This window comes from Malaclemys terrapin, chromosome 25 (assembly GCF_027887155.1).
Source record: "Malaclemys terrapin pileata isolate rMalTer1 chromosome 25, rMalTer1.hap1, whole genome shotgun sequence".
NCBI lineage: Eukaryota > Metazoa > Chordata > Testudines > Emydidae > Malaclemys > Malaclemys terrapin.
Genome location: NC_071529.1, coordinates 10,657,870 through 10,776,113, shown reverse-complemented (window position 1 = coordinate 10,776,113; position 118,244 = coordinate 10,657,870). Strand labels below are relative to the sequence as shown.

Genomic DNA, 118,244 nt, shown 5'->3' with positions numbered 1-118,244 from the left:
CACTTCTTTTATTTAAGGTGCCACTGCCAAGTCACCCTCCCCTCCTTCCCGCCCCTCCCTGTTGGTATTATTGTAAATAAAAGGCCACACATTGCTTAAGGGTATGTTAAAGCGTGGATTGCTGGGAGGTGTAGTCTCTCTGGGTTGCTCCTGTCTAGTAGAGAAATGAGTAACTGCAGACTGCACTTTGGCCTTCCCTGGCCTTTGTGACTCACTAAATTAATTTGAAATTACTTATTATATTTGACTTTTCCTGGCAGAGATCTCTTTTGCACTGATTTGTGGCTAGCAACTTTTTTATTTTTCCAGGTCATTGATTTTCCTTTCTGTGCCCCCAGTAAAGTGACCTTGAAGAGGAATTATTGTTAGTCAATTGTGACTTTGTAGTATTGTTACCTCTTTTTGACCTAAGTGGTTAGCCAAAATTTGGGATCCTGTAAGTTGTTTCCATAAGGAGAAATTGATGATAGTTATTCCTTTGATGCAATACTGTTTATTTCCAAAAATGTACAAAGTCCTGTTTCCTTGAACACAGGAGGAATCAAACAGGAGATAGTTTCTTTGCTCACAGTTCCAAGCCTCTTTCAGTCAGCACTCAGCCCAACAAGTTGTCTCTCTAGGCTTTTTCTCAGGGGCTTGCGCTGGCTGTATCCTTGGCTTTCTTGGCCATGGCCTACCACTGTGTCTGCTTTATTGCCTGTGTCTCAGGGCTGGATTACACTAGAAAATTTAATTGACCCAACTACATCGCTCAGGGGTGTGAAAAATCCACACTCCTGAATGACGTAGTTAAGCCGACCCAACCCACTGTGTAGACAGCGCTAGGTTGTTGGAAGAATTTGTCTGTTGCTTAGCTACCACCTCTCAGGGAGATGGGTTTACAACAGTGACAGGAAAACCCCTCCTTTCATTGTAGTGTCTACACTGAAGTGCTACAGCTATGCCACTGTAGTGGTTTTAAGGGTAGACATAGCCTCACATGCACCTAGGGTGACCAGATGTCCTGATTTTATAGGGACAGTCCCGATTTTTGGGTCTTTTTCTTATATAGGGTCCTATTACCCCCCCACCCCCATCCCGATTTTTCACACTTGCTGTCTGGTCACCCTACATGCACCCCATTCCCTTTCCCCAGTGAGTACCCAGCCCCTGCATTTGCTATATAAGTCCCTGGGAAACCCCTGAGCCTGCATGGCATAGCTTGCACTCAGCCTTGCCCTGTGGGTCTGTGTTTTGGGGTTTGGTCTCTATTGTTTTGGCTGTGGCTAAACAAAGTGGCATTTAATTGCTCCCTCATTTACCTTGAATGGAAGGGTGGCTGTTACACTGGGAAGTTTTAATGGGGTTTAACCTAACCCATAACTATTATTATTGTGTGAGGAAAGCTCAGCAAATATTTCCAACTTGTAACTACTGCAAAGTATATACATTTGAGGTCATTTGTGGTTCAAGTTCTATATATTGATCCAAAAGAATGTAACTGTTAAATTCCAGCAGTAGGCTGAGTCCTGAGGTCTATTCAAAGCTCTCACTGTCTTGCTGCCTGACCTCAGGTAAGATTTTCATGTCCCATGCCTCAATTTCCCATGTATTAGAGGAGTAGCCATGTTAGTCTTTATCCACAAAAATAACGAGGAGTCCAGTGGCACCTTAAAGACTAACAGATTTATTTGGGCATAAGCTTTTGTGGGTAAAAAACCCACCTGAAGAAGTGGGTTTTTTACCCATGAAAGTTTATGCCCAAATAAATCTGTTAGTCTTTAAGGTGCCACCGGACTCCTTGTTGTTCTTGTCAATCTCCCATCTCTGTGAACTGAGTATGATAATGCTTTATAGTTCAGAGAAGCTTTGAGGTTTAATTAATGTTTGTAAAGGGCTGTAAAATTCTAGGCTGAAGCTAGGATCATTGCCTGCGGGAGTGGTGAAAACACAGCATGATGGTAGCCGGGTGAGCTGACAGGACAGCATCAGGGCAAGAGACTGACAAAACATTACTGAATGCACAGTCACTCTCAAAATTAGAGAGACATTCCAAGGTGGGTGAGGTAATACTTTTTATTGAAGAAGAGCTCTGTGGGGCTCTAAAGCCTGTCTCTCTCACAAGTTTCAGAGTAGCAGCCGTGTTAGTCTGTATCCGCAAAAAGAACAGGAGCATCGGCTCTAATAAATTTGTTAGTCTCTAAGATGCCCCAAGTACTCTGTTCTCTCTCACAAGTGGGTCCAATAAAAAAAATACTCCCGGACCCCCCTTGTCTCTCTAATATCCTGGGACCCACCCGGTTATCCCTACACTGGGTGCATTCAGGCTGTGATGCAATGTGATGACATCATGAATGCCATCACACTGATACATCATCACCCTCCACAAAAAGTATAGGCCGAGGACAATGCTGTGTGCAAAGGTCATGACACCCAGGCACCACCCTAGCTGCCCAGAGCCTTGCAACGGCAAAGTCTTGCACCACCAGGCCACGCCCATTGCCTCCCGGGAATGAAAAGCAGGGCCCTCGTCTTCCTCCTGGCGGCTGGGCGTCTCGTTGACTGGATCGACGCTCTACTCCCAGGGAAGACTCTATGGTCGGCAACTCGTTGGTTGAGGGAGCGGGACGCTCTAGTGAAAGTCGTCTCTTTGGCGGGCAGCGACACTCTGCAGGTCGGCGGCGACTCTATGGTGGTGGTGAGCGGAGTGCGGGCGGTGGCAGGAGGGCGGGGCGGGTGGACACTCTGGCCCGGACTCGGTGGTGGAGGGGCGGGCCGCTCTGGCCGGCGGACTCGCTGGTGTGGAGTCCCGGAAGCTGCGCTCTCCCGGGCTGGGCACGGGCAGCGGAGAATGGCGGAGAGTCCGGCAGCGGAGGAGGCGGCCGCGGCGGCGGTGCTGGCGGCCGCCACGAGCGGCGGGGTCCCGGCGGGCCCCGGGGGCGGCGGAGCGGGCGGCCCCGGCGTGTTCATCCCGGCCGAGCTGTGGGCGGCGGCCGGGTTCGGGGCGCCCCCGGCGGGGGCCGGAGTCCCGCCCGGGAGCGGCGGGGCCCCCCTCGCCGGGCTGCCCGCGGCCGCCGCCGCTGCGGCCGGGGCCGCGCTGCTCACTCACTCCGCCTTCTGGGACCCCACGGTGAGCGGCGACTGGGACAGCGAGAGGCCGAGCCCGGCCTGCCTGCTGCGGATCAAACGGTGAGCAGCCGCCGGTCCCCGGAGCGGGCCTCGGCCTGCCGGCTGCGGAGCGAGCCGGGGACCCCAGCCCCACGGGCCTGCCCGCCCTGGGGGGTCTGTAACTACAGCCCCCGCCTCCCCCGGGTCCCTCCCCCGGGATCGGGACCCCCGGTGGGGAATCCCCCGTTGGCCCAGTGTCTTCCCTGCTCCGGGCCCAGCCGGCAACCCGCGTACCTGCTGGGGATCCAATGACCTCCCCCCACCCCCCAGTGCCGCAGTCATTTCTCTTCCTGCCGGCCTCCCCCCGCCCCGCGTTGCTGGGATAGCCAGGGGCTTCCTTGGCGAAATCACCTCTGAGTCAATGCCCTGTCCTGGGGATAGCTAGTTGTTCTGGTCTGGATTTCCCCCTAGGGTGACCAAGACAGCAAGTGGGAAAAATCAGGACAGGGGATGGGGGGTAATAGGAGCCTATATAAGAAAAAGACCCCCAAAATCGGGACTGTTCCTATAAAATCGGGGCATCTGGTCACCCTATTCCCCCCCCCCCCCGAAAAGAGCCAATTATCTGTGCTTGGGGCCTTCCCCCTCCCTCTAAAATGAATACAAATCCTTTCCTGACCCCTCATGATCTTTTCCAACTTCTTACTCTTTGAGCCTATGGTTTTGGTCTTTGCATTACCAACACACACTGTCCCCTCTGCCTGTGTATGTGGAGTGGGCCCTAACCACCTGGATAGCCTATACCACGCGGATGTCATCAGCATTTGTGCTAGGAACAGGACGAACTCTTCCATGTTGTTCTGCTCTATGGCCTGAAGCCACCTATTGAGACACCTATATATCCTAGGGTACCGGATGCATTTCTTCATGCTCCAGCACTTATAGCTTTCCACAGTGGAGTGTGGGGCTACCTCACTCTTCACCCCTTTGGTCTTGTCCCCAGAGGTATCTGCAGATCCCTAGGTTTTAGTAGGCTTCCCCAATGTTAGAACATTCTGTGCATCAAAATCCTTTAGATTCCCTCTGGCTTTGTTGACACCGTTTACTCTCAGCTGACAGCTGCTGCTTTAGAGCCAGCATGCTAATGTCACTTTGTATTTATAAAGCACTTTTCAGCCAGAAGGATCCCAAAGTGATTTGCAGGCTGTATAAATGTAAGATCATGGATCCGCTTCTCGGGTGGAATGCGATCGCTGTTCTCCATGTGCAGCAATGCTGTACAGCACAGGCAATGAAGCATCCCATGGGCACATGAAACTTCCAGGGAAATGTAGTAGACAGAATAAATTATCCACCATTGAAATTTGGCAATTCATACAGGTCAGCAGCTTCTTGCTAAAACTGCCACCGTCTATTTCATTTATCATTTTAAAGGGGGAATTAACAGAAAATTCCCCTTCTGTCCCCACCTGGTTAAACCATTCTTGCTGCTACCAGTGGCTAGGAAAATATGACCTCATACAACTCAACAGAGCATATATTTTGCCCCTTCCATGCAAGGATCTCAAAGCCCATACATTGAATTCAGCCTCACAACTGCATTTTTACAGGTGCATACAAGGGAGGCAAAGTGACTTCTCCGAGGTTAACAATGAAGCTGTGTCAGAGACAAGAGTAGCGTTCTGATCTCCTGATTCTGTCCTGTGCATTCAATACAAGATGATGCCTCACCTGACCAAAACTGCCTCTACTTAATCTATTGTGTCGGCTGTCTGCCAATGAGTGATCTGAAACCCAAAGTCTCTGTGCATCTGCAAATTAGGGGTTAGATCAGTAGGGGAATGGGTTTCTTCTTTGTGTTCCTAGATTGAATTTTATAAGGCGTTCATGACTGGCCCCACCCATCACCCTATTCTTTCATTTGCCTGAGTGGTGCTAATTGATCAATTCAGCTGTTCCTTGTCTAACTGCAGTATTGTAAAAGGATTGCTCACATTAGGTCTGGCATGTTGATGAACTTTAAAACAATATGTTGTTGTTTTGTTATAAATACTGGCGTTATGTCAATAGATTCTTCCTCTTCCCTCATCACAAATATCACTGCTTGCCAAATGATTGCATATCCTTGTTCTGCTCCCGGTTACAAAACTCCTATAACTTCACCATAAGATGGTACAAACTATGTTTCCAGTCTAAATGGATGAAAGCACTAACTTAATAATATTTTGTAAGAAAATGAGGTTCTCCTGTCACTTCAGAAGTTTCATCTGCTTAGTCATACTGCTGAAACTTCAGCTCAGTTCAGTTTTCTTTACAAACAGGAAGGCTTTTTGAAAATCCTTTTGTGGCTGTGTGCAACTCAGGTCAACACTGGGAGGAGCTCTTCCTCTGTTAGAGGTGGAGTGCTGCTGTGTGTCCCCAACTCGCAATGAGTCATATCTGATTCCATCTCTCTTTTGTTATATGTTTTGAGAGTGTGTGCACTCCTTACCTCCTACAGCTCTTCTTCTGGATAAGCAGGAACAGCTTATCCAGAAAACAATGAAGCAGCAACAAAATAAAAAAAAAAATGCTTTCAAAGTAACAGGTTTACTTCTTAAAATACACCCCTTTGCACTGTGTGTGTCTGTCTCACTCTGTTCTGTTCCTTGGATTGGGCTGGACCCTGAGGGAAAAAATGGCTAATTCCTGTTTTCTTTGTGCAGGGATATCATGTCCATTTATAAGGAACCACCCCCTGGAATGTTTGTTGTGCCTGACCCCCATGATATGACTAAGGTAAGTGAATATCCAGAACTGATCCAACTCTCCCCGTCTGTGTATCTTGTTTTGCTGGCTACTTTAAGATTTAGTCCATATAAGGCTTGTCCGTATCATCTTTGTGGGGGAAGAGTCTCATAGAGAATCCTCAAAAGGTTGTAAAAGAATAAAGTAGCTTACATTTTCCTGGGGACAGTGGGAAAGGGCTGTGTTTAAAACTGGAAGAGGCTTTCAAGGAAGCTGGCTTTGTGAAGTGATAAACTGTGGCTCTGCAGATAAATCCAGTAGAACCTCCATGGCCATGTGACTTGGTAAAGCACCAATCCTGCTGGTTTCGTGCCGCCAACGCTTGAAAACGATCAGTGGAAATGTCTGAGGAACAGCTGACTCCACTGTGAGCTATTGGATATGGGAAGCTGGGGATGGTAAATGTGGTAGTCAGGTGGCATCAGAAACTTCAGATGAGTGACCCTGTTGGCCATGATTCACACCCAAGCTGATGCAGAGAGATGTAACTTGCACTCCCTGTGCTAGCCTGCATAACTGTGCCCCAGTGGAGGTGTTTTGGGGAGAAGCCTGTCCATGTAGTTTCTGCTAAGTGTCACACTGCAGTCAGGATACCCTAGTAAGCTTGCAGACAATGGCTGCTGACAGGATGCATTTGATGCAGTGCATCTCCCAGCCTCCGTGTGACATCCACTCTTTGGGCTGCACTGGTTTCCTGGGAGGCTCATAGTGGAGGAGAAGTTGCTGCCTGTTTTCCTGTTGGTGCAAGCTTTTCCCACCTCTCCAACAAAGTTTCCACTTCCAGGTTCCACCAGCACTAACCATTGGCTGAATTGAGGCCTTTGGGTTTTAAGATACTGCGAGGGAATATTTCTTTGAGAGAATTCCTATATACTCAGAATATGGAGTATTCTTGTATATACTCAGTATTTTAATCATAACTTTGGCCCGACTTGATGCTGGAAGCTGAAGATACACACACGTTTTCCAACAATGCGTTATATCATTGACCATGTCCTAAAGCGTCTTAGTATTGGCATCCTCTTGCAAATTATGAGGAGTTAAAAAGCATTTAAAATTGATCAAGTGATCACATTCGAAAAAGCACGGAAGGAAATAATCTTGCTCTCAACTAATAGCCTCGGGGGAGTAGTTTCACCTGTATGCGATCAGGATTTTCAGAGGTAACTTTACGGTGAGGAGAGAATGTGCTCCTAACCATAGGTCCTGGCTGAGGAAAGTTAGCGATCCGTTTAAGTACAAATCAGTGCAGTATCTTCAAACCAAGCAAAATCCTCTTGCTGGCAGAAATTCAGAAGTTGGAAAATAAAGTGTTGGGGATGGAAATAGGCGGTGAATGTTATTTTTTCTTGTTAATTGTTTTTTAAATCCTTTAACTTTTGAAAAGTCGAGCTCTTCCGATGAAGTACTGTTTATTCTGCGTTTGGCTGTGCAGACATGGAGTGGATGTATGCGCAAGTGTGCGAGGCGTGCGGCTGCCGCGGCCCCTTTGTGTTTAAAAAAAAAAAAAAGGCTACGTAGGCACGCATCGCACACAGGTGTGGCAAAGAAATGTGTAGCAGTGGCTCAGGGTATGAGTGAGTCTGGCAGGGAGGGGAAAGAGTGGACCGTGTATGACGTGCTTGTGGGAGAAGCCTGTGCGTGAGCTCTGTGTCGGGATTTCTTGCACTCGTTCGGTTTTGTTGAGAATTTCACCGTGCTGCGCAATTTTGAAGTGGTGCGCAAGATGGGCTTTTGTTTTGCAGATTCATGCATTGATCACAGGCCCATTTGACACGCCTTATGAAGGGGGTTTCTTCTTGTTCCTGTTTCGCTGTCCTCCAGATTATCCCATCCACCCACCAAGGGTCAAACTGATGACAACAGGGAATAACACAGTGAGGTTTAACCCCAACTTCTACCGCAATGGGAAAGTCTGCCTGAGTATTCTAGGGTAAGAGGAGACGTCAGCTGTTTCAAGGGGAAGCCAGGAGTTTGCTGCAGGCAGATCTCTGCAGTGTGTCTCCCTCTTTGCATATTTAGGTCCCAATCCTGCAGTGACATCTGCCTGCACAGATCCTGCATGAAGTCACTTGTACAATGGAGGCCTTAAAGCTGCCAAAATGTAGTAAAATACGACTCTGACTTTCTTTGAACCTACAAAAGCCAGGCCTGAAATTCTGTTCTCTCACGCCATTGTGCCTAAGTAGCACAGCACTCATCTCATCTCCCAGTCCCACCATAGAGTTTTGGCCTGAACTTTGCATTTCTTCTGCTTTTGCGGTTTGAAGGCCGACCCTTATCGTTGTTTGAATGTAGATTTTTTTTTTTTGTGGTTTTAATTTCCCGTGTGTGTGTGTGGTTTTTAAAAAGAAAATAGAAATTAAAAAAATAAAAAAAAGCCACTAAGAACTCCCTGGAAAGCTGTTTAACTGCCTCTCTGCTTCCGCCTGTTCTTGGCGCAAAACCATGAGTAGTATAATTATTTTAAGTCCCCACTAGAGCACTGCCTATTCAAACAGCGGTTTTACAAACTTAGGCTCCAATTCCGCAGCCGCTTAATTTTAAGCATGTGAACAGTCCCATTAGCTTCAATTGGACTACTGTGCTTAAAGAACATGTATTGATGGTCCCAATCCTGCAAACGCATCATCCCGTCCCGGACATGTTAACGATGTAAGGGCATGATCTTGAGCACAGCTCGGCGTGACCCCAGTGCAAGCTGCAGATGCTCATTGTCTGTCAGGGTTGGGGTCTAAATTAGAGCAAACACAGAACAACGGTTTAAGGAAGGAAGATGATTGATGTGAAGGGAGGGGATGGGTTTGAAGAGGGAGGCACTTGACCACCTCAAGCTCTTGGGACGTGCATCAAACTGAAAAGCAGGGGGAGGTGGAGGCAAAGGGAGCAGTAAAAATGAAAGGGTTTAGAAAGTATCTCATGTGCCAAGTGCATCCCTCTTTTGAAATGCTGCCATTCCAGTGTGGGGGAAGGATCTATAGCAAAAGGGTTAAGGGCGGCCAATGCAGAATTTTTTTTTTTCTAGCAATGTCCCTCTGCATAAAGGGGTGTGCACTCCGCATGTGGAATAACATAGTGAGGTTTAACCCCAACTTCTACCGCAATGGGAAAGTCTGCCTGAGTATTCTAACTCTAACACTAATTTCACCCATAAAAGCTTCTGAACACTGCAGATCATTGGGGGCTCTTTTGGGCTCCCTGTTTTTCTTGTCCACTTCCCCTTCTGGGTAGTCCCTGCTTAGCTTTTTCTGATTTCCTAAACTGGGGTTTGTTGACTTGGAGAGTGGTAATGGTGAAAGGGGAGGTCACTGAGTCATATTGTAGGTCTTGGGTTTAAATACGTTCCTGTGTTTATGATGTTTCAGCACTTGGACTGGTCCTGCTTGGAGCCCAGCACAGAGTATCTCTTCAGTCCTCATCTCCATACAGTCTCTGATGACTGAGAACCCCTATCACAACGAACCTGGCTTTGAGCAGGTAATAGCTCTGATTCTGAGCACGGTTTACTCCAGTTCTGAAATGACTTGACTCCTGTGTTTTCTCCCCCCGCCCGCTCCCCCACTCCAACTGTGAATTCCCTTTTGCAGAGAGACAATTAGTCATCCGGAGGCTATGCAAGTCTTTGGTGTTAGATACCAGCGATGATAGTTGAAGTGTATACTTCTGGGCAAAAGGGAGTGTTATCTAGTAGTTCGAGAACGGGGAGATTCCTACTTTCTGTTTCATTCTTTGCTGCTGAGTTGCTGTGACCTTGAGTAAATCCGTTAACTGCGCCAAGCCCCAATTTACCCCACATTAAAATGGATATGATACTACCTGACTTGCAGAAGAGCTCAAATGTTTGAAATTCCTTTTGAGATTTTTATGGTGGACTGTCCTGTCAGTGCTAATGGTCACCTGGCTTAAATACACAGAGCATGGGTTAAAAAAGTGTTAGCACTCATGCCACAGAGCCAATGCCACGGATCCCATTTTAATTTACATTATAAGTAAGGGAGTGGAATTAACTGGAAACGTACAGGAATCTGACTATATCTGCAGGGGCTTTTTCTAGTTCTGTCAATCTCTGCTGAAAGTAAATGGCTTCCCTGGGAGGTATTATGTCATACATGAACCAAACTGCTCAGGTTATCCTGGCCTTCAGTCCTGGAGAGAGAGACTGTTGTGCTGGCTTTAGCGGAGTTGATCCATCTCCTCTGCGACCCGAATCCCGTGGAATCTCTTACCAGCTTTTCAGCATAAACTAGATCACTGTACTTGGAGCAGGCAGATCTGAGGAGAGTTCGCTGGGGAGTGTGAAATCCTTCTGGCCCGAGGGGAAGGGATAATAGCCCTTCACACCACACTGGACTCAGTGGAGCAATTTACGTTTACAGGAGAGGCACCCTGGGGATAGTAAGAACTATAACGAGTGCATTCGGCATGAGACCATCCGAGTAGCTGTGTGCGACATGCTGGAAGGAAAGTGTCCCTGTCCTGAGCCTTTACGGTAGGTAATGGGGATAAGGAGTGGCCCCACCTTGCTCTGAACAGTCAGGGTCCGCTTTAACTGGGCGCTTCTATATGCTTCGTGTTCCCTTGCTGGGTCGCTGTTAGGGGCTGGATCTCTGTTGAAGGGGCAGTGTCATATGTTGGAAATCTTCTCTGGGTGTTTCTGAACTCCTGAGTTCCAGTCCTAGCTGAGTCAATGTGGGCACCGCTAAACCCCCCTGTTCCCGTTCCCATATTGTAAAGGGGGATGATGTGTCCCTGGTCTTGCACGGGTGGATGGCTAATTGTTCCTGATGTGTATCGAATATAAAATGTATACAGCCCCTGTATTTGTTCCCTGCCCTGCTTTTGTCTCACTATACATCCAGTTGCTATGTGACCTCCTCTCCTGCACACTCTTGTTCCTGTATGGTGTGATTCAGTCAGGGTAGTGACACAAGTTAATGCAAACCCCATGTGGCTGAGGTTCCACTGAGCAACGGAATGGTTACCTCAGTTGCCAGGGCAGATATTTTTTTTTGAACGCTTGGATCATCTTCGTAAATGTTTAAGGCATTTTAAGGAGTGTTGTGGAGTAGATGAATGACAGGTTTGCTTAACTGAATGGAGTCTCATGGGCCACGAGGCGATGAGTCCATTGCTTAAATACTCGCTCATCCTGCATTGACCATGTGCTCTTTTGTGGCGTTCCAGGGGTGTTATGGAGAAGTCTTTCATGGAATACTTTGACTTCTACGAGGGTGCGTGCAAAGAGAGGCTTCACCTCCAAGGACAGACAATGCAGGTAAGCAGCTGGCAACCCTCCTTTCTATGCTACGACTTCATTAGAAGGGCACAGTTTAATGACCTGTTAGGTTGTAAGAAATGAAAGTGGTGATATGCCAACTATGTGGTAAAGTGATGTCTGCTTGCTGAGATGGGGCCACAGCTCTTTTTTATCCTGGCGACCTTGGCTGAAGGAGGTAATCAGCTTGCCTCTAGACATGGCTAATTTAGGAGGGAGGAGAATGGGAGTTCGTTGAAGGGTAGAATTTCTTAAATTCTCTCCAGACATGTGCGTTGATTTCGCATCTGCTGTGAAATAAGACTATGAGAAATTCCTATTGTTGTTTGTGTTAGGGAGAAAAACAGTGTACTAAAGCCTGGTCCATACTACCCCCCCACTTCGAACGAAGGTACGCAAATTCAGCTACGTTATTCGAAGTACCTTAGTTCGAACTTACCGCAGGTCCAGACGCGGCAGGCAGGCTCCCCCGTCGATGCCACGTACTCCTCTCGCCGAGCTGGAGTACCGGCGTCGACGGCGAGCACTTCTGGGATTGATCCGGGATCGATTTATCGTGTCTAGACAAGACGCGATAAATCGATCCCAGAAGATCGTTTGCTTACCTCCGGGTCCGGCTAGACCTACCCTAAGTGTCTGCTTAATTCTCTCTCTGTTAGTGCCAATTGTACTTCATTTGAAAGTTTCCTCTGAAAGCCAGAAAAGGGAGGGGGGGGGAGCGAATACACGAGCTTAAATGTGCTTGTATTTCCTCTTCATGTGGATCAGGGCCATACAGGTAGTATTGGATGCGGGCCACATATGTGGCCGACAATGATAAATAAGTTGAGAACCACTGGTCTAGCCTCTCTCTTATGCTAAGAGAATAGGAAATTACCACCACCGCTTGGACAATGGTGTGATTCCAGTAGGGCAGTTCCTATGTCCCTATCAAAGGTTTAGCTAGCTGGTATTTTTTCTGCTGGCTCTGGCTATGTTGGGTGCTTTAGAGGAAATCCTAAAACTCCTGCGATGCTGCTAATCTCTTCTTAAGGGCCCCATCGCTATGTTACTTAGTAATTATGCAATACAATCCTGAGAAGTGGGGGAGAGGTTTCTTCCCGCTCTCCAATCCGGAGAACCAGCTAGTAACTCTTGTAATTTTTATCTGCGGTAGCCTAAGTGAGGAATCAAAGGTGCTTTGCTGAGGCCCGGTCCCTTGAGGTGTCGAGTGCCTTCAATTTCCATTGATTTCGCTGACCCAGTACAAGCCACTGAGCTTTTCCTAGCATTGCTCCTGAACCACTCATCAGAAAAAAACCATGGGTTTTTTTTCCTTACTGCTGATTGCGAAGATATTTCGGTATGAATAGAACAGAAGAAGCTTCTAATCTCATTAAAAGATATCACCATTGATGAAAGAGGGAGGTGGTTCATTTTACAACCTAATTTCTACCCATGCCCTTTATTGTCAACAAACAGCCCCGTAATCCATAAAATTAGAGCACCCACAATGCTTGACAAAAGCAGACCGCTTGTGTTTGGACTGAATCGTGCCACCAGGCAACACTGTCCGACTCTCATCAGTTGGAATCTTTAGTACAGCGACTAGAGGCTGTATTGTAAAAACCACATGACTTGCGGGGTTATCCGGGAATGGCACCGATCACATTCTACGGTCATAACTGCTGCTGCTGCAAGGAGCAGAGGTTCAATTTATCACTGTAGCACCCAGGAACCCCATTGTGCTAGGCGCTGTACACACACAGTGCTGGTCTTACAGTGGTAGCGATTGCTGTGTTCCGGTCCCCAACCGTCATAAATTGTAGCATAGACACTTCATTGGATGAGCCGTAGATAAAAGAATGAATGGTGTGAAAACGAAGCCATTCCAAAATGTTGGGGTCAGTGTCGTCGTCAGCTTCCCCACGTGAGCATAATGTTGGGGAAGAAGCTGGCTTTTCAGTTTTGGAGTCTAACGTCATCTTATTGATCCCAGAGCAGGTACAGCATGGGCAGTGCAAGCTTCCTCCCAATCGCTCTGCCAATGTGGTCCTGTCAGGGTGTGCGAGTAGGAGCTAAATCTCTCTTGCCTGTTTGCTGCTGTGAGTGACTGTAGGCAAGTCTGGTCACTTGTGTACCTCAGTTACACCATCTGTAAAATGGGGATAATGATACTTGCCTTCCTTTAAAAAGCCTCTATGCGAGGTGTTAGTAACTAAGTCCGTAGTCTTTCCTACTGAGACTGTCACTCCCTCCTGCCTGAGACCAATTCATCAGTTCTTTGAAACTCTGGTTCAAATCCAACTAGTGTCCACTCAACCCTTCATCTGGCTGTGGAAGGTAAACTAAGTTTCCCTCAAGTTTATTTTGCCTGGATTTTTCAGATGAGCGTTTAAAAAAGCCAAGGTCCCATATGTTCTGCATTGACACTGACAAACCCTTAACACGCTTGGCAAAGAGAGGTTTAACCAGTGTCTTTGGCCAAAATGTCTCTTCTTGCCATGCAGTTGTCTGCTCAGTTGCTGTGGCCTGCCCTCGCGGTGGGTGTATTTCATAGATGCCGCGTAGAGTGTGATGTACTTTGGCACTGTACAAGTGTCTCTCTAAATCTTGCATGTTTTTCCCCCCAGGATCCTTTTGGTGAGAAACGAGGCCACTTTGACTATCAGTCCCTATTAATCCGTTTGCAAGGTATTCGGCTGAAGGTGCAAGAGAAACACCAGCAGGAGAATGTAGAAATAGACTCTGACAGCAGCTCCTCGGAGACAGAGACGGACACTCAAGGGAGCTCCAAGGCTTAGAGGTCTCTCTAAGTGAGAAACCCAATCCTGGGGATGGTTCTGTCTTCGAACTCTAGAATTACCCCTGACAGACTTGAGAACCAAGCCAATCCCAGAGTGGCTAGAGCTGGAAGAAGTCTTCTGTCTCCTTTAATGCGCTGGTGGATACCAAACAAGAGGACTTCATGGTAGACAAAGCCAAGCTTGTGACAGGCTACTCTAAAAGGTACTTCTTATGCTAGAAAGCTGGAGCATGTGGCATCAGGTTATTTTGGAAACACCTACACTGGGTGGCTTTTTTTTTTCTTTATTGGATTAAAACAATGAGATGTAGAATGCAAGTCCGTTTTACAGCTTTTCTGTTCTTAAATAGCCAGTATGTGCCCTTCCTTCTGGCCATGCTGAATTCCCAAGGACCAGAGCTGTGGGAGCACTTGAGTGGAGTCCATAATACTAAGGGGCCCACTTGCTGCTTACCCAGGGTTAACTTCTGTCTGGGGAAAGGTGGAGCACAGGTGCTCTGCATATGCCCATCTACCCACGGATGTCTCTTCTAGACAGACCAAAGATAAACAGGGTGGAGTCTAGGCTTCTTTCTGAAAGCTTCATCCAGTCCCTGGGTGGCTTTTGCTGGCTGGACTTTAGGTGGAAGAGGGGGGAGAAATGGATGCAAGCCGTAAAAGCTTATAAATCAAGAGCAGATGCTTTTACCCTGGAAACATTGGAGAGAAAATCACTCGTTCTTTTAAAACAACCCCCCCCACACACACACACCGAGGTTTGGTTTGGTTTTTTTATGATCTTGATTGGAGTTGACATGTTCTACTTTGGCTCTTCTAAATGGAAGTGCTGTTTGCTTTCAGCCCCTGAAGTCAGTGTTTTGATTTTTCTTTTTCTACTAATATTTTGATCCAGGACAAATTAAATGCTAGGATAAGGGATGTTTATAAGCAGGAAGCCATCTTCTGATGGAGTTCTACAGAGAAGGAGAGGAGTGAATGTCAATAACAGCAGAACATTCCCTTGCCAAACTTGGCCAGTGGTAAAACTAGTTCTTAAAGCTTTGATCGTTCTAACAGCAGAGTCTCACTTTGAGCAAGTGTCGTCTGGCTGCACGTGCCATTACATCAAGGATGTATTTAAAGTAAGGGGTGTGGAGATGAAACATACCCAGATCAAGCAGGCAGATAAATAGGCTTGATTGATTTTATTTTGTTACCACCAAACTGGGTGGTAAAATGCTCCCCAGATGAAGGGCTTAATCTTGTTTTACAAGAGCATTGATTAAAAGTCGAGCACATGCTATGGTGCATCAACCTTCCCCCCCCCCCCCCCGCCCCCCCCCAATAATTCCTTTCTCCTATTTAGTGTGGCATGGAAAGACACTCCAGGCCAGGTAACTTTGTTCTAAAAAAATTGTCTTTTTGTAGACTGAATTGCAGTTGTTTTCAATGTCCCATGTGTTGGTGAATTATTTTCAATACAGATTGTTTATGTAGAATATCAACTATTATAAATTTTCAGAAGCCTGCCTCCTGCTGCTTAAGTAGCCTTGAGAAGTTGAAAGATGGAAACATTCCTGAATTCAAGGTGCCATTTAACAACTCAATTTCCCCCCCCCCCCCCCCCCCAAAACAAAATCTCACCTTGGGTCTGTCATTGGTATGGGTTAGAATAGAATCCTATCTTCTCTGAAGGGAAACTTGCATCGGACACTCCAGATGGAAGTAAATACAGCAGTTTATTCCTTGATATAAGGTTTCATGGAGGCATATCAGTATGAGAAGTCATGAGCTGTGCTACTGTGATGCCTGTTTAATCCCATTGTAAATTTCACTGTTTCCATAAATCAATAGTATCCCCACTTTAATGGGTTAGAGTTGGGCCTCTAATGCCTTCATAAGGCAGATCTGGTTCAGAAATATTTGTGGTGCATGTGGCATTACCATCCACACACACACAATGCCTTACTGTGGACACCATTCACCTAAGCATGTGGCTGTAAACGTATTAGTTTTATAGCACTGTTACCCGTCCTGCTGTTTCTGAATGTTTCCATTTCAAAGTGACAATCCTCAATGACTGCTCTAGGCAGACATGTTTTAGTGACAGAATTTTAGACCTAAGGATTTGAAAATATATGCACAAGAGTCACTATAAAACACCTTGTTTATATACAATTGTACATAAGATTTTTTTTTGTGCAATAAAGTTTGTTTTGGCAGAATCTAGACTAGTGTATTTTTCATGGGGAAGTGACTTGAGTTTACAGTAGCTTCCTAAAACACTTCAGCAGAGCAGGGATGCTGGTGGGGACAGTCTGTCTCCACAGCTGATAAAAGCTTCGAGTGGAATTTACCCTTTAAGGAGGTAGAATCACTCCAGTGTTCTAGTTTAGATCACACTGATGGTAAAGGTTGCTGATTGGTACAAGTTGAAGGAAATCTAATGTATAATTTTGACCAATTAAATGGATAAACCTAGGGACTTTTTTAAACAACTTTATTTAAAGTTAAATGTCCTACTTCAAGTAATACAACAGCAAAGGGAGAATATGTACAGGTGCACACAGCTCAGTGTTTTCCTCTTAACAGTCAGGGTATTGCCTCCTTTGCTTCCTCAGGAGTGATTTCCTGAGAGTAAAGTTCTGTAAAGAGAGCAGGCAGCCAGTACTGAGGTTCCCCTGGAGCTTGTGTGTCAAGCCAGGCCATGCCTTCCTTCAGCAGGTGTTCCTGTCAAAATAGACCAAGCTCTCAGAAGCTGAACGGAGAAAACAAGGATCTGCAAAAAAGGGCGCACGCAAGTGTGCAAGAACCTCTTCTAGAGGCAGGAGAAGGAAAAGTCCCGTGACTCAAGTTAGCACTAGACTGGGCTTCCTTTGCCCCACACAGTCTAGCTGCTTGTAGTTCAGACAACTGCGATATCACCACCTCCGCGACTGGAAGTGTTCTCACCCGCTACAAATATTTAAAGGGCAAGTGGCTATCCTGACTGCAGAATCACTGCACTACAGCTACCTCCATTCTCCATCTGTCCCCACCCAATGCAGTAAGTGAAGATTTTATGTTCAACGTGTATTCTACAACCATGGAAGCAAAGCCAGAGCTGGTGAGTAAATTTTACAGAACTAAGGAAGGTGCAGCCCCAATCCCAAGGCAAGAAATGAGGGTGGCAGGAGTGAAGTGTGTATAGATAAAAGGCATGGACCTGCCATTAAGAGGATTCTACCTCACATCCTGGCTACACTAAGTCCTACAGGGTGAAGAACCCATTTACTTTCTCCCTGGTTCCGTCTTGCAGACTAGATGGGATTAAACTGTTTTTACTGTTTCCTATCATTATGGTGGATCTGGTAGTGTAAATGCAACCATAATCCTACTACAATGGCATTTAATCCAACCACACCAGGTCTACATACATACCAGCACGTGCTTGGCACGTTCCATCTCCCACTTTAAACTGGACTTGATCTCGCTGACCGTTACATACCCCTTTTTCTGAAATAAGGGAAGAAAAATGTGTTTTGTAGGACAATGATTTCAGGGCACAGTTAAAGCTCATTAGCAGCTAGTAAAGAGCAGGACTTAATCAGAGTTCATGTTTTGGAAAGTCTACTTGCCTACATGTTCATATCTTTACAAGCTGAGACCTTAAGTTCTTGCTCACATTTGAATTTACACTCTTCATACCATCTATTCCTTATCCATGGAGCCTGCCCTAGTGTCTCAAGGGTACCCTATGGCCCCTTACAGGTAGCTTATACTAAAGAATCTCTTGCCACAATACCTCGGCCAGCTGCAAAACCACTGTGTGATCCATGTTCAGTTCAGCTGGTACAGACTGGATCAGATATGTCCCTCCGACAGGAATAATCCCAAAGCCACTGCCCAGAACTTTCAGCTTCTTGATAGCTCGGAGGAGATCGTCCCTGAAGAGGCGATGGGAGTGAATATAAGACTTTAAAAGTAAAGCTTTTGCTCTTCAGTTGAACCGGACACTAAGTGATGTAGTAAATAAGGGACAACAGCTGTACAAGTGGCAAAGTTAAGGTCTGAAATGCAGAGGCCAACCCTGCACGTTAAGTGGCTAAAGTAATTTCTTCTCATGCTAAGAATCTCCGAAAAGTCAGCTGTTTGTTTAATTTTTCATTCATACTTACAAAGAGGAAACAGCAACTGAAAAATGGAAGGAAGGCAAGCAATCTTAAGGTGTGCTCTGATTCCAACAGGATCACGAGAGGGTCACTAAAACTGTTTGAGTGAACTCATTCCACAACTGTCTAGAACCCTCCGAGTTTGAGTTCACAGGACTTATATAAATTGCCAAAATAAGATTAAAAAGACAACGTCAGGCCCAAAATTCAGATCCTGTAAGACAACCTTTTGCAAACCCTATCAACAGAAAGGTCTCCAAGCAGAAATAATGGAAGTTCAGTAGAAACTAGGTTATTTGTTCAAGTAATACTCTCTAGCAGGTTGGGGACTGGTACACAGTAAGACCTTGCTAATGCAGGAGAAGAAAGTGAAACTCAGTCTATTTTCACTGTTCAAGTGAATCTGTAGCAAACGTATGAATCTAATTTTCATAAGCGGTTACACTTAACATACTAAATACAGGTTTCAGAGTAGCAGCTGTGTTAATCTGTAAGGTGCCACAAGTACTCCTCAAAAAGAACAGGAGTACTTGTGGCACCTTAGAGACTAACAAATTTATTAGAGCATAAGCTTTCGTGGACTACAGCCCACTTCTTCGGATGCATATAGAGTACTCCTGTTCTTGATACTAAATACAGATTTCCCTATCTTAGCAGTCCTCTTAAGTAACTCAATGTACATGCAATGTAAAGTCAAAAATAAGTTTGGGTTTTTTTTAAGTCTGTCAGTTCTCGATGCAAGTGCAGACGGTTTACATTGCAATACAGACTGAGCTAATGTTTCACTTGTAGGACTTCAGGGTAATTTGTCTTAATGTATGATTTGCAACTGTTATCCACAAATATGGATTCTTATTAACTGAGTATCTAAGCTAGCCTAAGAATATTTTGTATAACGTAATCTTGAGAGGAGGGAAGGGGGCAGGAACTGTGCTGGGCTCCTCCAGCAGGCATATCAGTTATAATCGGGCATTGCTTGCAACCTTAATTATGGACTCACTACTGAGAGACTTATAATGATGGAGCTATCTGGGGTCCTATTAGCAGGAGCAGAACCATCAGGTGCCCGCCTATATTAACTGTCACTTTTTATTCATGCTGTTTTCAGGCTCCCTTTGATTATAACACAGTTCAAGCAGATACTCACTGGCTGACATCCTGGGCAAACTTCCCTCTTCCCTTTAGCACTTGCTGATGAAGTTCCTCCAGGGTTATGAGACCTAGAGAGAACAAATGAGGGAGGAGATGTTAATACAGAGCAAAGGTTCCTCTGCTAGCATTACAGATCACTTAAATTTCCTTTTCACATTCGCCATTCTTACATGTTCCTTTCATTGACATAGTCATTTTAATCTGTTTTTCACTGTATTCGATTTCACAGCTTTAGGTAGGATATTAAATGTCTAAACATTTCTATTCCCAGATTGAGAGTACTGCGGAGTTAGTTGCTGTTTTCTCCCATTAATTGATCAGGCACATTTAATTCATTAAAAAATGGACTGTTAACTCCTTGGGGGCAAGGACTGTCTTTTTGTTCTGTGTTTGTCCAGCACCTACCACCACAGAGTTCTGGTCCAAAACTGGGGCTGCTAGCCGCTATTGCAGTACAAACCAACAGCAGATGCCATACACATGACGTTACCTTACAATAAATGCTTGCATAATAAGTTGCTTACTCTAGCTGTCAAAAGTATTTCTAAATCAGGCCCTTATTTATTACTTTTACTTCACAGGATATCAGGTCAGTTCTTTAAAATAAGAGTTGTGTCAAATTATTTAGCAATAGTGGGCTAGAAATTCATTTCCCCCCTTCTCCTCCCATGTGTGTCTACGTATAGTTTAAAAAAAAAATAAAAATCAATTACTAATCCTCCAATCCTTGCTATGAACTTGAGGTACTGCTACAGGCTCACCTAACATTTTATGGCATTAAGTGGTGTCTTTGCTGCTAAAAAAAGGTGTGGGAAGTTTACATTGTAGTAATGAACACACATTCGCTATTCCACTATAAAATCCTATCGGTGACTGCATGGAGGTAGCTTTTACTGCACTGGAGCTAGGCAACATCAACACTATCCCCTCCCACCCACAATTCAGCTCACCGAGCAAAAAGCTACAGAGCCTTGCCTCCAACCAGGGTGGATTTGATTTAAATCACTACTCGGGAAGATTCGATTTAATCATGGTTTTCTACATAAGAGTGCATTCTTGTTGGTTATTACCTTAATACATATTCATCACAACTCAGAGATAGACATAGGTTTCATTTTTAAACAGTGATTTATTTTGAAAGCTTTTCAGATTAGTTTTACAGCTATATCAGAAAATGAACGATTGTTTGGTTATTTGCTTCAATTACCTTTGGTAAATGAAGCAGATAGTTCACCTCCCAATGACTTCATAAATATCTCCAATTCAACAAGTTAATCATTAATATTTGGAGGATTTTCTTGCCATGCTGTATTAGGAGGAGAACATCACCAGACAGACGTTTAAATTGTTTTAACTAAAAACAACAGTAAGTATTCTGGATTTTTTTCTTCAACAGCAAACATAATATTTTAACAAAAAAGCATATGTCCCTCGCATCTCACATTTATCTCCAGATTTCTTCTCCTTATCCAGATCTATTCCATCCCCAACAATCTTCTATTCATTGAACTTTTTGAAACTTTGCACTTGTAGAGAAAGGTAAGGGATTGAGTCTGTGTACACAAATTTGCAGAGGGACAATAGAGTTGAGGTCTTATTTCTCACCTCTATTTATTTAAAAACATTTTTGCTATTAACAAACAAGTTATCTCTGGAGCCACAAATCCACAGTTTGAGAACTGCAAAACTAAGCATCTCTGATAATATCTTCTAGACTGAGCACTGAGTCCTAGTGGGTAGATAGAAAGATTAACCTAAATAATCGATACAGAAGCCCCTGGAACCCCATAAGATTGGGTCCCTAATCCATGAACTATTGGAACTCATTTACAAAACTTTTCTTAAACATGACATGAATATATTGTCTCATACTACAGAATTAGAATTTATAATCCCTATTCCATGATGAGATATCTTTGAGCTATAATGTATCTTAGTTAAACCTAGCTTTAGATTGTTTTTTTTTTTCCCCCTCAAAAAGCATTTTATTAAAAAATAAATCATTGATTTTTACCCACCCTGCCTCCAACGGATTTTTTAAGAAAAAACAAAAGCTGTGTGCGTTAGCTACCTCGCTGTAAAAACCAAACCACCCTTTTCTAGTGGAGCGGAGACAAAGCCAAAACCATTTTCTCAGCACTTCTGAAACCCGAGAAAGTACGCCACACACTGAGCATCTTACCAAGCGTGGCTCGGTTTCCAGAAGCACCCTGTAACATACAACTGGCGGAAGCCAGTATTTGCTCCTGTGCTCAAGAGGCAAAGATGTAGAGTCCTTACCTCCATTTCTGTGCTTCAGAGCTAGACAAACTTCAATAATCTGAACACCCAGCTCATAGTAGAAGTCTCCAACTCCCAGCATCTCTGACCAGAATCCTTTACCAGCTGCAAAGGAAGTGGGGGGGGGGGGGGGAGGAGAATCAGATTAAGCTTTAACACTATTCTTCATTAACCGCCTAATCCTGCAAGCACTTTGGCCAAGATCCTCCAAGGCATTTAGGCTCCTAAATACCTTGGAGGATCTGAGCCTTACTGATGGCGATAGGGTTACTCTCAGTCACAAACACTGTACTCTGTAGGGTTTGCAGGATTGGGCCTTGCGATAAGGTGATGCAGCAGCCCAGAAGGAGTTAAGGAAGCTCTTCCTATCACAGGGTAGGCAAGATGTATAAGGATGTGTCCTCTTAGGCTCCAATCTGTCAGCCAGAGGAAGTCACATTTGTCAGCTGAGTTGCTTTGTTTTGGGTTGTTCGTGTCTTTTTTGTTCAAATAAAACAGGTCCTAAAGGAAAGGCCTTAAAAGGACTTAGGCCTGGTGCTTGCGTCCCTTCCCAGGCTGGCAAAACAGCCCATCAGTTTACAGGCCCAAAGAACCAAATCCCACCATCTTTACTCAGCATCGCTCCTATCAACTTCAATGAGAGATTTTCCCCAGCAAAGACAATACAATTGGCCCCCAAACTCAATCACGACATTCAGCATTAAACCTCTCCAGCATATATTCCTTACATGCCAATGGATCCACTCCGATGGTTGCACACATGTCCTGGAACTGGACCCGAAACTGGGGATTTTTACGAATCTCTTGCTTGTGTTTGCTGGCAAACTCTTCTAAGTTGGTCTTAAACATGTCCAGTTGCTTAGACATCTGTAAGTGACGAGTGAAGAGGGGAAGCATCTATGACTGAACGCTTGCTTTATAACATTATATAAAACAGTACGGCTTTCGAAAAGCACAGCATGGCACTGGTACAAAACATGACAAGGTCCCTGTCTAACCTACACAGACACAAGAACAGCCATACTGGGTGAGACCAATGGTCCATCTAGTCCAGTAGCCTGTCTTCCAACAAAGGCCAGTGCAAGAAGTTTCAGAGGGAATGACAGAACGGGAATAATCAGGTGACCCATCTCCTGTCATCCACAGGTTTAGGAACACCCACAGCATGGAGTCTTAATTCTTTTTTAAATCCAGTTTATATTTTTGACCTTCACAGTATCCTCCAGCAATGAGTTCCACAGGCTGACGGTGCATTGTGTGAAGGGCTTCCTTGTGTTTATTTTAAACCTGCTGCCTATTCATTTCATTGGGAGACTCCTGGTTCTTGTGTTATGTGAAGGGATAAATAACACTTCCCTATTCACTTTCTACAGCCCATTCATGATTTTATAGACCTCTATCGCAGGGGTTCTCAAACTGGGGGTCGGGACCTCTCAGGGGGTCATGAGGTTATTACATGGGGGGGTCGCAAGCTGTCAGCCTCCACCCCAACCCCCGCTTTGCCTCCAGCATTTATAATGGTGTTAAATATATTAAAAAGTGTTTTTCATTTATATGGGGGGGGGTCACACTCAGAGGCTTGGTATGTGAAAGGGGCCACCAATACAAAAGTCTGAGAACCACTGCTCTATTGTATTCCTCCTTAATCATCTCTTTTCTAAGATGAACAGTCCCAATGTTTTTAAATGTCTCCTCATATGGAAGCTGTTCCATACCCCATATCATTTCTGTTGCCTCTCTCTATACTTTTTCCAATTCTAATATATCTTTTTTGCGATGGGATAACCAGAACAGCATGCTGTTTTCAAGGTGTGGGCATACCATGCATTTATGTAGTGGCATTTGATATTTTCTGCCTTATCTGTCCCTTTCCTAGCACTTAACTTTTTTGGACTGTAACTGCACATTTGAGCAAATATCTTCAGAGAACTATCCACAATGACTCCAAGATCTCTTTCTTGAGCGATAACAGCTAATTTAGACCCCACCACTTTGTATGTATAGTTGGGATTATGTTTTCCAAGGTGCATTACTTTGCATTTATCAACACTGAATTTCACCTGTCATTTTCTTGCCCAGTCGGACAGTTTTGTGAGATCCCTTTGTAACTCTTTGCAGTCAGCTTTGGATAGAACTATCTGAGTAATTTTGTACTGTCTGCAAATTTTGCCACCTCACTGTTTACCCCTTTTCTAAGATCACTTATGAATATGTTGAACAGCCTTGGTCCAAGTACAGATCCTGAGGGGATTGTCCATTGAGGATTGTCCCACTATTTACTGCTCCACTGTGAAAACTGACCATTTATTCCTACCCTTCGTTTCCTATATTTTACCCAGTTACTGATGCATGAGAGCACCTTCCCTCTTATCCCAGGACTCCTTACTTTGCTTAAGAGCCTTTGGTGAGAGACTTCAAAGGCTTTCTAAAAGTCCAAGTACACTGTATCCACTGGAATATCTTTGTCCACAGGGTTGACGACACCCTCAAAGAATTCTAATAGATTGGCGAGGCATGACTGCCAAAGCCACATTGATTCTTCTCTAACATACTGTGTTCATCTATGTGTCTGATAATTCTGTTCTTTACTACAGTTTCAACCAGTTTTCCTGTATTAAAGTTAGGTTTACCGGGCTGTAATTTCCAGGATTGCCTCTGGAGCCGTTTAAAAAATAAGAAGACAATTACCATAGGGATCTTAGATGGAGGATATGACAAAAGACTGCTCACAGGAGAAACATAATGAGAAGTCAGAATCCTTTGTTTGTTTAAATATATATTTAAATAATGGAGTAGTCCACAATAGAGCAGGGATGGCGTAGCATTTACCAGGGACAGTTTTCACCACGTAAAATCATATTTTTTTTTACTGTCCCCGAAAAAAACTAATTAGTCCCAATTTAAGGCATTTTCTATTTTAGAAACTGTTTCATTAACGCACACCATATTATACTTAGTTTTCATTACATATTCAAATTGTGGTTACATAAGACAGTTGATGCAGAGATTAATTTAAGGTCGTACAAATAAGAAGTAAAACTGCCGCGGGTGCAATAATAAATAGAGATAATTGAAATACCGAACAACAGAATGTCTGTGTACATTTTGGTTCAGTATTTTCCTCAAGGACGCTATATATGTAATAAGAAGAACAGGAGTACTTGTGGCACCTTAGAGACTAACAAATTTATTTTATCCTGTTCTTCTTTTTGCGGATACAGACTAACACGGCTGTTACTCTGAAACTTGTATATATGTATATACTCATTTCAGTATTACAAACAAAAGTCAAAGACACTCGATTATATGAAAACGCCAATAATGCAGAGTTGTAGGCTTAAGGCATTAAGCAAGCAGAAGCATGCAGATTTGCAGCCTACTAGTTCAGGTCCATTTGGTCATGCAGTGTTCTGTAATGGACCAGCTCTGATGTAGTGTATCGACAGAGCTTTTGAATGGATGTATCCAAAGTTTGAAAAGGTTCGTTCTGGGCTTGCTGGACACTGAAGCAATTATTTTTCCCCACTTCCCAGTTTAAACTGGGATTAAGCTGCCCTAAACTAGTTTTTCCCAGGAAAATACCAACTTTGCACAGGAGGCAAGATAAGGGGTGGAAAGCCAACTGAAAAGACTGTTGAGGTTGTTTTGGGGATGAGGGCGGAGATCTGGAAAGCCTACCTGGTGCACACTGAAGAAGTAGTTCTAAGCATAGTTCTTGCTGTGAAGAAGGGCCCTAAAACGTAAGTGGGAAGAGGATTCACAGTCACCCATGACTTCCAGATTTCCAGCCTAAAATCAGGTAAAACTAACAGGTGCAGTACTCTTGTTTTTCCACCAACATCACCGCATCAAGCCACAATAATAAATAGGTGGACAGCTCCAGTTTCAGAGCATGCTGCAAAAACCTCACATCCCTCCAACTTTCAAGTCCACCGCATACCAGCAATAGTCCTTACACACTCAACCTGGAGCCAGTGTCTCACCTGAGCCAGTTGGTCTTCAGCCAGAACCGTCCCTCGCTCCTTGTATTTGGCCTAGGAGATTTAAAAAAAAATCCCCTAATCATTTTATTTAAGTTTTTCAGAGGTCCCACATGGGCTGAGACCACTTCTCCTCTGCAGGGTCCCCCACCAATGCCACCACCATTTCTGCAGTACATCTGCATTTTAAACTAGAAAACTCATCCCCCACTTGCCCCCCACCCTCCAACCCTTTATCTTCAAGAGAGAGGATACTCCTGGTTTGGGTGACAGGGGTGTCCTACAGCCAGTGGCTTTGGAGAAAAGAACCAGTAGTTTCGAAGTTGCTGGGGGAGGAGGGAGGATGACACCAGCAGGGTTTAAGTTATCAAAAGGGGTACTCAGACCCAGCTGAATTTAGGGCAGGGGGTACAGACTCTCAACACCCCAAGGGTCTGGAGAATTCAGACCCCCTTTGCTTGAGGGGAAAAAGGGCTCAGCCTCTCCAGGATGGAGTGGGAGGAATGGAACTCAGCACCCCCGTTAACTAGGGAAGGGGGGCAACTCAGCACCTCCAAGGTCCAGGGCAAGGCGGCTGGGATGGGGGTGGGGGGGTGTTCAGCCTCCCGAGAATGTGGGTGCAGGGGCGGACTTGGCACCCCTCTATCGGGGGGGGGGGGGGATGGGACTCAGCACCGGCAGGGTCCGGGATAAGAGAGGGTGGGGGAGGCTCGGGAGGGACTCGGCCCCCCTGGGTCTGGGGCGACCCCCGGTGAAGGTGGGGGGGGTCTCAGCCCCTGCCGAGGATGTGGGGGCGGGGGGGGGGTCTCGGCCCCCCCGGATCTGGGGTCGGGCTGAAGGGGGGGGGCGGCCCCGGCTCTCACCTCCGCCAGCTTCCTCTTGGCGATGGCGCCCGCGCCCACCCCCCGCCGGTGCATCCCGGCGGCGGGGAACCGCCCGGGACACGCTCTGGGGGCTCCCGAACCGGAAATGCCTCGGGGTCACGTCATCTCTCTACGACCGGAAGTGGCTTCTTCCTTCCCGCTCCCCCATTCTAAAGGGGTGGGGCCAACTCCCCCCCCAGCCAATGCGCCTGCGCCTTCTCGCAGGAGGGGGGTTCATTCCCCTTCCCCCCCCCGGGATTCTAGGGGTGGGGCTAATCCCCCTGCTACCAAAAATCCTGGGGGGGCTAATACCCCCTTGTACCCCCAAATCCTGGGGGAGGGGCTCATACCACCCCAAATCCTGGGGGAGGGGCTCATACCACCCCAAATCCTGGGGGAGGGGCTCATACCAATTTGTCCCCCCCCCAAATGTTGGGGATCAACTTCCTACCAAAATCTTGGGTGTTGGAGTCTAATCTCCTCTCCTACCAAATTCCTGAGCGTGGCGGGGGGGGGGGGGGGGGGGGGATAATCCTGCTACCATCCCCTCCAAAATCTGGGGGCTGACGCCCCCGATTCCTGGGAGACCAATTCCACTGGCACCCTCGAAATAATCAGCAGAGGAGGTTGAGTCCCACGTGCCCCCTGCAGTTCTCTGATTTCTTCCTTCCTTCCCCTGACCTCAGCCCTGACGGGTTCACTGTACCCCCTGCCTTCCCTCAAACTCTATGGGTCTGTCTACTCGGCAATGTACCCTGAGGGCATTCTGCACCAAAATATTAAAAATGCTGCACACAATATTTTAAAATTCTGCAAGTTTTATGTGTCAATAAATAAATGCAGTGGCTCCAGCATAGCAGTGGGGAAGCACAGGCCACAGGCTGTATGAAGATTGGAGGTCATCCTGTAGTCCCCCCCACCCCCGCCCCGCCCCTCCCGGGACACAGACTCAGCGGTGAGGCTGCACCCGACCTTGACACAGTACAAGGCCTGGGCCTGCCCCAGAAACACCCTGGGGCCCTGCCCCTCTGTGCCAAGCACACGAGGTGTGGGGCAGGCAGGCTCAACCAGGCAGGATCCAAGTGTGGAGGGGATCAGAGTGGGGGGATCCAGGTGTAGGATGAGAGGATTCTGTGTGGGACAATCTGGGTGCAGGCAGCTCAGTGGGGGGGTTTTGGATGCACAGAGGCTTGTGGGGGATTCCAGGTGCAGGGGCAATGGGACTCAGCAGGGGCTTCCAGGTGAAGGTAGTTGGGGCTCAGCGGAGGGGTCTGGGTATGGGGGTCTCAGCAGGGGTGCTGGGGGAGTGGGTCTCAGCAGGTCTGAGTGCTGGGGGAGTGGGGATTGGTGGGGTTGGGGGTCTGGGTGCAGCTACTTGGGGGTCAGTGGCATGGGGGTCTGGATGTGGGGGATCAGGGTGGGGCATCAGGGTGGGGGTTTGACTGCAGGGAGCTCAGTGGGGGTGCAGGGGTGGGGATCCGGAGTCAGGGGGTCTGGGTGAAGGGCAGCTCCAGATGCAGGGATTGAGGTTCAGTGGGATGGGGTTCGGGTCTGAAGGGCTAGGGGGTTCTGGATGTACTGCGTGAGGCTTGGTAGGTGTGTCTGGATATGGGAGGTCCGGGATGCACTGGGGTTGAGTGGGGTGACCCCCGGTGAAGTTCCCTGTACAGTGACCCCTCCCCCCACAACTGTGGAGCAATGGGGGCGGGAAGCAGGGGAGAATGCTAAGCTTCCTGCAGCTGGGGGAGGTTTTTTTTTTGGGGGGGGGGGGGTTCTGACACAGCCACAGCCATTCCTTGCAGGGGAAGAGGAAGTCCCATCCTCTCCTGCCTCCAGCCCAGCCAGGACTAGCAGCTGATCCCGACTCAGGGTGTCCCCAGCCCCTCAGTGACTTACCTCTCCACCGGCTGCTCCAGATGCCTGAAACGATGTACCTGCACTGCTAGGGAGCAGTGCCTGACTCTTCTTTGCTTCCCTGTCAGAAAGTCATTTTTCTGCGGGGAAGCAAAGAAATGTACAGGGGACATGAATTCTGCTCATGTGCAGTGGTGCAGAATTCTGCTAGGAGTAAATGTAAGCTCGGGGTTAGTAGAACTCAAGTTAGCAGACCCTGGGTTTGCTAACCTAGAGCTTGAGTGTCTACACTCATTTGTAACCCTAGGCTAGGAATTGTTGAATGCTGGATTCCCAACCTGGGGCTCCAGTGTCTACATTGCATTATACAGGCCCAAGTCTGACCTCCCATAACCCAGACTTCATAGCACCCTCCCAAAATGTGGCAGGTATCTTCTGTAGCCCTTTGTTCATGGTGAAGTGTGGGAAAACTTAACTGTCCACCAAACTTGACTATTCAGATGACAAAGAAAGTTGGCCCATGGGATTGTGGGATACTGTTGGCAGGCTCCCAGATCTCAAATCTAGTGGGGCTGCATCTGCACTCGTAACAATAGGGCTTGAACCCTGGGTCCTGGCTTGACTCAGGCTTGGACCCTTCATGCCATGGGGTGCTGGGACCAAGCCCTGGGTTAGCGTGATTTGCCTGTAGATGGAAGTGGGGTAGGCTTGAGCCTGAGTTTGAACCCCGGGCTTACATTGCAGTGTAGACATACCCTGTGTGGCCTGGCTTCACCACTTTTGTGTTCCTGTCTCCTGGAATGATAGAATCTTGCACCCCAAAGGCTGATGATTCCTTGGCCCTTCCCGCCCCCAAATGCAGAGTGACTGCACACTCTGCACCCCAGCATCTAAAACAGATTCCCCTCACACCTACTTCACGAAGGGGTTAGTCCTTGATAAACCATGAGTACTGGCTTGCCCTTACTCCCCAGCCCCTGCATGTGTTATTCAATTACAAATAATGGTAGAAGAAGGCAGGGATCAGAGTCAGAGAAGATCAGATCTCTCAGCAGTCTTTCATTATAAAGTACATTGCTCATGTCACGTTTACATTTTGGCTTCACCTCAGAAATGATTTAAGCCCCGTGATGATAGTCATGTCATTTGCTGGGAGAGTCCCTTCCTGCTAAATCTTGAACCAGAGCTTAGCCAACTTCATACATTAAATCAGTAGTCCACCACCTTTTCCATACCAGGACTTCCCTCTGATCTACCCAGGCCCTCCTTATCTTTCAGCAACATTGGCTGGGTGCAAGATGGTTGCAGCCCCCGTGATACTTGTTCATGAACCCTCAATGAAGTCATGCATTAAATGAATCCCGCCTTATCTCCAGGGCTCTTGTTTATTTAAAACACACACACAAAAGTGCTTTATGGAACTTCTGCTTTTAACTGTCTTAACATTCAAGCTATATATAGATGATCTATATAAACAAACCCAAAGTTCCAGATTTTTAAAGGTCTTGATGCATTAGACTCTGTCCTGTAGTATTAATGTGCTCTGTTCCCAAAGTGTCCTGTAGCATCCGTGATGGTAGAATCCTAGTGTGCATGTTATTGGCATATTATTGCATCGCTCAAAGAGGGCAGAGTTAAGGTTGCGTTGCAGGGTGTGGCATTATCTTAAATTTGTATTTCCTGGTTTTCAGAGGTTTCAGTGTAGCCACTTTTGACATTCTGGTAGGGCACAAGATACAACTGGGCAATCTCAATTCTTAATGAAGTTTTTGGTAATTGTAGCATGGGTCAAAAATAAAACAGTCCCTGTCTATAGACAAACTCCACTTACCACCATGCTAGCAAGAGTTAAAAGAACTCTTGGTCCTTTCTAGGATTGTCTTGTCCAACTATTATTAAAAATCCATGTAAAAGACAATTTTGCTTTTTTTAAAATTGCATTTAAAAGGCACAGTGTTGAATGTAGTGCTGGTGAAATGTGCCATCCCCTTTGATCTCCAGCAGGTGGTGGGATGGCTCCTGAATGGGCCCACCCGCAGACAAAATTGATGGCTCCCCCTCAAAAAAGGGGATGGCCCAAAATGAAGTGGAGGTCAGCTGATTCCTTGGGACAAATCAAAATTGCGGAGCTGGCCCCAAAGGGGTAATAAAAGAGAGCCACAAAGTAGTGCATGCCCCCAAAAGATAACAAGGGAGTCAATCCTAGCCCTGGAGACTGAAGTCCTCCAATTAGCCATGGAGCAGGCATAGTAACTGGACACGTTTGCACCTTCTGCCGATGTGTCTCAATCCTGAGCTGTAGCAAACCTCTCTAGGACTGATAGGGCAGCTCAGGCTCCATTCAGTCCTTGGCCTTGCTGTTGCGTCTGCCTGCAGAGGTGACAATGAACGCTGTGACTTTTTTTTTTTTTTTGGTTTAAATGGCGTGGACCGTGTCCACAGTGAAATGGGTTGCAATCCTTTTACCCAGGCCAGGCATCATCCAGCAGATGACACGGTGGTATCTTAACAATGTGCCCTTCACATTTCTTAGATGAGGCTGTATTATGGGTCCAAATTCATGAGATACCGTCATTAACCTCAAGCCAAGTCTACCCTAGGATTGCTGGTACAGCTATATTGGTATACGGTATTCAGCAAAGGGTTTTCATAGATTCATAGCTTCTAGGACTGGAAGACTCGCGAGGTCATCGAGTCCAGTCCCCTGCCCTTGTGGCAGGACCAAGTACTGTCTAGACCACCCCTGATAGACATTTATCTAACCTACTCTTAAATATCTCCAGAGATGGAGATTCCACAACCTCCCTAGGCAATTTATTCCAGTGTTTAACCACCCTGACCGTTAGGAACTTTTTCCTAATGTCCAACCTAAACCTCCCTTGCTGCAGTTTAAGCCCATTGCTTCTTGTTCTATCCTTAGAGGCTAAGGTGAACAAGTTTTCTCCCTCCTCCTTATGACACCCTTTTAGATACCTGAAAACTGCTATCATGTCCCCTCTCAGTCTTCTCTTTCCCAAACTAAACAAACCCAATTCTTTCAGCCTTCCTTCATAGGTCATGTTCTCAAGACCTTTAATCATTCTTGTTGCTCTTCTCTGGACCCTCTCCAATTTCTCCACATCTTTCTTGAAATGCAGGGCCCAGAACTGGACACAATACTCCAGTTGAGGCCTAACCAGCGCAGAGTAGAGCGGAAGAATGACTTCTCGTGTCTTGCTCACAACACACCTGTTAATACATCCCAGAATCATGTTTGCTTTTTGTGCAACAGCATCACACTGTTGACTCATATTTAGCTTGTGGTCCACTATAACCCCTAGATCCCTTTCTGCCGTACTCCTTCCTAGACAGTCTCTTCCCATTCTGTATGTGTGAAACTGATTTTTCCTTCCTAAGTGGAGCACTTTACATTGGTCTCTGTTAAACTTCATCCTGTTTACCTCAGCCCATTTCTCCAATTTGTCCAGATCATTTTGCAACCTATGGGTCCTCATGTGATGCAACTTATACCAGCAAAACGGTGTTGACGCTGGTATTGTTACATAAGAACGGCCATACAGGGTCAGATGAATGGTCCATCGAGCCCAGTATCTTGTCTTCTGACAGTGGCCAATATCAGATGCTTCCAAGGGAATGACCAGAACAGGGCAATTGTCAAGTGATCCATCCCCTGTCGTCCAGTCCCAGCATCTGGCAGTCAGGCTTCAGGCCACCCAGAGCATGGGGTTGCATCCCTGACCATCTTGGCTAATAGCCATAGATGGACTTATCTGCCATTAACTTATTTAATTCTTTTTTGAACTCAGATATACATCTGGCCTTCATAACATCCCCTGGCAATGAGTTCCACAGGTTGGCAGTGCAGTGTGTGCAGAAGAATTTCCTTAGGGTTGTTTTAAACCTGCTTCCTATTCATTTCATTGGGTGACTCCTGGTTCTTGTGTTATGTGAAGGAGTAAATAACACTTCCTTATTCACTTTCTCCACACCATTCATGATCTTATAGATCTCTATTATATCCTCCCTTAGTTGGTTCCATCCCCCCCCTCTAGGGTGTCCCAATTTTATAGGGACAGTCCCGATTTTGGGGTCTTTTTCATATATAGGCTCCTATTACCCCCCCCCACACACCCCCCATCCCGATTTTTCACGTTTGCTGTCTGGTCACCCTACCCCCCCTCTCACCCCCCAAAGTGAAACAAGCAAAAGTGCAGTCTTTCCCGTTATAACTGCATCTGCACTAAGGGCTTTTGCTAGTACAGCTACGTCAGTCGAGGATCACAGCTCTTACCCATATAGCTGTGTTGGCAAAACTATGTAGCATAGACCTGGCCTCAGTTGAGTTACACCCTGGATAAATTTAGCCCTGCCATGGTAAACTGAGCTTGGTAAAGTGTGTTCCTTTTATAAGCCCCCCCTCAAGTGGTGAGCCAATCAAACTAGAATCCTGAAACGTCTCAGGTGTGAATTCAGCAACGCTTGGGTTAAGTGCTTTGCTGTCTCAGGGCCTAGAACCATTGCAGGCCAGAGTTTTTATTCTGCAATGGATTCTAACACTTTTGCAATGGACGTTTGGTCTCGGCCCTGCCAAGCCCTATTGGGATAATCATATATATGAGTGTGCAGGTGGATCCAAGAGTGTGGACAGGCAAGGTTGTCTTGTGGTTAAGACATAAGGCTGAGCATAGGCAAGATCTGGGTTCTGTTTCAGACTCTGCCCTAGACTTACTTTATGCCTGCTGATTTTTTTCCCCTACTGTTACTCACACCTTCCTGTCAACTGTTGGAAATGGGCCATCCTACAAAAGTTTTTTTTTCTCCTGCTGATAATAGCTCACCTAATAGCTCACCTTAATTAATTACTCTTGTTACAGTGGGTATGGCAACACCCATTTTTTCATGGTCTCGGTGTATGTATATCTTCCTACTGTATTTTCCACTGCATGCACCTGATGAAGTGGATTTTAGCCCACGAATGCTTATGCTCAAATAAATGTGTTCGTCTCTAAGGTGCCACAAGTCCTCCTCGTTCTCTATGCCTGTAGCAGGCCATTTAGGACTTGGTTTTTAGTAGAGCTCAGCGCCCACAGTCAGGGCTTGATTTGCGGAAGGGTTCAGCCTGCTGCCTGCTGAACACTTCTGAAAATCAAGCCCTTATTCAGGTGCCTAAATGAGAGCTGGGCCTTTAAAAACCTGACTGTTAACCTGGCTGGGTCACAATTTGCCCATCTGTAAAATGAGGATACAATTAAGAAATGTTCCTAAAGGGCTTGGAGATCCTTGGTTGCTAGGGCACGGTGTTGTGTTCTTTTAATATCTCCCGGTAAAAGGGCATGCCTCCCCTGTGACATCCCCTACTGGCCAAGTGTGGCGCTGCAGCACCTTTCTTGCCTCAGTTTCCCCATAAGTTAGGGCTTCCACCTTAGAATTACACCAGGATGATCCATGCTGATGCCCAACCTGGGTTTCTTTACTGGGACAAAGTCACCTTCTCACTCCCACAGACAGGAGGATTCACCTTGTTCTAAACCCCAATGTCCAGAGACAATAGTGGTCTCTCCTTCTCCTTTCAATTTCTCCAGTTCAACAACCCCACTCTTCCTTGAACCATCTTAAGTCAATGGTTAGACATCCCACTGCCCCCTCACCAGGTGATCCCTCATCAGGCTTTCCCTCTGGAGATAATCTTCTTCTTTAAGCATTGTCTGCACCCTGACACCTTTCCACAGATGAGCTTCTTCTTTAGCACAGGACTCTGGGTGTCTCTTACTAGACTCACTTTCTTCCTTTTCTCCTCCTTGTTTTTGGGTCTCTTCCCTATATAAAGGCCCAGGGGCCGTCCCTTAGACCAGGGCCGCCCAGAGGCAATTTGCCCCAGGCCCTGGGCCCCACAGGGGCCCCGCGAGCCCTGGCCAAGAATCCTGTCCCTGGGATTTTTACTCACCCGGCGGCACTCCGGGTGTTCGGCGGCGGGTCCTTAGTGCCGCCGAAGACCTGGAGCGAGTGGAGGACCCGCCGCCGAAGACTCGGAACGCCGCCCAGTGAGTACAAGCACCGCAGCGGATGGTGCCTTTTTTATGTCCGCTCCCCCGAAATTGCTTTGCCCCAGGCCCCCTGATTGGGTAGAAGGTAATCCATCACTGGTACCCTGGACCTCACTCCCTCTTAAAGGGACCCCTGGTAGGGTTGCCAATGTTGCTTGGATGCATTCCTGGAGGTTTCATCGCATGACATAATCTTTCATTCAAGATTCATCTTTACTTCCTGGAGACTCCAGGTCAATCCTGGAGGGTTGGCAATCCTCCCAGTCACCCTGTCATATTTCCATTCATTAAAAAAAAAATAATAATCTCAGTCTCATGTCAGCTTCAGACTACCTTCTTTATTGTTGACCGTAGCAAAGAGCACAATATGCACAGAGGGGGAATACTGAGCTAAGTGGCTACAAAATCCTTCTTCATTCTTAACACGTCCGTTGTTAGAGTGCATAGCCAGCTCCTCTGGAGAGTCTTGGGGCTACTGAGTCCTGGGAAAAGAGATAATTGGGAGAAGGAACAATGTTCGGTGTTGCTATATTCAAGCCATGATGCATCAAATCCAAATCTGTCCAGTTCAGAGGTCAGCAGCAGAGGAAGGTGTAAGAACCCCACAGTAGGCAGATATGTGATAATCTGTCCCCCACCCTCCAGGTCTCATCCTGGTCTCTAATAGAGATCGGCTTAAACCCTGATGCACAAGGCTTAATATCCCTTCTGAAAATGGTCATAATTAATTATGACATTGGTGCATATTCTTGATAGCCATCTAAGTGTCCAATCCGTCTTTGAATCTTCTTAAATTCCTGGCCTCAACGCCTTCTGGGGACAGTGAGTTCCACCGTTTAGTCACACGTTGTGTGACAAAGTATTTCCTTTAATCAGTTTTTATTTCCCACCTTTTAATTTAATCAAATGCCCTCTTGTTCTTGTGTTATGAGACTGTGAGAAGAGAAATTCCTGATCTTCCTTCTTTAGGCCAGTGGTTCTCAAATCCGGCCCGCCGCTTGTTCAGGGAAAGCCCCTGGCGGGCCAGGCCAGTTTGTTTACCTGTCACGGCTGCAGGTTCAGCCGATCGCAACTCCCAGTGGAACCGTTCCAGGCCAATGGGGGCTGCGGGAAGGGTGACCAGCACATCCCTCGGCCCGTGCCGCTTCCCGCAGCCCCCCTTGACCTGGAGCGGCGAACCACAACCAGTGGGAGCCACAATCGGCCAAACCTGCGGACGCGGCAGGTAAACAAACCGGCCTGGCCCACCAGTGGCTTTCCCCGAACAAGCGGCGGACCGGCTTTGAGAACCACTGCTCTAGACTGTTCCTTATTTTACATCTTTTTATCATGGCCCCCTCTTGCTATTCACTTATTGTGGATAGTTCTCTGAAAACATCCACCCAATGTGTAGTGGCAGCCCAGAAAGCTAACAATGTCAGGAATGATAAGAAGACAATAAATATCAGAATGGCACTATATAAATCCATGGTACGCCCACACTTTGAATACTGAGTGCAATTCTGGTCAACCCATCTCAAAAAAAGATATATCAGAATTGGAAAAGGTACAGAGAAGGAAAACAGAAACGATTAGGGGCATGGAACAACTTCCATATGAGAAAAGATTTAAAAGACTGGGATTTTTGGAAAAGAGACAACTAAGGTGGGACATGATAGAGGCCTACAAAATCATGAATGGGATGGAGAAAGTGAATAGGGAAGTGTTATTTACTCCCTCACATAACACAAGAACTGGGCTCACCCAATGAAATTAGTGGGCAGCACATTTAAAGCAAACAAAAGGACGTACTTCTTCACACAATACAGAGTTAACCTGTGGAACTCCTTGCCAGTTGTGAAGGCCAAAAATATAACTGGGTTCAAAAAAAGAATCATGGAGGATAGGTCCATCAATGGCTATTAGCTAAGGTGTTCAGGGCTGCAATCCTATGCTCTGGGCGTCCCAGGCCTCTGACTTTCGGATGCTGGGATTGGACAACAGGGGCTGGATCACTTGATAATTGCCCTGGTCTTTCATTCCCTCTGAAACCTCTGGCATTGGCCACTGTCAGAAGATGGGATACTGGGCTTGATGGACCATTGGTGTGATCCAGTCTGGCTGTTCTCGTGTATGTTATGTTATTATTAAGGTGGGATGAAGACATTATTCCTGGGGAGACCAGACAACAAGTGTGAAAAATCAGGACAGGGGGTGGGGGGTAATAGGAGCCTATATAAGAAAAAGACCCAAAAATCAGGACTGTCCCAATAAAATCGGGACATCTGGTCACCCTAGTTGTGCCAGTGCAGCTGATGATCCGGCCTGAACATTATCTGAAGAAATCTAAAGTCTGTCACCAAAGCAGCCCAACACCTTTATGCAGCTATTTGTACAGTGGGAGGCAGGGGGGTGGGATCTGAAGAGAAGCATTAAAAAAACCAGGACTAGGAAAAACAGCCACTCACGTCGGTCTACAGAGATCAGCAGACGTCAGCCACGCCAATAGCTCCTCGCTCAGAACGTCTTTCAAGCGATCAGATTCTTTGGGAGCAGTAAGACTGCAACAAATGTAAACCAGAGGAACAGAGATAATCCAGTTTCATTCGATGACAAGCCACGAATACAAATCTCCCCCCGTGACCGGCAGCTTTGTGTTTTCCTTCTCTTGCAAATATAGTCACTCACTTTAGCTATTGGAAGATGTTTGATGGCCAGCTCTGGAGACTGGAGTCCTACACTGGACAGATACAGGATGGGGCATCGGCAGAGCACGCTTCCTTCACTCTGCCCCCTGCCAATATTCCTTCTCTGCTTCAAAGTCTTGTCTTCACTAGAAAATTTGCTCGTGCAATTCAGGTTGCCCAGCAGAGAGGTTTGAAGGTGAGAATTTTTGCAAAGGTAACAGTGCCAATGTCAAAGAGAACTTGCTTTGCCAGACTGCTGGACAGACTGGACAGTAATTAGCTTATCAGAGAGTAAAGCCAAGGGAATTTCACTCTGTAAATAGATTAGAGCTGGACCCAGATCAGCCCCCTGGATCTGAATGGGAAAGTTTAGAGCCCGATTCAAATTTTGCAGCTCAGGGTCTTGTCTAAATTCATCTGCCGTCTGGCTCTAACTGCTCAAGGACTCCCCAGTCAGGGGCATGCGTTTCCCTCCTCTCTGCATCTCGCAGTGCTCTGCGTTATCCTTTACTAAATGTATCACTCCACGCTCTTTCCCTCTGAAACCACAACATGGCTTTCCCTCCGTCTTCCCCCCATGTTGAGGAATCTCCCAAATAAATCTCTGCCTCCTGATCTGGACCAAAAACTAGGTAATCCTGCATGGATCCAGTCTCATCCCTCAAGATGCCACATGGAGTCCTGGTTATTGCAACAGGCAAGACAAACTCCCTTAGCTCATTTGCTCCTTAATAGAAACCCTCATGCTGCTGTCTGAGCATCCCAGCAAAACCATAAGCAGTGACAGGCAGTTTAAATTAAAGGGCGTTTTGGTCTTAATAACCAGGCTCTCTTGTGCGAAATAAAAGCTTCAGTGAGGAAGGCAGAATGAAGAGGACATCTCAATGGCTGGGGGCGTTCCTGCTGACTAACCAGGAAGGAATCGTGAGTGACTTAACCCCTTTCTGACATGACAAACCCTTCAGACAGAGTCATTAATGTGACACTGATTGTCCGTCGGTTGAGCTCACTCCTCTTTGCAGTTCTGGGGTGCCTGGTGACCAGTGTGTTTGTGGGTGAGGGGTATTCTACAAACTCTCTGACACCCCCACGCCTGTTCCTAAACCTTCTGCCATGCATAAAACAGAGGGCCATTTGAATGAATTGACAGTTGCATTTGGAATTCACCAGGGATACACTTTGTTTTCCAACAGACTTTGTTGTGGTAAGTCATGTTGTTACCAGCGTCCCGATTAAAGATCGGAAATGCCAAGTTTCAATTATCTCTCATTCTTGACAAAGCTTTGTAACTGGAAAGTGTTCCTTCAAATCACTCAGCCACTGGGGATCCCGTCCTGCCCTGGGGCTACTATTCCTCAATCAGATAGCTCTCCAGTCACAGAACTCACCTCTGTTTTCTTTTGTTTTTTAGAAGCCAGACAAAAAAGTCCTGAGCCCCTTGGGAGGCCAGCTCCAAACGTTGACCACTGACAGCTGACATCTGGGGTTCAGCTTCCCTCTTGGATGGATCGATGGCGTTACTGGAAAGGCAAAATTAAAAGAGGACTTCACCTTGGGATTCCACCAGAGTGTGCTAACATGCTTCCCTTCTGTGATTTCTAACCCCCTCTCCTTCCCCAGGCCATCTACCAGCAGCACTGAAGTCAAAGGAGGAAGCAAAGGGGCTGTGCTGTGAAGGGGAACAGAAGCATTTCCTGGGGTTCAAGCACCTGCATCATTGCTGCTGTCATGCAAGAAAAATATTCTGAGCTCTGCACTCTTCATACGCCTCAGTGTGGCCGACGACAGCCTGAAATTTGGACAACGGCAACACTAAAGACTCACTCGCTTTTCTTCTCTCTTCTGGCCAACAGCCACTCCACAAAGTTCTTCTTGAGCATGTTATCCATGGTCCGGCTGTAATCGCTGGCCAGGATGGCCTCGGAGTAACGTCGCTGTACGGCTCTGGCGCTGGGACTCTTCGGGTTGGCACTGAGAATGCAGGAGACACACAGAGCGAGTCATAGCTAGGCAGAGAGAAAACGTCGCAAGAGCCCCCTGCTTCTAGCTCGAGGCGAATGCCCCATTTAAAGACTGTGGTTAGTGACATTTTCATTACCAGCTGCAATATGACAAGGCCCCCAGTGCCAGCCCAACTTCGTGAAGTACACCAGGGCTGGATCCTCCTTTCTTGGCTTTCCGTTCCATCCCCTAGGATCCAAGTAACTCCTGTTGATTTCAGTAGGAGTCACTTGTGTCCTATGGGGGAGCAAGTTTACAGGGGTGGGAGGAGTTATATCATATGTCCATTTTGTATAATTGCCTGTGGCTTCAACAGCTTCAAAACATGAGAGCCTTCCACGCCTGTCACCCCTGAGGAATTGGCCAGCCTCGTTTATTTCTAGCTCATTTGCATGAGAAGTTTGCAGCTGGGGACTCAGGAGTTCTTGGCTCCCATCCCTGTGCTCAGAGCACTTGGCTGACAAATCTCCCTCATACCTGATCATCTCTAAAAGCAACTCTTCCTCTCCGCTCACCTCTCAGTGCTCTGAGATGCACCATGTGAGATCCAGCTAAGGATCTGATCCAGCGCCCAGTGAAATCAGTGGAGGTCTAAAGTGCACAGAAAATGTTTGTGGCTTACCTGAAGTCATTCTCCTCCGTCAGAACAAGGCTCAGAGAGACCACGAGCAGAGCAAGAACTTTCAAGGACATCATTTTCCTGGCTTGTTTCTCTGAAGGAAGACGGAAAGCATTGGCAATACAAATGACCAACAAGGCCAGACGACCAAGTGATCTGCTAACAGGAAAGCAAGCTGTGTAATTTGCGTGTGTGACTGTAATGCAGGAATCCGATCTTTATGCTTGGAACAACCTCTTCTCTCCTGAACACAAAGCGACTTCCACACACACCATTCCCAAAGCCATTCCCTGTCCCTTTACGTTTTTATATCGGAATCATCAGTACATGATACACTGTAAATTCCTTGAGGCAAAGGCCTGGACTACTCTTAACATTTAGATTGACCTAGCTACATTTCTCAGGAGTGTGAAATAGTCACACCTGTGAGCAACACAGCCATGCTGACCTAACCTCCCGGTGTAGACACGGCTAGGACACCAGGACAACCCATCCATAGACCTAGCTACCACCCCTCGGAGAGGTGGAATTCCTACAACAGCACAAAAACCTGCCCATTGCTATAGCCTGCAACTTTGCTACACGGTCATAATGGCATAGCCAAGGTGCCGGAGCTATGCTGCCCCCTATGTAGACCCCATAGCATAGACAAACCCAACGACCCTATCTTCCTCCATGTTTGCGAAAGGGCTGCATACCCCTACACTTCTTCAGGGGCTGCTCAAACGCCCAGTGAAATTGGTGGGAGTCTTTCCATTGACTTCAATAGCTTCAGCTTAGGACCTTACATAATAAATGGTAATAATACGGCAGCTTGATAGGAAGATTATTCTATGTAACGTTTCTGCAGGATTTATGAGTCCAATCTAATTTCTATTTAGATGAATGGGTCTTTTTCCATTCCGTTGGATAGGATTTTGAAGAAAGATATAAGCCAAAGTCCATTGAAGTTAATGGAGAGGTTCCTGTTGATTTGAAAGCACTTTGGATCAGTCCCCAAGAAGTTATGGTCTTTGAGCTGTCACTAGTCCATGTTTTTTTTTTCTTCCAGATTTAAATTCAAAACTCACTGGGCATTTGACTGCTTTGAATTAAGATCTCAGCTCTGCAAATGCTTTTCATAGACTATCAGGGTTGGAAGGGACCTCAGGAGGTCATCTAGTCCAACCCCCTGCTCAAAGCAGGACCAATCCCCAACTAAATCCCCAAATGGCCCCCTCAAGGATTGAACTCACAACCCTGGGTTTAGCAGGCCAATGCTCAAACCACTGAGCTACCCCTCCCCCCTCAAAAACATTGTTCTGTCTTTTCATTGTATTTATAGCAAAACACATTGAAAACATGCATTTTGTTGTTCAGCATCTCACTCTCTTTCACAGATATTTTGGAAAATGCGCTGCAGTGGTGAGTTTTAATATTATTAACACCAATACAAAAAGATCATTATATATCACCATTTACGTATCCAGTCCCGCAAATACACCTCTATCCCGATATAACGTGACCCGATATAACATGAATTCGGATAGAACGCGGTAAAGCAGTGCTCGAGGGGGGCGGGTCTGCGCGCTCCGGCGGATCAAAGCAAGTTCAATATAATGTGGTTTCACCTATAAGGCGGTAAGATTTTTTGGCTCCCGAGGACAGCGTTATATCGGGGTAGAGGTGTACTTTTATATGAGAGTAACTTTAGTCACATAAATAAAGTGACTTATATTCTTAAATATTTCCAAGATCAGTCCCTTAATTGTGATTTACAGAAATGGTGAAAATTTTAGATGCCGTTTAATGAATGTCACATTTTTCACTTCTGGAAAAACAGGACATTTACAAATATTTGTGCAGCTCTTTTATTAAGTGAAAACTAATCAGATGGATAGAGTTTAAATCAAAGGTATAGTGGTTAAATCATATATATCAAAAATCAAATGAAGCAAGATCACATTATAGTGGTTAAATCAAAGGGATAGTGTTTAAATCAAACGTATCAAGGTCAAATGAATCAAAAATCCAATGTTTCATGTTTAAATCAAATGTATAGCTAAACAACCACCTTAAAATGCTTATATCTAAAACAATAGAAGACAAATGTTTGCAGAATGTGCTAATGAATTACAAAAAGAAGCTACATGAAATGCAAAGTTGAACAGTATTTGATTAATTTTGAATTTTAAAAGGCATAAAGCTTAAATAACTGGTGGTGTTCCTTTTTTCAAATGCTTTTTGTTACATATATGAAAATAGTTAATCTGTGGAAGAACATTGTTTTACTTAAAAGGTAATTTTTGGTCAAGCTGGAATAGGGGTAGAATTGTACCATGTATGAAAGAGAAGGAAAACAAAAACAGTCCCAGATTATGTTAAATTTACCCGAGCAAGGGGAAAAAGGTTTAAACTGTGAAGAGATTTTATGAAAATCAGAGCTGAGTTAGCACAACAATGTGATGATGTTTTTAACGATACTGCAGGATTGGGGTTCTGGTATGAAATTCTGAATCCAAAACCCTCCCACACTATCAGCCACTGCGTACGGCATAAAAAAGGCTCTGCCGTCCCTTTCCATCGTGCAGTTTGCCAGCATCGCTACCTTGTCGTGTCACTATAACTTAACTTGTTTATGAGCATAGGCAGTTGGCCTGTCCCTCCACTCCCAACCTGAAGGGCAAGTGGTCTGCTTTTCGTCTGGTCTCTACCCTTTGACCTGTCCAGCTTGGGTGGCCCTGCCAGGAGTTAAAACTCCCACCAACATACCTCCCGGGGTCACTGGAACACACAAGCCTTCCCACCGCGGCAAGATGCTAGAGGAAGGATCTTTGCCTCCCCCACCCCTATCAGCCTCTATATCCAGTGGATATAGTGTACTTAGATTTTCAGAAAGCTTTTGACAAGGTCCCTCCCCAAAGGCTCTTACACGAAGTAAGCTGCCACGGGATAAGAGGGAAGGTGCTCTCATGGATTGGTAACTGGTTAAAAGATAGGAAACAAAGGGCAGGAATAAATGGGGAGCTCTCAGAATGGAGAGAGGTAAATAGTCGTGACCCCCAGGGGTATGTTCTGGGCCCAGTCCTATTCAACATATTCATAAATGATCTGGCAAAAGGGGTAAACAGTGAGGTGGCAAAATTTGCAGATGATACAAAACTAGTCAAGATAGTTAAGACCCAGGGAGACTGTGAAGAGCTACAAAAGGATCTCTCAAAACTGGGTGACTGGGCAACAAACTGGCTGATTAAATTTAATGTTGATAAATGCAGAGTAATGCACATTGGAAAGCATAATCCCAATTATACATATAAAAAGATGAGGTCTAAGTTAGCTGTTACCACTCACGAAAGAGATCTTGGAGTCATTGTGGATAGTTCTCTGAAAACATCCACTCAATGTGCAGCGGCAGTCAAAAAAGCTAACAGAATGCTGGGAATAATTAAGAAAGGGATAGAAAATAGGACAGAAAATCTCATGTTGCCTCTATGTAAATCCATGGTATGCCCACATTTTGAATACTGCGTGCAAATCTGGTTGTTCCTTCTCAAAAAAAAAAAAAAAAATATTGGAATTGGAAAAGGTTCAGAAAAGGGCAACAAAAATGATTAGGCACATGGAACGGCTTCTGTATGAGGAGAGATTAATAAGACTAAGACTTTTTAGCTTGGAAAAGAGACAGCTAAAGGGAGATAAGATTCAGGTCTATAAAATCATGACTGGTTTAGAGAAAGTAGATAAGGAAGTGTTGTTTACTTCTTCTCATAACACAAGAACTAAGGGTCACCAAATGAAATAAATAGGCAGCAAGTTTAAAACAAATGAAAGGAAGTATTTCTTCACACAATGCACAGTCAATCTGTGGAACTCCTTGTCAGGAGATTTTTAACCACTAGTGAGCTACGGTTCTAAGGGAAGATATGAAAGAGGTCTATAAAATCATGAATAGCGTGGAAAAAGTGAATAGAGAAGTGTTAGTTATCGTTTCCCACAATACAAAAACCTGGGGTCACCCAATGAAATTAATAGGCAGCAGGTTTAATACGAACAAGAGGAAATACGTTTTAACACAATACACCATTAACCTGTGGAACTCATTGCCATGGGGTGTTGGGATGGCCAAAGGTATATCTGGGTTCAAAAAAGAATTAGATAAGTGCATGGAGGATAGATCCATCAATGGCTATTAGCTAAGATGATCAGGGATGCAACACCATACTTAAGGTAACCCTGAACCTTTCATTGCCAGAAGCTGGAAGAAGAAGACAGGGATGGATCACTCCAAAATTGTCCTGTTCTGTACACTCGCTCTGAAGCTCTGTTACTGGCCACTGTCAGAGACAGGATAGTAGGCTGGATGAACCATTGATCTGATCAGTAAGGCAGCTCTTACGTTCCTACTTTTTACACCTCCTTCTGCCTGAGAATGTCAAAGCCCTTTGCTGCCATCACGCTATTATTTTAGAGAAGAGATTACAAAAATAAAGCAATTGGATTTTAGCTTCTTACCTTCCTGGTCCTCCGATGTAGCACTTAGGACTCCAGTAGATTCAGGTCTCAACTTGGGACCTTCAGCCCCTTTATATACACCAGGTGTGATGAACCAATTCTATTTCCATGAAATAAACAGGAAACCAGCCAGCTAATTAGAACAAATCAAAGCCACTTAGATCAGCTACATTAGGTCCATTGACCTACGGAGCAGGAAAATACCCTTTTAAAATATGTTTACATTAATGGCAATTAAGCATGGCTGTATCACAAAATTAAGAACTAACGCACGTTATGGGCGTGATAGACATGGCATAAACCGTGTTGGCCCAGAACTGAACTCCACATGGTGCCTCCTTTCAGATCCAGTTTCGTAGGGCGTGATAAAGTGGGGCAATGTTACTTAATTCCCCTCACTTCCTCTACCAAATGCAAATGGCAGCTGTTAATCAATCCAGAGGCTGATTCTCTTTTCATTTACATTGATATAAAGCAGGAATCACTGCACTAAAGGCAGTGGGTCCAATTCTGTCTCCCCCACTATGGCCCCATTATGCTTCTCTGATAGAATCCCTGGGGAATTCACCTGGCATTGGAGGGTTCCCGCTTCAGCCTAGAGGTGCTGTCGGCTTTCTTACTCTGCTTGTGCAGCCCTGGATACTGGGGTGTGCCCAGGGGTGAGAGGGATTGGATCAGGGGAGGACAGAGGCATGGTAGTAGGGCTCTGGACTGCAGTTATTCTGGACTGCAGAGCAGCTCATAGGCAGTTATACATGACCTCCATAACTTAGAGCAGCCCCTGCGGATGCTGAGCTGGGCAGGCCCTTAACCATGCTAGAATTCAGGGAGCACAAAGAGGGGGGAGGTAAAGCCACCTTTTCCCTCTCTCTCCAGTGCTACATCAGCTGTGAGGTGCAGCACCAAATCTGACTCAATGGAGTTATACCAGTATAAAAGGGGTGAATGTGAAAGGAACATAGGACGTGGGAGGCTGGAACAATTTGTATAGTGGGGGTGCTGAGAGCCATTGAACCAAACTCTAAACCCTGTATATGATGGAACCCACTTCAAACCAGGGGGTGTGGCAGCCCCCCTAACACGCCTAGTTTCAGCACCTATGCTGGAAGGACCTCTTGGATCAGCACGTTCAATCCCCTGTTGTCACCGGCAACTTCGTCATAGAATTCCATTCGTAAATTTATCAAATAAGAACCAGCCGTGTTTCATGGAATCATAGAAACGGTGTCTACACTGAAGTGCTACAGTGGAGCAGCTGCAGCGATGCTGCTGTAGTGTTTCCAGTGTGGACAAGCTCTCAGGGTTTGCTGGTAGTGCTGTGCCAGCCACCCTCTCCCCGCACCACGGAGATGCAGTTTATATCAGCAACAGAATTTTTTTGTCCGTACAGCGTATACCAGTTCCATGAATGAAATAAGCTATCCTGACAGAAGGACATGGTGTCTGCATCTACACTAGGGCTTTTGCTGGTATAAAAATGTCACTAAAAATAAAATCAATAAAAAAATCACACCCCCGAAAGCAAAATCACTATCTGGCAAAAGTTTCAAGTGAAGGCCTTCATTTTCCTTTTAAATGAAACAGATTCTGGAATACAAGCCAGTAGCTTCAGAAAAAAGAAGAACAGGAGTACTTGTGGCACCTTAGAGACTAACAAATTTATGCATCCCGGTCTTTAACTAGGTGGGTACAGATGGACTGATCTGAAATGGAGAGATCATAGCATGGTAACGACTGAAGCCATTTTGTTAACCACATGGCAGCAGGGTAAGAAACACTACCTCATTTTGCACTGCCCTTCTTCATATGCCTTATTAGAGCTCGTAACCGCTACATCGCACTACACCCTTGTTACAGCGTGTCTGGCAATTTCATAGTGTACCACACCGAGTTGCCTCTTGGCTGGTCAAGCATTGGAAATGGTTGAGACTAAGAAAAACCTGTGTTCTCCACCATGAGACAGGAACCTTGGGTTCTCTTCCTGGATCTGCCACCAACCTGATGTTTGAGCTTTCATAAGTCACTTTGCCCCTGCCTCAGTTTCCCCATCTGCCTACCTCAGAAGGGTGCTGAGATTTTATTCTTTAGCGTTTGAGATCCTTAGGTAGAATGTGTGAGAGGAGGGGAAATTATTCATTAACCAAATAGTAACGGCTTTTAGTCTGGCCTGGATTTGAACCAATGACCAAGAGCTTAAAAGCCTCATATGGTCCATTATGCCTGCCAGCCCCCATCTAAGCAAACCAGCCCCCCCACCCCAAGCTGCTACCTTAATGTCCTTGTAATAATGATGCAATATAAGAGTGCTAAATAGCTACAAATAACCAATTTGCGCTCTGAGTGTGGTTGCTAATCAATACGCTGGAATAGTATATCCCAACGTCTTTATTATATGTATTCTGAGTACTGAACTCCCAGCCAACTCTGATATCTTGTTTCTCCAAAGTGCAATACATTTGTTTTCCCTTCATTAAGTTCCTCTGTAGGATGTGGAGTTAATAGGGTGAAATAAAAATCCAGCAACATTAAATACTGACCGGCTGTTCTGAGTTAGGGGGATTTCAGTGCATTGACATGGGAGCCAGTTTGAACTGCTGCCTTGCTCCGAAATTAAAGACTGGAACCTGCGTTGCCTGCATTTAATTTTGTTTCCCAACTATCCACGGTTTAATAATGCTAATGGCTGATCTTTGGGCCCCAGTTCAGGACAGCAATGAAAGCACGTTAGCTAATCTGTGGTACAAGATTGCCTGTCGTTCTCCATATTCGGTATGCTCTAACAATAACCACACTCTGCACCTCTGTAGCACCTTTCAGCTGAGGATTTCAGAGCATCTGAAATAATGAATTAGCCAAACCCTGCCAAGTAGATACATACGAAAGGGAGTACTGGAGTGGGACTCAGGGGGGACGCTGGCTGAATTCCCTGCTTTGCCACAGACTCATTGTGATTCTCGGCAGTGGACAAGTCACCCATAACATAAGAACGGCCGTACTAGGTCAGACCAAAGGTCCATCTAACCCAGTATCCTGTCTACCGACAGTGGCCAATGCCAGGTGCCCCAGAGGGAGTGAACCTAACAGGTGATCAAGTAATCTCTCTCCTGCCATCCATCTCCATCCTCTGACAAACAGAGGCTAGGGACACCGTTCCTTACCCATCCTAGCTAATAGCCATTACTGGACTTAACCTCCATGAATGTATCCAGTTCTCTTTTAAACGCTATTATAGTCCTAGCCTTCACAACCTCCTCAGGCAAGGAGTTCCACAAGTTGACTGTGCGCTGTGTGAAGAAGAACTTCCTTTTATTTGTTTTAAACCTGCTGCCGATTAATTTCATTTGGTGACCCCATCTTCACTGCATGGTTAACCTGGGCTCTTATCTGGGTTTTAGCCCAATCCCCTCTCCCCTCCACACAGAAAACCCTCTGAGCTGGGTTTGGAGGTGTTTTAAGACTAGCTTACCTAGCTTATCTGCCCGGGGGTATTAGTTACAACCCAGGCTCTGCTTTCACTTGGGCTGGAACCGGTCCTCTTTGCAGATAGGACACTGGCTAAATCACCTGCTGATCATCCTCCCGAAGAACAAATAAAGTTCCTCTGCAACTGACACAGTAGCCCGGGAAAGAATCATAGAGTGTCTCAGGGCACGGATCTGGGACACACAGGGGTGAGTGCAGAAGCAGAGGACACAGTGACCCAGGGAAGGCTTTGCAGTGGGCATGCTCAGATCTGGGCTTGGCTGATCCAGGTATAAGGCAAATGCCTGGGTTCACTGGGCCACTTTTTTAGAAGAGCTCAGCAAATGAGCCCCACCTGGCTTGGGAGGCCTCCTACCACCTGAGTGGTCAAATGGCCTGTATTTTCGCCTGGCTGGCCACACTTAAAAATTGTGTCTGGCCAGGCAAAAATACCAACCATTTTACCCCAGGAAGAGGTGTATCTTACATGGCTTGTGCTTAGAAGCATGATAACAACAGCCCGATTGCAACCCAGAAAACCATCTTAGACTGCCTGTTTTAAAGTATCTTAGCTATCTGAGCAGCAACTTTCAAGCTCAGATAAAACTCCTGCGCAGAGGGGGCCAGCAACTCGTTTCCTTTGCCTGTCTACTGGCCAGGGCTGCCCAGAGGATTCAGGGGGCCTGAGGCAAAGCAATTTTGGGGGCCCCTTCCATAAAAAAAGTTGCAGTACTATAGAATACTATATTCTCGTGGGGGCCCCTGTGAGGCCCAGTTGATTGCCCCACTTCCCCCCCCCCCCCCCCCCCCCCGGGCGGCCCTGCTACTGGCAAAATCTTCCTTGGCTTTGGCCTGGCCTGCACTTGGTAGATCAGACGTGGCTTAAACCAGGGGCCAAAATGGCTCCCCTGTTACCACTTTGCATGGTGTTGACAACTATTTTCCCCATTGGCCTGGACATCTGAGGTCATTCCTTATTGCAGCAGAGTGTGTGAGGCACTACATTCAAACAGGTATCCAGCTACATGGGGTGTTGAGCTCAGCTGACCCTGTCCATCCTAGCGAGACAACAGTACCAGCACTGCCCAATGGGCTACAGGAGAGGATGCCATTGCTGGCACCTGTTATCAAACCCAGCTCGCTTTTCTAGGAAAGGTTTACGCCGGGCTACTTATTCCACAACCCAAGCGTGCACCACACAGCTGAAATCACCGTGCAAGCCCTTCGCTCACCAGCCTTGCCACACAGCTTTGCCTGAACATACCCCGTAGACGTACATTGGAGAAACCACTACCACCACCTTACACACCACACGGTCAAGCAAACTTTCTCCAGGATGGCAGGGGAGCGATCTGCTGTATGGAAATGACTCAACCACCACCTCATCCCAGCCTACACCCACTTCAGACCTGGACTCCTCCCTAGCCTTTTTACCGTTCATTTCATCCCATCTCCTCACCACCCCATCCAAAGGTGGATTAAGGCAAGTTACTTGTAACACTCCTGGGGACACGTGGAGGCTCTCCAGTGCTGGTTTCAAGGCTTGAGACAGTGGTGAGCTCAGGTGACCTAGGGTCTCATGATGGCAGCCTAGAGGTGGCGTTTCCCATAAGAGGGAACTGGTCTGAATGGAGAAGAGAGGCCCAGAGTCAGGGAAGGGGCTCTCTGAACTAGCCAGGGAAGAGACCTGCAGAAGTGTGAATGGGAGAGTGAGGCTTTAAGAACTAGGTACCAGGAGTTGGGTTTCAAGCAGCAACTGTTCAGATTCATTTTGAGACAAGTTGACAGTGAGCAGTGATGGTGGATAATAACTCAGGTGTGAAGGAAGAGTGTTACTTGACTAGTGAGGGTCTACTATGTGCAGTTACGGGGGACCAAACGCTTCCTCTGTGACATTTGAACACTCAGGTTTCCAAATCCCATAGTCCAAGAGGGTCCGAATGCAGGGATGAGTCAGAGATGGCGTAGCTCACAGCTGATGCTGCCAGGGAGACGCCTCCTGGAGTGGACTGGCCTATCACCCTTGAGAGAAGGATCAAAGACTCGAGAACAGAGGGTGAACTCAAGAATCCATGATGGGTTTTCAGAAGGAGAGTCCCCCCTAAAGGGAGGAAGTGTCTGTCTAGGGGAGAGGAAGTCTTACTAAGTCTTACTGGGAACCCATTAGCTTTTATCCATCCCCAGTGAACCCCTAAACCCTAACTCACAGCTGCTCTCCTAGCATTTATATTATTACAGACATTCCACTCTGCCCCATAGCCTAACCCCCGCTCTGCCTTTGCTGGTACCAACTCTAACGAGACAAATCAGTTAAAGTGGGATATTAGCAGCAGGAGGAAAAATCACTTTTATAGTGGTAATAAGAAGGGCCCATTTCAAACAGTTGACAAGAAGGTCTGAGTAACAGTAGGGGGGAAAATTAGCACGGGGAAATAGTTTTTAGTTTGTGTAATGACCCTTCCACTCCCAGTCTTTATTCAGGCCTAATCTATGGTGTCCAGTTTGCAAATTAATTGCAGTTCTGCAGTTTCTCGATGGAGTCTGTTTTTGAAGTTTTTTTTGTTGAAGAATTGCCACTTTGAGCTCTGTAATTGAGTGTCCAGGGAGGCTGAAGTGCTCTCCGACTGGTTTTTGAAGGTTATAATTCTTGACGTCTGATTTGTGTCCATTTATTCTTTTGCGTAGAGACTGTCCAGTTTGGCCAATGTACAGGGTAGAGGGGCACTGCTGGCACATGATGGCATAGATCACATGCAAGACCCTATAAAGTAATTGATGACAATGGAATGATGCAAGGGATTAATGTAGCCCAATATTTGGAAGGTAGCAGATAGTGAAAAGCAACAGGTAAATGCAAAAAGTTACTTATATTAACAATTTAAAAGAAAGAAAAAGTTAACCAAATGGATCCTCCCTAGGACACAGTTAGGAGGGGTTAAAATATCAGCTGTGCATATGGGAGAAAATATTACCGGGTTCTACAGGCCATTCAAATAAAAGGGAGGGCAGTCAGGTGTTGAGAACGCAGACACGAACGAGTAAGATTGAGTGGTTAGAAAGAATACTGGATGGGAGTCGGAATTCATGAGACATTAACTCGCTGTGTGCCCCCAGCACAATGGGGTCCCATGATGGGGCTTCCAGGAATTACCTCAATACCAAAAATAATGAGGGGTTTAGGAAGGGGATTTCCCGCACCTAACCTGGAACTAGTGGGGAACCGTCATGCTGGGAGGTAAAGGTTTCTTCTGCATCCTCTTGCCCATGCCTGTGATAACTGACCATAGTGCGTGCGTCCAAACTAACTGTGAAACCCCCTGGATTGCCGTCCGAGTGACTGAATAACAGAGTTTCCTCCTGTAGTGAGATTTCATACCACCGACCCATGGTGGTCTTATTTAGACTGCTGCGTCAAAGGCACGAGCTGTTGTCAGGGCAGCTGTTCAGTGCAGCACGGGTGAAACACACATTCCCATTTCACACTTGATAGAATCAGAGCCTTTCCTTCAAACCTGACCAACGGCACCGAATGTCCAGCACTCCCGCGTGTCAGTCACCGCCGATCAGCGAGTTTGCTGAGGAGGAGACAAGTTTGAAGTTTTATATCGTCATTGGGGGTGGGAGGGAAGGAAAATCATCACATTAGACAAGAAAAGAGAGAGGAAGAGCGTAAAGCCTGGGATTCTTAAAGGAGTTTGAGGGAGTTAGGTGCCCAGCGGAATGGTAACAGCATCTAAATCCCTAAGGCCCCTTTGGAACACCCAGGGTAAAGATGAAAGCATGTGACTGTTGTAGACAGAAGGGCACAGTGTGGCGATCGATCTTGGCAGAGAGTTTCCCCAGCAGCAGGGAGCGGGATCAGACCTGTCTTTAGCCCGGCTGATACTGCATTTCTGCTGGTCGCTTCGGTGGCTCAGCGCTGCCCTCTCTCTCCTCTCTCTTTCATTGTAACATGGGATGTTGGGCTAGAGCTGGTGAAACAGCTGCCGAGTCGGGGCATTGTCCTAGGGCAATTCAATATGGCCAGCTGTCTTCATACCTCTGACGGATAATGCACTGAAATACTCGGCGGCATTGCTGGGAATCTGCAGGATTCACAACCCTCCCAAGCAATAACCCCAGCTGGGAACTGCCCGAAATCTTCTTGTTCCTTCCTCCCTTTTCTCAGGTGAGCCCTCAGAACAAAGGCCCTGCCTTTGGGGCTCCAGGAGAGCAGCGATTCCATCTCCTCATTCCTGGTTTCCACGGCAATAAGAAGACAGCTCTCCTTGCCAACAGCGGTGCAGGCCCTGTCTACACTAGGCTAAAAGATGTTGTCAAAAGCCCAACGCTTCGGTTGCCTTGTGCTAGAAACTCCTTTGCAATGCCTCACACAGCCCTCACCACAGGCATCTCACCAGCATCAGTTGGACCATTTGGTTGGGATGAGGCTTTTAGCTCTGGTCTCGCTCAACCGGTGCAGCCTGTGTTGGTTTCTCTGCAGCATACATGGGAAGCCGTGAGAGCCGCAGCTGCCCCAGTTCTCCATGTTCCCCATAACCCTATCCCACAATGCGGCGCTTCACGACTGGAGGTGACTCCAATGCCCCCCGTCTCAGGAGCAAAGCTGACTTACGGGAAATGGGTTTCAGGAGCCCCAGCATGCACTGGGACAAGCACAGCTGTGTGGGATGCACCCAATGGCATGATCAGAAACAACACGGCACTGAAGCATCGCACGGGCAAGTGAGACGAGTATCGTGTGCTTTCAGTACCTTCGCAATGGGCTTGCTTGCTTTGTGTGGACCCATCCATTGTGTCGGAATAGACCATGCGGAGGCCCCTTGCTAACTTCCTAACTGCCTGATCATCCCCACCACCTTGAAATCCACACTTAGAGGGGCCCTTCCACATGTTGATCTTTCCTAATGGAGTTAACCACCTCTACACTATCACCCTTCCATGGGTCCAGGGATCTACACATGGGGGTTAATCGAGCCTGCCCTGAAGGCAATGGAAAGATTCCCATTGACTTAGGTGGATGCTGGCTCGAGGCTGTGGGGAGTAGATGGGCGGGGGTGGAATCTGGCAGTGGGAGTATTAAACCTGCATGCTCCAACCAATGCTGCCTCCACCCAAAGAATCTCAGTTCTGTTCCAAGCCAGACAGATTTCAGTCGTTACAGACTTTCAGCGAGAAAACTACTTTATGCCTTGGGGTGATCCAACATTCCTGGTCATGTCAAAGAATGACCGATTCCATTTACAATGCACCTGTGGCCTGTAGTAATTAGATGCTCCACCTCAGACCTGGTCGCAGCCTTAGCTCAGTCTTGCTGTTTGTAAAGGAGAAGGGATTGGAGGCATGGGAATCTCAGGGTCCAGGTCTCTCCCCCTGCCTAAGACACAAGTAAACCTGGAAGTCAATGGGTCCAGTCAGTTAATTTGCAGAGGACGAAACCCCAGTGCAGGTTTTCCTTCCCACACTTCCTACTGTGTCCTGGCAGGTCCATTGTCTAGTGTCAGCCCCTGAGTATATGTGACCTAAACCCCTTCAGTGGAGCGCTGTCCGTCCCCCTTAGTAAAGCTGATAAATCTGCTACAGCCTTGGGTAGCAAAGGTGAGTCTTTTAGATCAGGCAGCAGAGGGTTCTGCTTTAAAATCCGGAGCTCACCGGTTTGATCCCACCAAGGAGTGTGGCATTACATCTCTCCTGCCAGTATAGTTCCAGATCCCTGTGGTGGTATTTGCCAGCCTCAGCGTCCTAAGCCTCTCACCTGCCTTTAAAATCATCCAAAAAAAATCAAACTTATCTGAATTCAGAATCAAATGAGATTCAGATCATGCTCCCGGGAAATCTCACAACTGAAGAACACTGCTTCACCTTCTGTGATGGATCTTAGACTGCATTCCTGCCCCGGCTTGCTGAGCTCACAGATGGCCAATGAAGCAGTTTTCCTTACAGAGGTGAAACACCTGATATGTCATTAAGCAGTGACATTCCCTGTTAATTGCAAATAAACCCTAGAATCTGTTAGGGTTTCCAGAGGTTGTTCTTGACCAACTATACTCACCTGTGTGGCTGCTCCAGATCCTTCCTTGCTGAAAATTCAACCACCATCAAGATATTTGGACAAATCCAAAAAACTGGAGTACTAACACAGAGAAGGACAAAGTCTTCCTTATACTCTCCCATCTGTCTCCAGCTCTTAGTTTGCAAGCTCTCTGGGGCACGGGGCATCTTTTTGTTCTGTTTTTGTACAGCCCCTAGCACAGTGGGGTCCTGATCCATGATGAGGGCTGCTGGGCTCTATAGTGATACAAAGAAAGAAAGAAAAAATAAAGGGTAAATAAATGCAAAGGAAAAAAAAAGCATATTTTTACATCAAGCTGGTTACCTTAATGTAAAAATCTTAGTGGAGAAAAAACCCTGTAGTTTGTATCTCAGTGTGTCTAGATGATGATGAAGTATACTCCAGACAGTGGGATAGGGTTCACCTGGACTAGCGCCATCAAGGTAAAATCTACCTGTGACTTGTCTCCATTAAGATTTTGTTTATTATTTTCCCCATGTAAAAAGGCTTTCTAGTTCTTGCAGCGAAGACCTAGCTAGAATGAAACAGTGAATTGAGCAGGAGAGATTAGAGCCGTAGGAGCTTCAGGTAACAAGGGGAAAGAATCGGTCCTGGTCAAGGGTGTTCATGGCAGGGGGAGGAAACAAACAGCACAGTTAAACCAGGAAGGAGTTGGACCAAGCAGCCACTGCTGTACAGGGAGTTTACTACTGTCTTAACATCACTTTTTCTTTGGGCGAGTATTACTGTTGCCACAAAACAGGTGTGTAGGGCTGGGACTGAAGACTTGGTCCAGGAAAGATCTCTAATTTATTAAGTGATCCATAATATAAACCACTGTTTGAGGTCCCTATGCCACGAGAGGCAATGATTTTGTGCATGATTAATTAGCTTTAGACAAAAGTCAACTGGCATTAGGCAGCAAGTAACTAATTTCTCTATGTTACATAGAGTTTACAAAGGTGGTGGTGGGGGGACATTTGATGCTAGAGATCTCTCCATTCAGTAGAGGATTTGAATTATGACTTGAAAGTACAGGGCCAGATTCTGAATTCATTCATAGTGTAAATCTGGAACAGGGGCATACGCTTCTGAATGAGTGAGGTCAGAACCTGATCTCACAGATCAGACGTTTCCCTTTTAAAACGCAAACTCCATCAGGGTCTTATAGATATTCACTGTGAGGACAACATTTAATTTGTGTTTTGTAACCACTGAGGGGGATTTGAGGTTTAAAGAGATCACCTCCTCCTTGAGGTAAGGTCAATGGAAGTTCAGCAGGGGCAGAATTCATCCTCCTAAATGCTTTATGAGCTCTGTAAATGTTGCTTATTCACTGTATCAAACCCCAATCTTTTCATCACTCATTCAAGCCATGCGGGGGAAGCCCCTAGAACTACCAATTCATTTTTTCACATCAGCTGTTGGGGGGTGGGGGGGTGGAGGGGAGAGATAGAGAGAGACCACAACTTGTTGGTTAGAAAATTCTGCTGTAAAAAATAGTAACCTGTTAATCTGGGGGGAAATTATAGGGAATGTGGTATCTTTTCCCACTAGCTCTTGAAATACAGTTACAGGTCTTTCCCCAACCTGCTTAAGATGCCAAATTTAAAGTTTTCTACTAAAGCAAAGAAGGAGGGGGCTTGCAAAACCAAAACTGAACAAAAGCATTTTCATGATACATGTGAATGAAAATGGTGTTTTGTTTTGCTTAAATGACAACCTTTCTTTGAAAGTTTGTAAACCCAAAGAGAGCATCACATTGTTTTAGTCCTGGAGAGCCAGAAACTGAAACTGACTAGAGACAAACCTGAAACTGACCAGCGGAGACTGAATCAAATGCAGAAACAGTAAACAAACAGTGATGAAGAGAAATATAGATTTTCAAAAACTCCATCTTTAAGTTTTAACAATTCAAGCTGGTGTTAGTAACAAAGGTAAAGGAACTTTTTCAGATGTGATTTGGTTTTTGAGCCAAAGTCCCTTTCAGTGTTTACTTTGTTTTTGACTGAAGCACCTACAAGTTTATGAAATGTTCAGATCCTCAGGGCAGCCGCAACTGTAACCATTTCCATCTTAAACACTTGTTCTCTTTGATGCAGACGTGTTTCCATGTTTAAGTCTCACATGTTTAAGTCTCACATATATTCCTGATTTCACAGAAGGAAAGTATATTTCTGATATTTTGTCCTGAATTGCTGATCCTTTTCTACCCCTGTGTTTTGACAACAAATTACTAAATGAGCAGATTTTAGTTAAAAATGTTCAGAGATTCAGAGGATATTAATAGGCTAATTCAGACCTACATCTGGTATAAAAGCAAACTGCTAATTTAATACTGAGTTGGATTTCAAACAAATCTTTCAGAACTAGCTATCATCAACTGAATCTTCTGACAGGAGAGCTTCTTGTCCCTATCAGGAATATTTTCTGAACAAACGAAACAACATATAGTTTAAATTGTGATTCCACTTACAGTAAAATGAAATACTTCACAATTATAGTGGTCCTTATTTCTTTTGTCTTGAATGCTCACTTATATAGTCTACAGGTTCTTGCTTTATATTTAGATCAAGCCAAAGATTTGTTATATAATTGAAATGGTTAATTACAATTAAATGAAAAATAAAACCACCATTTCTTCTTGCTTTATATACTGTGTATTTTATTAAAAGTTCTCAGCACACATTTGTTTGGCACTAGTAATGATACACTTTCAAATTGATACTAATTTAGACTTTAAGTTTTTTTTTTAAACAAATGTAATATTGTATAAATAAGCTTTTGTTACTGCACAAGCAATTAGAGAAATACATTCATGACAGGTTCAAATGAGAATTTGTAGAGAACTATTTGCATTTAACTTGTTCTTGTTTGCTACTAATGTACCAAAAAGATTTCTAACACAGATAATTTATTGGTGTTAATCTGAAACAGAAAATAATAGACTTTAAGTGTGTCTTTTCATAGTAATCTCATATTTCAATGAAATGTCATGAACATTTTTTTCCCAAAACTTGCAGCATTCCATGCCAAGAAACTTTCCTAAACATCTAAGGAAAAATAATTGTTCTACTTGCAGACACATTTTTAAAACTCCGTAAGAAGAATTTTTTGCCTGAGCAAAAGATACCAGAATAAAAATAAAACAAATACTAAAAATCAGAATATATTTATGAAGACAGAAACTTTAAGCTGATGTAAAAAAAGAATAGTACAGAAGCTTCCATTCTACATAGTGCCTCAACCATATACAAAAAAATGCAACTGTTTGAAGTGACTTCAAAAAGAAATACAACCATGTTTAGGGAAATATTTCAGAAAAACTACACATTTATAAAACTGGCAGTGTTCTTAAACTGCAGGAAAACTGTTGCTTAAGACATTCATTTTATAAAGACTTCCTTACTGGGTTTTTGTTGCAATTAGTAGCAACATTTAAATTGCCATGAGAAATTGTGTGTCTCATAGTAGATTGGTTTACCAAAAGTATATTTTTTCCCCACATTCAGCTAAGACATGGAAGTTTAACATTGTATGACAGTCTCCTCACACCATCTTCTTGAAGTGAATGAATGCAAGTCTATTTTCCCCAAGTAGATCAATGATTTAGCCTCCTTTTCTGTTTGCATTCCCTAAATACCTTGCATCTGGAATGCTCCACCAAGGGGAAGTCCTTTGACTGATATTCTTTCTTGTTTCAGATCTAAATTAAAGACTTCCCTCTTTGTTTGGATTGTTTTTAGGAGAGGCTCCCTTGATTTCGTTATTTTAAAGGGTAATGTTACATGGGGTCGGTCCTCTGGAAATTAATAAACTACAACAAAAGTATTTTGGTCAAGTTTTGAAAAAGATCTGAACTAAGTAGTGGTCAAAACAACTCATTTATTTTACCTGACTTCATTTATCTCAGCCCCATTTCCATGTGAGGTTGCAGAGTTTTCAGATCAGTTGCAAAGAAGAAGTTTTGAAGGGCTTATTCTCTGCACTAGGAAGTTTCTTTAGAAATTTCACTGCTCTGTTCTTTTCACCTGTAAATTTCAAGCTTGAATTACAAACTGAATGCCTTAATAACATGCATATGGCCACAGCAGTTCCCCTGTAAAGAGTCCTCTGGTGAATTTAGTTTGGTTCTTGCAATGCAGCTGGAAGGGAGGAAACAAACTTTATCTTGATGAGCATTATGCACATTTTTAAAAGAAGGGATCTCGGTGTAACAAACTGGTTTTGATGAAGTGGAGGTGAAACATCGTTTTTTAAAAGATTCTAAGACAAAAAGTAATTCACAAGTCATTTTTTATTAAGCTCCTAGGTATCGATTGCATATAATTCACACATTCTGTTGGGTATTACATGCAGTAGATAACTATCTTGGAGTGATTTAAAGTTTGTTTACTACCAACCTTTGCATGCAAACCCTCATCAAAGCAATCTTTAATGTATAAATACTGTTTTAAAAACTAAAATCAACTAATTTAAAGATGGAAATGGATTTATAGAGAATAACCAAATTGTTAAGTAGCATATATTAGTAGGGCATGTAGCATTCAATTAGTGTCCAAAAAACCCTCCAAAATCAAAGTAGGAAGTTTAAAGAAATGGTTACCAAAAGAAAAGAAAATGTAAAGTATTTTTATATACCAAAGTTTCTGGGCGATTATCAATGCAGACATAATAGATATAATGCAGATAAAAATCCTTAAACAAGGATTTTCCAGATGACTTTTACTTGATGGATTAAAATAACTGAAATGCCCTGCACATGTTACTAAACTGCTTTTGAAACCTATCCTTAACATAATTAAATACGTTGCAACGCCCCCCCCCCCAGTGGAAAGAAAACACGTATTGGTAAATGTTATTAGGAACTGTTTAATTAAAGACACTAAAAAGGAAGATCCTGGTATAGACTCTTATTGGGAGTTTATAAATCATGTGTTGTTGCCTGTCCGGAATGTGTTAATAACAAATCAGAAAAGGGCAGGGGATCCCCCCCCCCTTTATTGTCTGTTTCAAACAGTGGATCTTATTGGGTGGTGTTGTTTTTTTAAAGTCTAGCTAACTTTAAGAATGAGCATCGAGCTCCTCGGTTCAGTCGGCAGTTGTGCGTTTTGTTTTGAAATGCCACGCTCCAACAACAACAACAACAACGTGTAGCCAGGGATGATCTGTTTCTGCCCAGCATAATCTTTAAACAGAAACAACCTGCAGCTAGAGCGGTCACCCCCAAGCTTGCCAAGGAATGGGGTTTATGCCACACTCATCCACGCCACTTAGCTGGCGGATTCCAAAGATGCAATGCACACATGCCTCCCTGCCTGCAACACGACCCACCAGCTCCGCACCGGGGCTTTTGCACCGAGGGGTGGCACGTTTAGAAAAAGATCCCAGCTAGCAAAGGGACTGGCCAACAACATGTTGCCTTTCGGGGGGGATAACGGGCGCCTCTGCTGAGCCACTTTTGCGGCGGCACCCCCTTTTCCTTGGGAATCTGGAAGGGGAGTGTAAATTCTTCCTCTCCCGGTGTTTTACCGACGGGGCTGGCCTCAAACCAGGCTATTGTAGGAACTGAAAGAGACCTACCCCCATCTTGGTGACTTAACTTACAAGATCATGGACTCTTTCGCCTTTCCCCCTCCTCCCCCAGACAATGAAGGGAACTCCACTCCCAGGAGGCAGCTGGCAAGAACCTTCCCCACTCAGGATCAGAACGCGCGTGGGAGCCCCCGCAAGGGGGGACGACACACGTGACGTTTGCCACGCGGGGGTGGGTGTGAAGCGGAAGCATTTTGTATGGAGGCTCAAGGGGGGTAGGGGGTGTTTGTTGGTTTCACAGCGATCAGCTACTACACACCGGCTTCCACTCCATTCATGAAATCTAACCTCAGCGCCTGGGGAAGGCATGAACACAAGGGGCTCTCTTCACACCCACCTCTCTTTTTTTTTGTGGGTGGGGGGGGGAATGATTTCGGCTCTTCCTATTTTAAACCGCCCCTAAAAATAAAGTCTGCAAAGAAGAAAGGCTGAGACTAGGGCAAACCGGAAAAAGGGGGGGGGGGGCGATTGGGAGCTTGATGTCCGATTCCATTGCAATTCAGAGACCCCCCAGAGACGGGAAAGACGAATGAGCTCCCATCCCTTGGCCTGGGATGAGTGACATTTTCCAGGGTATTCGAAGCCCAAGCCATTCTTCCCCATCCCCCTGTGGCTACCATCCTAGATGGGTGCGACCCTCTCGCTTCTTGGCTGATCAAAACATGCGCCCTTTGGAGGAAAAAAAAAGAAAAGAAAAGACCATGTGCATGGTCCTGTGTGTCTCCCCTCCCCCCACGGTGCTCTCAACGCATGGAGCATGCAAAGAAGCACAAATCGCTGCAAGGGGGGGGGGGGGAGCCAGGGCTTCATTCATTCACCCTTCTCTCCGCAACGTGGTCTCTGTGCCTGTCCTTCGTGCACAGAGGGGCGGTGAGTTCCTGGAGAAATTCCTCCCAGGGTCCCCGATATGGCTTGATTTCTCTCCCCCACCCCCCAAGCTTAGTGATCCCCGACAGAAGATTGCAAAGAATAAAGGGACACATCTCCCTGTCCGTCCTAGGGAGCCACCATAGATGAGATCAGCTCCCCCCCCTCCCCCAGCACCTCTTTTCTCCGGATCGAGGGATTTTTATGGTCCCCTTCCCCACGGACACTGTCCCCACACTGCCTGCAAAGCCTCCCCCTCCCCCTGGCGCCAGGGAATCCACCTCTCTCCTTTGATTAAGAAGTTTACACCAGGCAAATCCCATTCAAGCCCTGGGAAGCCATGGGGGGAGGGTAGCCAGGCTGGGGGTGGGTGGGCTTGATGTTTAGAGAAGGCCGAGAGGGAAGCTGGAGGGACCCTCGCTGAGATGAAGCCAATGTCCCCAAATCTAAGGGCTGCCTTGGGCAATTGTAAATACAATAGTAATTTATTTATGATGATTATTTTTTTAAAATAAAGGGTCAGGCTCCCCCGGCTGTGCCCGCCCCTCCCACTGCAGGGGCTGGGCTTTCGGCACCACCACGTGGCTTCCTCTTGCAAACATTTTCACTCATTTTTTCAGGTCGATTTTATTTAGAGGCGGTGCCAGGCAGTCTCACCAAACGTCCTGTGACACATGAGTGCGACTCAAAGGAGTTGGGGGGCTGGACGAAAGGCAGCCGCACTTTTCCCCAGCCCGCCATCCCAGTTGAACCAACCAACTCCCCCACTGAGCCTGTAATCACCAGGAATCCCACCTCCTCCCCCCCAGCCCCTGCCCAGAGGAAAAGCCTAAAAAAACAACCACCACCAAACACCCAACAACTCGCTTTCCCAGTTGTTGGGCTCCAGTTTGAATTGGGAACGTTCCCCTTTTTTTTTAAAGTGTGGGGGTGTTTTTGGTTGTTTTTAAAGACTCTGTAAAGAAAAGTTGTTTCCCCCCCAGCCCTATCAACCCTCCCTCCCCCCCCTTCCCTCTCTTAACACCCACCCACCGACCATCCACATCTCTTGTGATCCACCATGAACAAGCTGTACATTGGGAACCTAAACGAAAACGTTACTCCAGGCGATTTGGAGAAAGTCTTCAATGACCACAAGATCTCCTTCAGTGGTCAGTTTCTGGTGAAATCGGGCTATGCCTTTGTGGATTGCCCTGATGAGCAATGGGCTATGAAAGCCATCGAAACTTTTTCTGGTAAGCAGATTATCTCTCTCTCGCTCTCTTCCCCTCCCCCCCCCCGCTTTCTTCCTTTCTGGTTTTGCACCAAATCTCTTAGTCCCTGCAAAATAATACCGATAAGGGAAGGGGGGGGGGGCTCTGCTGTTCTAACCCCCCCTCCCTTCTTTCTCACGGCTCCCCCAGTTCATCTCTGATGAACGCACCCACTCAGCTATGGCCCTCCTGTTTCGCCAGCGGGCCGGATCCCCTGGCGTTGCCCAGGGCCTTACACGGATCGCCTTGAAACAACCAAAATCACGAAACAGTCTCCTTCTCCCCCCCCCTCACCCCACCCCCATCCAGCAAATCGGGTGGGTGCGACGAAGGCCACGCGGGGCCGGCACCAGCAAAGCCGCGCGTGGGGGAGCCGAGATCCCCGATTCCCACCCACCCCCCGACTAGCTTGGGAGACCGATTCTCCCCTCTGCTCCCCCCCTTTGCCTTCCACCTTCAGCCAGAGCACCCCGTATCCGGGCTGGGGGGGGTCCCCCTGGATCCAGCCCCTCCCTCCAAGCAGCGCCAGGCCATTCGGGGTTCCCAGCAGTCTTCCCCTGCCCCCCAGCTTGGCTCCCCACAAGGCGTGGGGGTCGTAATCCGTGTGTGGGTGGGGGGGTCCCATCTGCAGGAGAGGAGGGGGGCGTGAGACTTTAGCCATTTTGATTTGAACGTGGGGTTTCCTGGGGCATATGTGTTGTAGCGCGAAGGTCGCCATGCTGTGTTTCTCATAGAGAGAAACTACTAGGGAAGCAAATAATTTTTTTTTTGCTGATGCCAGGATCGCTCAAACTCGGATCTTCCTTTTCTCCCTCTTCTCCCCACCCCTCAATAAATAAATCAGTTGCAAGGCAGATCTCCCCATTTTGAAGGGAGAAATCCCTTCATTTCATTGAGTAACATTTTATCTTTTCAGCCCTGGTGTGAAAAAACTCTGCCCCTGAGAGCCCTACACACAAAAAGAACGGAGCTTAACATTTAATTCCTTTTTCTTTCGCTGAAACAGACTTTTCTGTTCAAAACACAGCTCGGGGCGAGCAAAGGACTCAAATGTCCCCAAGCAGCATTGTCCAGGGAGCTACTGGCCAGTACCTCCCAATGCTCCCCAGCTTGAAACCAGTTTTGTATTTAATAAAGTGCCCTGGCAGATGAATCAGAACATGCATTTGTGCTGTGTGGACCATCGTCACTGGAATTAAAATGAAAAGGTTTAGGGGCAAGAATGTTACTCAAACCTTTCTGCATCCCACCCCTGCTCAGATTTAAAAAAAAGACACATTTTGTTTTTAGGGAAAGTGGAGCTACATGGAAAACAGCTAGAGATTGAACATTCAGTACCCAAAAAGCAAAGGTAATCGTGTTCTAATTCCTCTTATTTTTCCCTGTTGGAAGGTTATAGCTAAACTAATTGGGGGGGTGTTTTGGAGGGGGGGGGATTTATCATCACAATTATGGGCCTGTGAAATTAAATTGAAGAGGGGATTATTGCGTTTTAGAGCTGCCCAAAGCTAGGCATGAGTCAATTCTGATGATCAACTTTTACATTTGGTCTTTGTTTGTTTAAGTTACTTTGAAAGTAAGTTTAAAAAAACAACAACCACCAGATATTAAATAGTGGTTTGGTGTATTGCTGAGATCTTGCTGAAGGCTCCCTGTTGTTTTGTTCACTTTGAAATGCCTTTTACTCAGTTTTAAAATGTCTTACCTAATATTTTAAAAAAGTTAAATTGGATTTTTTTTTTAAAAATTGGGGCTTGTTTTCACATTTCATGCCTAGGCGTAGTTAAAATTAAGGAAATTGACCCAGCTTCTTGTGGAAAAGAACTCTCACTGAGTTATAATTATTAAATTTCCTTTATCTTTACTTTAAACATGAAAACGTGTCTCCCTTCTTTACAAGTATAATTTCTTCCACTAGATTTTTTTCAGAAGTCTACAATTTTCTCCATGTTCTTGGCCTTTTGTTGTTGGGTGTTCACTTTGGGCTGACAATTTATTCTGGTTACCAGCAGATATTTTGCAGTTTAGGGCAGATCCAACATGAAGAAGAAGAAATATTTTCTAGAAAAGATACATTTCCTCTACCCCACAGGAAGCAGGCGAGTTGGCCCAAAATACAAATAGTCTACGTTGAATTCTAGCAGAATCTGTAATATGCTTGATCCACGTGACCAGGCAGTTACTTCAACAACAGAGCAGGAGGGAGGTGGCTTCTTAAAAGATTGTTTTAGCTTTTTTATGACTGAAAAAATATACTTGAAGACTCTAGTGGAATCAGTCTTACTAGCAAAGGGTAAGCCTTAATTTTTGCTTTCCCAGCTCTCTTTTTCCCCCCCCATTTGTTGGCCTTTTAAAATTACCCACCAATATGTCCATTGAATCCCAGAGACTGGAGGGCTGAAAGCAGGGTGTTCTATGGGTCAGTGAGACCCAGTAGGTTTAGCTCAAACCTCAAAACCGATCTAATCATTTAATGTAAAATATTTTAGCAGTAAGCCCCCAACGCATGCATTGATGATCAATATTGCTTATTACAGTGTTCAAAGACTTGGTTGTGGTGTAAATTTCGATTGAATGAAATGTTGTTGGAAAGGCAATTACAATATGAGAGGTAACATTATAAAATCGAAAAAAAAGTATGTTTTTTTTTTTTTTCGTGGCACTGCTAGAAAATCAATAGGTTGTGTGGAACACAGTAGACTTCAAGCTATTTCTTAGTTCACTTTCTCCCAACCCTTTTCAGACTTTATTAACAGTATCAAAGAACAGCTATACTCAGTAGGTTGTGTGGAACACAGTAGATTTCAAGATATTGCTTGGTTTGCTTTCTCCTAACCCTTTTCAGACTTTATTAATAATGTCAAAGAGCTATTCTTAAATGTAAACACAGTGTAATTCAAACAAATTGTGGCTTAAAGTTTATAATAAGAGGAATCAGACCTAAGATTAGTTAGCAATTTTTAGTGAGAAACAAGAGAAATAAAATTAATTACATATAGAATCTATATACCATAGTGTGGTGGTTTTATATATACACACACATATATATGTGTTCACACATACACACACTGTCTGCTTTATTTAAAGCTACAGAAGCCATTTTTGATGTTGACGTTCTCCTTAAAGTGCTTAACTTCAAATAACTTTTATTAGTACAATATTGTGGTGGTGTTCAAGTTGGATATATTCTCCTATCACTTAACTATGGTTTGATACAGTAACTTTGTCTCAATTTCCTAAGACAGGCTTGTGTTTCTGTTTTTTTTTTTTCTAAAAATGTTAGTAAACTTGGAAATTGTTAGACAAATATAATCTTTACTAGATGGTATACCATATTTTTTCTCTTTTTTAAATACAGAGTGATATTATGTTAGAGGTGGTGTTTCTATGTGAGTTTGTTCTTCTGGTGGTTTTGAGTTTGGATTTTCCAGTCTAAAGACATATAGAACAGAATTAGTTAATTAAGTAGGATAGGCAAGGATTCATTCAGATGTTCTTACTGTGATTTCTTAAAAATAAAATGAAATAAAACCTGACAAGGTTGTTAAGTACAGAAATTTAAAAAAAATAAAGTTACATTCACTCATTTACTTTTCGGAGAATTTTAAAAATAAAAGTTGATTTATGGATTGGATCTGTTTGATTAGAAATTAAAAATAATAATGCTCAGTAAGACCGAAGGATGTTTTTGGAAATGAATGTATTTGATTAAACTTCATATAGTGAATGCATCTTTCATGAGGGTTTCCTTTCTTCTTTAAAATGTTTCTTCTCTTCTCACTTCTAATATAAATATGAATTAAACTATGCAGAATAAACTAACAGTACACAAGAGAGTTGTTGGTATGTATTTCTGCCCCCAAAATATAAGAGAAACACATTCATTTTGTTAATGCTGATAGGAAACCATTTTAAATAAATACCTTTAAAATATTAGGTTAAAAAGAAAGAAAACACTCTGATGCTAAGTATACAATGTCATTGTTTGGAGATTAATAAAACTTTCAGTTTTATAATATTAATCTTGCTTAGGTTAAAGTTTCTCTCATTGCTATTCTGTGACTTTACTGAGGAGGAGTTGGCAAAATTAGGAATTATGGTTTAAAAAGAAAACACAAAAAACCTGAAAAATTGTGTGTGTGTTGAAAGGCTTACTGAAGAAATGATCCCTTCAATAAATGAGTTTTTACCCCCAAACTCCTATAAGATTAAGAAATGTTTTAGGGGGGTAGATCTGTCTGAAACTGAAAAGACTTTAAGTGGATAGATTTGAAAAAAAGAATGAATGAATAAAGGGTGGGGGGGAGAAAGAAAGAATGAAAGAAGTGAATCCATCAAGAAAACATTCCAAATATGAGGAATGTGGAAGTGAGTAGCCCAGAGAGAATGAAACTTAGTAATTGGGGGAAATAGTGAATATGGCTGATAACAGCCAATACACGTAAAACTAAAAGGATTTGCACAGGTTATTTTTAAGCAAAGGCAACTTGTAAAGAACAGATACAGTTAGAAAAGTTTGTCCCCCCCAAACAGAAGAAGGAAATTTATTAATTACAAGCAGATATTTAATTGTCTGCTGCATTGCTCTGGATATAATGTAACAAGTTTGCTTGAGGGGGGGGTTGTACCTTTTTTTCCCAGTTTTTGTTTCAAGTTAATACCTGTGTAGAAATATGATTTTGTACATGCATAATCCCATTATGAGTGTGTTCATAATGAAATATTTTAGAACTTTGTTTAAACAGCAAGTGGCACCTTTTTCTTTAAACGTATTAGTTGACAAAAATTGCATCTTACGCGCTTCTGATTTCTTGGGTCTACAAAGAGTTCATAGAAAATCTAGATCGTTCTTTTTTTTTGTTTTAATTTGGGAAAACTTTCTTGACTGTTGAGACAAATTAAATTTATAATCCATTCTTGAGGTTATTTACCTCCCGCAAATCAGAGATGGTTAACTTCTTAAAGGTTCTGCCTTTCCAGAGAAGTTAGCACCATTCTTGTTCAGAGCAGTTTCTGAAAGTTTAAATGCCTGAAATAAGGAAAAAAACATCCCTTTTAATATTCTAAGCTTTTATGTAAGATCTCCTTTTTGGTTATCTTAATAGGTTCTCTTTGGACTTAGTACATTTAAATCAGTGATTATTAATACTGATTAATACACCCTCAATAGCTGTAGTAAATGAACACTGTTGGTGATTTCCAACCATGAAGGCTAATTTGTCAGTTCCATGTTCTTCTGGAGTAAATTTGAAAAATGAGGTTGAAAGTTTTGATCACTTGAGAGGTGCGCAATTTTAATATACCTGAAAATAAAAGATAATCTTAACAATTTACAGTTTGAAGCAATTGGCTCACCCCTTATTTTCCCAGTAAGCACGTGTCTGTCAGAAGTTGCAACTTAATTGCAAACTTTCTAACCTCAGCTTTTGGACCAATGAAAAATGAAGACCTGTAGATGCCCTTTCTGAATCGGTTTCTCCAGTAGAGATTGATGATACTTTTGTCTTTTAGATTAAAACCATTTAAAAATAAATAAATACGGTGTTTTTTTACTCCTTAAAAAAGTTACAGCTTTAACAATTTAGACACTTAAGAAGGCATCCGTCCCCCTTCCTCCCCCCAGATATAGAAATGTTAATGTTTTCCAGAATGTGCCACTAGGACCTAGGAAAGTTCAGAAAGCAGGAGAGGCTGTTGAAAAATAAGATTGAGTTAGTCCAGTGTTTGAAATTCCAGGCTGAAGAAACAGAAAGAATCCCCTTCTACCTCTAGTAGTAATTTACAGGTTTTCCTGACTTAATGAATGGAAGATACCTCACTCAGTGTCAGTGTGTAAAAGGTTTTCAGTCTCCATTAATGATGCCATTGTTTTTTTTAAACATCTCTCTCCCCTTCCCCCCCCTCCCGATTTTGTGGCTACTTGAGGGTTTCTTAGAGAGTAGATGTTGCTTTTGCAAACTAGAAAGTGTGGAAAAAAATGTTGATGATGAAGAAATGATGCACGTAAAACTGTTTTGTGAATACCAAGGGATTCTTCAGCATGTTTCTCTTACTGTAGAGAGTAGGGCAGATGAATTGGGATGATGAATTCTTTAACAGTGATCGGAAAAACTTAAGCTTTACTGCACATGATTTCCTGAAAAACAAACCAACCAACCCAACAAAACACAAAACAAAACCTACCCAGAAAGTCGTTGATAAGTTGTTTTCTGATTTAGATAGGGTAATGTTTTCAAAAGGGTCTAAGGGCTTATCTACACTACTGGCCAGATCAATGGGTAGCGATAGATCCAGCGGGGGTCAATTTATCGTGACACAATAAATCAACCGCCAATTGCTCTAGCGTCGACTCCAGTACTCCACTTCAGCGAGAAGACACCGTGGTAAGTAGATCTAAGTACATCAACTTCAGCTACGTTATTCACGTAGCTGAAGTTGAGTAACTTAGATCAATTTCCCCCCCCGCTCCCCTGTAGTGACCAGCCTTGAGTGACTTAGAAGCTCACGTCTCATTTTCAAAAGTGTCTTAGACACTTGGGTACCTAAATCCAAGACTCATAAGTCACTTTTGAAACTGACATGAGCTCCTAAGTCACTTAGGACTTGTCTACACTTAAACCACTCAGGCCTTGGCTACACTTACCAGCTAGTTCGACGGCTGGAAATCGAAGTTCTGGGTTCGACTTATCGCGTCTAGTCTGGACGCGATAAGTCGAACCCGGAAGTGCTTGCCGTCGACTGCGGTACTCCAGCTCGGCGAGAGGAGTACCGCGGAGTCGACGGGGGAGCCTGCCTGCCGCGTGTGGACCAAGGTAAGTTCGAACTAAGGTACTTCGACTTCAGCTACGTTATTCACGTAGCTGAAGTTGCGTACCTTAGTTCGAATTAGGGGGGGTAGTGTAGACCAAGCCTCAGCGCTTCAGTGTAGACGCTATCTGTGCCAATGGAAGGTTTCTCCCCCTCGCGTAGGTAATACATCTCCCCGAGAGTCAGTAGCTAGCTCGAATTTTTCTGTCCACCTACCACGGTCTGCACAGGGATTGAGGTGCATTTTCTACACTCCGGGCAATGTAATTATACCAACCTAATTGTCTAGTGTAGACCAGCCCTTAGGCACGTTTGAAAATTCTGCCCCTGTTGTCAATGTTCTGTCAGTCTTGTCCGTGAGCCCGCTTGTTCTTCTGAATTCTTATTCCACCTGCTTTCGGTTTGAAAACTGTGAATGAACAGGGAGGGTCTTCCAGAAAGGAATGCTGATACTTTTAAAAAAAGGTACTTAACATGCAAAGTTTAAAAATGTTTAAAATAAAAAGGGAGAAGAGGAATATAGGATTTGCCACACTAGATAAGACCAGGGGTTCATCTAATCCAGGGTCTTGTCTCCAGTAGTAGTTAGTACTAGCTGTTTCAGGGGATGTTGTAGGAAACCTTGCAGAAGGCAGTTGTGGACTAGTCTGTTTAGGGAAAGTTTCTTCCTAATTGTATCAGTCAGAGGTTGGATGACGCCCCGAAGCTTGAGCGTTTATATAAAATCCAAACTTTTTTTTTTTCATTCTTGCTACAATTCGGGGTGTTCTTGTTATCCTGAGAAGTCTTCAGGTCTCTTGGGAATCCAGCTAGGAAAACATTTTTAGGATTTAATTATAGCTGCTTGTTTTACTCTACAAGTTCCAAAGTGTAGCTGCAGGAGGCGTATATCCCTTGTTACCAGACTGAATGTTGCTGGAAAGTATTTCTGAAATGCCTTAGAATAAGAGTTCAGACAGAGAACACTGGAAGAGAGAGAACTCGCCATGTGTTATATTCATTGATAAGATGATCAGCTAGTCGACCCTCATTCACTTTTCAGCAGAATTCTTCCAATTTCTATCAGTCCAAGCTTTGAAACTGAATATTTATAGGGGTGAAAGAATGGAAAACATCTAAAACTCCTCCAGCCAAACAGACTCTCCTCTACACTTTCCTGGTGACGGGGTCCATTTGAAATCTGAGGGCTTGCTTACGTGAGAAAGTTAATTTAAAGTGCGACTTTGAAGTGATTTAGTTAAAACCAGTGCAAACTCTTATTTTGATTGAAAACTGGCTTAATGCAGTTCAGTTTAGACCAATTCCTAATCAGTTGAAGATCAATTACTATATGCTATTCTTAGGTGGCTACACTACAAAGTTCGGTTGGCTTACCTACATTGCTCAGGGCTGTGACACATTTCATGGCCCATGCAACGTAATTCAGCCAACCTAAGCCGTGGTGTAGACATCTTTAGGTCAACGGATCAGGGGGTCGCCGTGTTCGTCTGTATCCACAAAAACAACGAGGAGTCCGGTGGCCTTAAAGACCAGATTTATTTGGGCATGAGCTTTCGTGAGTAAAAAACCCACTTCTTCTGAAGATAAATCTGTTCGTCTTTAAGGTGCCACCGGACTCCTCGTTGGGTTTTTTTTAGGTCAACGGAATAATTCGTATGTTGCAGCTGTGCTGCCGGAGTGGTTTAAATGTAGCCTAAATGAAATGAGCAGTTTTCTTGCACAGAGAAGGCCAGGGATAGAGAAGGCACACAGTATTCTGGTTTGCATCCAGCAAAGCACGTGTTTAAGCAGTGACTAGTTCCATTGACTTAATTGGACTGTTCGTTTGCTTCAAGCTAAGCACTTACTTGCTGCGTTTTGGATCGGGGCCAGGCTGCTTAGGGCCCCCGGTAGGCTCATTTAGTTCATCTCCCTTCCCCCACCTCCCCACAGGGGGCAATGCAGAATTGTTCCCTACAGTCTGTTTGCTGGGGCTTTGTCCAGCCCAGTTTTAAAGTGTCTCAAACAATGGGGCACTTTCTCAGTTTATTGGGGGGGGGGATTTTCAAAAGGCACAAAGAGAAGCTGGGTCCCCGACTCTCCGTGGGAGTTAAGCACATTTGAAAATCTTACCCGGAGTGCCCAAGTCACTTAGGAGCCTAGGTGTCCTTTTCAAATGCGACTCAGGCACTTAGGCGCCTAAATCTTGTTGAAAGGCTAAGGGATTTAGGCTCTTAAGTGTTTATCCCCTTTGAAAAATAAGACACAGGCTCCTAAGTCACTTAGGTGCTGTTGACATTTCCACCCCTAACTCTTATTTGTGCCTGTAGCCTCTGCCGCTCCTGCTTTTGCAGTTGCCCTGAATTGTCCCCTTTCCAGCTTTCTTTCCAGCCCCCCCGGGGGGTTTCCCCAACAGGCCTTGCACTCATATTTGAACAGTGGAAGACATTTTATTGAGCGTCTTGACGGAGCCTAGTGAAGAGGTGGGGGAGGGGCACAGATAGGACTACAGCAGCGGAGATGGGTAGCAGGCACAGGTATATATATAATGTTACCGTTTGCTAGCCCTAATCCTGAGATGAGGGCAGCTAGGAGCAAGCATGCTGCTGGTGGACTGGTTCAGCTCGCGGCGCATCCTTAATTCGTGCCCGGCCTCCTCTCCGAAAGGGCAGCTCCAGAGGGGGCGTCCAAGCTGGTCTCCGAAAAACCAAACCAAACCCCAACCCTCACTGATTCTGTAGGAAATGGGTCATTTATTTTATTGTAACTGACCCTGGTGAGCCATGACATGGTTGGAGCTGAAATTTCACACTTTTCTGGCTGCTGGAGGGGTGACCATCAACACACATGAAGGTGATTAAAAAAGTCAGACACCGGGGTGGGTTTTTTTTTTTTAATAGAGCAATCCACACACACACACACGACACACACACACACGTTTGACACACTAACATATAACAAGGGAGCCACTCAGCTCTGGCGAAACTCCACGTCTGGTGTAGCGAGATGCAAGTCCTGAGTCGGTTTGGTGTATTGTAAGTTGTAAACAGCACTTCAGATTAGAATTCAATTCAGCTGTGCAAAAAAAAAAGGGGGGGGTTTGCTCTGAAGAGGAGCTTGCTGTATTTCATTTTATAAAGTCAATTGCATAGATCCTATGGTTATGGGCTCCATTAATAGACCTCAAGGTAGACAAGAAAATAATGATTGAGAGTCACATTTTTTTAAGAACCGGGGCTAGATTTTTCACCTCTCATTTAAGCATCTAACTAGAAGCCACCTTTTCAAAAATGTTCAGCACCCAGGGTGCCGAGCGCTCAAGAAAATCTTGCCCTCCGTGGCCCAGAGATGCTCCCCAGGAGGCATTGAAAAGACTTGGAGAGTTCCTTTGAAGTCTTCCCAGCTCCGCTGTTGTGAGTGGAAGAGTGAGGGAATGTAGCCTGCCAACCCCATGGATGCACAAGATCTGTGGCCACAGACCCTCCCTACAAGTCCCAGGGAGGTTTAGCTCCTCCATTCTGCCTCTTGCTTTCTTTTAAAACAGATGCCCCCTTTCTCCCCTCAAGAAGGGGGCAACGCTGACACCGGAGCCTTGAATTAATACCGCTCCAGGCTGCATTCCTTTAGACACACGTGTGTGGGGGGTGGGGTGGGGGGTATTGGATGATGACTCTTCCATCATCTTCATGAGGCACCTACTGCAGAGGTGCTTTCACAGGGTCTGGAGAAGGGGGCGGAGCATTTGCAGCCCCCCCCCCCCTCCCCTTTCTAAAACCAGGAAGGTCTAAAATGAATAACAAGCTGTTTTCAAACCTGGAGAGGGGCAAGTGAAGTAGGTTACTCCATCAAGCCCAGCCTCGTTCCTTGTGGACTTAAAACCTTAAAAACCAGGCAGCGTACATGGCACTTGTACACAGCGTCTTATTTTCCGTTCCAAGCCAAGTTTTCCTGTCTGCATCCGTTCCCTAAAACTCTTCTCCTCCCTCCCCCACACATATGCAACATGGGGTGTGCTCTTAGAGTCTTCTTGGTCGAGCCGTTTAAAAGACTACTTCTCCAGAGCCAAATAACTGTTTTAAATGGTTAATACAATTGGTTTTTCTGGAATTGTCTCTCGAGACTTCCAGTTCAGTTGCTTTTGCTAAGAGCTTGTCAGACTTTTTGGAAACTCGCAGGATAAAAACTCCTTCGAGATAAAGTTTTTTTGGGTACAAAGTTATTTCATATCAGGTTTGGGTGGGTGGGGGGGAAGTGAATGATAATCCGACTAAGTCCCATGTGCCAGAGAAGATCCGTGGAGGCAGAAGTTCCATAATCAGGCAAAATGCGCACTCGTTTGTTAGCTTTGCATGACTAAAGGCTCCAGGATCAGGTCCTTTGGCTACATTAACTGTAAAAACCAACCCTTAAATAAACCAAGCCCTCATATTCGTGCCCAGTTAAAGTTGCATGCTGAGCCACACGATGTCAGCAAATGCGAAAGCCAGTGCAGCAGTGATGGGGCCCCGATTCTGATATTACCCCAGTGGAACGCTGTTGATTTCAGGGCGGACGTAGCCTTGATTTACGTTGGGGCAAGTGAGAGCAGAATCAGGCCCTATGTAATGTTTTTTGGAATGCACGTTTTACAGCAGTAATATTTTACGTACACCTCTCTCTCTGCCTCCACATCCCGGGCTGTGCGTTTTCTGACCTCTAGTGACTCAGGGCCCGATTCAGGAAGGTATTTAAGCACATGCTTCAGGCCACGTCTGGGCTCCAGACTTCTGCCCCAGCATAGCTGTGTTGGGAAGGGGTGGGCAAAGATGGGATCCCTGATCATAGCTGTACCAGCAAAAGCCCCTTGAGTAGACAGTTCCACCAGCAAACCTGTGCTTTTAGGGGTATAGCTTGTTCCTCTCACGATGGTGGAGTAAGTTAAATTGGTAAAAGTCAGCTTTGCCAGTATAAAAGCAATCGCACTACGGAGCCCTTTACCAGCGCGATATGCCGGTGTAGCTATACTGGCAAAGTATAGAATATACTGGCTCCTAGTACAGACGTGGCCTCATTTTAAGCATGTGATTGCTCCAGCTGAAGTTAACAGGGCTACTCACAAGCTAAAACGAGGCATGTGCTTAAACCGGGGTGGGCAAACTATGGCCCGCAGGCCGGAGCCGTTTTAAGCCGACCCGTGAGCTCCCGCTGCAGAGCGGGGTGTGGGGCTTGCCCCGCTCCAGTTGGAGCGCAGGGTCGGGGGCTGCACCAAGTGGCTCCCAGAAGCCGCGGCATGGCCCCCTCCGGCTCCTACATGCTCCAATGGCCCCCTCCAGTGGTCCAATGGGAGCTGCGGGGCAGTGCCTGCAGACGGGGCAGCGTGCAGAGTCGCCTGGCTGTGCCTCCACTTAGGAGCCAGAGAAGGGACATGCCGCCGCTTCCAGGAGCTGCTTGAGGTAAGCGCCACTCGCAGCCTGCACCCCTGAGCCTCTCCCCTCGCCCCAACCCCCTGCCCCAGCCCTCATCCCCCTCCCGCTCTCCAAACCCCTCAATTCCAGCACAGAGCACCCTCCTACACCCCAAACGCCTCATCCCCAGAGCCTGCACCCCCAACCAGAGCCCTCACCCCCTCCCACACCCCAACCCCAATTTTGTGAGCGTTCATGGCCCGCCCTACAATTTCTTTTCCCCGATGTGGCCCTCAGGCCAAACAGTTGGCCCACCCCTGGCTTAAACACTCTGCTGACTCTCAGCCTAGATGTAACACCTTATGTGAAGACCATTGTTGAGTATTTCATTGCGGCGGAACAAGTAACTCAACAAATGTATCTGACAAATGTAGCCTCTCTCCTTGCTTATGGCGCAGACACGAAAAGTTAATGATTTCCTTTCATTAAATGCTTATTTGAGAGTGATAAATTTGCGTGTATGTTTTCACGCAATTGATTGATCAGACAGTTCTCTTTGGTTATCCTTTATGGGTCAGATAAGCCACACAGGACTGTTTCTGCCCCCTGGCCAGGAGGAGTGTGCAGGCAGGTGAGACTTTTACATCGGGTTTTCCTGACTACTTGCGGATGTAACTTTGAAATCTCCTTTCTGCAAACGTCCATGCCAACGAAATGTGATCACGTGAATGTTCACGGAAAGCAGACGGGAAAGGCGAGGAGGACGAGCTCGGCTGAAGGGAATGAATTTAAAAATCGGAGCAAATATTCAGACAATTTGTGCAGGATGTGCCTAATTTTGCATTTTTAAAACAAATGCTGCCTGTATTTTAGTGTCAGCATTTCCCAGGCCCTACTTAGACACTTGCCTTTACACCTCATTAAGGTGAACAGGCAGGGAGTGTGGGAAAAGTGCCAACTTCGCTGCTGGATGAATGGAAATGATTTTCCTGGGCCTCGTCTATACTATAGATTTTTTTGTAACTGTTCTTATATAATGGCTTCTACCCCTAGTTCATCTCCAGTGCAAGACTACAAGAGACTGGGGGACATTTTAACCACTGTGTCGTTTAGCCCTATTACAAGCCAGTTTAGACAATGCAGTGCCTAGAGCGCCAGCATCCGGTCTGCGCTTGTTATGACAGGTGGGGACTAAACCACAAATAGCAAGGAGGGGAAATTTTAGGGGGGGAAAACGTCTGTAATCCATACCCGCATTGTTAGTTTGCATCGTGGTGGCTGCCTGTTCCCACAAGAAGAGGCTATAACTGAATATATGTCAGATTTGTAGAATATTTTACAATGGCGCCTTCGGAGAGGATAAGTGCCACAGCTCCAATCCTGAAATGTGTTGAATTACATATTATTAATTAATTAATTAATTGTACTGCTGTGGTGCCTAAGAACCCCAGTCACCGACCAGGACCACATTGTGCTTGGTGCTGTACAAACGCAGAACAAAAGATGCTCCGTGCCTCAAAGAGCTTACAATCGAAGTAATGTCAGCTACTGCATCCATGCAAAACAAGTTGCAGCATCTGTTGCAAGACTAGCAACTTCCCCCTCGGCTCCCATTCCTATGATGATCGCACCTTTCCTGATGTTAAAGCACTAAAGGTTTGTACGGGGGGGGGGGTAAATATTTAATTGTCCCAACAGCAGAACCTGTCCCTGCCAGAGCCTCTTGGTCAGGTCAGACCAGAAGGATGTGTAGTGATGTCACAGATTGGGTGGGGCTACATTAGATTCTAATGAATCTTAATAGATGCCTACTGAGCATGCTCAGACTAGAGCTGGTCCAAAAATGGCTCAGAAAAATCGTCAACGTACTTTTCCCTTTTTTTTTTTTTTTTGGGGGGGGGGGGGGATTTGACATTTTTTTAAAAATTGCCCAATTCTACATATAACTATTTATTTTCCCCTTCAGAATAAGCAATTCAGTAATCCACAATGAGGATTTGCAATGCCAGGTTTCCCACTTCAGCCATCCAAGAAAACTGTAGTTAATATTTATGTCGCATCTTTGAGTGCACAGAGACCTTGTGACAAGCCAGACAAAAAATCCCATATCAGTGCAATTTGTGAACAAGCAAACAAACAAACGAAAAATAATAATCACCGATTCAGGGCTTTATTTTAAATTGCATAATATGTATGCTTTTTAAAGCAAGCCTCTGTGATAAGTGTCTGTTCACCCAACCTCCAGAAAATCTTGTCCACAATTTCTCAGAAAGTTGGATCAGACACTTATCAAAGAGGCTTGCTTTAAAAAAACATAAATATTATGCAAATTAAAAAAAGAGACTGATTCTATTTGCCCATTGCATCCAGGTAAGACCACTTTCATAACCTGTCTCCTTACAACTCTCTCTCTCCAGCTGCGGAAATGTAGAGTATATATACTCCTCCTTGTTTCCCAGCATGCCTTGCCCCGCAGCCTGGGACTACAATATGGCTATCAGGAGGGACTCCATTTCCCAGCAACCCTTTCCCTGTGGTTCTTAAAGGGTCCAGCTGGGCTAGGGTTGTCCCTCCATATTGATGAAACCCCAGTCTGTGGTCCTCAAACTAAACTCAGCAGCATGGTCTCTTTTTAAACAAATCCTAAACTACTTCCCTGACACCACTCCTTCCTCTTCAGTGGCTGTATTTCCTGTCTCACAGGAGGGAATTGGCTGGGGAATTTTATGTTGAATAGAGCTTTTTTGTTGCTGTTAGGAAGGAAATGGGGGTCTTTTTTTTTTTTTTTTTTTTTTTGAGAGGGGTGGTGGAAATGGTGGTATACTTCTCAAATCATTAGTGTCTTTGTCTAACTTAAAATTAAAGCTGGTTTTAATTGTTTAATTGAAGCATTTTTTATTAGAATGACTTTTTGACCAAAATGAAAACGTTTGTGGAAGATTTTAGTTTTGGTTGAAATTTTTCGTGTTTTCAAATGAAAAAATGAACACCGTGGGTTTTGGGTTTTTTTTTAATGGTTTTGAGATTTTTTTGGTTTTGTGTTCATTTCACCAGAGCTGTCGTAAAAATGCTATGTAATTCCCCCTAAAAATTTCAAATGAAATGCAAATTTTTCCTTTCATTTGAAAATGTTTATCTTGACCCCTCCTCCCCCCATCTCCCTTTCACCTCCCACCTCTTTTCCAGTGGAGGGGGGAAAGGAGAAAAGGTGGGATGAAGGGAATGAAAATTTTCAGATGAAATGAAAAATGTGATTCCATATGAAATGTTTTAGTGGAAAATACTTCGCTTAATATTCAACTAGCTCAGGTTAAAATAGATACTTCTCGGAGACACGGGATGGAGTCAGTCCCCAGGTTTTGGCTCAAACTTTCATGGTACACACACACACACACACACACACACACACACACACACACACACACACACACACACACACACACACACACACACACACACACACACACACACACACACACACACACACACACACACACCAATTTGAGCCTGAATCTTGGGAAAGGCATCTGGAGACAGCACAACCCACGTTGTAATTTCTGGCTTCTCAATAGTCTCATTGATTCCCTTTCCAATTTCACTGTGTCTCCCGGGGTTTGGCTACATGCAATCATTATGCTAGTTTAACTTAAATTGGTTGAAAAAATGATGTAGTTAAACTGGTGCAAAACCCTGTGTGGACACTCTTATATTGATTTTAAACTGGTTATATGGGATTCATTTGCACCTGCGAATTTACCTCTGCAAGCTGAACTGATCTAAGCCAGGTTTAAGAGTAGCCCCATACAAAATCGTACCCGTTTCACTAAATTACAATAAAATCACAACTGTATTTAAGCTGGTGGAATTTCATACATAGACCAGCCTTAAGAAATAAACGTTTCCACTCTCAGACCTGGTCTACACTGGGGGAGGTGGGTGGAGGGGGATCGATCTAAGATACACAACTTCAGCTACGAGAATAGCGTAGCTGAAGTCGACATATCTTAGATCAAATTAAAATTACTTACTTGGCGTCCTCGCGGTACTGGATCGACGGCCGCGGCTCCCCCCGTTGACTTTGCTTCCACCTCTCGCTGAGCTGAAGTTCGGCAGTCGACGGGAGAGTGATCGGGGATTGATTTATCGTGTCTACACTACACGCAATAAATCAATCCCTGATAGATCGATCACTACCCGCCGATCCGGCGGGTAGCGTAGACGTACCCTCACAGCTTTCGTAAATGTTCTGCTCCATCTTTCATCCACCTCCCAACATACATGTGGATCAGGAGAACCTCAAAAGGTATCAAGAGTCTAGAATCGTTTTGCTTTTTCCCTGGTCCTGAAGTTTCCATTTCTAGTCATCTAGCTTGTGAACCTTGGAGCTATTTTCATACATATCAGTCCGCCCTTGCATGAAATGTGGCCCTAAATACTATAGTAGATGGTGCATATGGATGATAGGGTGAATTTAGTAGTCCATTAATAGTAGTCCATTTTGTCCTTGATCTCTGAGCTAATATTGCCACCAAGGGGACCCAGTTAGTGCCAGTTGAGGTGGCAGATCTGTAGTGGTTATTGGTGGCCGGGTGGAGACCTACCAACTTATTTCACATGGGCCACTGAACAGCCATTAGATGGTAGCAACTTTTGGTCCTTACTGTACTGTACCCATTTCAGTTGTGGGGTTAGGATATTGGTGGTAGTTGTACAAATAGCTGAGCTGGGGCTGCAGTTCCTGGCTTCGGCACATGGAGAACTACAGAAAGAGCTTTTCAATATGTGGCAGGTTGCCAGCAAATTAGAATTGGCCAATAATGCAAAATGGACACATTGTTTAAAACCCATTTATCTTCCCTCCTATTACTTATTGTTAAATTGGCCCTGTCCACAGATACTTGATGTATTGACTTTGGCAGTAACTGTAGGCAAGATTAATAGATAGAGTTCCTCTCTGGGCAAGTGCGGGATAAACTTTCCTGTTCGAGGAGTCATGGGATTTCTTGCACTTTTGGATCATCTGGTATTGACCATAGTCAGGGACTAGACACTGAGTTAGATGGACCACAGACCTGGGGTGGCAATTCTGATGAGATACATTGATATTAATATTGCACCTTTCATCCCAGGATCCCTACCTGCTTTACAAATACTAGTGCATTTAGTCTGGCAACCATCTGTGAGGTAAGAAAATATTTGTATCCCCATTTTACAGATGGGGGAAACTGAGGCAAGTGACGTGACTGCCTAGCAGAGCTGGGATTAGAACCCAGATCATTCTTTGTCTTCTAGCCACTAGAGGGCGCCTTTCCTTCTGAATTCACCTTTGGAATGGGTAAGAAAAAAGGGAATAATTTAGGCTGCGATTTTCCAAGGGGACCTAAAGGACGATGCAATTTGGATACCTGAACCTCTTCATCCCTTTGGAAAATCTGAGGGTCGGTCTACTCTAGAAAGTTAGGTTGATCCAGCTGTGTCGCTCAGGAGTGTGAAAAGTTCACACCCCTGAGAAACCTAATTAAGGTGACCTAAGCCCTGCTATAGACAGGGCTAGATCGAAGGAAGATTTGCTCCATTGACCTAGCTACCATCTCTCCAGGCAGATGGATTTATTGCAGGGATGGAAGAACTCCATTTCTAATGGAGACATACCCAGAGCCTTATATCTACCACTAGATGTGATTCTCTCTAGCCACAGATCGGTTATCACCAATCCAAGCAAAGATGTCAATTGCCTATCCTTTACCAAGCTGATTGATGAAAAAGCTTAATTGTGCTTGCCTCTCAAAAATAACTACGGGCTTGGGCAAATAGAATTGTGTGTCTGTCTGTCTCTCCCGCACACACAAACACGAGTGTATGATTCTCTGAGACACCACAAGGTTGTGACTGCAGCAAGGTTTGAGCCAGAATCTTCACACCTTTGTTGATCTTGCACGTCCTGATCTCCTCAGCACGCGTTTCCTAGACCTCATCTTCTCTGCACCAGTGGCTCTGGTCCTATTTTCTTTCTGCTTTTTCTTCTATTTTAATCTAGTGACTCTCTAAATTTTTACAGATTTCTTCCTCGGTGGTAACTCCCGCAACCTCCTCTTTCTTTTATCCCACCCCTACATCGCTCTCTTCAGCTGCCCCATGGTTCTGGTTCCCCAGTTACATGTGCTCAACTGGGAATATTCTCTTTCTTTTGCTGGCTCACTGAGTCTACCACAAAGGTTCACAACCTTGGGTCTAATGGCCCAACAGAAGCGCTTAGCGTGTGCGGGTTTGCAGAGGTAACCCAAAGGGGCTACTCGACTAGCAGGTTAGATTTCTGACCAATAACTCACTGCAGCTCTCATGGGAAGAAAAGCAAGGAGCAAAATTCTTGCAATACACTTGTCTGGCCTATTGCAGCTCAAAAAAAATGCTCGTAGAAGGAGACATCTGTGACAAGGGACAAATATTTATCCAGTAATTTGAATAAACTCATTGTATGGCTGGGTTCAAATATAACTCCTGAACCTAGGAAGATAATTCTGGTCTTGAGCACTTGTGTCTTTTTTCCTCCCCCTGGTCCCTTCTATTAAGCAAGGGGCAGAAAAGTCACTGCTCTCACCAGTGATCAGCCCGTGAGCCCAGCCTCTTGTTAAAATGTCAAACAAGCATCTTTGTGCTTTCCGCCAAGCCGTCCGACAGGCTTGGGAGGTGCTCCCCAGGAATCTCCTTCCAAACCCTCCTGAAAACTCTCCTCTTCCATGATGCCTACAAAAAACGTGACTGCGTTTAGGCTGCTGGTATGCTGTGACCACTGCCGCTCTTGCTGACCAACGTTGTTGCATTGTTTCCTTGCACCTCCCTTGTCCGTCTGTAGCCATCTGTTGTCTCTTGCCTTATACTTAGATTGTGCACTCTGTGGGACAGGGCCCATCTTTTTGTTCTGTGTTTGTACTGCATCCAGCAGAATGGTTCATAACTAGGGTTTCTAGGTGCAGTGGTAATACAGAAAAATAACAACAAAATTAGGGTTTCCCCAAAATTTGAAAGTCGAGTCCCATTTCAGAAAACTGAAATCAACTCTGTTCATAGAATCATAGACTATCAGGGTTGGAAGGGACCTCAGGAGGTCATCTAGTCTAACCCACTGCTCAAAGCAGGACCAATCCCCAACTAAATCATCCCAGCCAGGGCTTTGTCAAGCCGGGCCTTAAAAACCTCTAAGGAAGGAGATTCCATCACCTCCCTAGGTAACCCATTCCAGTGCTTCACCACCCTCCTAGTGAAAAAGTTTTTCCTAATATCCAACCTAAACCTCCCCCACTGCAAGTCATCTGCTACCACTGAGAACAGTCTAGATCCATCCTCTTTGGAACCCCCTTTCAGGCAGTTGAAAGCAGCTATCAAATCCCCTCATTCTTCTCTTCTGCAGACTAAACAATCCCAGTTCCCTCAGCCTCTCCTCATAAGTCATGTGCTCCAGCCCCCTAATCATTTTTGTTGCCCTCCGCAGGGCTCTTTCCAATTTTTTCACTCCTTCTTGTAGTGTGGGGCCCAAAACTGGACACTGTTCCCAGTCTGCCCTGCAATTCTGCTGCTAAAAGCCTACACATCTTTTTAATTGATATATCTTCTGCATGCCCCCTCCCTGCTGCTATCCCTTTTGGGAAATGCTAGTACAGATCTCCATAATATGATACTTCCTCTCTCACATGCTTCGGTGAGCAGTGAAATAGGTAGCAATGCTGACATTTCAAATATATTGTCACTGGCGCTGAGTTAGCACTCGTTGAAATGAATGGGGCCATTCAAACCTCAGAGCTATTGTTTCAGGCTCTCTGCAAACTCAGGCAGGCTCTCGGCATGGGTTGCGCTTTCTGCGTGAGTTACGTATGCTCACTTCATGTTTTGAAGGTTTTTTTCACAACCATAATAGCTAGAGACTTACGGTTCAAAAGGGGGAAAAAAAGTGAAGTGAAATGAAATGAAAGCTGAGATTCTGGAGGACAATGAAGTTGTCTGTCCGTGCCACAGGACTATTTCCTTGTGCCCCCTAGGTCACATGGCCCACACTTTAGGAAGCATTGACTTAAACATAGAATTTAGAAACTTTGGTTATTCAGTAGCATCACCTGGTGAAGCTTGGAACATCTGCTTTGTCGTGTCTCGCTAATCTGTAAATTTTTCCGGGCAGGATCTTGCATTCTTATATGGTCTGTGAAGTGCATAGTGTATTTTGCTTAATTAAAAAATAAGAATGCCAGAAAGAGAAATCGCATATTAGTCCATAGTGCAAAGTGGAAGATATACAGAATTCTGGAGAAAAGGCATAAGGATTTAATAAAATTTACATGGGATTTTGTCCAAGCAGGGGAATGGGACATCAGGACTCCTGGGTTCAATCCCAGCAATGCCACTGACTTTGAGTGACATACACAAAGGCACACGTCTGTCTGTGCCTCAGTTTCTCTCTCTCTGAAGTGGCTATAATAATATGTTCCTATCGTTACAGAATTGTTGACAACTTGAAATCTGTTCATATTATAAAAAGGAACAAGTTAAAAGTAGTTTCAGCTTCTACACCTGTCTGACTCACCCGGCCAATGTTTGTGGCTTAACAACCACATTTTCCTATTTAGAAAAAAGTTGAAAATATTTTAATTTTTTTCTTAACAATAAGTTAAGTGTGAGACTATAAACTCTTTGGAGTGGGAACTGTTGTCTTGTTCTGTTTGTACAGCCCCTAGCGTAGTGGGATCCTGCTCCATGACTGGCGCTCCTAAGTGCTATGGTAATACAAATAATAAATAATGTGTGTGTAGACTGGGCCACAATTAAGTTTTGTAGCATAGACCTGGCCTGGAACCCTAAGACCCTAATGATACACATGTATAGACCATGGTTCCTTTAACACAGTTTGACGTGGTCTAAAACCAACTGTGTGATAACCTAGATCTAGGTAAACTTGCTCTTGCCTCAGTGTGGACTAGATCAGTGCTTCTCAACCTGTGGTCCACAGACCCCTGGGGGTCCTCAGACTATGCCTAAGATTTCCAAAGGGGTCCGCACCTCCATTCCAAATTTTGTAGGGGTCCGCAAATGAAAAAACCACTGTACTGTACAAGATGACCTCTCTCAGTCCCTTTCAGCCCTACATGTCTATGATTCTAGAACAACCTGGCCTGGATGCACCTGTGTTGTAACTGGATTCCTTAACAGTTGTAACTGCAATGTAGACAAAGAACTAGATAAGTTCATGAAGGATAGGTCCCTCAATGGCTATTGGCCAGGAAGGGCAGGAATGATGTCCCTAGCCTCTGTTTGCCAGAAGCTGGGAATGGGCGACTGGATGGATCACTTGACGATTACCTGTTCTGTTCATTCCCTCTGAAGCGCCTGGCATTGGCCACTGTCACAAGACAGGACACTGGGCTAGATGGACCTTTGGTCTGACCCAATCTGGCCTTTCTTATGTTCTAAAGGCTCTGGCTGGCTAGCCCCATCCTCTTTCTCTTGTTCTCTTTCCCCGTCTCTGTTTCTCCAGCCCAGTTCTCTCCTCTGTATCTCCTTCCCCCTCTCCCTATCTCTCCCCACCCCCAAGCCTGCGCCACATTCCACCCCCTTTTCTCTCTCAGCTTCTCCCAGCTCATTCTGTATTTTCCACCTTTCCTCCTGACCAAAGACAGGAAGCAGCCAGGGCTTTCATGCAGTGGCTTGTGGCCCTATGGAGCGGGTTCTCGGCCTTGCCCTTCAGCTGCATGCTCATAAATACTTCCCAGGCATCCGTCAACGGAGAACAGTTCTACTGGAGGTTGGGATTGCAGGGCAACAGCCGTGGATGATCGTGTGATCATTTGTGGGGAGTGGACAGAGCTATTCCTCCCATGGGACAGACGATAGCACCTGTTGTGCCCAAGGCTTCTTCCCAGGGTCAGCAGAACAGCTGATAAACTTAAAGGGGGAGAAGACGGTTGACGTCGGAGTATCAAGGAGAAGTTTAAGAGCCTGATCCTGTTCCCGTTAACGTTTATGGAAATTTTGCCTTTGACTTAAGTGGGAGTAGGAGCAGGGGCAGGCCTTATGGGCCAGACAGTCGAAGGAGTTTGGAGCTGGGCTTTCAAGTGTTCAGCACGCACCGTCAGGGCCAGATTCTCCTCAGGACTCCGCTCCCATGTAAGTGCCTAAACGCAAGCCAGAAAATCAGCAACCGGCAGCTTCCATCTTTTCTTTTTTAAAGAGCTCAGCATCCCACAGGCCGATTCCCCCCTGAAAATCCAGCTGGGGCCTAAACAGAAACCCAAGTTCCCTTCAAAATCTGACCCCGTGTGTTCACTTCCGGCTTGTTCACCGAAGCGGTGGATGGAAGATGCTAATTTACACCCATAGGGCACAATAAAAATATTATTGAATTAATTCATCATTTGTTCTCATAGCAGCTCCCATCCAAAGATTTCAGAGCCCATTCCAAAGGTGTGTAGTGTCTTATTGTCCCTGGCTTATAGACCGGAAGCTTGCCACAGCCATAGCGTACCCCCACAAATGCCGTGCGTCTCTTTGTCTCCCTCTAGAGGCTAGATTGACATAGAGAGGTTTACGAGTCTGCTATTGCCTCCAAACTTATGGAGGTGGTCCTTTAGCTCAAGCAGGCTAGAGACACCAGCTTATATACCTAGAGGTGCTGGGTTTGATCCCTGCAGACAACCCCAGGCAAGGGGTGTCGTTCCAGTTTCAGTGGTGGAAAATGTTAAGAGCGGAATTGTATAGTGTGGACAAGGCCTGAACCTTGCATCCCTTCTACTATCACAGAGAGGCTAAAGGAAAATAATAGTGAGGAGTCAGAGTAGGCCCCAGAGTGTCAATCAAGATAATTTAGTTCTATTTCCATCTGTGGCACCGACCTTGGGCAAGTCACTTCCCAGCTCTGTGCCTCAGTTTCCTCATCGGTCAGGTGGGGATGATGTCACCTTTGTGCAGCACTTTGAGATGCCTGGATGAAAAAGCACAAAAGATTGTTGTTCTCTCATGCATGATTTAATTCTAGCTGGAAATGGGTGACAGGGGATGGATCATTTGATGATTACCTGTTCTGTTCATTCCCTCTGGGGCACCTGGCATTGATCACTGTCAGAAGACAGGACACTGGGCTCGATGGACCATTGGTCTGACCCAATGTGGCTGTTCTTATGTTCTTAAGTGTCAGTGGGACTGGGGGGACATTGCACCTATTATGCTCCTGGCAGAAAACCAGAAGACTTAAAAGATGATGACGAATTTATTTCTGTGTTGATTTGTGTCAAGAGAAACTTCTCCCTCACCCCTTGTGGAAAGTTTCAGACATTCATTCGTTGTGGGCTTGACCACTGTAACCAGTGTTCAGCTATGGCACAGAATGGCCCCATAGCACTGGGTGGTCTGGACTTCCATTCTGTTTCCAGCTTGGCCGTAGGCAAATCACGACACTCTCTGCCTCAGTTTCTCCAGCTGCAATATGAGACTGCTCATACCATTGTAAAGGGCCTGGAGGTCTATGGATGAAAGTGTCTTGTGTAGGCGCATAAATATCCCTTATCACCCGTGCACCATCTAAATGCGAGATGAACCTTTGGATTCAGACCTAAGTTCTCTCAAAGGCTGAGGGGGCTGGGATCTGGGGTGTTGGTTTGGCACCATCCTTGGTTGGTTTCTAGAACCAAAGTCCTCCAGGGAGTCCTACAAATCCACAGGCTGTCTCTTGCATGCTAGATCATATTACTAGAGTGTCACACCTTTGGTTTCTCTCGGAGGCCCAGTTCATTGCACACAACAGGGGCGCTTCTTGCATCCCTCCACTCCCCACACGATTGGTGCAATCCTGAAATCTTTAGTCAGACAAGATTCCTATTGGCTAAAATGGGAGTGAGGTTTTCAGGTTTGGCCCCTGTGTATACACCAGGATCATGTCTTAAATGCGGCTGCATTTCGGGCAGCTCAGATCGGCTGGTAACTGCACACAGTAATCCTATGTGACACGCCAGGAGAGAATCTCGTATCCAGTTGAAACAGCAAGGAGGACTTTAGCTAACCAGGGTATCACGTGGGCCTCCCCATCTCTCATGAAAAGTGCCAGGGGATCTCTAATGATTATACACAGCCAAGACCTGTGGTGAAAAGGGAGCACCTCTCAAGAACAATGCCCCTTTAGCTTTTTGCATTTGGATTTTGGAGCCCAGGGTTCCCAGGAGCACAAGTTACTTCCGCTACGGTTGGAACAGACTTAAGTTAAACCAAATCTTCCTGCAGGTTAGTGCCCAACCAGAGAAGGCAAAGTGGGGGCAACCCCTGCGGTATTGTAGTGCGATATTGCTGGGGCTTCAGAGCCCGGGCGTCGAGGGAGGAGATGGAAAAGCAGTTGAGGGGGGATGGACTCCCGTAATGCTGCAGCTCTGAGTCCTGTCCTTAGCTTTGCCACTGACCCATTGTGTGACCATGGCCAAGTCACTTTATGTTTCCTCTCCTGCCTTTGGTCTGTTTAGACTGTGAGCTTTTCAGGGCAGGACTGTCTCTTTCTATATGTCCGTAGAGCACCCTGATCTCAGCTGGGGATCTCTAGGCAGGAGTCTCATAGAATTAGTCGTTCAGATGCGAGCTGGAGAGTGGAGCACAGGATGGGGAGGAGATGGGAAAGCAGGAGACAGCAGCACACGTTGGAGCCGAGCCGTGACGCACACAGAGGAGGGATGCACAACAAAGCACTAGTGAGATGCTCAGCACAGATCCGATCCCGCCCCCAAATGAAGTTGCTTTTTCTTCTCTCCAGCTGCATGGCTTTTAAACCTCCACTTGACTCTCTTTCTCCGGCAAAGGGATTCTCCCCATTTTCCCCCACCCTGCTTTCGGTTCATGAGAAGTGCAGATTCCCCTGCACAACAGGGCCTGCCAAACTCCGCGCCCTGCAAGTCCCCATCCTCCTGTTTCATGCTGAAGCTGGCACCTTGCCATCCCCACCCACTTATAACCAGGCCAGGCCCCCTTTTTGGGGCCATGCCACCGCTGACATGCCGGTCTGCTCCAGGGGAATTCCCACCAGAGTCTCAATTAAGTGGGAGGCTCTTGTCACCCCCTCGAATGCATAAATAAAGCCAGTTTCTGGAGATCTGCTCTGGGGTCTGACAGCTGAACCTGGCCGTGTGTATTTCACAGTGAGATTTAAAGGAAAAGAGTTTTTAACAGGGGGATCTCCTGGTGATCATTGTGATGGAAGGCATGTGACATGCTGACATTACTATTGAATCTACTTAATCTAGACTCCTCCTTGAGGACTCTTTCTCAAATGACTCTAGATTTTGTTCAGAGAGCATTCGTGCTCTTGCTAGGAAACGTTTCGGTTTTCCGTGGGACTGTAATAGCCCCATGGGACTATAATAGCCACGCTTCATCCTTTGTCATTAACTAGCACCTCGCATCCATCGATCTCCGAGTGCTCAACAAAGAATGGTAAGTGTCATTCTGCCCATTGTACAGGTGGAGAAACTGAGGCTCCTAGTTCTGTGTTCAGAGTGTGCCTTTAATATCTTAGGTATTTATAAGGAACCTTGGAATCTAAAGATGGTATTAATATAAAATATAATATAATATAATATAATATAAATGTATTTGTAGTGCAGTAATACCTGGGAGCCGCAGTCATGGACCAGACCCACATTGTGCTAGGTACTGTAGAAACAGAGCAAAAACTCAGTCCCTGCCCCAAAGACCTTTCGGTCTATGTATAAGACACAAGACAACAGGGGAAGACAGACAGACAGATGGAGGAGCAGATGGAAACAATGAGACCCTATTGGATAAGGGAGAAGGTTGATTATATTTAGGCTTGGAAGGATTCGATTTTTATTGGTAAACATTGATTGCACACACACATCAATGAAAATAAAAATTTACAGATAAGCAAAATAAGAAAAATGCTGCTTGAGAACTTGGTATTTGCTCTGTGTGTTTGATATGTGATGTTAACAATTTTTTAACAGTTCTAAAGCTTTAACTTTCTGAATCTCAGTGCCAACTGTCATTAAATAATTATCGTTTGATTTCCTCCCCAATAATTTCCTATAATTGGGGAAATTTAAATCAGTTAGCAAATGCATGTCAAAGACGCTATACTGCTACCAGATAACAGAGATTCTCCATGGAGAAGACTTGTGCTGTTTGGACAAAGAGGGTCTTGTTTCTAGCCCCACAAAGCAACGCATGGTAAAAAGCATTAAGTTCTGACGGGTCACAGATTTGTTACACCAAGTTGCACTAACATAGTGCTTTTCCCTTCATCTATGGATCGTTAAACAATCTACAGAGTGGAAATTCTCTGCCTTTTCTCCCCTCTCCCCAACTGTGGAAATTTGCAGAGAACTGTGAAAGGAAGGTTGGTTCAGTGATTAGAGCACTAGTCTCTGCCTTGGGAAACCTGGGTTCAAGTGCCAAACCTAGGAGGGAGGAGATAGCTCAGTGGTTTGAGCATTGGCCTGCTAAACCCAGGGTTGTGAGCTCAATCCTTGAGGGGCCACTTAGGGATCTGGGGCAAAATCAGTACTTGGTCCTGCTAGTGAAGGCAGGGGGCTGGACTCAATGACCTTTCAGGGTCCTTTCCAGTTCTAGGAGATAGAATATCTCCAATAAATAAGAATAAAGTCCCCGCTCTGCTACTGACTTCCTGTGTGACCTCGGGCAAGTCACTTAGCCTGCCTGTGCCTCAGTTCCCTGTAAAATGAGGGTAATATCACTTCCCTAACTCAAAGGGTTTGGGGAAGATGAATACCTTAAAGACTGGGAGATGCTCTGGTAATAGGCCATACAAGGACCTAAAATGGAAAGAAGTTTGCTTTTGGATTTCATAAATACATGGGGGTCAATGAAGTGTCTGGAGGAGAATGAAGGAGGAAAGTGTTCGGGATATGCTGTAATCTGCTGCTGGCATTTTATATTTAATACAAGTAGCAAAATTGGGAAGATGCAAGAGTTTCCATTAGCACTGAGGCATTTCTGGGAATTGTTTGGTTCCCCTCCCCCTCCCCCCCCCCCCCCGAATATCCCTGCAGCTGCTTTTTAATTTATTTTAAAAAGCAGCAGCATGTGGACAGAATCCTGTGACAGAGAGTCGAAGAGAGACGCATTTTACCAGGTGGAATCCCCCCTTGCAATGAAAGGAAGGTTTTGAAGTGGGATCTTGCTGTCAGCGTAAGACCAATAGTAGTTTGTGCCGTTGGGGAAAAAAAAACCCTTCCTCGCTTTTAGCAGCCGGTAGCTTCCCAGGAAACAAGCAGCATCCGATTATTTTTTGTATTACGTACGGGTTGCAATCTAGATCAGAGCCCTGGTGTGCTAGGTGCTATACCAGACACCTGCTGAGAGGCAGTCCCTGCCTCCAAGCCAATGAAATCGATCATGATACGTTAGCAAGGGTTCTTCAGCCTCGCAAAAGGGAAGAGATCCCGGGAGTCTCTGGCTTTGACACATCATGAATTGAATGCCAGGCAACTGCCTGCTGTTGAGTTAATTATTTGGCGTAAAGGCTGTGCTCTGAACGGAGGTCGGAGTGAGCAGGATCGGACCGTTCGTTTCAGCGTTGCAATGAATGGAGTTTCACTATTGGAGTTTCCCGTAAGCAGGTTCCACTCTGTTTTTTAAAAATAAAATAAAAGAGGGGTTTATTTATAAGTTTGTTTATTCAGGTATCAGAGGGGTAGCCGTGTTAGTCTGAACCTGTAAAAAGCAACAGAGGGTCCTGTGGCACCTTTAAGACTAACAGAAGTATTGGGAGCATAAGCTTTCGTGGGTAAGAACCTCACTTCTTCAGATGCAAGACTGAAGACTTTTTGCATCTGAAGAAGTGAGGTTCTTACCCACGAAAACTTATGTTCCCAATACTTCTGTTAGTCTTAAAGGTGCCACAGGACCCCCTTTTGTTTATTCATTACTTCACCCATCAGACATGGCCATTGCTGAGATTTCAGAAGGAGCAAGAATGTAAAAGGTTGTTAGTCTTTGACTGAAAGGTGAGTAGAACTACAAGGTAGATGAGGTAATATCTTTTATTGGACCAACTTCAGGCTGAAGAAAACTCTGTAGCTCGAAAGCTTGTCTCTTTCATCAACAGAAGTTGGTTCAATAAAAGAGATTACCTCACCTACCTTGTCTCTCTAATATCCTGGGACCAACATGACTACAACAGCACTGCAAACAATGAAAGGAGTAGGCCTGTCATTCACTGCTGGCGAACTTCATTTCAAGCTATATCCCTTATGGTATAATGGCATATATTCTACTGCTGTATATGTGTACCACTGCCCTCTACTGGGCAGAATGGAAACTACACAATTCTGTAATAAGCCCTATACTGCTATAACCTCCTTTGGATTAAGTATTTAACAGCTCTGTTGTTCTTGGGCAGGAGGGGTCTTGTTCCTGTTGTTGCCATAATTTGTTATAGTAGATGGGTGTTATAGAGTTTTAGAAGTCATTTATGTTCAGATATAGATGTAAAGAGAGAAAACGTGAAGAATGGAAAGGAGGCTGATAAAGAATGCCTAATGTGTAGCATTTTTGATTAGACGATCTGAAGGTTAATTAACTCATATTAATTAAGCCTCAATAGCTTAATCTGTGAGAGGCAAGCAGATATCCTTTTCGTTTTGCGGTGGGGAAACTGAGGCTGAGAGCGAAGTGATTTCCCAAATGTCACCCAGCAAGACTGTGCAAGAGCTGAAAATAGAACCTTGAAGTCTCCATTCACCTAGATTTAGGTACCTGACAGACATTCTTCCCCCCCACACAAAAAAAAATCATTCTTGCTAATCTACAGAAGCTGCAATCAGAGGGGGGTTTTGTTTGTATGAAGAAAAATCAGATTCTACCTACAAACTCATGGCAAGGGAGTGGGATACGAACAGTTCTTGTCTGCACAGTGAATACATGGGAGACTAGATTATGGTCATGTATGTGAGGAATACATTCTTTGAGCATGCGGATGCTTGTAGCTGTCGTAAGACGTTTTAGGGGCAAGCAGTAGTCAGACACATGTTTTCTTCTATCAGTTTAAATCCTTTTGACCCTCTCTGAACTGTGACATTCCTTGCATTCTCGACTTCTTCAGCAATCGCTCTTCCATTCATTTCAGGACATGGATTAGCTAGCATCCAAGCAAGGGATTTGATTTCATATCACATTTTCCCCCAAAAGAAAATAGCAAATCAGACTGAAGTTTCTCTAACCCAACCCATTGGCTTCTGTGGGAGCTGTGGCATTTTCCATGTCAGAACTTTCCTGTCTTCTGAATTGATTCGCGCTTTTTAAGCCTTTTATGACTCATTTTGACTTGAACTTCCAAAAGAAAAAAGCATGGGTTTTAAAGATTTCCTCCCTCTTGGGTCGCATGGAGTTGATTTGATTTTTTTTTTTCCAGTTCAGTTGAGAGACCTCATTAAACAGAGTTTTCCAGCCATTTGGTTTCACCGAGCTGGAAGGAAGATGTAGGGTTGGATATGGGGCATTTTCAGATTAGTAATACGGATCATTCCAAGGCGAACAGTGAGTCAGATATTTTTCCTTTTGGGGTAAAACAACCCATGGGGGATCCTTTAATGTCACTGGTGATTTAGATTATTTCAGCCAGCACCTTAGCTGGTATAAATCAGTGTAGCTCCACCGATTTAAACTAGCCGAGGATCTGGCCCATTAAAAGTATATATTTTGTACCAACACGGCTCCATGTCAGATTTCATATCGGGGGTGAAATCCTCGCCCCATGAAGTGAGTGGCAGCTTTTCCATTGACTTTGATGGAGCGAGGATTTCACTCTTTGTTCACGGTGAAACCTACAAAAGATTTGTGATGTTGCAGCACCGGGGTTCTCAAACTGGGGATTGCGTAGGGTGACCAGACAGCAAGTGTGAAAAATCGGGACAGGGGGTGGGAGGTAATAGGCGCCTATATAAGACAAAGCCCCAAATATCAGGACTGTCCGTATAAAATCGGGACATCTGGTCACCCTAGGATCGCAACCCCTCAGGAGGTCATGAGGTGCTTACATGGGGGGTCGCGAGCTGTCAGCCTCCACCCCCAAACCCTGCTTCACCTCCAGCATTCCATATAAAAAAAGTGTTTTTTATTAATAAGGGGGGGTCGCATTCAAAGGCTTGCTGTGTGACATCAATCAGGGTGGATAAAAATCAATAATTTTTTTGATAAAATGCTTTTTGAGGAAAAAACAATCTAAGTTTTAATTAAGATGCATTATAGCTCAAAGATATCTCATCATGGAATAGGGATTATAAATTCTAATTTTATAGTATGAGACAATATATTTGTGTAATGTTTAAGAAAAGTTTTGTAGATGAGTTCCAATAGTTCATGGATTAAGGATCCAATTTTATGGGGGTCCAGGGGCTTCTGTATAGATTATTTAGGTTAATCTTTCTATCTACTCAATGGGACTCAGTGCTCAGTCTAGAAGATACCATCAGAGATGCTTAGTTTTGCAGTTCTCAAACTGTGGATGTGTGTCTCCAGAGGTAACATGCTTGTTAACAGCAAAAATGTTTTTTAAATAAATAAATAATATATAGAGGTGAGAAATAACAGACCTCAACTCTATTGTCCCTCTGCAAATTTGTGTACACAGAGTCAATCCCTTACCTCTCTCTACAAGTGCAAAGTTTCAAAAAGTTCAATGAATAGAAGATTGTTGGGGGCGGAATAGATCTGGACAAGGAGAAGAAGTCTGGAGATAAATGTGAGAAGCGGGGACATATGCTTGTTTTGTTAAAATATTATATGTTTGCTATTGAAGAAAAAAATCCAGAATATTTAACGTTGTTGTTTTAGTTAAATAAAACAAATTAAATTTCTGTCTGGTGATTTTCTCCTAATACAGCATGGTAAAAAAAATCCTCCAAATATTAATGATTAACCTGTTGAATTGGAGATAGTTCAGCTCCCAATGACTTCATAAATACCTGCTTCAATTACCTTTGGTAAATTAAATAACCAAACAATCGTTCATTTTCTGATATAGCTGTAAAACTAATCTGAAAAGTTTTCAAAATAAATCACTGTTTAAAAATGGATAGTGTATACTTTCTAAGAAGTACTTTTCTGTAGAAAACTGTGATTAAATCGAGTCTTCCTGACTAGTGATTTAAATCAAATCCACCTTGTCATCAATACAAACTGTTGTAGCAGAACATGGTGGTAGCCTTGTAGGGGAAAAATATTGGAAACTGATTTGGCCTTTTTATTTGGGAACATTTCTTCTTATCACTTAGAAATTAACTAAACCACATTCTGAATGTTTATTAATTTACTGATTTATCATGTAATTAGAGCAAACAATCAATAATGACTAATAGTAAACATCCCCTCTTTCTGGTTGTGTAATCTTATGTTCTTGATTCTTCTTATTTGACAATTTTGTGACTTTCTCTTTAATTCTAGGGCAATTGTGAACAGATCTGAGCTGTCTTGATTGGCTGCAGTGGGTTAGAGGAGTCATGTGTCATTGGTTCTGCTCCCTGATTGGATGAGCACACAAGCACTGCTATTGCAAATTGGTTCTCATGAATCATAGGTCTGAAAATTCTGAATGATCATGAAAAGCAAAGGCAAAAAGGAGAGGAACATTGTTGAAGCAAATGCAGTTAAAATTTTGAAATAATTTTAGTGGACATTTTTTGCACAATTTAACTCAGTTCAATGTTTAGTAAAGGAAGTAGATATTTATCTATGTAATATGCCAGCTAAGTGTATTGTGTCAATAGAGGATAATAGCCTACTACTGCTACTAGCTTAAGTAAATTAACTCATGTGGAATCATGTGGTAGAGGCCCATTTGTCTGAGCTGATAGTTCAAGACTTTATCCCTGCTCATGACCTTCAGCTATGGGCTGATACAGGAATGCCTTAAAATAAGTTTAATTTATATGCCAACTCTTTGCTAGCAAAGTAAGACATCTGAGATGCAAAAGCAAGGGAATTTGGAGGCAGAACCACCCTAGCAATTGTTTCTCAGTCCTGCCGGGTTTGGCTTTAGTGGGGTTACCCATTGTTATATAGTTGTTTAGGGTCTGGATTCTCCATCGCCAGGCACTTTGTGTAGTCACTTACAGCAGGGTGACTCAAACCCTTAGTCTTTCTGTAGGCCCTGTGTACAATAACAACTTCCTAAATAGAAGATGGGTGGTCCAGTGGTTAGGCTGCTAGCTTGTGATTGGGGAAACCTAGGTTCAATTCCCTCCTTGGTTATCTACCTTGGGCAAATGGCTTAATCATTCTCTGCCTTAATGTCCCCTCATAAATGGAATAATAGCACTGCCGTGCCTCACAGGAGTGTGTTGTGAGGCTAACTGCATTAAAGATTGTGAGGGGCTCCGATGCTGCAGCCATAGAAGCGCCTTAGCTATCTAATGCAGCTGCTGTGCCCTGGTGAATGGTGCTGCACGAAAGCAGGGTAAGGCCCTGTAGCAATGCGGACTCACCCCTGTGGCGCCTCCTGCTGGTTGTCTCTGGGAATTAGCATTTCCAGCCTCTGGAGCGCCCTCTGCAGGCTGGTGTCCCGCTGCCGCTTGGCCCCCGTGTCCCTCCCAGACCCAGTGCCCTGTTATCTAGGGTGCTTCCTCCTTGCCCTCAGTCTCAGGGTCTACACTCCCTGGGGAACCCCCCAGCCTCGCCTCAGTTGTAGGCTACTGCCAGTCACCAACTTGTCCCTGGGGCAGACTGCAGTGTCAGCCACTCCTCATAGGCAAGGTTGGGGCTGGACCTGCTGCCTCTCTCTGCAACCCAGTGCCTCTATGGGGCCTTGGACAAGGCCCTGCAGCCTGGGGAGTTGCCAGCCTGGAGCTCCCCAGCCCCTCTGGCCTTTCCCCACTCTAGGCACCCTCAGCTTCCCAGTCTGCTCCTGGCTTTTATAGAGCCAGCTGTGGCCTGATTGGGGTTTGGCCCCAGCTGTGGCTGCCTTCCCCAATCAGCCTAGCCTATCCCCTGCCACATCCCTCTGCCAGGGCTGTTTTAAGCCCTTCAGGGCAGGAGCAGGTGACCGCCCCGCTACAGGGGCCCCCCCATGTTCATAAAGTGGGTCTTTTGTTACACTGCTACAGGTTTCCTTAACGCAGAACACGCCATTGGCTATGATAAGATAGATTTGTACAAATGCCACCCCAAGGAGTTCTGTGCCACTGTGGGCAATGGATATTTTTCTAGCGGTGTGGAACGTAGGCCAGCATCAAGGGAGGTTCAGTAAAGCTTACGCTTGAAGACCGCTTGGAAGCTGCCGGTGTCTTAGAACACGCTGGCCGACTTGCTGGCTGGCTGACACAATGGTGTAAAATGTTCCCAGGATGGCACAACTTTCCAGGGCATTTCTGGATGCAATTCAGTAAGTGGACTGATTGCTTGTGAGCTCTTGAGTCATGTAGGGGATCAGCTACTTGGGAAATCAATCCTCTCTCCTTATACCGCCAAGACAGTTGATTCGCAGTGATGTGCAAGCTAACCGTTTCCTAGATCTGGATGTTTGGATGCTAAGAGTTAGGGGGTTCTTAGTCTTGGGGAATTCTGAGCTTTGAAAGTCGTTCCGGCTTGGGTCTGAGATTTTGACCTTTTGGGCATGGTATAAAACTCACCCAAGCATAGAGCTTATTGGAGTGGTGGTGCTGCATGTTACTATATGAGCAGAACAAACAACGCATAATGAAATAATTTGATGGCTCTCCATTTTCCCTTCCTTTTGGGGCAGAGTGGATTGATTGAAATCAAAAGTGATTGAAATTGGCAAGCAGGAAACCTTGATTTAAATATCCAATTTTAATCTTGTTTGGCATTTGTACTTTTTAGTTATTTTCCTAAAGAAAGGCTGATTCTCATTGGTATCCATTAGTCTCATCTGTTAGTCTATAAGGTGCCACAGGACTTTTTGTTGCTTTTTACAGATCCAGACTAACACGGCTACTCCTCTGATATTAAAAACATGTTGATTTGCAACTAAACATTGCCTTTGCACTAAATATCGTACTTCTCTTTGCTAGCTAGGAGGAGGCACGAAATATATACACATTTATTTAAGCAATTATATAGCTTCACATACGTTTATTCTTAATTTTTACATTTTATGTTAGAAAAAGGGTGAATATTACATTTCTTTACTAGATGATTCATTTTTTTTTCTTCATGAATTGTGTCAAGCTGTATTTGGATGGAAATTGGAATTGAATTAAAAATATATAACAGCATTTTAAAATTGTTTTTGTTAGTTAAATAATCTACCTTTAATGTGCTGGGTACATCAGAGTATGTTTGTCAAAACATGATTTGTATTTAAAACTAATTGCTATATGAAACAAAGAGGATCTGTATTTAGTGAATTGAACGGATTGTTCTGGTCATCCTGTCCTTCAAGATTTTAGAACTAGTAGATCTCATCCTCTCGCACCTCATTTTTATTCATAGATTGGAAAAGAAAAGCCAGTTTTCCTGCTTTTTCAACTTCCAATTGATTTCTCAACTTTGAGCTGGAGAAGTTGAATAAACCAAAATGAAGAAAATATTCTCTCTGCACCTGCAGAAGAAGCTACTGCTGTCAAAAGCTGGTTTAGCACTTCAACAAACCCTCTGGTTCCAGGTGCTTAACAAATGACTTCTACCAATTCAGTGGGTTTGGCTTTCTTTAAAACATCAGCAGTAAACATGCACTACTTGAATATTATTTTTATGTAATTTAAATTATTTTAATAAATTATAGTAAATTTAGACTTTAATATAGGTGGGCATAATTTCACATTGGATTTTAAATAGGTTTATTTTTTAAAAGGAAAAATATATTTAATTTAATGAAAAATTCAGATTAAAAAATTAAGCCCAAGAGGTTTTTATTTATCCTGATTTGGGGGTTGTCTGCAAAACTCTTCAGCACTTTTTTTGGAATTTATTAATAATTCAGAATGAGCCAACCAGATTTAACCAATTCCCTTTACTTTCTCTTGGTCGCTGAGCTCTGTTGGTTGAAGAGCTCTCAAACACCATGGTGAACACGTCGATAGATACAGTTACGGTCACAAGTCACACAGTAGAGTTTCTATTCCCTGGATATCTGAACATAACCTATATCGTGCTTTCAGCACATTTGCGTGTGCAAACCTAATATTTGCTCTCTGGGAGCATTTTGACTAGTATTTGGTTGGGTATTTTCAAATCAATGGCCAGGCCCCGAGGGCCGGTACACATGGCAGCTTTTTATTGTTCTACATCGAAAGAAAATAAAATCAAAAAGCTAAATGCATCCTTAACTACTCCTGGTGTGCGTCCTGCCTAAAGCATTCAGCACCGCATTTAGCTACATGCTGTTCAGCAAAGCACCTGGGACCTGATCAAAAGTCCACCGACATCAGTGGAAACGTGGCTGCTTACGGCTGTGACGGACTGATATGGCCCCCATTGTGTAGTGTCAGAGCACCTCACAAGCTTTTATTCTCAAGTGCTATTACCCCCATTTCACAGCTGGGGAATAGAGGCACAGAGAACAGTAAGGCTGGGGTTGAAAATCGACAGCACATTAGCCTGCTGCTCGCTAGCTGCCCGTGTAGACCCTGCCGCTACTTACTAGCGGTTCCCTTGCATGCTTTGACCTATGTCCCTTTCAAATGGCAGTAGATCAAAGCACAGTAGGGAGCTTTTAGAGCGTGGCAGCAGTGTCCCACACAGAGTGCGCGGCACATTGCTTGGCATAGATTAATATTCCAGCATTAACTGTCCATCTAGACAAGTGACTTGCCCAAGGTCATAAAGGAAATCTGTGGCAGAGCAAGGGGCTTGAACCAAGTCGCCAGCTAGCGTCATAACCAATGAACCATCCTTCCTCTTGCTGGATCAGCCCCTTAAAGCATGCGCTTAAATCCCATTGAAGCCTGAATTTTAGCATGAGCGTTAAGGGCTTTGCTGAATGGGGATGGATTCCCAATTTGGACCTGTGTGCTGTAGTTCACCTCCCCTTAGCCTGGGTATAGGGTGTTCAGCATCACTCAGGATTTGGTCCATTGTGAGCCACCTTACGATGCTAGGAGGTGATTTAAAGGGATTAAATCTAACCACGGGGGGGGGAACCCCATTCCTGAGACTTTGACATTAGGTAACAATCTACGCATCGGTAGCTTTCAGAAGAGCTGTGCGTCTACGCATTTCACTGCAGTACCAGTGGCCCCAGCCCTCCGCTCCCTTCTGAAACAAACGTCAGGAAGCCCAGCGAGCCCCTCCGTGTTGCGCTCATCTCAGCTGTTTGTGACAGCTGTGGCGAAGGGGCCGGCGTCGGAGTGGGAGTCAGTGAGGTAAATTTGGCTTTGAAAGAAAAAAGATTCTTTTCTATTTTGGGAACTCGAGGTTAGAAAGAGCCAAGATGTGACCGGAGAAGTGGCCTGTTCTCAACTTGAACGTGTGATTTAAATTAAAAATATATATATTTTCTCTTCTAAAGCATTAAAATTAGAGCATGGTTTATAGTCCCTTCCTCCGACCCCTGTGTAGAGATTCTCCTCAGTCTTGTCTGACCTCCAGAGATTCCACCTCACTTACTTACGGTGCCGTTTTGCTTTTGGGATCAGCCATAGATGGATGAAACTGTAGTTTTCTGTAGAGCTGGACTCCAGCCAGAGTATTGGGAACCTAGGTCTAGATTGCAAATAACACAAGCTTTGAGGTATTTGAAGCCATAGATTTAGTTTTGGGCCTGTCCTTCATTTCCTTCAGGATTTTCTATAAACTATATATTGGTGGATCATTTTTCTGCTAATTGTACCTTGGATCATTTAAAAAAAACCAAAGTGTTTAACAGAAATCCAATATTTCAGTGTGAACAGTCAGAAAAGGCAGAAGTGGTCAATAAATATTTCTGTTCTGTCTTTGTGGAAAAAGTCAGATGATGTATTCATATTAAACAATGATGAAATACTTTCCAACAATAGCTCCGGAAGTTGATAAACAGCAATTGCGAAAGTTAGACGTTTTAAAATCAGCCGGTTCGGATCACTTGATTGAAAGTGTTTTAAAAGAGCTGGCTGACGAGCATTTTGGACTGTTAGTTGGTTTTCAATATGTCTTGGAACCCCGGGGAAGTTCTAGAGGACTGGGAGAAAGCTAATGTTGTGCCACTAGTTAAAAACGGTAAAGGGATGACCTGGGTAATTTCAGACCTCTCAACCTGACGGTGATTCAAAATAATGGAGTAGCTGATGTCGGAGTTAATTAATAAAGAATTAAAGAAGAGAAATATAAATTAATGCCAATCCACATGGGTTTATGGAAAATAGATCTTGTCAAACCCACATAATATCTTTTTGATAAGATTACAAGTTTGGTCGATAAAGTAATAGTGTTAATGTAAGAAACTTCAGTAAGGCATTTCACTTGGTACTCCATGACATTTTGATTAAAAAACCAGAATGGTACAAAATGAACATGGTGCACATTAAATGGATTAAAAACTCAAAATGTAATTGTAAATGGGGAATCGTCATCAAGTGGTTGTGTTTCTAGTGGGGTCCTGCACGGATCAGTTCTTGGCCCTACGCTATTTAATATTTGTAATGACCTAGAAGAAAACAGAAAATCATTAGCAATGAAGTTTGCAGATGACACACAGATTGGAGGAGTGGTAAATAAGAAGAGACAGGTCACTGAAATAGGAATCTGGATCGCTTGGTAAACTGGGTGCAAGCAAAAAATATGCATTTCAAAAAGGTCAAATGAAAAGTCACGTGTCTAGGAACAAAGAATCCAGGCCATGCTTACAAGAGCGGGGAGATGCTATCCTGGAAGCAGTGACTCTGCAAAAGACATGGGGGTCCTGGTGGACAATCCACTGAACATGAGCCCAGTGCAACAGAGTGGCTGAATAGGGGAATGCAATCTTTGGATGTATAAACAGGAATATCAAGCAGGAGTAATGAGGTTATATGACCTCTGTATTTGGCACTGGCATGAAGTTCTGGTGTTTTCAGTTCTGGTCTTCACAGTTCAAGAAGAGTTTTGGTAAATTGGAGAGGGTTCAGAGAAGAGCCATGAGAATGATCAACGGACTGGAAAACATGCCTTATTTTGAGAGACTAAAGGAACTCAATCTGTTTGTCTTATCAAAGAAAAGATTAAGTGTGACTTGATCACAGTCTGTAAGTACCTCTATGGGGAACAGAAATGTGATAATAGAGGGCTCTTCAATCTAGCAGACAAAGGTCTAGCAAGATCCGGTGGCTGGAAATTGAGACTAGACAAAGAATAAGGCAGAAGTTTCTAGCAGTGAGGGTAATTAACCATTGGAACAGTTAATCAAGTGGTCCCTTCTGGCCTTAGAATCTATGAATCTATAATGGCAAAAGCACTTCTTTAGCCTGGTCCCCACTAACCCCCCACTTCGGACTAAGGTACGCAAATTCAGCTACATTAATAACGTAGCTGAATTCGAAGTACCTTAGTCTGAACTTAACACGGGTCCAGACGCGGCAGGGAGGCTCCCCCGTCGATGCCGCGTACTCCTCTCGCCGAGCTGGAGTACCGGCGTCAACGGCGAGCACTTCCGGGATCGATCCGTGATCGATTTATCGCGTCTAAACCAGACGCGATAAATCGATCCCAGAACATCGATTGCTTACCGCCGGACCCTCCGGTAAGTGTAGACGTACCCTTTGTCAGTATAACTGAGTCTACCCTGGAGCTTTTTCTGGTACAGAAATGTCATAAAGAAATCCTACCCCTCACCAACACTGCTTTTCCTGCAAAAGTTTCCAGTGTAGACCTGCTCTTCATGAGTGACTTTCACCTCTCTGCCCCTCAGGTTTTCTGTCTGCAAAATGGCACTAAATGATATTTGTTTACCTTGCCAAAGATAATGTGGGGCTTGATTAACTGATGCTCATAAAGTGCTTTGGGGCAAATATAAGTGTTAGCATTACTCAGTGTACGGAAGGGAAATACTTTGAAATGCAAAGGGCCTCATTTCAGACAACAACCTGGGCTTGAAATTGATTTTCTTTTTATTTCAGGAGCCGCAAAATTCAGATAAGAAATATCCCACCCCAGCTACGATGGGAGGTAAGTGAAACACCTGAGCAACTGCAGACCTGGCTTATGACGTACAAACCATTTAAATACCGACGCTTGATCTTTAGAGCCCTGCAGATTTGCGGATATCCACTTTATATCTGTGGATTGTGGATGGATGCAGATCCAAATCTGTGGATGAATGTGTTTGTGGATCCGATGCGGATACAAATTTTGTATCCGCGCAGGGTTCTATTTGATCTTGTCTTGACTAGCCTTTTGTACCCCTTGTTCATTGATCTCTAGGGTGATGAACAAACATTTGTACCCTGAGACAAATGGGAATAGCCACACGAGCCTTTTTAAACATATTAAGCTCCTCCAGTTGGTAATGAATTAACTCAAGGTACAAAAATCTCCAGAAGACGTACCCAAATTGTGCGTGGATCACCTTGACTGCTGCATCTTCCATCTCCGTGACCTCCCCGAGTTCTGTTTCTCCTAATCAAAGTGTTGGCTGCTTTTGATGCATATGAGAAGCTTCAACCTCTGCCAACACTCTCACTGTCTCCCGGTTGGTGTCAGGGTGCAGTTCCAAATTGACTTCCCTGGTCTATAAAACCTGTGGTGGACTCATCCCTTCTAGACCTGAGCCATGGGGCTTCGAGAGCCACAAGTGATTATTGGTGCCCAGCTTGAGATGCCTTAAAGGAGCCTGGTTGTCAGAAAGTGCTGAAAAGCGCCCTCTGAAAATCTGGCCTCTTTAAAGTATCTCAAATTGGGCAGCAAGAACTGGAGGTGCCCAAAATCATTGGCCATGTTTGGAAATGGTGGCTTTCATACTACAAGCTGGACGAACGAACGGACACCCACCCACCCCTTTTTTGTCTTACCTAGCACCAAGAAGCCCTAACTGAGTTGGGCAACCATTGTGCTCGGAGCTGTACAAACAGTCCCTGCTTGCCATCTAAACAGACACAGGGTGAGAGGGGAAACTGACACACAGAGAGGGGAAATGACTTGCCCAGGGTCATGCAGCAAGCCAGAGGTTGAGCCAGGACTAGAATCCAAGTCTTCTGACTCCCAGTCCAATGCCTTCTCCACACATGTTCTAGAACTGCCAAAGCTAGGCTGTCCGATCACAAGAAACTGGGTTTGATTGAAGATTTGTTTTATCTTCCAGGTCTGGTCATATGCACCCATGTAATGTAGTTTCCCCTTCCTTTTATAGGTGTTGGATGGTTTGCTAGCTCAGTATGGTACTGTAGAAAATTGTGAACAAGGTAAGAAAGTGTGTTAGTGTGTGTGTGTGTTCGGTTAGATTATTAGACACTATCTTTTTCCAGAGTCAGTAGAATTCAGTTTAAAAGCTGTTGGGAAGTAAAGGCTTCTTTGCGCAATCATTTCATAGAGGGTGAAATTTAATCCTGTGCAGGGGGTCACATACATGTTCATAGGCCTTGGGTTGGTCCTCTGACCGGGGGCAAATTTAACTCCGTGCCTCTGACCAATGGGTTGTCATTGTCTCCTCTGTACTCCTGTGTAACTCCCATTCACTTTCCCTATGATGGCGCGCTAGGAAAGATTTTTGGGGCTCCAAAGTCTGGACTTGCCAGACTGGATCAGAACCAAGGTCCATCTAGTCTAGTTTCTTGTCTGAACGTGGCCAGTGCCAGATGCTTCAGAGGAAGAGGTAAGATCCCCGCTGTAGGCAGAAGTGGGATAATCTGCCCCCTATATTCGGTCTCTGCCTGGTCTCTAATAGAGCTTTAGGGCTACAGCCCTAAAGCAGGAAGTTTAATATTCCCTCCCAGATGTTCGTTATAATTGTGGATATTCTTGTTACCCATATACACGCCCAGTCGCTTTCGGAATCTTGTCATGTTCCTGGCAAATCCTCAACCTGTAACAGGACATGTGGGGAGGAAAGGGGGAATGGGTAGGGAGTAACTCACCCAGGTTACTCCTGCATTGAGCGGGTTTGACTGACGCACGTCTTCCATAAAGACCTCCGGGCTTGAAACCCTAACCCTAACCCTTTCCCTTCTGGTTCAAATCTGGTAGTGACTAAAACTCCTTGGAGTAATGACGGCTCTTCGATGTCCTTTGTAGAGTCCGGTTGGGCATCTCTCTTTCCAGTGGCCAGGTCCCCGGGGTGTAGGATGCATGATCAAAGAACAAGAACCAGCAGAGGTGTCAAGGATTGAATGGTCCACAGATGCCAATCTCTCCTCTAGCTTTATACTTTGGTATATTGGCTGGATACATGTTAAATATCATTCCCCTCTTTCCCACCCTCCCCCACCTGGGCCAGCTTGTCCCAAGCGTCAGCCGTCCCTGGGGGTTCAAATCCCTATTAAGGAGTTTGTATGATAAGCCCTCTATGGTAGGTTCGGGGATTCAACCCAAGATCGCTAGAACTAAAATCGTGGGCCACTACTGCTTGAACTGAGCAGTCAAATGCCGTAACTGGTTGGCAGTATGGCCCAGATCCTCCCACATATTTAGGCATTGACGTCAATGGGACTTAGGAGACGATCTGGGCCTAACTGGAAAAAGGATCTGGGGGGGTTCTTAATTTTTAAATGTAAGTCATTTTATTTAAAAAGCAGCCCTCAAACCGATTGCCCTTCTGCACCATTCCCACTAATTCATGTGTGTTTTGCTCGAAGTGAACACAGACAGCGAGACGGCCGTCGTCAACGTCACCTATTCAAACCGGGAGCAGACCAGACAGTAAGTGAAATTAATCTGCCCCTATGCCCCGTGCTCTTTTAAGGGTGACGAAGGAGGGAGTTGCTTTTGTCCAAAAAGAAAGCCTTCCCCATCCCGGCCCCTCCAGGATTTTGTAGAAAATGGCTTGGCCAACCCCAAGCATTCAAAAATCAAGTGGCAGCCCCTCCCCCCATCCAAAATTATGAGTTTGGATTAAATATCATGAGCCTCTTTAAAACATTTGAGGTTCTTTTTCTTTGCCTCCTGGTTTCTGAATCTTTAGGGGCACTCAGGTCAGGTATTCAAGCTTTTCTGTGCAATCACAAGGGCTCGAAACGTACTTATTTGAAAGAAAGCTGAGATTCCTTATCTAATCACAGGACTCCAGGAGCTGGGGCTTTACAAATATGCCAAAGATTGCGAGAGTGAGGGAAAAATCTATGGTGTGAATGAGTTTTAAATTGTACACCTCGGTCCCTGGCGAAACGACAGCCAAACGCAACTTGATCATTTTGCACAAGGATGATTCCGATTCTGAATGACTTGTTGATGTGACGTGAATTGGGATCTTGTTGCTGCACGATTAAATTTCCTTTTTGTGAAGATACCCCAAAGATCGGTTCTGTCAGAAGCCCTAAAAGAGAGCGATTGATTCAGACCACTTTAAATTTAAGTTGAAACAGGAGGATTTCATAGATGTAAAGCCCAGAAGGGATCTTTAGATCAACTCGTCAGACCTCCTATATAACACAGGGCATAGAATGTCATCTGGTTACCCCTATGGTAAAGCCTACTAACTTGTGTCTGGCTAAAGCTCATCTTCCATAAATGCATCCAGTTGTGATCCGAAGACCTCAAAAGATGGAGACTCGACCTCTTCCCTGGATAGTTTGTTCCATTGCTTAATCACCCTCCCTGTTAAAAATTCTGTGCATTATTTCTAAGTTGAATTTGCCTGGCTTTAACTTCGAGATTGCTAGTTCTTGTTATGCCACCCTTTAGTACCTGATATCTTCTCCCCACAAAGGTCCTTATAGCCTGTAATCGGGTCACTTCCTTATCTTCTTTCTGATAATCCAAACAGTCTGAGCTCAGCAAATCTCCCACTGTACGGCATTTAACATGTATAAGGAACCATAGCATCTGGTACGGCGCCATTTCTAGGGGACGTTTCACTAGGGTGAGCAGATAGCAAGTGCGAAAAATTGGGACACTTTTTTCGGGGGTATAGTTGCCTATATAAGACAAACCCCTAATGTCAAGACAGTCCTGATAATATCTGGAAGTCTGGTCATCCTACGTTTCACGGGGGTTGGAGTATCAAAGACTTTTTGGATAAACTGGGGGTCAGGTTAACTGGGTAAAGTGGGACACTGAATGAGAGTTGGCTAGATGGGGTTGTAGCATGGATGGTTCTTGCTTATGCGGGTAGTGCCATCTATTGGTAGTTTTGTGAAACTACAGGCAGCTTTTTAACACAAGAGAGAAATCAATTAAAAAATTGGCCAGAATTCATCCATGGGGCAGCTTCAGTGTGTGGGGGATGGGAGGGGGGGTTATACCAGGAATGAATGTGGCCATTTTGTGTTCTCATTCCATAACTTGGATTGATATAGTCCTCAAGCCAGAATGATCAACTTAAAGAACCCCCTCATCCACTTACAAAGCCAAGCGATGGCCTGACTTCCGTGAGTTCTGGTGCCTTCTGTGGTGTTGGGGTCTGTGACTTTAAGGGCTGAACTTCCCAGACAGAGAGTCTGGGCAGGGGGCTATGAAGGTCATATTGTTATGCCCAGCCAGTTGGAACCGGACACTGGAATAAAGCAATGCTTTTGCAAACACCTTTTGCACTGGGTGATCTCTGAACGTCACACCTGATGCAGCAGGGAATGAATGGCGAGAAGGGACATAACCTGGGATGTTCTTCCGCTCTCTCTACACCAGGGCGATCATGAAACTGAATGGGCACCAGCTGGAAAACCATGCACTGAAAGTCTCCTACATCCCTGACGAACAGTCCATGCAGGGGCCTGAGAATGGGCGGCGGGGTGGCTTCGGCACACGGGGGGCCCCCAGGCAGGGCTCGCCCGTCGCTGCAGGAGCGCCCGTAAAGCAGCAGCCGGTGGACATCCCACTCCGACTCCTGGTGCCCACGCAGTACGTGGGGGCCATCATCGGCAAGGAGGGGGCCACCATCCGCAACATCACCAAGCAGACGCAGTCCAAGTGAGTCCCGCCTTCTCCTCCCGCCTGCCTCCCTGTCCATCCGTCCCCTGCCCCTAGTCTGAAAGGGCTGCTTGCATGCTGTCGTGGGGAGGAGTTCAGAGCATTGGCCGTGTGGGTGAAAGGGGATGGATTTTTCATGGGGGGAGAAGGATTGGTATTATTAAGTTGTAAGAATTACCCCAGAGCCTCCAGTCCTCTGTTATCCCCACCCAGGCTGCATCTGTCTCCTCCATCCCTTAGCAAATGGAGACAGAGACCGAACAGCTCTTCCCCACTGCCACCCACCTACAGATGTGGGCTGTGCGGCTGAACCGTCCCATTTCTTTCCCCTCTCCTAGGCCATCTGGTTGTAACTGGGGTCCCACCCTGCTCCCTGCAGTGTTCTGAAACAGACTGGGTCTCCCATTCAGAACCATAGATTTTTAAAGCCAGAAGGGATCGTTAGATCGTCTAGTCAGATCTCCTGTCTAGCCCGGGCTAGAGAATTTCACCAAGTTACTCCTTCATTGAGCGGGTTTGACTAAAGCACGTCGTCCGTAAAGACCTCTGGGCTTGATCTGAAGACATCCAGGGATGGAGAAGCAACCTCTTCCCTTGGTGGTTTGTTCCACCCTCGCTGGTTAAAAATCGGTGCCTTATATCTAAGTTGAATTTGCCTGGCTTTAACTTCCGGCTGTTGGTTCCCATTACCCCTTTCTCCAAGACAGCCGTGGAGTCTAAGACTTCAGAGTCTAGCATCTGATCTGTACTGCCCCAAGCACATGTTCCAGGCCAGCCTGTTATTGGGCGAACCCTGCACTTTGCTGTTCTTGACCCACTTCTGGGCTGCCCTCAAGAGAGGGTTCAGATTTGGAGCAAGATCAGCCTTCAAGCCATTCGAAGGTCACGGAGCAGAATGCCCCATGTGCGGGTGTTTCACTATGGTGTGTTTTGTGCCCACGCAGAATCGACGTGCACAGGAAGGAGAACGCGGGAGCAGCGGAGAAAGCCATCAGCATCCATTCCACCCCCGAGGGCTGCTCCGCGGCCTGCAAGATGATCTTGGAGATTATGCAGAAGGAGGCAAAAGACACCAAGACGTAAGGCTTTCAGCTTCCTGGCTGTACGCAGAAGGTCTCATCCCAATTCTGCTCTCCCTTTGTGGACTCACTGCACTGTGATGTCTTAGTAGCACCTTTGGAAGTGGGGGGGTTTCCCTAGAGGATGTTGCAGGGGCCAATGGATTTAGCTCATGGGGCTTGAAACACTTCTGAAGAGGCCCTGTCCAGGAAAGAGGGTAACAGCTGAGGGCTGGACTTGTCCACAGGCACTGCGGCCCCCATGCTTTTTGGCCACCCACCTGAGATCCTGCAAAACTACCCAGGTCCGCCCCTTCAGGCAACAGGATGCTGGGGGAAAGGCAGTTCCCAGCCTGATACCCCCAACACTTTAGATGTCAGTTTCAGTACGTTAGAAAACTAGCCCCGACAGGAAACCGAATGGGAGGTCTTGACTCTCCCCCATGTGAGGTCCGTTTGGCACCTTGGAAGCATGGGGGCCATCAGGGGCCTGAGTGTGACTCCCTGATTCTGTGCTGGCAATGCAGCCAATGGGCTGCTCGAATATACTCAGCTGGACCCCAAAGGATCTTACCCCATGGGCCTAGCAAGTCCCCACTCGGCCACACCCACTCCCCACCTCTGCCATTGGGGGTTTTCATTCCCTTTCCTCTTTCTCAAGAGCTGACGAGGTTCCCTTGAAGATCCTGGCCCATAATAACTTTGTGGGGCGGCTGATCGGCAAGGAGGGGCGGAACCTGAAGAAGGTGGAACAGGACACGGAGACGAAAATCACCATCTCGTCGTAAGTCTCTCTCCCCCCCCCCCCCCCCCCAAAACGTGCCCGAGCAGAGCTTTTAGGCTGGGGGGGAGGTTTAAAGGAGCCGAAGAGAATTTGTCACCCAACTGTGACAGACGGCTAAGAACCAGCAGGTGACCCAGCGCTCTGGTCCCTGGAACTCCAGTTAGTTTCCCTCGGAGACGGCCTGAGTGAGGAAAGGAGGGGCTAATTACCAGATCCGCCTGGGCTGAGGAGAGCTAATTACCCCATTCCCTGGGGCTGTGTCTACACTTACGCTACTACAGTAGCAGTGCTGCACTGTAGACCCTTTCTGCAGCGATGGGAGAACCTGTCCCGTCGCTGTAGTGAATCCGCGTCCCCGGGAGGCTGTGGCTATGTCAATGGATGAATTCTTCCGGCCACCTAGTGCTGCCTATGTCGGGGATTAGGTTGGCTTAACTGTGTTGCTCAAGAGGTGGTTTTTTCACACTCCTGAGGATGTAGCTGGGTCAACCTAACTTTTAAGTGTAGACCTGGCCTGGTGGGGTAGAAGAGGAAACCAGGAAGGAACTGGGGGGGGGGGGGAATGGGAAGTGGGGGCTAGCAGTACCAGAGTAAGGGCCATGTCCGGGGGGAGAAATCTCTCCCCTCCTGTGGGAGAAGGGGGTTGTGAAGCTGACTGACCCCGTAAGTAGAGTTGCTGCATTCACATGGGAGCGCTATAAACAAACCGTGTGGCAATACCTACCAGGGCCGGCGCAACCCATTAGGCGACCTAGGCAGTCGCCTAGGACACTACAATTTTGGGGACGGCGACCGCGGCCCTAGGCGGCGGAAGGTCCTGCCGCCTCTGTGGGGGGCGGCATTTCGGGGCGGGACCTTCCGCCGCCTAGGGCAGCAGAAAAGCTGGCGGCGCTCCTGATACCTACACACGGGCGGAAGCAGCAGAATTTGGGGGGTGGGAGGGAAAGAACAGGAGTGGGGGAGTACACGTTGAATGGGACACCTGTTTGATTCAGGCTCCCTTAACTTCTCTTGAAGATCTGAGTCCCAAAGGGTTCATTTCTCTGCGCACGCAACTGTAGCCCACTGGCGCGCGCGCGCGTGTGTGTGTGTGTGTGTGTGCAACGCAGCGGTACCGATTCGCAGAGGATGTGAGTCTGTTGCAGCCCCATCTAGGGAGCTGTGGCTTTTAAGCGCAAGCAGTAGCAGCTCCCGCTCTTAGCTTTGGAGGCCCTGGGTCAATGCATAAGGAGAGTCACAAAGCCCTGGATGGTGCATCAGATCCGTGCGGGTGTTGCTGTGCCGTGGCGACAACGAATCAGGGTGCGGGGCTGCCGGCGGCACACTTTCTCTCTCTCTCTCTCTCTCTGATGGCTCCCCCCACTTCCAGTTTGCAGGATCTGACTCTCTACAACCCTGAAAGGACGATCACGGTGAAGGGCTCCATCGAGAACTGCTGCAAAGCCGAGCAGGAGATCATGAAGAAAGTGAGGGAAGCGTACGAAAACGACGTGGCTGCCATGAGCGTGAGTATCAAAGAGGGTCATTTCCCCCTTCCCCCCCCCTTGGGACACCAAGGCTCGGTGCCTCTCTCCCCTGGCCGTGGAGCCGAGGAGCCGCCCGCCACCGGGGAGAAAACCGGGTGTGTGCACCGAGCAGTGCTGGCATCGGCAGCATGGGTGAGCCTGGCGTGTCACCACCCTCTCTTCCAGCGGACGGCAAACCGTCTCCCAGCCGCCCCTGGCAGCTTGTTCCACTCCCGGGTTCAGTCCCTGATGCCCACGCCCGGCCTCCTCCCCTTCCCCCCCCACAGGGCACAGAGTAACATGGATGGGGCTCTGATCTCAGTTGGGGGCCACCGTAGTTGCTGCTGTGATCCCAATAACAACGTGCCTCTGTTTCCCTCCCCGTCTTATCCCTGTCTCTCATTCTCTCAGCTACAGTCTCATCTGATCCCCGGCCTTAACCTGGCTGCTGTCGGACTCTTCCCGGCGTCTTCTAACGCGGTGCCGCCGCCTCCAAGCAGCATCTCCGGGGCAGCGCCATATAACTCCTTCATGGTAGGCAGATGACATGGTTCTTGACTCAATGCCGCTTGTTTAGGGAGAGCGTCTCCTAGGCACCTAGGAACGTGGCAGTCCTGGAGGCTGGGGAGGGGAGGGAACGGGACTGGACGTGCTCTGGCTAGCTGCTCAGATGATAATTCCCCAAGCCCTGTGTCTGTGACCCTGGCCTGGTTTTATTGTACACAGAGACGGGCTCGGGTTGCCTGGTTTTACAGGCCCAGAATTTGGAGGGCTCCTATCTGAGACGTGGGTTGAACTCCAGATAGACTCCCTTGTAGCTCAGGTGCCCGGTCTGGAGATCTCCTTCGAAAAGGGACGAAACAGGTGTGTTTGGCCTCTGGGCTTTCCTTGTAACACAGCTCGAGTTGGCTGCGGCACAGCTGAGACGTGTGATGAAATGCAGACCCCCCCCTCCCAAGAAGAGAACATGAAGGACCAGCAGCCCCTGGTGCCCTGGTCTCCCTGCCATCAGGGAAATGACCGTATGGATCCAGCTCTTCCGAAGTGCAAATCACGGGCTGTGATTGTGTCTCCCTCTAGTGGCGACCAGCACAGACACGAGCCCGCTACCAATTCGTGGTTCGTTCTCCTCCCGGAAGGTGCTGTACGCTGTCAGCCCTGCACCTTGCAGGAGTAGACCCTCGCTGTTGAAGGTCCCGGGCTTGCTCCCTGCTGTCCCCCAAGGGACACACTGCCCATCTAGCAGCCCCACCGGCTTTGTGCCCGCTACGTTAGGAGTTTGCTTTGTTTGGATCCGTCCGATTTAATTTGACCCTTAACGGTAATACGGAGCCTTGTGCTGGCAGCCCCCAGAGCAAGAGACGGTGCACGTCTTCATCCCCGCGCAGGCAGTCGGCGCGATCATCGGCAAGAAAGGACAGCACATTAAACAGCTCTCCAGATTTGCGAGCGCCTCCATCAAGGTAGCCCTCCCAAGGCGGCTTTGCTGCAGTCACATACGGTATTTCCCTTTAGTGAGTAAAATGCAACCGGCTGCAAGGTAGGCGGCCAGTGGTCTGGTGATCCCAATTAGCCCTTCCGACAGGTTAGCTCTGAGCAAACAACTGGCCGTACTTTTAGTGCTGGCGGGGAAAAGAACTGGGCCGGCAGCTCTGAAGGTTTCTCCCCAGAACAGATGCAGCGCCACTACATGCTTCCCCCAGTGCACACGGTGCCTTCGTTTTCAGTCACCACCCATCCGGACCTTGGCCTCGGCTGAGTCCCGCCGACATGAATGGAGCCGATTCATGTCAACAATGGTGGTGATTTCTGTGATGTGGACACTTTGTCGGCTAGGAGCTGGGCTGAGATCTGGCAAACTCATTGCACTTAGATCTCTGGAGAGCCACCAGATGACAATGGGTTGCAGTCTCTATTGTGTGGCAGCCTATAGAAGGGGAATAAAGGCTTAGTAGCCAATTAGTGACCCAGTCCTGCCTGGCTTAAGTATAATTCCCAGCGATTTTTTTTTCCCAATTAGACTTTCAACGACAGCTCTCTGCCTGTCTCCCGTATGCTCCTGGAGCTGGATAAATCAGGAGGCGATTCAGTTTAGAACCCCGCCCTTCCCTCCCCAATCCTACCATGATTTTATATCCAGGCGGGCATTCGCTAGCATGGCTCGCCCAGCGTGCTTGATGCTCTCAAGGCTGGGATCTCCCCCCGTTCCAGTTTGTTTAACGCAGTGAAAAGGATAGAATAACATCAGCAAGCCGGGCATGGGGCGGGGAGGAAACCACCTGCCCCCTGATGCTTCCCTCTCCTGTGTTAAAATTCTCTCCCTTCTCCCTTTCAGATCGCGCCACCCGAGACACCGGATTCCAAAGTGCGCATGGTTATAATCACTGGACCACCAGAAGCTCAGTTCAAGGTTCCTTCCTCCATTACTACGATCCCCACCGGCCTTGTCTGCATGAGAATTTTAGCCCGGGAGGTAGCTGCCTAGTGCCCATGTGATATTCACCAGTGCAGCTCTCCCATCTTGAAACACCTGTGCAAACCGCACACTAGGGGTGGCCCATAATACGGATTACCTAGACTAGAGCCTAAAATCCCAGCGCAGACAAGGCCAAAGCCCAATGATAGAGATGCGATGGATCCACCCAGCGCTAGATATAATTATATTTTGAGCATACATATAAAGTGTCTTTTCTCTGAGGCAGCATGAGCCAGTGGCCAGAGCACAGGCATGGTAGTTAGCGGACCTGGGTTCGATTCCCGGCCCCGCCGCTAACTTGCTGTATGACCTTGGGCAAGTCACTTTGCCTCCCAGGGCCCTTCCCCCTTCTGGAAAAAGTTCTATCGATCTGAATAAGGATGAAATCAATAGGCTCCCATTATGATGGTTAATTAAGGATTAATCAGCATTGGGGGTTGATTTTTTCAAAGGTAGAACAGGGAGAGTTAGCCTCTGGTTTCTTAGTTTGCTTTGGTCCATACTGAACAAAGCCACTGTGAGCCGATGTTTCTTCACTGGGGTCTCTTTCTTACAAAGGAGATCCAGAAGACAGCAACCAAAATAATAAAAGCTTTAACAAACCTGACCTATGAGGAAAGGTTAAAACAATGGGGCATGTTTAATCTTGAGAAAAGAAGGGGTGGGGGGACTGATGATAGTCTTCAAATAGGTTACAAATGACTGTGATCATTTGTTCTCCGTGTCCACTGAAGGTAAGACAAGAAGTAATGGGCTTAATCTGCAGCCAGGGAGATTTCGGTTAGATATTAAGAAGAACTTTCTAATGATAAGGGTGATTAAGCACTGGAAGAGGTAACCTAGGGTGGCTGTGGAACTCCCATCACTGGAGGGTTCTAAGAATAGGTTGGACAGACACCAGTCAGGGATGGTTTAGCTTCACTTGTTCCTGTCTCAGCTCAGCGGGCTGGACTACATGACCGCTCAAGGACCCTTCCAGCCCTACACTTCTATGACTCTATGTAGAAACGGGTAGGAAATCTGGGTGGGCATGCAGCCTGGGACTGGCATTCCTGAGTGTAGCGTTGCTCCCTCTCTTACATGGGCACCCATCACCATGGTATCTGGGCAGCTTAGTATTTTGTTTCCTGAGGCCTTTTTTTGTTTCATGTCCCTTAAAGCAGTGGTTCTCAGCCATTTCCTTACTGGGATCCCATTTTATTTAGTGGGATCCCCCTCCCATTCAAGACCCCTGACACCTATTTGCCCACCCAGTTGAGAACCCCCAGCCTTAGAGAGCTGCGTGACTGTATCAACATGGCTTATCTCCCAGTTGCTGTTCTAGCAATAGTGCAAGGAGACCGGAGCCCAGGTTGGTGTGGCCCCATCAATAACTTTGTGCCCTGAGGCCAGGGAGAAAAAGCCCCAGGAGAAGTACTAACTCGGATCCAGAGATCACAGGCGGAGTTTAACCACTTTCCCCACCCCCTCCCACAGGCACAAGGACGAATTTATGGCAAACTCAAGGAGGAAAACTTTTTTGGGCCTAAAGAAGAAGTGAAGCTGGAGACGCACATTAGGGTCCCTGCCTCAGCCGCAGGGAGAGTTATTGGCAAAGGAGGCAAAACTGTAAGTGAAAGCAAGGAGAAAGGGAATCAGGACTGCAGGGAGACAGGGTTAGGAGGCTGGTTCATCCCCAGGCGTGGAAGCTTTTGAGGATTGGCTGTCATGGCTAGGAAGCCGTCACTGAGGGAGGAGAGGAGGGGATGCTGTGAGGCAGACCTGGGACAAGACTATTGCTTGGAGGGGGTTTTTGCTGCTGCTTCTGTTTCCCAGCTCCTCTGCTGACCTGGCAGGGGATTGTTCTCCCACTGCCAGCTCCTCCCTTGGCCCACATACTAGTGTGAAGGCAGGAGAGACAGGTTAGGAGCAAGGAAGAAACAGCTGGTAACCCACAGGAGAGGGTGGAGCAAGGGCGGGGTCATAGAGGAGGCGGGGCTATTGCTGCTCTCCTGGACAAGTATCAAGGCAGAGAGGAGGCCGTGGGTGGAGCTGGTCTGTGAGCATCCTTGCTTTCACAAGCTAGTCCTAGTTACCGACCCGCTGTGAGGAGGGCGGCTCTCATGCCGTCTGAGCTCCAGGTGGTGGGTGGGAGTGATTTTTATTATTATTATTATTATTTTTTTTTTTTTTTTTTTTTTTGCCAACTGGAAAAATGCAAAATCTGGGGGGCAGTTTTTTTTTTTTTTTTTAATTCTTCTTCCTGAAATGGTGCAGTAACTGAGTGGGCTCTGACGCTTTCCTGTAGGTCAATGAACTACAGAACCTGACGGCAGCAGAGGTGGTGGTGCCGCGGGACCAGACGCCTGATGAGAACGAGCAAGTCATTGTAAAAATCATTGGACACTTCTATGCCAGCCAGGTATGGAGAACGGAATCTCTCCCTGAGCAGGGCTTGTGCTGGGAGGGAGAAGGGGAAGAGGAGAGAACACAGAAGGCAGATGGGAACTTGTAAAGTCCTGCTAGCTGCCTGCAGTTGTGTGTTTGTATCTGTGCATGCCCCATCACTGAGGGGAGAGGACAGGGTAGTCTGTGGTCCTACAATTGAAGTAACCTACCACCAGCAGAGGGAACCCCTGAGCCTCAAGAGAGGCTAAGACCAGAAGAGACAAGTTCCTAAAGAAATGAATTGACATCAGTTATCACCTTCGCAGGACCCCCGAGTTCTCGTTCTTTCTCTGCCACTAACTCCTTGTGTGACCATGGGCAGGTCGTTTCCCTCCTCTGTGCCTCAGGTTCCCCATGTGTAAAACAGAGATAATGGAACCTAGCTGCGGAGTTTTTTGAGGTTTAGCTCAGTAAAGGTTGTAAAGTGCTTTGGAGATCCTCTGGTGGAAGGCGTCAATGAAAGGGCGAGAATTTTTACTAGACTTGTTTATTTAATATTGTCATAGGAGAGGCCCCCTTGTGCCGGGCACTGTGCAACCAACGGGCTGGACATGGTCTCAGCCCTAAAGACCTAGCCCAGAGCCCGCACCCCCTCTTGAACCCCTGCCCCAACCCAGTGAAAGTGAGCGAGGGTGGGGGAGAGCGTGCGATGGGCGGGGGGGAATGGAGTGAGTGGGGTGGGACTTTGGGAAAGGGGCGGGGCCTCAGGGAAGGGATGGGGTAGATCCTGGGTTGCCCTTAAATTCAAAAAGTGATCTTGGGCGTAAAAAGGTTGGAGACCACTGGACTAAAGTATATTATGTTCCAAACTGCAACCACCACTCGCTCTCTCTCTCCTGCCGTACAGCTGTAGCAGCCAGGATCAGTGCCCCATTGTGCTAGGGGCTGTACAGACGTAGAGTGAGAGACAGTCCCTGCTCTGCCCCAGAACTTACAGTGCAAATCAGGGGTTCTCAGACTTCATTGTACCAGGACCCCCTTCTGACAACAAAAATTACGACATGACCCCAGGCAGGGGGACTGAAGCCTGAGCCCCGCTGCCCTGGACGGGGGGAGGGCAAAGCCCAAGAGTTTCGTCCCAGGCAGGGGGCCTGTAACCTGAGCCCTGACACCCAGGGCTGAAGCCCTCGGGCTTTGGTCCCGGGTGGTGAGTCTTGGGCTCAGGCTTCAGCCCTGGGCCCCAGCAATGCCAGCCCTGGTGACCCCATTAAAACAGGGTCGCCACCCACTTTGGGGTCCCAACTCACCGTTTGAGAACCACTAGTCTAAAGAGACAAAAGGTGGGGTGGAGAGCGATGAAGTGCACCGAGGCAAGATCTTCTAACGCCCAGTCCCGCCCTCTGAGCACGAGACCGCACTGCCTGTTGCTAACTCCGCCACGGCTCCTCTTCCCCCAGATGGCGCAGCGCAAGATACGCGATATCCTGGCCCAGGTGAAACAGCAGCATCAGAAGGGACAGAGCGGCCAGACGCAAGCGCGGAGGAAATAAGAGCAGCTAGCACGCAACGACTGTGACAAAAATTGGAAAATGAATGAGTCGATGCCGGGCTTAAGAGTGGCTGGGAATCAGTTACCGTAGACAGATGATAACTTTTCATGACCAGATTGAGATTAAAAGGCAGTTTGATTGGCTTCCAAGGTAGATGCCTACATTTAAAAAAAAACAAAACAAAAAACCCCCTGGATCAATTAGATAAACAATCTATATGTCGCAAAGGCTGCTTAAATGAAGCAACATGTGCTGCGGTGTGTGTCACCCCCAACACCCTCTTGCTGCTGTGATTGGCCAGCGCCCAGCAATGGAGGTTCCACCATCCCTTGCCGCAGCGCTGCAGTGAATCTAGTGCGTAGCAATTAAAATTGGAAACAGTCCGTCCCCTCCTACCCCCTGCACTGCAGCAGATGCAACATAGATGCTCATTTAAGTTGACTTTTGTGGGCCAGTCCACCCCAAACTTGTGGTGCCATCATACCCTTCGTAGAAGAGTTCCAGGGTGCTGCTTTCTGGCCACCACGTTACACATAGATATGAGACTGATTAAAAACAAACAGAAAAAAATTCTTAGAGCAAAGTAACTTTTCTTAGTGCTGATTTTAGAAATTCCAACAGATAGGATGGTTCCTACTCCCATTCGCAGTAAAATCTAGCGTGGGTGAAGGTTTTAGAACAAAATGGACTCGGATAACACCGGAACCCTGCACTGATCAGTCTTAGAACATCCGAGAACGTGATGGAGGAGAGAGACCTCTCTTCCATTGTGTACCAAACTCAGTGCAATGACTTTGCAAAGCCTTATAAGACAGGAGAGCAACTATATTTTCCAGGATGACTTTTTTTTTTTTTTTTAAACTAAGCCTATGAAATGATTGCAGAATTGGGGAGAAGTGTCAAGGCTAACCCTAGCACAGGCAAACCTAAACAGTAACCCTTCTGGGTGATCAGCACTGGAAAGAACCAGGCACGACGCCCCATCCTACCAAGTGACGCTATTCACAAGAATGAAATCACCCGAGGAAAAAAGTTTTGGTCCCTCCCTCTTTTAAACAATGACACCCCCCACCCAAAAAAATTGCTTTGTAGGAAACATGATTAAATCTTCCTCTATTTAATAATCATCTTATTTAAAAAAAAAACTAAGGCCAGGATTTTTAATCAACCCTGAGAGTGTTGGGTGTCCAACTGAAGATAGCTCAGTGGTTTGAGCATTGGCCTGCTAAACTCAGGGTTGTGAGTTCAATCCTTGAAGGGGCCATTTAGGGATCTAGGGCAAAAATCTGTCTGGGGATTGGTCCTGCTTTGAGCAGGGGGTTGGACTAGATGACCTCCTGAGGTCCCTTCCAACCCTGTGATTCTGTGAAGGCAGGGCTTCACACCTCAAGAGGCCAAAAACTGCAAGCTCCTATAGAAATGAATTGACAGGCTCATGCCTGGGAGGCAGTGCTGTCTAGTGGATAGATCACTGCTCTAAGACAGGACACTTGTATTCTATTCCAGCAGTTCTCAACCAGGGATCTGAGGCCCTCTCGGGGGCAGCGAGCAGGTTTCAGGGTGTCTACCCAGCAGGGCCAGCGTTAGACTTGCTGGGGCCGAGGGCAGAAAGCCGAAGTCCCACCACGTGGGGCTGAAGCCGAAGCCTGAGCAACTTAGCTGCGTGGGGCCCCGGGCAACTGCCCGGCTTGCTACCCCCTAACACCGGCCCTGGATTTCATATGCAGAAAAACATTTGTTGTGGCACAGGTGGGCCGTGGAGTTTTTACAGCATGTTGAAGGGGCCTCAGAAAGAAAAAGGGTGAGAACTCTTGTTCTATTTCCCACTCTGCAAGTAGCCTGGTGGGTAACCTTGGGGAAGTGTTTATGCCTCAGTTTCCCCATCTACAAATGGAGATAATGATGCTTACCTCCTTTTGTAAATGCTTTGACATCTACTAATGATAAAATCTAGGTATTATTATTATTATTATTATTACCATCATCAGGCACCTGCTCGCTTCACTGCAGACAGCAGGCATCCAATGGGATTTGAGCACCCACTTCCCACTGGCCTCTGAAAATTGCAGCCTAAACCGAAAAGGATAGAATCTTTGAAAACACCCAGGGAAGGTTTATAAGCTAACTAGGAACAAGGATCCCAATTCAAATACACTCTCCTGGGGTTATTTGTCTTTTACTTTTCCCTTTATTCTCTCCAGGTGGTGGGGGAATTCCTGAAATTTGGCACATTAAAAAAAAAAAAAAAAAGTAAACCCGCAAGCAAAACTTTTCTGCAGTAAAAAATACCTTCTTTTCATGAGACAAAACCAAATATATACGTCAAAAGAATGTAATATGGTTACTGAATCCAGTCACTCTTATGTGGATTTTTATATTTTAAATATATTTTAATGATTTTTATATGAGTATTTGGAAGGGACAGTAACTGCTGTGATGGCATCTTAGACGCAGGGCAAGGTCTCGTCTTCCCTAGGCATGGATCCTTCAAGCTGGCTTATGAGCTGAAAGCAGCTCCTGAAGTCAGGTGGAAGTGACTTCAGGAGAAGCAGGAGGATTTATAGGGGTCAGCTCCTGCTCTCTGTGACTCCAGGGTAAATCCAGAGACGCTCCATTGAAGTCTGTCGTTTAACTCAAGGTTTACAGCTCTGTGCGCCGTAACGCCGGTGTAAAAGCAGAGTTAATTCTCCAGGAGTCAGCGGGCCTGGTATTCCGTTGCCTTACGCCCTTGTGCAATCGCATCAATGCGGCCGCTCTGATCTGGTGGCATTTTACGCTCATTCTGCCCTGACGTAAGAGTCTTCACAAAGTGCAGGGCAGTGGAGAATTGGGAGAAGCAGACTATAAATGAGAACACACTCGGCCTGTGTAGCCAGAGGATGGGTGGGCTATTGGAATTTGATGCTCTTTATCTAGGCTCTGCGAAGCGAGCCGGGAACCACCCTTGCATTGATTTGTTTTCGTAGGGGAGACCAGACCTTTTGTTCTGCCGGTGCATTCCTTTGTACATCTTGCTTAGGGTATAGCTACGCTGCAATCAGAGGTGTGATTGCAGCATGGTTTGGCATGCCCACGCTAGCTAGCACCGCTAAAAATAGCGGTGAAGATTCGGTGGCACGGGCTAGCAATGCA

At 45.8% G+C, this 118,244-nt stretch overlaps 4 protein-coding genes across 6 annotated transcripts; 2 read left to right on the top strand and 2 right to left on the bottom strand.

The window, feature by feature from the left end:
- The first annotated feature begins 2,793 nt into the window (after positions 1-2,793).
- Positions 2,794-15,004, top strand: UBE2Z (ubiquitin conjugating enzyme E2 Z). The gene is made up of 7 exons (XM_054014336.1): positions 2,794-3,168; positions 5,793-5,865; positions 7,620-7,807; positions 9,240-9,351; positions 10,251-10,363; positions 11,059-11,149; positions 13,762-15,004. The coding sequence occupies exons 1-7, from the start codon at positions 2,831-2,833 to the stop codon at positions 13,930-13,932; spliced, it is 1,086 nt and encodes a 361-aa protein (XP_053870311.1). The 5' UTR covers positions 2,794-2,830; the 3' UTR covers positions 13,933-15,004.
- A 1,392-nt stretch (positions 15,005-16,396) lies between these two features.
- On the bottom strand, positions 16,397-26,452 carry SNF8 (SNF8 subunit of ESCRT-II). Its single transcript, XM_054014337.1, has 8 exons — positions 26,340-26,452; positions 25,480-25,530; positions 22,225-22,363; positions 21,497-21,601; positions 19,212-19,284; positions 17,698-17,839; positions 17,334-17,408; positions 16,397-16,643 (listed from the first exon to the last, which is right to left on the bottom strand). The coding sequence occupies exons 1-8, from the start codon at positions 26,391-26,393 to the stop codon at positions 16,506-16,508; spliced, it is 777 nt and encodes a 258-aa protein (XP_053870312.1). The 5' UTR covers positions 26,394-26,452; the 3' UTR covers positions 16,397-16,505.
- An 8,195-nt stretch (positions 26,453-34,647) lies between these two features.
- On the bottom strand, positions 34,648-39,600 carry LOC128829049 (glucagon-2-like). Its single transcript, XM_054014167.1, has 5 exons — positions 39,527-39,600; positions 38,728-38,874; positions 38,292-38,423; positions 36,685-36,777; positions 34,648-34,719 (listed from the first exon to the last, which is right to left on the bottom strand). Exons 1-5 carry the CDS (start codon positions 39,598-39,600, stop codon positions 34,710-34,712), a joined length of 456 nt encoding a protein of 151 aa, XP_053870142.1. The 3' UTR covers positions 34,648-34,709.
- A 21,450-nt stretch (positions 39,601-61,050) lies between these two features.
- IGF2BP1 (insulin like growth factor 2 mRNA binding protein 1) lies at positions 61,051-117,455 on the top strand. 3 transcript variants are annotated; one of them, XM_054014453.1, is made up of 15 exons: positions 61,051-61,225; positions 62,534-62,594; positions 100,434-100,482; positions 101,663-101,714; positions 103,104-103,167; positions 105,091-105,372; positions 106,317-106,451; positions 107,092-107,214; positions 108,584-108,719; positions 109,137-109,253; positions 110,066-110,182; positions 111,055-111,129; positions 112,672-112,803; positions 113,483-113,596; positions 115,020-117,455. In XM_054014453.1, exons 1-15 carry the CDS (start codon positions 61,051-61,053, stop codon positions 115,110-115,112), a joined length of 1,725 nt encoding a protein of 574 aa, XP_053870428.1. In that variant the 3' UTR covers positions 115,113-117,455. The 3 variants fall into 3 exon arrangements, with proteins under 3 accessions (XP_053870428.1, XP_053870427.1, XP_053870429.1); XM_054014452.1 differs by having other exon boundaries at positions 109,131-109,253; XM_054014454.1 differs by lacking the exon at positions 112,672-112,803 and having other exon boundaries at positions 109,131-109,253.
- Positions 117,456-118,244: the final 789 nt, after the last annotated feature.

What these genes read in the sequence shown, in the direction of transcription:
- SNF8 (XM_054014337.1), bottom strand. Translation starts at nt 26,393, where the DNA reads ATGCACCGGCGGGGGGTGGGCGCGGGCGCCATCGCCAAGAGGAAGCTG. An exon ending in CTGAAGACCAACTGGCTCAG is followed by an intron (nt 22,364 to 25,479) that starts GTGAGACACTGG and finishes CGTCACTTACAG; the next exon opens with ATGTCTAAGCAACTGGACAT. An exon ending in AACGTGCCAAGCACGTGCTG is followed by an intron (nt 16,644 to 17,333) that starts GTATGTATGTAG and finishes CTATTTTGACAG; the next exon opens with GAACACCTGCTGAAGGAAGG.
- IGF2BP1 (XM_054014452.1), top strand. Translation starts at nt 61,051, where the DNA reads ATGAACAAGCTGTACATTGGGAACCTAAACGAAAACGTTACTCCAGGC. An exon ending in CACCCCAGCTACGATGGGAG is followed by an intron (nt 100,483 to 101,662) that starts GTAAGTGAAACA and finishes TTCCTTTTATAG; the next exon opens with GTGTTGGATGGTTTGCTAGC. An exon ending in TGTAGAAAATTGTGAACAAG is followed by an intron (nt 101,715 to 103,103) that starts GTAAGAAAGTGT and finishes TTTTGCTCGAAG; the next exon opens with TGAACACAGACAGCGAGACG.
- UBE2Z (XM_054014336.1), top strand. Translation starts at nt 2,831, where the DNA reads ATGGCGGAGAGTCCGGCAGCGGAGGAGGCGGCCGCGGCGGCGGTGCTG. An exon ending in GTCTGCCTGAGTATTCTAGG is followed by an intron (nt 7,808 to 9,239) that starts GTAAGAGGAGAC and finishes ATGATGTTTCAG; the next exon opens with CACTTGGACTGGTCCTGCTT. An exon ending in TCCAAGGACAGACAATGCAG is followed by an intron (nt 11,150 to 13,761) that starts GTAAGCAGCTGG and finishes TTTTCCCCCCAG; the next exon opens with GATCCTTTTGGTGAGAAACG.
- LOC128829049 (XM_054014167.1), bottom strand. Translation starts at nt 39,600, where the DNA reads ATGATGTCCTTGAAAGTTCTTGCTCTGCTCGTGGTCTCTCTGAGCCTT. An exon ending in ACGGAGGAGAATGACTTCAG is followed by an intron (nt 38,875 to 39,526) that starts GTAAGCCACAAA and finishes CTGCATTCTCAG; the next exon opens with TGCCAACCCGAAGAGTCCCA. An exon ending in AAAAACAAAAGAAAACAGAG is followed by an intron (nt 36,778 to 38,291) that starts GTGAGTTCTGTG and finishes CATTTGTTGCAG; the next exon opens with TCTTACTGCTCCCAAAGAAT.